Raw genomic sequence first — 144,179 nt, 5'->3', positions numbered from 1 at the left:
TAGGACTCTTCAGCTGGAACTCATCCACTCTGTCCATTTTCTCTCTCTCTCTTCTTTCTTTGTATTTCTTTTTTCTTCCTTCTTCTAGCCTTCGCATGGATCCAGCTTGGCGGCCTCCTGTTCCGGCAGGAGTCTTTCGGCAGCCCATGATGATGTCACGGCTGCCTGAGGCAGAGAGAGCGGGGCCTAGCACCTATCTGGCCATGAGAGGCTGTAAGCAGGTTCTGCCCAAGCATGCTGCGGAGGCAGCAGCAGGAAACTGGAGGCAGCAAAAGTGCAGCAGCATTGCAAGCCAAAGTGGGGAGAGTGAGTGGTAAGGGAGATTACCTAATACCTGCATTGGTGGCATTGAGAACAGTCGACTGAGCTCTCCCAGTAGCGAGCTAAGTGGAGGACTCATCAAAGACTGTTGAACTTTAAACTTTATTTATTTTTCTAGTTCATGTTAAGAAGGATTTTAATTTTATTTTTCTAGTTCATGTTAAGAAGGATTTTAATTTTAAATATTACCTTATTTCTTTATTTTTCCACTTTTTTTGAAGGTCTGTAATGTGTAACTTTTTAAACTTTGCTTCTTTGACTACTTTGCAGCTAAGTTTTTTGTACCTAAGATGTTGCCGTGTGTGGTGGCCTTGTACACATTTCACTGTACCTCTGCACTCTGTATTTGAGTACACGTGACAATGAAATCTAATTCCAACTCTAAATATAGATCCATACAGTACCAGGTCAAAAAGGTTGAGTTAAACTTGTATCAAACCTTTGCTTGGCCTCAACCGAAATATTGTGTCTAATTCTGCGCACATTTTAGGAAAGGTGTTAAGGCATCGGAGCGTGTGCGGGAATGATTCATGAGAATGTTTCTATGGATGGTGAATTTCAGCCCCAAAGATAAATTGGAGAAATTGGGACTGTTCTCCTTGGAGGAGAAGGTTTGATCAGGGTGTTCAAAATCCTGAGGCATCTGGACAGAGTAGATTATGGAAACTGCTTCAACTGGTGGATGGACCACAATAAAAGGAGGCACAGATTTAAGGTATTTGTCAAAAAAAAAAGAGCAAATTTAAGGTACTTGGAACTACCTTCTCAGACCTCAAAAGGGTCACGATCTGGAAAGTACTAACTGAGGGGATGTCTGGAGGCAGGTTCAACCAGGGCATTTGAGAAGGAATGAGATTAAAATCTGCAAAGGAAGAATAGGTAGCATTAGGAGGAAAAGCAGAGGAATGGCACAGGGGCATCGCTTGTTTGGAGAACCAGTGCAAACACAATGGGCCAAATGGCCTCCTCCTGTGCTGTATAGCCAATGAAATATTTTTGACACTGTTGCGGTGTGGGACATTTAACAGACAATTTGCATACAGCATGTTCCAACAAACTGCAATGAGATAATAGACAGGAGCTTGTTCTTTTAACAAGTGTTGATGGAGTATAAATATTGGTCAGGGCACCAAGAGGAACATTCCCTGCTCTTCAAAATAACAATATTGGATCTTAAGACTTGGAGAGAGCAGATAGGATTTAATGTCTCATCTGCAATTCTGCATCTCTGAATGCTGGGAGTGTCAGCCTGGATATTTAGGCACACATGAACATCCAAATCATTTGACTCAGACGCGAGATCTACCCATTTCACCACAGTTCAGATATAGGGCTAAATAGTCCCAGAAATCAGCTGTGTCAATTTGGGTAAGTTTCACAGAAGATTTCTCTCCCTGAGCACTTATGACATTTCTCAAACTGTTCTCTGAAACGTACATCATTTTCTTTACAAACACATCTCAATGTTGGCTTGCTCAGAGGCAAGAGTTCTCCGCCAGAGTGTCCTGGTGCCATTTTTAAAGCTCAGTTATGCACCAGGTTAAGTGCCGCCAGCCAGGATCGGCCTTCACTCTGGTAGTGGGAGGGGAAATCAAAAAGAAAAGCCTCTGAGAGGTGGCATGGCTGGCACCTCATTGCAAGTATAAGTGCACGTTTGTTGATGTATTCTTAGACAAGACCTACAAGTGCAAAATTCTATTGGAAGTGGATCAGAGATGTGCCATGAGGTTGGGTGAGGCTGTAATGGTTTAATGCTAATGTTTGTGTACAGGGATGGCTTGGACAGGCACTGACTGTAGAGACTCCCACATTGATATCGGTGGCTGCTGGAGACCTGGAGGAACAACTGGTGAGCTGGAGTAATCCAGTACCCGCTCTGACTGTCATTGAGAGTTGACACCATCCAGTCTCTATCTGGTGGGTATGAGAATGGGAAACTGCAAATCAGCAAGGGCAGATTATGTAATAATAGCATTATAATGCAGATAAATGATTGAAATAGTTCACTTGTACACACTAGTGAGATTCTTTCAAAAACACAAAATAAGAGCAAGAGGAGGCTGTTCAGCCCTTCAGGCCTGATCAGTAAACTGTTGCCACTTTCTCCCAATATCCTTTGATCTATTTAGCTCCAAGAATTATTTCCAATTCCTTCTTGCAAACATTCAATGTTTTCGCCTTGATCGATTTCTGTGACAGAGAATTCATTGAGTTACTGCTCTCTGGGGGAAGAAATTCTCCTCAGTGCTACATGGCCAACCCAATATCCGTAGTCTGTGCCCCCTGGTCCTGGGCACCCCTGTCACTGGGAATATCCTTTCTGTATTCGCCAAAATAATTCTTGTCTCGCCTTTCAACATTTGGTTGGAGAATTGGATTATTTCCTCTTCAATTTAAATTTCAATTTCTGCTGATCTTACCCTATTTTCCTAACTGCCTACATCATTCAGCCCATAGTGTCCAATGTGCACTGCATTCTTGAGGCCAATGCTAAGAATCCAGGTACCTGCCCACAGCAGGATCAACCTGGGCAGCTAAAATAGCATTAAGCTCAGCCTGGGAGCAGGGCTTGGCCTTTTGGATGCAATTTATATCCAAAAGTGCTGAGATACCAGAGAGTGGAGGGAATATAGGAGGTGACTTAGTTAATTTAAAGAAAAATACTCTGAGAAATGTTAATACCAACATAGAAACTGTCAATTTTTCACCTAATATCAATCTAGCAGCCATTTGTTGTCTATTTCATGGAAACGTTTGAATCAACCTGTTCAGAGATGTTTTGATGCACCTCTGGACTAGATGGAACTTGAAGCCAGGCCTCCTACCTCAGAGGGGACTCTACCACTGCATCACAAGAGCACATAAAGTGTGTGGATTTAGGAATTTTCTAATCAACCTATTCAGAGATTTTACTAAACAGTCTGGAGTCGGTAGGACTTGAACTCAGCTTTTCCAGCTGAGACATTATCATTGTGTCACAAGAACCGTTCAAACATTTGGATTTAAATCTCATTTGAGAAGATGTTGAACCTGTGGTCCTTTAAGAATGAGACTGATCACAACCTCAAAAAGCTTCAGAAAGCTGATGCTGTTTCAACCTAGCAGCACAGTGCTATTCAAACTCAAATTATCAAACAGTATTTCCATCTGTTGCTTACAGACCTGCTGCTGTGTTTTTGCTGGAATTTTCCAATGTTTATTTAAGAAACTTTCTCAATATCTTCACATAAGAGAAAGCACAGATTTTGTTTCATGACTTATTAACAGAGATCAGAAATTGGAATCACCAAATGATGGATTTAAGAACATGGATGAGACAGAAATGGAAAAATAGTGTGAAATGAAGAGGAGCTTAGAAGAATTGTGTATGGATCTGTTGCGTGGCTTATTGCTACACTTTACATTCTGTCTAATTATTCAATTGAACCTGATTTGTATTCTATTTTTCTTCATATTTAGAACTTTTCATATCATTGTTATTGCTGACTTTCACCCTACCAATGCTACAGAAGACCTGGACAAATGTGTGCAGATGATTTTAATAAATACTAATATATAAAAGGTACAAGTCAGGATTGTAATGTAACACACCCCACTTCTTTGGTCGCGTGTGTGCTTCGAACAACACTCAAGAACCTAGGCATCACCCACGGGAAAGCAGTCCAGTTGATTGGCACCCCATCCACCACCTTCAACATTCTGTCCCTCCACCATGAACACACAATGGTAACAATATGCATCTTCTTTGAGAGGCACTGCAACAAATTACAGAAGCTTTCTGACAGCGAAATAATTTAAATTTATATTCAAAAGTGATATCCTTGGAATTCTCTGAAGTGCTTTGCAGATGTAGCATTGTATGAAATATGGTGGCCCACAGCAAGTTCCTACAAGCAGTAATATAATAATAGTAAATATAATAAAATATATCAAAATAATAATAATAAATAGTAGTAATAATAATAATAATAATAATAATAAATCAAATAACCTGCTTATATGTGCTTGATTAGGGATAAACATAGGCCGGAACATGGAGAACTTTCCTGCTACCATATTTTTTCCCTCAAAGTAGTAGCATGAGATCTTTAACATCCACAAAGGATCTGTTTCTGTGCTGTATGACTATGAACTGAAAGAGCAGACATGCAGCAATTTAAACAGCCCTTTCTCATTATCATTCAGGGGTTGCAATCATTTGGGTCACTGAAAGAAGTCTTTGTATATCCTCATGTTATTTCGGTCATTCAATTTGTTATTGCTTCGTGTTAATCATTGCAATAATCCATGATCACTTGAGATGTACATAGATCTGTTAAGTCATAGAATATCAGCAAGGACCTCATTGGCAACATGCAATAATTTATCACTGAGCATTGTTTCCAATAGCAACGGAGCGCTTCTGACATCAGATACAAAACTGTCTGATGAATGTGTTTGGTACAGTAGGCAATGTGACTGTGTCAGTTCACAGGAATGGCATCATGTTATCTGAATGTTTATAGCCATCAGCAGGGCATGTCATAATCTATGGGAAGCAAATATTTGTTACTCCAAATTACTTTGAAAAGGTGAAAACATTATTGCTTTAAAAAGGGTCAGGCTTCTATCATCACAGCATGAGAAAATGTTGCCCATGATTCTGCCCTTTTGCTGTGCAAAAGGAGGACGCTTCTTGAAGAGTCATACTGTATTCAAAACTTTAATTTTGTTTCTCTCTCCACAGATGCTGCTAGACCTGCTGAGTTTCTCCAACTTTCTTCAGTTTATATTTCAGATTTACAGCATCTGTAGTATTTTGCTTTTACTTTGATATTTTTGTTATACAAGGGAACGAAGGTTTCTGTGGAAGAGGGGGAGATGGGAATGTGCAATTCAAAACACAAATAGAGCAGCTCGGATGTCATTAAAGAACAGGCTCGATTGGCCAATTAGTCACCTTCTGCTCCTGTCTTGTATGTTCATAAATCATTCTTCATTATCTGGATATATGAGGACAGCAGATGCCAGAGAACACCAACGTTTTCAGGTTTTCCATAAAGTCATGTACACCATCCTGATTTGGATAATATTCTCGGAACTACTCACCAAATAAAACTCTATTTTCAAAAGGATTTCATGTTAAGCCAATTCAGTCAGTAATAAATGGTTGGACTTTTAGTTGGCTGAAACAGTTTGTGATTACAGTCAATCATGGATGCCCATGCATTGCAAATTGACCAATCTGTACCTTCTGCACTGATGTGGCTGAGAAGCAGCAGCTAATTTATGGGCTGTCATATTTTTAATAGTATTGATTTCATCAAAAAGGAAACGCACTGGTTCAGGAAGGATCACCATTAGCTTCTCAAAGGCATCTAACAACTAGCAATAAATCCTGGCCATGTCTCTTTCCACAGGGCTATTTTAAAGGAAAACGTTTTCCCCCTCACACCATGATTTGTTACTTTCCACGTTGAAGCCAACACGAAACCTTCAAGTAGACTCTGCAATTAGATTTTCTGCATTTGAGCAAAATGAATTAACATGACATACTAAAGATAGGAGGCTTTGTGACCCTGCCATAAATGTTCATATTTGTGGAAGTCAACTGAGAACAAATTTCTGTAGCTTGACTTACGCACTGGAATAACGTGTTCTTGGCTAGGATCGGTCAAATGGCTTTTGGGTGAGGAAATAAAGGCTGCCTCGTGCTTATGGAGTTTTTCCACCAACAGGACAGGAAAGAAGACTAAACTATCAAAATGCAATAATGTATTGGAGGATTAGAGATAATGGGAACTGCAGATGCTGGAGACTCCAAGATAACAAAATGTGAGGCTGGATGAACACAGCAGGCCAAGCAGCATCTCAGGAGCACAAAAGCTGACGTTTCGGGCCTAGACCCTTCATCAGAGAGGGGGATGGGGGGAGGGAACTGGAATAAATAGGGAGAGAGGGGGAGGCGGACCGAAGATGGAGAGTAAAGAAGATAGGTGGAGAGGGTGTAGGTGGGGAGGTAGGGAGGGGATAGGTCAGTCCAGGGAAGACGGACAGGTCAAGGAGGTGGGATGAGGTTAGTAGGTAGCTGGGGGTGCGGCTTGGGGTGAGAGGAAGAACCGGTTAGGGAGGCAGAGACAGGTTGGACTGGTTTTGGGATGCAGTGGGTGGGGGGGAAGAGCTGGGCTGGTTGTGTGGTGCAGTGGGGGGCCCAGCTCTTCCCCCCCACCCACTGCATCCCAAAACCAGTCCAACCTGTCTCTGCCTCCCTAACCGGTTCTTCCTCTCACCCATCCCTTCCTCCCACCCCAAGCCGCACCCCCAGCTACCTACTAACCTCATCCCACCTCCTTGACCTGTCCGTCTTCCCTGGACTGACCTATCCCCTCCCTACCTCCCCACCTATACCCTCTCCACCTATCTTCTTTACTCTCCATCTTCGGTCCGCCTCCCCCTCTCTCCCTATTTATTCCAGTTCCCTCTTCCCATCCCCCTCTCTGATGAAGGGTCTAGGCCCGAAACGTCAGCTTTTGTGCTCCTGAGATGCTGCTTGGCCTGCTGTGTTCATCCAGCCTCACATTTTGTTATAATGTATTGGAGGATTCTCTGCTTTCCTCAGCGACTTTGACTTCGCAAAGTGTGCGCGTGCGCGCTCGCTGTCATTATGTACCGGAACCAGAAGATGGCGCGTTTCACTCGGGTGAGCCGGAACTGAGTGTAATCGGTCCCGCTGGAAGTTGCTTTGTTAAAACAAATGCACGCAAACAAGTTTTTTTTAAAAAAGAAAAAGAACAATATTATGAACAAGATAAAATAAGAGATAAAAGATCACTTTGTAGTTCTTTGTAATTAAAATCCACAATATATTCACTGCATCTCAGCTCAGCCAATAGTGTTATACAGGAACGCGGAGAGATCATTCAGCCCCTGGGGCTGGTAATGCCATTAAGTGGCTGATCTGCACCCGAACTCCAAATGCTCACCTTGCTCCATATCCCTTGATGCCTGGGCATACAGCTAGCAATCCAAAGATAAACCGAAAGAACTGCGGATGCTGTAAATCGGGATCAAAAACAGAAGTTGCTGGAAAAGCTCAGCAGTTTCTGGAGGAAGGGTCACCGGACCCGAAACATCAACTCCGTCAGCTGTCAGACTTCTCAGCTTTTCCAGCAACTTGTTTTTGTAGTAATCCAAAGAATTTCCCCAACAGTTTATAATTTAGCAAATCAGAGGGCGGATTAATGCTGTAGACACAGGTTCGAAACCCGCTACTGAAATTCAATTAATAAAATCTGGAACTGAAAACTGGTAACAATGATGAACAGACATGAAACTGTGAATGGTTGCTGTAAACACCCATCTGATTTACTAACATCCTTTTTTAGGAAAGGAAATTTGCTGCGCTTACGTTGTCTGGCTTACTACAACTCCAGCCCTACAGCAAAGTGATTGATTCCTTTGTGATTCAGAGATAAAGCGAACTGCAGATGCTGGAGAATCCGAGATAACAAAGTGTGAAGCTGCATGAACACAGCAGGCCAGGCAGCATCTCAGGAGCACGAAAAGGCCTAGACCCTTCATCATAGAAGGGGAAGGGGGGAGGATTCTGAAATAAATAGGGAGAGAGGGGGAGGTGGACTAAAGATGGATAGAGGAGAAGATAGGTGGAGAGGAGAGTATGGGTGGGGAGGTAGGGAGGGGACAGGTCAGGCCGGGGAGGACGGACAGGTCAAGGGGGCAGGATGAGGTTAGTAGGTAGGAAATGCAGGTGCAGCTTGAGGTGGGAGGAGGGGATAGGAGAGAGGAAGAACAGGTTAGGCAGGCGGGGACGAGCTGGGCTGGTTTTGGGATGCAGTGGGGGGACGGGAGATTTTGAAGCTGGTAAAATCTACATGGGAACCCTCAAGCCCATTGGTATCAATGTGGAATATGAGTTGCTGTTCCTGCAACCTTCGGGTGGCATCATTATGGCACTGCAGGAGCCCTGTGATGGACATGTCGTCTAAGGAATGGGAGGGGGAGTTAAAATGGTTCGCGACTGGGAGGTGCAGTTGTTTGTTGCGAACCGAACGGAGGTGTTCTGCAAAGCGGTCCCCAAGCCTCCGCTTGGTTTCCCCAATGTAGAGGAAGCCACAACGGGTACAGCGGATGCAGTATACCACATTGGCAGATGTGCAGGAGAACATCTGCTTGATATGGAAAGCCATCGTGGGGCCTGGGATGGGGGTGAGGGAGGAGGTGTGGGGCAAGTGTAGCACTTCCTGTGGTTGCAGGGCAAGGTGCCGGGTGTGTTGGGGTTGGAGGGGTGTGTGGAGCGGACAAGGAAGCTATGCCTGCCTCTTTGTAGGTTATGTGGAACAGTCCCTCTTCTGCACCTACACAGGCCCCAAACCCCATCTCTTCCTCCGTTACATTGATGACTGTATCGGCGCCGCATCACAGTCCCACGAGGAGCTCGAACAGTTCATCCACTTCACCAACACCTTCCACCCCAACCTCAAGTTCACCTGGGCCATCTCCAACACATCCCTCACTTTCCTGGACCTCTGTCTCCATCTCAGGCAACCACCTAGAAACTGATGTCCATTTCAAGACCACCGACTCCCACAGCTACCTAGAATACACCTCCTCCCATCCACCCTCCTGCAAAAATTCCATCCCCTATTCCTAATTTCTTCACCTCTGCTGCATCTGCTCCCAGGATGAGACATTCCACTCCTGCACATCCCAGATGTCCTCGTTCTTCAAGGACCGCAACTCCCCCCACCTCCACCACAGTGGTCAAGAACGCCCTAGATCTTGTCTCCCGCACCTCATTCCTCACACCCTGCCCCCACAATAACTGCCAAAAGAGAACCCCCTACTCCTCACATACCACCGCACCAACCTCCGGATACAGCGCATCATCCTCCGACACTTCCGCCATCTACAATCCAACCCCACCACCAAAGACATTTTTCCATTCCCACCCTTGTCTGCCTTCCGGAGAGACCACTCTCTCCGAGACTCCCTTGTTTGCCCTACACTCTCCTCTAACCCCACCACACCTGGCACTGTCCCCTGCAACCGCAGGAAATGCTACACTTGTCCCCACACCTCCTCCCTCATCCCCATCCCAGACCCCAAGATGACTTTTCATATCAAGCAGACATTCACCTGCACATCTGCCAATGTGGTATACTGCATCCGCTGTACCCGTTGTGGCTTCCTCTACATTGGGGAAACCAAGCGAAGGCTGGGGGACCGCTTTGCAGAACACCTCCGCTCAGTTTGCAATAAACAACTGCACCTCCCAGTCACGAACCATTACCACTCCCCCTCCCATTCTTTAGATGACATGTCCATCCTGGGCCTCCTGCAGTGCCATAATGATGCCACCCGAAGGTTGCAGGAACAGCAACTCATATTCCGCTTGGGTACCCTGCAGCCCAATGGTATCAATGTGGATTTCACAAGCTTCAAAATCTAGCCCCTCCCCCCACTGCGTCCCAAAACCAGCCCAACCCGTCCCCGCCTCCCTACCTGTTCTTCCTCTCACCTATCCCACCTCAAGCCACACCTCCAATTCCTACCTGCTAACCTCATCCTGCCCCCTTGACCTGTCCGTCCTCCCCCGACTGATCTATCCCCTCCCTACCTATACTGTCCTCTCCACCTATTTTCTCCTCTATCCATCTTCAGTCCGCCTCCCCCCTCTCTCCCCATTTATTTCAGAACCCTCTCCCTTTCCCCCTCTGATGAAGGGTCTAGGCCCAAAATGTCAGCTTTTGTGCTCCTAAGATGCTCCTTGGCCTGCTGTATTCATCCAGCTCCACACTTGGTTATCCATGATTGATTCCTGTGTGTTCTCTGGAATTGCTGAGCGAGCTTTTCAGTTGAAGGGATAGGAAACACTTGCTGATCCGGCCATCAATGCCCATATCCCATGAAGGAGTAAATAAAAAAAAAATAAGAGCATGGATAATTTGGTTGTAATGTCAACTCCACTTTCCTGTCTGCCTCCCATGACACTTTAATCTGTCAATGTAGGGGAGGCAATGACCTGGTAATGCAGAGACCAGGTACTGTTCTGGAGACCTGGGCTCAAATCTAAGCATGATAAATGTGGAATTTGAATTAATTAAGAATCTGGAATTAAATCTGTAATGATGACCATGAAAGCACTGCCTATTGTTGTAAAATGGGGAAGGAATCTGCAGTTCTTATCTGCCTGGATATAACAGTCTAAAGAAATGAGGAAAACCAGACAGACCACCTGATATTGACGTAGGCAACAGAAGTGACAGCAAACACATGTTAATCCTACAATGTAATAAAATGTGAGGCTGGATGAACACAGCAGGCCAAGCAGCATCTCAGGAGCACAAAAGCTGACGTTTCGGGCCTAGACCCTTCATCAGAGATGCTGCTTGGCCTGCTGTGTTCATCCAGCCTCACATTTTATTATCTTGGAATCTCCAGCATCTGCAGTTCCCATTATCTTTAATCCTACAATGTCCTCCTTACAAACATCTGGGGTCTAGTGCCAAACAGAATAATCAAGTAACAGTACGTCATAGTCATAGTCTCAGAATCATACCAACAATGTCTCAGACAGGACTATCACAATCTAAAAAGATATGAGCTAAGTCATTTAGGACTGAGATGAGGAGAAATTTCTTCACCCAGTGAGTGGTGATCCTGAGGAATTCTCTGCCACAGAAAGCAGTTGAGGCCAAAGCATTGAACATTTTCAAGAAAGAATTAGGTATAGTTATAGATTCATGCACCCAGCAGAAACCCACAAAGGCACAGGGAGAACGTGCAAACTCCATACATACAGTCGCCCAAACCTAGAATCAAACTTGGGTCGCTGGTGCTATGAGGTAGCAGTGCTAACCATTGAGCCACTGTCAGTTCCATGATATCAAGGCCACATTTGACTGAGTGTGGCATAAAGGCACTCAATCAAAACTGAAATTGGGAGAGACTCTCCACTGGTTGGAGTCATACCTGGCCAAATGTTGATAGTTATGCTTGTTGGCGGTCAGTCATTTCAGTTCCAGGACATCTCTGCTGGAGGACCATGGTGTAATGTCCCGGGCCGAAAGATCTTCAGCTGCTTTATCAATAAGCTTCTCTCCATCATAAGGCCAGAAGAAAGAATGTTTGCTGAAGATTGCACAATATTTGCACCACTCATGAGTTCTCAGAGACTGAAGCAGTTCATGTCCAAATGCAGCAAGTTGTGAACAACATCTGGATTTGGACTGACAAGTGGTAAGTGACATTTGCACCGTACATGTCCTAGGCAATGATCATCTCTAACAAGAGATGGCACAATTGTCACTGACTCCTTTACTATCAACATCCTGGGAATACCATCAACCAGAATCTGAACTGGGTTAGCTGTATAAATACTGTGACTACAAGTAACTCAACTCCTTCCTCCCCAGAGCCTGTCAACCATCTAAAAGGCACAAGTAGGAAATGTGATGGAATACTTGCCTGGATGTATGCTGCTTCAAACTACTCTGGATGTTTGACACCATTGAAGAAAAAGCTTCCTGCTTTACTGGCACCACATTCACAAATATCCTCCACCATCAACATTAAGTAACAGTGTGTACCATCTACAAGATACATTGCAGAAATTCACCATGTTTCCTTAGACAACACCTCTCGAACCCACAACTGCTACTATTTGGAATGATAAGGACAGGAAGGAATGGGAACACCACCTGCAAGTTCTCCGCCAAGGCCATATGTCATCCTGATTTGGAAATATATTGTTATTCCTTCTGTGTCACTGGGTCAAAATCCTGGCACTCAGTCTCTAATGACATTGAGTATTCCTACACCAAATGGACTCCAGCAATTCATGAAGGTGACTCAGAACCACCATTTCATGTGCAAGAAATAGCCTGGCCATCAATCCCCATGAGTGAATAATAAAAAAAACTAATGCAGCCTTGCATAAATTCAATTATCCGCTGCTTTCTAGGGAGGAGAATTCTACAGACTAATGACCTTCACAGAGAAAATTTGTCTTCATCTGTTTTAAAAGTTAGATCTCCTATTCTTAACACAAGTTTCAATTAATCTGGTTAGATTTCCTTTGCTCTCATGAAATTGACACTAATTCCAAAGAAGCATCAAATTGGACCCAACACTTAACAAACAAAAACTAAAATTGTTGTAAAAACACAGTAGATTTGACAACATCTGTAAAGAGAAAACTCAATAAACATTTTGAGTCCTGTAACTTTTCTTCAGAACACTCGTTACACATTCAGATATTAACTGTTTTTCGTTCTCTCTACAGGTGTTGCCAAACTTGCTGAGTTTCTCCAGCACTTTGACTTTATTCTCTAATCTTTCCTTACTAGCCCAGCTTTACCTGCCAGGTAAAATCTAAGTAAATCTTTACTCCATTCATTCCAACGGCTTGACATCATTCCTGTATCTGGACATCTAAAATCAGGACACCATATTCTGAAACAAAAGCAAAATACCATATTTGCTGGAATTCAGAAGTAATAAACAAAAAAAGTGCTGGAATGACTCAGCAAGTCAGGCAGCATGCACAGAGAGAAAAGCGAAATTAAGGCTTCAGGTCAATGAATAGTTCATGAAATAAGCAATAAATGTAGACGAGGGGTGAACGAAAAAATGTACTAGAGGACATTGCAGATGAAATAGCAAAGTGGAATGACTTGGAGAGTTCCAACCAAGTGTTCATAACAGGCTTAATGGGGTGAATTGCTGCAGCATGGAAGGCGGCCATCTGCTACTAGATTGATCTCAACTGTGCTGCTTCTTGTGGTCAAACAGCCTGTCAATTTCATGGGTGGATTTGCTAAGAGGTACTCAGGCCATAAACACTGAAATTTCTTGACTCCATCACTGAGACAGTGCTCATGTACTAACACTTCGTCCAGACTTGTGTCTAGTATCCCCTTCTTTGTTTCAGTATCAGTTATCGCCTGGGGCATGCCGTTCATCATTTTATGCCAATAAAGGTGCCATAGAAATGCAGTTGCCATTGCCCTGCTGCCAAAGAGTGGCAACTGAATGCATTCAAAGATGGATTTGAATAGAACTTTGACCAACAAGGGAAGGCAAAGGTCATAGAACATAGAACAGTACAGCACGGAACAGGCCCTTCAGCCCACAATGTTGTGCCGACCATTGATCCTCACGTATGCACCCTCAAATTTCTGTGACCATATACATGTCCAGCAGTCTCTTAAATGACCCCAATGACCTTGCTTCCACAACTGCTGCTGGCAACGCATTCCATGCTCTCACAACTCTCTGCGTAAAGAACCTGCCTCTGACATCCCCTGTATACTTTCCACCAACCAGCTTAAAACTATGACCCCTCGTGCTAGCCATTTCTGCCCTGGGAAATAGTCTCTGGCTATCAACTCTATCTATGCCTCTCATTATCTTGTATACCTCAATTAGGTCCCCTCTCCTCCTCCTTTTCTCCAATGAAAAGAGACAGAGCTCAGTCAACCTCTCTTCATAAGATAAGCCCTCCAGTCCAGGCAGCATCCTGGTAAACCTCCTCTGAACCCTCTCCAAAGCATCCACATCTTTCCTATAATAGGGCGCCCAGAACTGGACGCAGTATTCCAAGTGCGGTCTAACCAAAGTTTTATAGAGCTGCAACAAGATCTCACGACTCTTAAACTCAATCCCCCTGTTGATGAAAGCCAAAACACCATATGCTTTCTTAACAACCCTGTCCACTTGGGTGGCCATTTTAAGGGATCTATGTATCTGCACACCAAGATCCCTCTGTTCCTCCACGCTGCCAAGAATCCTATCCTTAATCCTGTACTCAGCTTTCAAATTCGACCTTCCAAAATGCATCACCTCGCATTTATCCAGGTTGAACTCCATCTGCCACCTCTCAGCCCATCTCTGCATCCTGTCAATGTCCCGCTGCAGCCTACAACAGCCCTCTACACTGTCAACGGCACCTCCGACCTTTGTGTCGTCTGCAAACTTGCTGCCCCATCCTTCAATCCCCTCATCCAAGTCATTAATAAAAATTACAAACAGTAGAGGCCCAAGGACAGATCCCTGTGGAACCCCACTCACCACTGACTTCCAGGCAGAATATTTTCCTTCTACTACCACTCGCTGTCTTCTGTTGGCCAGCCAATTCTGTATCCAAGCAGTTAAGTTCCCCTGTATCCCATTCCTCCTGACCTTCTGAATGAGCCTACCATGGGGAACCTTATCAAATGCCTTACTGAAGTTCATATACACCACATCCACAGCTCGACCCTCATCAACTTTTCTAGTCACATCCTCAAAAAACTCGATAAGGTTTGTAAGGCATGACCTACCCCTCACAAAGCTGTGTTGACTGTATTTGATCAAGCCATGCTCTTCCAGATGGTCATAAATCTTATCCCTCAGAATCCTTTCTAACACTTTGCAGACGACAGACGTGAGACTTACTGGTCTATAATTGCCGGGGATTTCCCTATTTCCTTTCTTGAAGAGAGGAATTACATTTGCCTCTCTCCAGTCCTCAGGTACGACTCCAGTGGAGAGCGAGGATGCAAAGATCTTCGCAAGTGGCGAAGCAATTGCATTTCTCGCTTCCCAAAGCAGCCGAGGACAAATCTGGTCCGGGCCTGGCGACTTGTCAATCTTAATGTTTGACAAAATTTTCAGCACATCAGCTTCCTCTATCTCTATCCATTCCAGCATGCACACCTGCTCTTCAAAGGTTTCATTCACTACAAAGTTCGTTTCTTTCGTAAAGACAGAAGGAAAAAACTCATTTAGGGCTTCCCCTACCTCCTCAGGCTCCACACACAAGTTCCCTATGCTATCCCTGATCGGCCCTACTCTTTCTTTGATCATTCTCTTATTCCTCACGTAAGTGTAAAATGCCTTTGTGTTTTCCCGGATTCCTTCTGCCAAGCCTTTCTCGTGCCCCCTCCTGGCTCTCCTCAGACCATTTTTGAGCTCCTTCCTTGCCTGCATGTAATCCTCACTAGCTGAACTTGACCCTAGCTTCCTCCACCTTATGTAAGCTACCTTCTTCCTTTTCACAAGAAGCTCCACCGCTCTCGTCATCCAAGGTTCCTTTATCTTACCCCTTCTTGCCTGTCTCAGAGGGACATATTTACTCATCACTCCCAACAACTGTTCCTTAAACAGTCTCCACATGTCTAGAGTTCCCTTACCATGGAACAACTGCTCCCAGTCCATGCTTCCTAACTCATGTCTAATCGCATCATAGTTTCCTCTTCCCCAATTAAATATCCTCCCATTTTGCCTAATCCTCTCCTTCTCCATAGCTATGTAGAATGTGAGGCAGTTATGGTCACTATCACCAAAATGCTCTCCCACCACAAGATCTGATACCTGCCCCGGCTCGTTTCCGAGCACCAAGTCTAGAATGGCCTCTCCCCTCGTCGGCCTGTCAACGTACTGCGTTAGGAAACCCTCCTGAACACACCTTACAAAAACAGCTCCATTCAAATCTTCTGCTCGAAGGAGGTTCCAATCAATATTAGGAAAGTTAAAGTCACCCATTACAACAACCCTACTGCGTCCACACTTTTCCAAAATCTGCCGACCTATGCTTTCTTCAATCTCCCTGCTGCTATTGGGGGGCCTGTAGTAAACCCCTAACGAGGTGACTACTCCCTTGCTGCTCCTAATTTCCACCCGTACTGACTCAGTAGGCAGATCTTCCTCGACAATGGAAGCTTCTGTAGCTGTGATACCCTCTCTGATTAGTAGTGCTACACCCCCTCCTCTTTTTCCCCCCTCCCTATTCTTTTTAAATGTTCTAAACCCTGGAAGATCCAGCAACCATTCCTGCCCATGAGAAACCCATGTCTCTGTTATGGCCACAACATCATAGCACCAGGTACTGATCCATGCTCTAAGTTCATCACTTTTATTCCTGATACTCCTTGCATTAAAGCAAACACACTTTAATCGACCCCTTGGTTCCTTCCCAGGAAAATCCTTCCCACTAGCTGGTCTACCTCTTGCTACTGCCTCACCTGCATCAACGCTCACCTCTGGTATACAGCTCAGGTTCCCACCCCCCTGCCATACTAGTTTAAACCCTCTCGAACTACTCGAGCAAACCTTCCACCCAGGACATTGGTCCCCTTCCAGTTCAGATGCAACCCGTCCTTCTTGTACAGGTCCCACCTTCCCCAGAAGGCATCCCAATTATCTACATATCTGAAGCCCTCCCTCCTACACCAGCTGCGTAGCCACGTGTTCAGCTGCGCCCGCTCCCTGTTCCTCGCCTCGCTATCTCGTGGCACCGGTAGTAAACCAGAGAACACTACTCTGTTCGTCCTGCTCTGCAGCTTCCATCCTAACTCCCTGAAATCACTTTTTATATCCTCAATCCTATTTCAGGCTATATCATTTGTGCCAATATGTAACACGATTTCTGGCTGTTCGCCCTCCCTTTTTAGAACCTTATACACCCGATCGGAGATGTCCCGGACCCTGGCAGGTGGAGGCAAAGGGGAGAGTGAAGTTGAAGCACAATTGAAGCAGCTGTGGTCTTGTTGACTTGTGGAGTAGGTGTGAGGAGTCACATGACATATGTTTGAAGAGGGCACTGGATGATTATTTAAATAGAAATAATGTGCAGAGTTATGGGAAAAAAAGCAGGAGATTACCATTAATTTACGAGAGCCAATGCAGACATGATGAGCCATAACAATTCTTCAATAGTCCAGCTCCTTTTGTTTAAAATCTTCTTATGGTTTTAAACAAAGGCTGTCTGCAAAGGGTTAATGCCTTGGGGAGAGAAAAGAATAAAATGTCTTGCCCTCTACTCTTCCCAATTGCAACATGCAAAAGAGACAAGTTCTGCCAATGTCAAAGAGCATGTGATTCATTCATTGATCTATAGTTCTGTAAAGGCACAATGATCCAAAGGTCAGTTACACACTCTGAATGAAATCATGTTAATATAATGACTGAGATGGTGAAAATATCACATTTTAATGACGCTTATATACAGTTTGATGAACACAACATTTTTCAACAACGGCAAGCCAAGACAGCATGCCATTATAACGCAGATTGTTGCTCAGACTGACATTGTCATCAAATTAAAGTCAAATAGAAACACAATGGTGAGGCCTATAAAGCTTGGACTGGTGGTGGTTTAACAAAAGAAGGGTCTAGGCCCGAAACGTCAGCTTTTGTGCTCCTGAGATGCTGCTTGGCCTGCTGTGTTCATCCAGCCTCACATTTTATTATCTTGGAATCTCCAGCATCTGCAGTTCCCATTATCTCTGATACTATTTAACCAGTGCCTTTCTCAGTTCATTCTGTTCCTGTGACATCATTGTAAAGCCAAAGGACATGATTCTTTGAGTAGTTGTCATGGAAATTGGGGCTCCAGACAGCATATTTTGTCGTATTGTACCCTGCTGTAGTACAGCTCGTTTGGAATGAGTCACAGAATGTGGGTTTGAAGCCTGGAGCCTGTCTCTCTCAGCAGCTGCAAATTCCTGTCAAAGGGACCGGCTGCCAGGGTCCACCAGGAGTAGAATCTCTGAGCACCTGTGAAGCTCCTGCTGTCTCACATTTCCATCAGTCAATCACAAGTACAGCACCTCCTAAACAAGCTTTCCCCAGAGAGCCCATTGGGGTTGTGTGGAGGATGGCTTGGAGCTGCTAAATAATTCTGAAAGGTGTCTTGCATGTCTCCTGGTGGGGTACACAATTAGCTTAATTCACTGGGGAAGGTAACCGAACCATTCAGACTTTCCAATCTGACTGCATTGTATGCAACCTCTCCATGGAATCATGCTGAGATATGTGTTGCTCAGCTCCATTTGCAGTTCCTCAAATAATGAGCAGTCTGTGTTCGTGCAGTGATAACCACTCATCAGTCCACTGAGAAGGTAATAAAACTTTTATTTACCACTCAGACAACATACACATTAGGAGCAGAAGTAGGTCTTTTGGACATTCAAGTCAGTTTTATTGTTCAGTAAGATCATGGATGATCTGTTTGTGTTCTTAATTCCAAAAACTCCTCTAACCCTCAACATTGATGAGGCCTGTTCTAAAGTACTCTGTCCAGTTCTGGTCGTCCAGAAGGATATTAAGCTATAACTCTATGACTGAATATTTTTAAGGCAAAAGGATCACAATGACACCTTCTGGGAGGGAATTCCAATGTTGCACAACCCTCTTAGAGAAAAGAAATTCCCCTCATCTCTGTTCCTATACAACTTATATGCTTATATATTCAATTTCTTTTATAATGAAGGATAGAATTCCATTGGGTTCTTAATTACTTGCTACCTGCATATTAACTATTTGTGACTCATGCATTAAAATAGCGAGATCTCTCTGCACCTTGGAATTCTGCACTTTCTCTCTGTTTAAGTAATACTGTTTTTTATTCTTCCTGCCAAAGTGCTCAACTTCACATTTTCTCACGTTATATTCAATCTGCCAGAGTTTTGCCAACATAATTTACATATCTTTTGGAGTATTGCATGCAGTTTTGGTCTTCCTTCTACAGGAAAGATGTTGTGAAACTAGAAAGGGTCCAGGAAAGATTTATGAGGATGTTGCCAGGATTAGAAGGTTTGAGCTATAGGGACAGGCTGAATAGGTTGGGGATATTTTCCCTGGAGTGTTGGAGGCTGAGGGATGACCTGAGAGGTTTATAAAACCATGAGGGGCATGGGCAGGGCAAGTGGGCAAGGTCTTTTCCCCTGGGTGGGGAGTCCAAAAGTAGAGGGGATAGGTTTAAGGTGAGAGGGGAAAGATATAAAAGGGACTTAAGGAGCAACTTTTTCATGCAGAGGGTGGTGCATATATGGAATGAGCTGCCAGAGGAAGTGGTGGAGGCTGGTACAATCACAACATTTAAGAGGCATCTGGATGGGTATATGAATAGGAAAGGTTTAGAGGGATATGGGCCAAATGCAGGAAAATGAAACTAGATTTATCCAGAATATCTGATTAGCAGACAAGTGGGGCCAAAGGGTCTGTTTCTGTGCTGTATATTGCTCCGACTCTATATCTGTCAGACGGCATCCTTGTTATGCCAACTTCACAACATGCTTTCCCACATATCTTTGTGTTATCTGTAACTTTAACTACCATGCCATTGTTTCCTGCATCTAAGTCGCTGATATAAATTGTAAGAAGTTGATGGTGCAGCACAAACCCTTGTGTGACACTGTCATATTCAGCCAATCTGAAACAGACCCATATAAGCCTATTCTCTGGTTTTGCCAGTCAGTTAATCTTTTGTTCATGTGAGTATGTTAGACCCTACACCATGAGGTCCTACGCTGCACAATACTTTTCAGGTGGAACCTCAAGTACCTTCTGGAAACCCAAATACAGTATGTCAATGGACTTCTGTTAATCCACAGCTTATCCTATCTTTTCAAAGAATTCTAATGAATTGGTTAAACATAGCTTCTCTTCCGCAAAAGCATGCTAACTCTTCCCAATTATCTTGAGTTATTCTGAGTGCCTGGTTGTAACCAACTTAATAATTGATTTTAAGACCATGAGAGGTGCCAAGCTAACTGGCTTGTTACCTTTCTTCTGCTTTACTCCTCGAAATATAGATGAAAGATTTGCTATTTTTGGTCTGATGAAACCTTTCCAAAATCTAATGAATTTGGAAAATTAATAGTATACATCCACTACCTGATTATTCACCTCTTCCAGGACTCTAGGATGAAGTCCAACAGGATCAGGAGACTTGTCAAGCTGCAAGCACTACAGTCTGCCTCGTCCCTACTGATTATAATTTCACCAAGTTCCCTTGTTCCTTCAACCTCCTGATTTACAGGTATCATAGAACCCCTACAGTGTGGAAACAGGCCCTTCAGCAAAACAAGTCCACACTGACACTCGGAGCAAACTGCCCAGACCCATCCCCCATAACCCATTTAATCTACACATCCCTGAACACAACAGACAATTTAGCATGTCCAATCCACCTACCCCACACATCTTTGGACTGTGGGAGGAAACTCATGCAGACAGGGGGAAAATGTGTAAACTCTCAATAAACAGTCACCCGAGGGTGGAATTGAACGCAGGTCCCTGGCACTGTGAGGCAGCAGTGCTAACCACTGAGCCACCATGTCGCCCTTTAACAGTACAATGTTTTTGTATCCTGTATGGTAAAGATAAACTGTTTTTTACTACATCTGCCATTTCTTTATTATATGCAATTAATGTTCTTGCCTGTTAGAGGACTAACACTAATTTTACTTCCTCTTTTCCCTTTTAGATGAATATAGAAATTCATACTAATTTCTAGCTAGCTTCCTCATGATTTATTCAGCTTGATTAATGTTTTAGTCATTGTTCTATTCTTTATATTATGATCATCACCTGACCAGTTACTCATCTTTGTGCAATTATACATATTTGTCCTTAAGCATGAAGCTTTCCTTAACTTCATTTTAGATAATGACTTATGGTAGGTTCTCCCCTTGGAATAACAAATGTCAATGTCTTCTCCAACAGGGCAGATCCCAGACATTGTAACACATTCCTTATCAAATCCTGTGATAATGGGAACTGCAGATGCTGGAGAATCCAAGATAATAAAATGTGAGGCTGGATGAACACAGCAGGCCCAGCAGCATCCCAGGAGCACAAAAGTTGACGTTTTGGGCCTAGACCCTTCATCAGAGGTGATCTGATGAAGGGTCTAGGCCTGAAACATCAGCTTTTGCGCTCCTGGGATGCTGCTGGGCCTGCTGTGTTCATCCAGCCTCACATTTTATTATCACTTATCAAATCCTCCACCTTTTATTTCCTGAATGGATCACTATTGATCAGGAATTCAGCTGAACCACCCACATAAATGCCTTTAGAGCTGGTCAGAGGTGGATACTCTTTGGCATGTCACTTCCTGATTAATAAAGAGGATCTGCCACCTAAAAAGCACAAGTCAGGAGTGTGATAGAATTTTCATCTCTTGCACGGATTGACATGTCCATCAATGCTCAAAAGGCTTGACATCATCTAGGATAAAGAAATTACTGGGTCTGAATCGAGGAAATCTTTCCCTAACAGCATTGTAGGTGTATCGATACTACATGGACTGTAACAGCTGGAGAGAGCAGCTCACCACCACCTTCCAAAGGGAAACGGGGATGAGTAATAAATGCTGTTCTTGCCAATGCACAGAAAGAACAGAAATTAGGCCCCCTCAACATCTAAAATCTGACAGAAATGAATCAAAATTGTGACAACATTATTGTTTTACAAAATACAGAGAAGGAATTCACAGCCTGCGGAAACTGGGATCTCTGGAAGGACAAAAACAGTAACATATCCAAGTACAAGGAGAACATATGAGTCATACTTCACAATTATCTAAATAAACACAACCTTGCACTTAAAGTGGCTTTACTGTTTTCATTCACAACTCAAAAACGGATATTCTTTAATAAGGGTGAATAGTCAAGGTCTTTCCCTCAGGGTAGGAGAGTCCAAAACTAAAGATTATGAGTTTAAGGTGAGAGGGAAAATATTTAAAAGTAACCTAACTTTTTCACACAGAAGATGGTGCTTGTATCAAATAAGCTGCTACAGGAAGTGGAGGCTGGTACAATTACAACATTTAAAAGGCATCTGGATGGGTGTACGAATAAGAAGGGTTGAGAATTCCCACTCCCTCCAGTCTGCATACCTATTGGGTGGTTTCGGTCACCCCGCATTTGCCTTTTGTAGTATCGGCATCATGTCCTGGATGTCAGTCATCAGGTCTATCTCCCCCTCAGCGTTGCCGCAGCTGTTGGGTTGGAAATTTTCAATTTCCTTTAGGACTTTGAGTTCGCGCAGTCCCGCAACTGTCTCTGTGTTGCTCTCTCCTTTATATTGAAAGGAGGCCCGAATGACTACATCACTGGACATGTCGAGTGCTTCGCGTTTGCGGATAATCGCGGATGGTATTTGCACTTCGAGTTTTGGGACGCCTAGACCCCCGTTCCTGTTGCTCGAATATAGCATTCCGTCTGTGGTATGAGGTGGTAGGTGTAGGAATTCTTTCGTGGCGTTACGGATGATTTGGTCCAGCTTTACAAGAGTAGTTTGTGATGCTTCTGTTAGGATCAGATGGAAGTACAATCTGGGGATGACATGCACTTTTAGGATTTCCAACCGTTGCCGTGGTCGGAGAGGTGCTGCCTGTATTCCTTTAACCCAGGACTTAAGCTTCTCCTCCCACTGCCCTTCTGCCACACCTGCCCATGGATCGATGCGGGCACCCAGGTATTTCTCAGTGTCGCCTGGGGGTATGTAGGCTATGGATTCATCCCGTAGCTTCCAGTTTGCGAAATGGTTGTACATGAAGGTCTTCCTTTTAAAGGTGAAGTGGAATCCCTTCGTTTTCGCTATGTTAATACTGAGCCCCGTATGGTCACAGTATGCCTGGAGCAGCTTCAAGTTCCTAGCCATACCAGTGTGAGTCACTTAGAAGGGCGATGTCATCCGCGAAGGCCAGAGTCGAGCAGTTGACTCTTCTGCCGCCCAGGGGCATGGAGACCCCCGAGTTGGCCTTCTCCAGAGAGCACACCAACGGGTCCAGAGCAATGTTAAATAGAATTGGTGAGAGTGGGTCGCCTTGCTTCACGCCCCTCTCTATGGTTATTGGGGTGGTTAAGTTACCGTTCCCTTCCACCACTGTTGTGTTGCCAGTGTATAGGTCCTTAATAAGACTTACAAAGGCTTTTGGTAGTAGCATTCTTTGCAGAGCTTTGATTAATAGTTTGTGCCCAACCGAGTCGAACGCTTTTGCCATATCAACAAAGACAACTGCGAGGTCCTTGCGGTTGTGTTTCGCTCCCTTGATGATATTTTCGAGGATAACAATGTTCTCATTACATCTGGGAGTGGCTGCTAGGAACCCTTTCTGCCTGGGGTTTATTTCGACTGTTTCACTTAGGCGTTTCAACAAAAGTTATCGAGAACCGAAGATGGGCACAGACCAAAATACCACAAATGAGACTGGCAACGAAACAACTGATGCAACTGCCTTCATGGAAGGAGTTGTAATCGAGCCGGTATGCGACAGAACATCCGTGTCAGAGGTAACAATCCACTATCCCGTCGACGGGCTGTTTTGCAAGGACTGCGACACCCTCTTCCCCATGGTGAGCCTATTCAAAATCCATATGACTAAAGTGCACGGTGTAAAGAGCATCCGAACAAGATGTTCTCACTGCGAAAAGGCAGGGGAATACCACTCAATAGCCTGCCACTATCCTAAATGCAAAGGTAAGATACAACCCCCAACTGGAAACTTTGCATGCAGCGCGTGTGACCAACGGTTTTCAACACAGTCAGGCCTTGGTCAACACGAGAGGCACAGACGCCCGGTTCTGCGTAACGAGAAACGCCTCAAACTGGCACAAAAAGTCAAAGGCAAACCGGGGAGAAGTGACCGTGTGTGGTCACAGGAGGAGGTTGCACTCCTGAGGGAACTAGAGGTGAGATTTGCAGGCTTCCTCTACATTGGGGAAACCAAGCGGAGGCTTGGGGACCGCTTTGCAGAACACCTCCGCTCAGTTCGCAATAAACAACTGCACCTCCCAGTCGCAAACCATTTCCACTCCCCCTCCCATTCTCTTGATGACATGTCCATCATGGGCCTCCTGCACTGCCACAATGATGCCACCCGAAGGTTGCAGGAACAGCAACTCATATTCCGCCTGGGAACCCTGCAGCCACATGGTATCAATGTGGACTTCACCAGTTTCAAAATCTCCCCTTCCCCTACTGCATCCCTAAACCAGCCCAGTTCGTCCCCTCCCCCCACTGCACCACACAACCAGCCCAGCTCTTCCCCCCCACCCACTGCATCCCAAAACCAGTCCAACCTGTCTCTGCCTCCCTAACCGGTTCTTCCTCTCACCCATCCCTTCCTCCCACCCCAAGCCGCACCCCCAGCTACCTACTAACCTCATCCCACCTCCTTGACTTGTCCGTCTTCCCTGGACTGACCTATCCCCTCCCTACCTCCCCGCCTACGCTCTCTCCACCTATCTTCTTTACTCTCCATCTTCGGTCCGCCTCCCCCTCTCTCCCTATTTATTCCAGTTCCCTCTCCCCATCCCCCTCTCTGATGAAGGGTCTAGGCCCGAAACGTCAGCTTTTGTGCTCCTGAGATGCTGCTTGGCCTGCTGTGTTCATCCAGCCTCACATTTTATTATCTAGGGTTGAGAAGGATATGGATCAAATGCTGGTCAATGGGACCAGATAATTTAGGATAGCTGGTCAGCATGGACAAGTTGGACTAAAGGGTCTGTTTCTCTGCTGTACACCTCTATGACTATGACTAAATGGACAATGGATCCTCTTCCTCTCCCCTTTCCTACAGTCACTGATGGATGTTGGGGAACTATTTGCAGAGTGATTCACCACATTGCTCCCGCACAGTTGTCAGGTTCAAGGACTGAGAGAATATCCTTCTCGATTAGGTAACAGTATGTGTTGGAGAGAATTATGCATGAGGAGTATTGAAAAGAGAATGCATTACACGCTCAATAAATCTGTTATCATGAGAGCTGTTCTTGGTCTTATTTGGGCAACAAAGAAGCAATGGAAAATTTGAGAACCATCTCATCACCTCTGAATGTTCTTGTACTCTGATGGATTACTCTAATGGTTGTTATATGGGCAAACATTTTTCGGTACAACATGATGGTACGGGGGCAGCAGCTGAATAACTATATGTCTGTGGTATTGATTAAAGGAAGAATGTTGACTAGGACATCGATGGAACTCCCTATTTCTCTTCAAATATGTTCACTCAATCTAGGCAGATAGGCTCTTGGTTTACTGAATCATCTGCAGGAAGGCACCTCCAATGGCATAAGAAGCATCAGTCTCCAATACTGTTTCAACTATATGAAGGAAACATTGTCATCACTTCACCTGGGATTGAGTATAAGGCCCAGAGAGACATCTTCATTGAAACAAGGCAGTGCTCTCAGAAATTGGAACAGATTATCGCATAAGACTACATTTGTATGTGCTGCTATATTATTTGGTACCTATGATGTTTTTGCTTTGGGGGTGATGGTGTTAACATTGTATCCTGCATACATGACATTCTATGCCATTTCCTCGGTACCTTTATTCTGAAATGCTTCTTTTCTCATTTTACTGTTTCGCCTACCTCCGCCATGAGCTGAAAATGGCTGTGCCATATGTTACCCATTTCCATGGCAACCAGCAACATCAGAGAGGCGTTCTTTTGCACTAATGTGTTTTTGAGCTTAATCAGCTACAGGCAATTTCAAAATTAAGATTTTTTTTAAAGGGGTAATGTCAATGCTGCTGATTAAAAGGCCTGTTATACAGGGAATTTTCTAAGCAGTACCGAAAATTTATACAGCTCTGAAAGTTTGGACCACAGATTTATTAATTTAGCACTGCACACATTTAACACAATCAGCAAAAAAGAGACAACATAAGAGAAAGCATATTCAGGTAATGCATGATTAGATTTGGAATGTACTACTTGGTAAAGTGGTGAACAGATTCAACAGTACCCTTCAGTTTGAAGATGGGATAAATATGTAAAAGGAAAAATTGCAACTATATGGTATAAGGGAAGATGATGGCATGGTGGTATTATTGCTGGGCTGTTAATCAAGACACCCAGATAAAGTTCTGGGGACCCGGGTTCTAATCCTGCCATGGCAGATGGTGGAATTTGAATTCAATAAATATCTGGAATTAGGAATCTAACGATGACTGGAAAAGCCGATCTAGTTCACTTATGTCCTGTGTCCTTGCTTGATTTGGCCTACGTGTGACTCCATATCCACAGGATGTGGTTGACTCTTAATTGCCCAGAGAGCAGTTAAGGATGGGGCAATAAATGACAGCCAGTGACACCCTGTGAACGAATAAAGAAAAAAAAGTGGGAACTGTACTAAAGAGGTGGTACAGATTCAGTGGGCCAAATAGCCTTCTTCTGAGAGGTCCTATGATTGCATGAACATTCAATCCATTAAGAGATCGAAAGAAAATAGTGTGTGAAAAAGCCGTATTGAACACAAAGTGCTATTTCACTGTTTCTTTCTTATTTGGTTTTCCTCACTAAAACAAGAACTGAATCTCTGAAATCTAGAAGCCGAAGTCTCCCAAACTTAAAGAGCTTTGATATTTGAAATTAGAAGTTTCACTGTCTGGAATATACCAGTATTAAAAACTCTGCAGGCAAACATAATCTGATTATCCACAGCATATTTAGACATATGTTGGAGCTCTGCAGATTAGCTAAGCCACACAATGGTGTTGTATGCCTGCAGAACCAAACACTACTAGCTAATTGTTCAGGGAGAGTGCTACCACAAATCCTCCTTTCTAGATGTTTTATAATCAGAGATGGAAACACTACCACTGCACCACAAGAGCCTTCCAATCCTTTCTATCCTCAGCGTAAGGAGCTTCTATGGCTAACAGTAGTAGAGGATGAACCACTAATGAGTCTTAATGAAATGTAGTGAAATAATGAAATGAAATATTCTATAGTAGTACAGGGTACAAGTTACATTGGATTTCTAGACATAATTACTGAGATTATCCAGAGCCAGGGATAACACCCTCTGATCCCATCAAGGTGGATTCCTCAATTCTCCATCCAAGATTGTGTGATATCATAATGTATAGGGTGCCATGCAGCCTCCAACATTAACTCTTTCAGAACTATTATCTCATACAACATCTCCCCCAAACAATTGTCCCTGCATTTAACATTCATATATTCAGAGGTCTTCGCTGCTGACTCAGGTAGTTGCCCCAAAATATCATGTGCGAAACATTTAATATCAAGAATGTCCATCATGGAAAACAGCTATTCTGTTAAAAGAAGTGTTTATTGTAGTATCTCAGACTTTTCAGATTATGAAATTAGTTCTTTTTGATTGTGTCTAGAATCTGTGAATATTGATTGGGTTTCCATGCAGCTCCTTTTCAATCAGTTCAATAAAACCTTTTCTCTCAACAATAACTTAGACGCCTCTGAGTTAAAGTATATAAGCTCTTTATTTCAATTTGTTGAGTAAGTTAAACATCTTCAATCTTCTCCCTTACTATGGATTTCTTTGGGGTCAACAAAGCTTTTCACATCCTCAAGATGAAATTTGCCACTTACTTAGCATTATAGAACATAGAACATTACAGCACAGTACAGGCCCTTCGGCCCTCAATGTTGTGCCGACCTGTCATACCGATCTCAAGCCCATCTAACCTACACTATTCCATGTACGTCCATATACTTGTCCAATGACGACTTAAATGTACCTAAAGTTGGCAAAACTACTACCGTTGCAGACAAAGCGTTCCATTCCCTTACTACTCTCTGAGTAAAGAAACTACCTCTGACATCTGTCCAATATCTTTCACCCCTCAATTTAAAGCCATGCGCCCTCGTGCTCGCCGTCACCATCCTAGGAAAAAGGCTCTCCCTATCCACCCTATGTAACCCTCTGATTATTTTATATGTTTCAATTAAGTCACCTCTCAACCTTCTTCTCTCCAACGAAAACAGCCTCAAGTCCCTCAGCCTTTCCTCGTAAGACCTTCCTTCCATACCAGGCAACATCCTGGTAAATCTCCTCTGCACTCTTTCCAAAGCTTCCACATCCTTCTTATAATGCGGTGACCAGAACTGTACACAATACTCCAAGTGCGGCCGCACCAGAGTTTTGTACAGCTTCACCATAACTTCTTGGTTCCGTAACTCGATCCCTCTATTAATAAAAGCTAAAACACTGTACGCCTTCTTAACAGCCCTGTCAACCTGGGTGGCAACTTTCAAGGATCTGTGTACATGGACACCGAGATCTCTCTGCTCATCTACACTGCTAAGAATCTTGCCATTAGCCCAGTACTTTGCCTTCCGGTTACTCCTACCAAAGTGCATCACCTCACATTTGTCTGCATTAAACTCCATTTGCCACCTCTCAGCCCAGCTCTGCAGCTTATCTATGTCTCTCTGCATCCTACAGCATCCTTCGTCACTATCCACAACTCCACCGATCTTAGTGTCGTCTGCAAATTTACTAACCCATCCTTCTACGCCCTTATCCAGGTCATTTATAAAAATGACAAACAGCAGTGGACCCAACACCGACCCCTTGCGGTACACCACTAGTAACTGGTCTCCAGGGTGAACATTTCCCATCAACCACCACCTTCTGTCTTCTTTCAGCAAGCCAATTTCCGATCCAAACTGCTATATCTCCCACAATTCCATTCCTCCGGATTTTGTACAATAGCCTATTGTGGGGAACCTTATTGAACGGCTTGCTGAAATCCATATACAGCACATCAACTGGTTTACTCTCATCTACCTGTTTGGTCACCTTCTCAAAGAACTCAATAAGGTTTGTGAGGCACGACCTTCCCTTCACAAAACCGTGCTGACTATCCCTAACCAATTTATTCTTTTCTAGATTATTATAAATCCTATCCCTTATAACCTTTTCCAACACTTTATCAACAACTGAGGTAAGGCTCACAGGTCTATAATTACCAGGGTTGTCTCTACTCCCCTTCTTGAACAGGGGAACCACATTTGCTATCCTCCAGTCATCTGGCACTATTCCTGTATTCAATGACGAGTTAAAGATCAATGCCAAAGGCTCGACAATCTCCTCCCTGGCTTCCCAGAGGATCCGAGGATAAATCCCATCTGGCCCAGGGGACTTATCTATCTTCACCTTCTGAAGGATTTCTAATACCTCTTCCGTGTGAACCTCAATCCCACCTAGTCTAGTAGCCTGTATCTCAGTATTCTCCTCGACAACATTGTTGTTTTCTAGAGTGAATACTGTTGAAAAATATTCATTTAGCGCTTCCCTATCTCGTCTGACTCCACACACAACTTACCACTACTATCCTTGATTGGGCCTAATCTTACTTTCGTCATTCTTTTATTCCTTAAATACCTATAGAAAGCCTTAGGGTTTACCCTGATCCTATCCACCAACAACTTCTCATGTCTCCTCCTGTCTCTTCTGAGCTCTCTCTTTAGCTCTTTCCTGGCTACCTCGTAGCCCTCAAGTGCCCTAACTGAGCCTTCACATCTCATCCTAACATAAGCCTTCTTCTTCCTCTTGACCAGAGATTCCACCTCCTTTGTAAACCATGGCTCCCGCACTCTACAGCTTCCTCCCTGCCTGACAGGTACATATTTATCTAGGACACACAGGAGCTTTTCCTTGAATAAGCTCCACATTTCTAATGTGCCCATCCCCTGCAGTTTCCTTCCCCATTCTATGCTCCCTAAATCTTGCCTAATCTCATCGTAATTGCTTTTCCCCCAGACATAACTCTTGCCCAGTGGTATACACCTATCACTTTCCATCACTAAAATAAACATAACAGAATTGAGATCGCTATCACCAAAGTGCTCACCTATTTCCAAATCTAACACCTGGTCGGGCTCATTACACAGTACCAAATCTAATGTGGCTTCGCCCCTTATTGGCCCATCTACATACTGTGTCAGGAAGCCCTCCTGCACACTCTGGACAAAAACTGACCCATCTATATTACTCTAACTATAGTGTTCCCAGTCAATATTTGTAAAGTTGAAGTCCCCCATGACAACTACCCTGTCTCTCTCACTCCTATCGAGAATCATCTTTGCTATCCTTTCCTCTACATCTCTGGAACTATTCGGAGGCCTATAGAAAACTCCCAACAGAGTGACCTCTCCTTCCCTGTTTCTAACCTCAGCCGACGAGTCCCCAAACATCCTTTCTGCAACTGTAATACTGTCCTTGACCAACAATGCCACACCCCCGCCCCTTTTACCATCTTCTCTGTTCTTACTGAAACATCTAAATCCCTGCTCTATCCATGTCTCCGAAATGGCCACAACATCGAAGTCCCAGGTACTCAGTTACTGCTACTGATGAGGTTTCATTGCAAGGCAAATAATTAAATATGGCTCTTCAGCCTGATGTCAGGTGATAAGACAAGGTTAAACCTGCTTTATTAATTTGTTCACTTTACTGTTTTGCTGTCTGAATAACCTCAGTTAAAGATTCCTCAATGAGCACGTGTTGTACTGCTAATTCTCATTCCCAGTATTTGCGCTTTCTGTCAAACTTTGCTGGTTTTTATTATCTGCAAGTTGCACACCCTTGTCAATCAAGAATCTACCTAATACTGCATTAAAAATGGTCAGTATTATTTCTCTCCAAGAGAATCATACAAACTAACCATCCACTAAGAAAACAAACATTTTATCTCTGTCTTAAGTGGAAGACCTCTAACTTTGAATGGTGAACCCAAAATGAATACAGCTGTGGTATCATCAATGTGTCAAACATTAGTTAGACCACAGCTGGAGTATTGTGTACAATTCTGGTTGCCATAGCACAGGAGAGATGTTACAGCACGTGAGAGGGTGCAGAGGAGATTCAACAGGGTGTTGCCTGGGCTGGAGCTGTGAACAATTAAGAGACACCCGTTAGACCGCACAAAACCAGAAGTTGCTGGTAAAGCTCAGCAGGTCTGGTAGCCCCTGTGAAGAAAAAAAGTAAAATCAGAGTTAACGTTTTGGGTCCAGTGGCCCTTCCTTAGAACTCTGAGGGAGGGTCACCGGATCCAAAAAAGTTCTGATTTTTTTTCCATCATAGATACTGCCAGAACTGTGAACTTTTCCAGCAACTTCTGGGTTTGTTCCAGATTTACAGCATCCACAGTTCTTTTGGTTTTTATTCCGTTAGACTGCAGTTGCTTTCCTTACAGGAGAGAACGTTGACAGGATTCTAGATTGAGGTGTATTAAATTATGAGGCACATAGTTCAGTTAGGTAGAAATGTTTCCCTTTGTAGAAGGGTCAATTAATCAGGGTATAGATTTAAGGTAAGCGACGGGAGGTTTAGGGCTGACGAAAGCAAATTTTTTTTTTTGCCCAGTGTGGTGTATATCTGAAACTCTCTGCCTGAAAGAGTAGTCAAGTCAGGAATCTTTGTAACATACGAAAAGAATTTAGCTTAATCAAATGGGCCGAGGAGTGGCAGTTGGAGTTTAATTTAGATCATTTGGAAAGGCAGATCAGGGCAGGACTTGTACATTAAATGGTAAGACCTGGGGAGTGTTGCTACACAAATAGACCAAAAAAAGAGCTCATTGTTCCTTGCAAGTGGAGTTGCAGGTCGACAGGGAAGTGAAGTAATTATTTGGTATGCTGGACTTTATTGGTCAGTACATTGAGTAAGGGAGTTGGGAGATCATGTCGAGACTGTATGGGACATTGGTTAGACTACTTTTTGAATACTGCTGCAATTCTGGTCTTCCTACTATAGGAATGTTGTTGTGAAACTTAAAAGGGTTCAGAAAAGATGTACAAGAATGTTGCCAGGGTTTGAGGGCTTGAGCTATACAAAGAGGCTGAATAGGCTGGGGCTATTTTCCCTGAAGCATTGGGAGGCTGAGGGGTGGGCTAAAAGAGGTTTATAAAATCATGAGGGGTGGGGCGGGGAGGAGAAGGAGAAAAGGCCAAAACTAAAGGGCATCAGTTTAGGGTGAGGGAAAATATTTAAAGGGATCAAAGGGGCAACATTTTCACACAGACATCAGTTGTGTGAAATGAGCTGCCAGAGAAAGCGATGGAGGCTGGTCCAAATGCAACATTTAATGGGTATATGAACCGGCAGGGTTTTGAGGGATATGGGCCAAATACTGGCATATGGGACATGATTAATTTAGGATATCTGGTCAGCATGGATGAGTTGGACTAAAGGGTCTGTTTCCATGCTGTACAACTGACTCAAGAGATGAACACTTGAAAAGCTGTAGCTATCAGCCCAGAGTTGGAAAATAGATTTTGAGTAGATAAGTACTTAGAGGCATACAGCATGGAAACAGATACCCTGGTCCAATCAGGCCATGCCACATATAATCCTAAACTAAATTAGTCCAATCTGCCAACTCCTGGCCCATATTCCTCCAAATTTTTCCTCATCATGTACTTACTTGAGTATATTTTAAACTTCATAATTGTGTCCATATCCACCACTTTGTCAAGAAGCTCATTCCACACATGAACCACCCTGTGTGAAACATATGTCCATGTTTTTTTAAATCTCTCTCCTCTCACCTTAAAATAACTCAATGACTGGTGTGAACATAATGAGCTGAAAGGCCTCTTTCCATAACATAAATTTCTAAGACAATGCCCTATATACATCATTACTTTGATTTCTTTCCCACCCTCATTGCTCAATAGAATGCCATTTGACTTCTCGTTCACATGTTGTATCTGCACACTGTGTTCATCCAGCCTCACATTTTATTATCTTGGAATCTCCAGCATCTGCAGTTCCCATTATCTCTGTATCTGCACACTGATTGTTTTTGTGATTCCTGTATCATGACACGCAATTCCTTCAGTACCTCAGCGTTCTGGAATGTCTCCCAATTTAAATGTGCTGCATTGCTATCCTTCCAGACGACAAGTTCATATTTTTCTACATCATAATCCATCTAAAAAAAGTTTGCTCACTCAACCCATCTATTTCAGACTCATTCTGTCCGCTTCACAATTACTTACAATATCTTTGTATTAACATACACTCACAGGAAAACGTACACTCTTAATAATCAGTACTCAACCTCATCTGTATCAACTCTCACCTCCGGTATACAGCTCAGGTTCCCACCCCCCTGCCATACTAGTTTAAACCCTCTAGAACTACTCGAGCAAACCTTCCACCCAGGACATTGGTCCCTTCCAGTTCAGATGCAACCCGTCCTTCTTGTACAGGTCCCACCTTCCCCAGAAGGCATCCCAATTGTCTACATATCTGAAGCCGTCCCTCATACACCAGCTGTGCAGCCACGTGTTAAGCTGCGCCCGCTCCCTGTTCCTCGCCTCGCTATCTCGTGGCACCGGTAGTAAACTAGAGAACACTACTCTGTTCGTGTGATAATGGGAACTGCAGATGCTGGAGAATCCAAGATAATGAAATGTGAGGCTGGATGAACACAGCAGGCCAAGCAGCATCTCAGGAGCACAAAAGCTGACGTTTCGGGCCTAGACCCTTCATCAGAGAGGGGGATGGGGTGAGGGTTCTGGAATAAATAGGGAGAGAGGGGGAGGCAGACCGAAGATGGAGAGAAAAGAAGATAGGTGGAGAGGAGAGTATAGGTGGGGAGGTAGGGAGGGGATAGGTCAGTCCAGGGAAGACAGACAGGTCAAGGAGGTGGGATGAGGTTAGGAGCTAGGAGATGGAGGTGCGGCTTGGGGTGGGTGGAAGGGATGGGTGAGAGGAAGAACAGGTTAGGGAGGCAGAGACAGGTTGGACTGGTTTTGGGATGCAATGGGTGGAGGGGAAGAGCTGGGCTGGTTGTGTGGTGCAGTGGGGGGAGGGGACGAACTGGGCTGGTTTTGGGATGCGGTGGGGGAAGGGGAGATTTTGAAACTGGTGAAGTCCACATTGATACCATTGGGCTGCAGGGTTCCCAAGCGGAATATGAGTTGCTGTTCCTGCAACCTTCGGGTGGCATCATTGTGGCACTGCAGGAGGCCCATGATGGACATGTCATCTAAAGAATGGGACGGCGAGTGGAAATGGTTTGCGACTGGGAGGTGCAGTTGTTTATTGCGAACCGAGTGGAGGTATTCTGCAAAGCGGTCCCCAAGCCTCCGCTTGGTTTGCAATAAACAACTGCACCTCCCAGTCGCAAACCATTTCCACTCCCCCTCCCATTCTTTAGATGACATGTCCATCATGGGCCTCCTGCAGTGCCACAATGATGCCACCCGAAGGTTGCAGGAACAGCAACTCATATTCCGCTTGGGAACCCTGCAGCCCAATGGTATCAATGTGGACTTCACCAGTTTCAAAATCTCCCCTTCCCCCACCGCATCCCAAAACCAGCCCAGTTCGTCCCCTCCCCCCACTGCACCACACAACCAGCCCAGCTCTTCCCCTCCACCCATTGCATCCCAAAACCAGTCCAACCTGTCTCTGCCTCCCTAACCTGTTCTTCCTCTCACCCATCCCTTCCACCCACCCCAAGCTGCACCTCCATCTCCTAGCTACTAACCTCATCCCACCTCCTTGACCTGTCCGTCTTCCCTGGACTGACCTATCCCCTCCCTACCTCCTCACCTATACTCTCCTCTCCACCTATCTTCTTTTCTCTCCATCTTCAGTCCGCCTCCCCCTCTCTCCCTATTTATTCCAGAACCCTCACCCCATCCCCCTCTCTGATGAAGGGTCTAGGCCCGAAACATCAGCTTTTGTGCTCCTGAGATGCTGCTGGGCCTGCTGTGTTCATCCAGCCTCACATTTCACTACTCTGTTCGTCCTGCTTTGCAGCTTCCATCCTAAATCCCGAAATCACTTTTTATATCCTCAATCCTTTTTCTGGCTATATCATTAGTGCCAATATGTAACACGATTCTGGCTGTTCGCCCTCCCCTTTTAGAACCTTATACACCCCATCGGGGATGTCCCGGACCCTGGCACCAGGGAGGCAACATAGCTTCCGGGAAACCCGATCCTGACTACAAAATCTCCTGTCGATTCCCCCAACTATCGAGTCCCCTACCACGAGTACTTTTCTATTCTGCCCCCTTCCCTTATTTGCCACAGTGTCAGGCTCAGTGTCAGAGAACTGACTACTATGTCTTTCCTCTGGTAGGTCATCCCCCCCAGCAGTATCCAAAACGGTATACTTATTGCTGAGGGGAATGCACACAGGGGATCTCTGCTTTTCTGTCTGTCCCCTTTCCTCCCCCTAACTGTAACCCATCTATCCTTGTCCTGAGCCTTAGGAGTGACCAACTCCCGGTAACTCCTCTCAATTACCCCCTCTGCCTCCCGAATGACCGTAGTTCATCCAGCTCCAGCTCCATTTCCCTAACACGGTTTTCAAGGAGCTGGAGTTGGGTGCACTTCCTGCAGATGTAGCCAGCGGAGACGTGTGCCATGTCTCCCACCTGCCTCAGTGTGGAGGAACAGAGGGATCTTGGTGTGCAGATACATAGATTCCTCAAAATGGCCACCCAAGTGGACAGGGTTGTTAAGAAAGCATATGGTGTTTTGGATTTCATTAATGGGGGATTGAGTTTAAGAGTCGTGAGATCTTGTTGCAGCTCTATAAAACTTTGGTTAGACCGCACTTGGAATACTGCATCCAGTTCTGGTCGCCCTATTATAGGAACGATGTGGATGCTTTGTAGAGGGTTCAGAGGAGGTTTACCAGGATGCTGCCTGGACTGGAGGGCTTATCTTAAGAGAGGTTGACTGAGCTCGGACTCTTTTCATTGGAGAAAAGGAGGAGGAGAGGGGACCTAATTGAGGTATACAAGATAATGAGAGGCATATACAGAGTTGATAGCCAGAGACTATTTCCCAGGGCAGAAATGGCTAACACGAGGGGTCATAGTTTTAAGCTGGTTGGAGGAAAGTATAGAGGGGATGTCACAGGGAGGTTCTTTACAAAGAGAGTTGTGAGAGCATGGAATGCATTGCCAGCAGTTGTGTAAGCAAGGTCATTGGGGACATTTAAGAGACTGCTGGACACGCATATGGTCACAGAAATTTGAGGGTGCATACATGAGGATCAATGGTCGGCACAACATCGTGGGCTGAAGGGCCTGTTCTGTGCTGTACTGTTCTATGTTAACTTAAGAAAAGAAATTTGAGTCCAGCAGAACTTCTGGGGGGGGGAAAAAAAGAAATATTATGTTTATATCTTCCCTGTTTGAATTACGCTCCACAACGGTCACAAGACACACCGTCGATCCACGGCAGTGGAAGGCGGATCATGCACACGCGCAATAGATACGGTAACGACCCGATCCCTCGAGGAGAAGGGACGAGCCATATCAACGCATGCGTCTTAATGGGAATACGGGCACACCCAGCGCATGCGTAGTTGCTCCCGACTTGGGTTCTGGCTGCGGCGCCGGGTTTTGGTGGTGGGGGGGAAGGGACGAACGATTGACGCGTGCGCAGAGTGGTTTCCAACGGCCCAGAGGCGAACGTTAGGGGCGGGGGTTAGGGAGACGGGGGAAGCGGCAGAGAGAAAGGGGGCTGGCTGAAAGGAGGAGGAGCAGGGAGCACGCCAAAGGCCGCCTACAGCCAGCTTCGAGGGAGTATTAGGGGCATAGCCCTCATGACACCCGCTCCTTTGAAATGACCGACTGACTCGGTACCTCGGCGATTTCCCGAGTGAGGCCGGCCATTTCATTGTGTTGTGAGGTAAACTCCCATTCATTTTGGAGCGTCGGGAGATAGGCCGCGCCTGAGGGAGGCGGCCACCGAGCTCGATTAATGCGGCTTGTGGGCAGCAAGGACTGACCCGTGGCGGCGGACGAGGAGGAAAAAAAACCCACCGTTTTTGTGGGAAGAAAAAAAATCACCGGTGGATATTCGTTTATTTTCGCGGAGAATTCAGCTTGATTAGACACACGGCTGGAGATGGTGGATGTGGATTTCGGTGGCTGCGGTGCATCTGGAAATGGCAGCAGCAGCAGAAAGATGCTGGAGCTGTCTGAGTCTGACTGCGCTGAGATTGTTCCTCTGCAGCTCTACGATTCATCCAGGGCCAAGATAGCCGCCAATCTGGCGTGGATCTTTTCCAAAGCGTACGGAATAGGTAAATGTAAATTTTCTAAATGTCGATGCCTCCGATGTATCCGCATTTAAAAGAGAGAGAGAACAAAAAGAATAGGTCCATAGCGTCGAGTCTCTTAGGAGATCAATCGCGCCTAGCACTCTACTCGATCGCGGACAAAAGATTTTCTTTTTGGGGAAAAAAAAAGAAAAGCACAAACTGGTTCGTGGGTTAAGACGGCTTGATTTCTGTATCCTTATATTTGCATTGAAGGGCTGAAATATTCAACTGGCGAGACCCAAGATAACTGCTTTTATTTAAAAATGCAAGCCGCTTAGAGGAGGAGTATAGACTGAATATTTCTAAGCAACAAAGTATGAATAGATCCCTTTGAGCGTTATTTAATAATCTTGAATTTAGGGATTACTTCTAGAGATAGAATGTCCACAAGATTAGCTGTTTAGATTTTTGATTGACGAGGAGCCTATTGATTTAGAACGCTTAATTGGCGAATTCCTGTAGAATTCCTATCTGCGGGAATCAGACTTCCTTAAGCGCATAGCTTCTATGTTATATTGACGTGGTTCGAGTTGATATTTGGTCAGATGTGGATCCACATGTTCATTGTTTAGAAAGAACACTGATAAGCAAAACAGATTCCAAACGAAGCCTCCACAACTTCTGTGATTTGGAAATGAGAATACCTGAGGGATGTGAAATATTTTCTTGAAATATGGAGCCTTGTCATTATCGTGTAATCTCGCAAACAAAGATGGAATGTGAACTACGTTCATAGTTACAAGGCATTTACAGTTCAACTCGTCTGTTTACACTGTGCTCAAGCCAATTGAAATTCAAGATCAAGCAAACTTTTGCTCGTTGAGTGGTTGCTGCCATCCTTTAGATTGACCTCATGCTTCCCCTTAAATACACTGCATAGTTCATCTTCATAGCAACTTGCATTTGCTGCAGTTGAATATTCTAAAGTTCTTAATAGTAATGTCAAACAAAATGTTGCAATCAGTTTTTATTATCATTCCTCCCCACATTCTCCTCTACATCATTGATATAGATATCACAAGCACAAGTGGTATGCTGCTGGACTTTGGCCATCAGTCACACAAACACCTTCTACCACTTTGACTCCTACCATTAAACCAATTTTGGATTGCATGTGCTCTTACCTTTATCAGTCTTCCATGTGGGACCGTATCAAATGACTTTTTGAAATCCATATAAGTTAGATTGACTGCACTACCGTCGTCCATACTTTATCACCTTTTTGAAAAATTCAACCAGACTTGTTAGGCTTGATCTCCATCTGACAAAGCTGGGCTGACTATCCCTAATCAAGTCAGAAGTCACATGACACTAGTTTATACTCCAACAGGTTTAATTGAAATCACAGGCTTTCAGAGCATAGCCTCTTTCTCATGTGAAATGAGGGAGAAGTGCACAGACACAGAATTTATAGGCAGAGAGATCAAAAGCGTCGAATAAGAAGTCTCTGCTGGTGATCAAAAGTGTCAGATGTGTGAGTAAAATGTTAACAGCTGAATAACATGCAAAGGGATGACCTAATATCCAATTAAATATTTTGACACCATCACCTTGGTAAATTGTCATGATCTTTGTACCTTAATTAGTTCATACAGTTTTGGATTACTTGTTATTTTGGCTAGATGCTCAGTATGCTACTCTTATACCTATCATGTTATTTCAGTCATTTGGTTTTGTCTCTAGCACCGCTTTACTTTTAATCTTTTTTGTAATTATTTTTATGGCTCATTTAATCAGATTATAGGTCATTCTTCTGTTTGTTATTTCAGCTGTTGACACTTCAGTCTCACCATCTGACATTTTTGATCACCTGCAGAGACTTATTATCTGACACTTTGCTCACATCATTTGTATGATTGTTTGATCTCTACCTTTAAATTCTGTGGTGTGCTTCTCTTGCCTCACGTGATGAAGGGGCTGCTCTCTGAAAGCTTGTGATTTCAAATAAATCAGTTGGACTATAACCTGGTGTCTTGTCACTTCTGACTTTGAATGCCCCAGTGTAACACTGGCACTTCCACATTATATCCCTGACCAAACCTTGATTTTGCTATTGGGAGATGAATTCTTCCTTCAGAATTTTCACCAGTAGTTTCCCTACCAGTGATATTAGGCTCACTATGCAATAATATCTTCATTTATCTTTATCACCCTTCCCAGAATTGAGACATTATTAGCTGTGTTCCTGTGTCCTGGCATTTCCTTTGTGGCCAGAGAAGGGTTAAATATTTGGGTCAAGGCCCTTATGATTTCTTCCCTCATCTTCCACAGCAACCTGGGATACAACCCACGTGGACCCAGGGATTTTTGCCTACTTTTAAACTTCCTAGAGGACATTAGTGAACCAGGTGGGCTTTTACAATAATTGACACTGGTTACATGATTATCATTAAACTCACGTTTTAAATTGATTTCTTATCCCACCATGGAAGATGATGGAATTCCAACCCATTAACTCCAGCATATTAGCCTAATGTTCTTGATTACTAGTGTAGCAACACTACACTGTGCCATCACCTTTTCCCCCTAAGCGGTGGCGTTTGAAGGGTTTGATAGATGATGTGTTTGGAAATTTGTGCACTCTTAAATGCTTTTGACTTTGCCTTTGCATGTTCCTTACAAAGTCTTTTGAAATGTTATGTGCCTATCAGAGTGTGCCTTTTTGTTTTGTGGGTCACAGGCTAGGGAATTCCACCAATTTGAAGGGGTTATTAAACTTTGTCATGGATGTCTGGAGTCTTTTTCTAAAGCCCTTCCTCTATCCTCCTTGGAGTCTTCTATTGAAACTGAATTCCTAGAAGAGCAGTTGTTTTAGGAGCCCAGTCTCAGGCAGCACAGATGACATGATTTGCCCAGCAGTGCTGGGTTCAAGTGATTTGTGCCCTGATGCTGAGCATGTTGATTTGAAGAAGGACACTGCTACTGGGCCAGCTTTCTTTCTACCAGATTTGGAAGTTCTTATGAGGACAATCTTTGTGGTACTTTTCCAATGTTTTGTTGTACTAAAGTCAAGTTATTTCAATCATCATAAGTACTGTTTAATTGTTGTTTGGAGCTGGAGCCAAACAGGTGTACGAATGAAAATTTAACCAGCAACAAGAGGCTGATTGGTTTGGGAAATGGTTAACCGTTGTCAGTGACAAAGGCCTTCTGTCTGCCAGCATTTATGTGATTAACTCTCAGGTAGCTAAGTGGTTTGTGGGTGCAAATATTTGGGCAGAAGCAATCTGGCTTCTAATAAAGGAGCTGTGTTTCTCTCTGCAGCAAAAATGTGCTGGAATCCTGAAAAAAGCCAGTTTATTTCCCCACATCTTTTGCTGTCAGCTGTTGCTATTAACTGATATGTCAGAGATGTTATAAGTGTGAACCAGTCCCTCTGTCTTTCCTGCAAGGAAATAAAATACCTGGCGAAGGAAGATTGCTCCTCAATGTTCTGATTAAGCAAAAGGATCATCTCAGTGAGTCTTGTGAATAGGGATCAATGGCTGCCTTCTTTTTTCCTCCACCGATGACACCCATGTTTGTTTTGTCTGTATGTATATGTAGTGGGAGTATTATACGAGGGGTGAAAAGATTAAATTGTGGTGTTGTATGTTGATAATTCATGAATCAAAGCAGTTATTCCTGTACTGTTCTATGTTTATGTTCTACAATTGTTCATCTGTAGTTGTTAGTATTATGTTTGTAACAAGTGATGATTCTTGTAAGTACAGTAACATGGCCCATACTTTCTACAACCTTGCTCTATAAGGCAGGTAAGTTGGGGAATTTTACCTGCTTTTATAAATTGCTTAAGGTTTGAGATGCCTCCTGGAATAACGACATGATTTCCAGCATGCTATGCCAGTGAGGTGTAACACTACGAATTGTTCAAGATGGAGTAAATCCTTCTGCCTGAGTAAAAACCCGACCTTCATCTCTAATTTGAGATCCTGGTCGTGAAATTCTCTCTTCACCAGTCAGCCAAAGGATAAGTGGGTGCTTTTGGAGCTAGTGGAAAGAGGGTTTTAGTTTTGAGTAGAGCATTCCTTCGGGTAACAACTTCCTTTCCTGAGTAAAGACATTTTCTTGAATTCTCTAAGAGATTTATTAGACGATAAGACCATAAGACGTAGGAGTGGCAGTAAGGCCATTCGGCCCATCAAGTCCACTCCGCCATTTAAATCATGGCTGATGGGCATTTCACCTCCACTTCCCTGCACTCTCCCCATAGCCCTTGATTCCCTGTGAGATCAAGAATTTGTCGATCTCTGCCTTGAAGGCACCCAACGTCCCGGCCTCCACTGCCCTCCGTGGCAATAAATTCTGCAAGCCCACCACTCTCTGGCTGAAGAAATGTCATATCATTGCCGTTTTAAATTTACCCCCTCTAATTTTAAGGCTGTGCTTACGGGTCCTAGTCTCCCCGCCTAACGGAAACAACTTCCTAGCCTCCACCCCTTCTAAGCCATACATTGTTTGTAAGTTTCTATTAGATCTCCTCTCAACCTTCTAAACTCTAGTGAGTACAATCCCAGGATCCTTAGCTGTTCATCATACGTTAAACCTACCATTCCAGGGATCATCCATGTGAATCTCCGCTGGACATGCTCCAGGGCTGGTATGTCCTTCCTGAGGTGTGGGGCCCAAAATTGGACACTGTATTCTAAATGGGGCCTAACTAGACCTTTATAAAGCCTCAGAAGCACATCGCTGCTTTTATATTCCAACCCTCTTGAGATAAATGACAATATTACATTTGCTTTCTTAATCACGGACTCTACCTGCAAGCTCACCTTTAGAGAATCCTGGACCAACACTCCCAGATCCCTTTGTACTTCTGCTTTATGAATTTTCTCACCGTTTAGAAAATAGTCCATGCCTGTATTCTTTTTTCCAAAGTGCAAAACCTCACATTTAGTCACTTCGAATTTCATTTAACCATTTCCTGGACCACTCTCCTAAACTGTCTAAATATTTCTGCAGCTTCTCCACCTCCTCAGTACTACCTGCCTGTCCACCTATCTTCGTATCATCGGCAAACTTCACCAGAATGCCCCTGGTCCCTTCATCCAGATCATTAATATACAAGGTGAACAGCTGCGGCCCCAACACTGAACCCTGCGGGACACCACTCGTCACCGGTTGCCATTCGGAAAAAGAGCCTTTTGTCCCAACTCTCTGCCTGCTGTCAGACAGCCAATCCTCAATCCAAGCCAGTAGCTCACCTCAAACACCATGGGCCCTCACCTTGCTCAGCAGCCTCCCTTGAGGCACCATATCAAAGGCCTTTGGAAGTCTAGATAGATAACATCTACTGGGTTTCCCTGGTCTAACATACTTGTTGCCTCTTCAAAGAATTCCAGCAGGTTTGTCAGGCACGACCTCCCCTTACTAAATCCATGCTGTCTTGTTCTAATCTGACCTTGCACTTCGAGGAATTTAGAAATCTCATCCTTGACAATGGATTCTACCGAGGTTAGGCTAATCGGCCTATAATTTTCCATCTTTTGCCTTGATCCTTTCTTAAATAAGGGGGTTACAACAGCAATTTTCCAATCATTTGGGACTTTCCCAGACTCCAGTGACTTTTGAAAGATCACAACCAAAGCCTCCGCTATTTCCTCAGCCACCTCCCTCAGAACTCTAGGATGTAGCCCATCGGGGCCAGGAGATTTATCAATTTTTAGACCTTTTAGCGTTTCTAGCACTTCCTCTTTTGTAATGCCTACCATACTCAACTCTGCCCCCTGACTCTCCCTAATTGTTGGCATACTACTCATGTCTTCCACTGTGAAGACTGACGCAAAGTACTTAAGTTCTTCAGATATTTCCTTATCTCCCGTCACTAGCCTGCTAGCATTAATTTGAAGCGGCCCAATATCTACTTTTGCCTCTCGTTTGTTTCTTATGTATTGAAAGAAGCTTTTACTATCATTTCTAATATTACTAGCTAGCCTACCTTTATATTTGATCCTCTCCTTCCTTATTGCTCTCTTTCTTATCCTCTGTTTGTTTTTGTAGCCTTCCCAATCTTCTGATTTCCCAGTGCTCTTGGCCACTTTATAGGCTGCCTCTTTTTCTTTGATATATTTCCTGACTTCCTTTGTCAGCCATGGCTGTCTAATCCCACTCTGGATAATCTTTTCTTTGGGATGAACCTCTGTACTGTGTCCTCAATTATACCCAGAAACTCCTGCCATTGTTGCTCTGCTGTCTGCCCCGCTAGGCTCTGCTTCCAGTCGATTTTCGTCAATTCCTCTCTCATGCCCCTGTAATTACCTTTATTTAACTTTAACACCATTACATCCGATTTTGCCTTCTCTCTTTCAAACTGCAGACTGAACTCTACCATATTATGATCGCTGCCTCCTAAGTGTTCCCTTACTTTAAGGTCTTTGATAAAGTATGGCTCATTACATAGCACTAAGTCCAGAATAGCCTGCTCCCGTGTGGGCTCCATCACAAGCTGTTCCAAAAAGCCATCCTGTAAACATTCCATGAATTCCCTTTCTTTGGATCCACCGGCAACATTATTCACCCAGTCCACCTGCATATAGAAGTCCCCCATGATCACCGTGACCTTGCCTTTCTGACATGCCCTATCTATTTCTCGGTGCATCTTGCGCCCCTGGTCCTGATCACTGTTAGAAGGTCTGTACGTAACTTCCGTTATGGTTTGTTTTGTCTTTGTGGTTCCTCAACTCCACTCTCACAGACTCCACATCCTCTGACCCTATGCCATTCAGTGCCATAGATTTAATTGCATCTTAACTAACAAGGCAACCCCACCCCCTCTGCCCACCTCCCCGTCTTTTCGATATGTTGTGAATCCTTGGATGTTTAACTGCCAGTCCTGAACTCCCTGCAACCATGTCTCTGTGATGCCAACCACATCATAATCATTGAAGAGGATTTGTGCTGTTAATTCATCTACTTTGTTGCGAGTACCACGAGCATTTAGATAAAGTGCCTTAATGCTAACTTTCTTATCATTATTGGAGAGGTTGGAAATCCTAAGATGTCATAAGCTATCCTTCCTTTTTGCTGTATTCCTAGTCTGCCTCGAGTGTAAATCCACCTGTACACATGCTATCCTGTTGCTTATCTTTCCATTTAACTCCATACTCGCTGTCTCTTTCACTTTCCCTTCCCCCTGACCTAGAAGTTTAAAGTCCTACTGACCGCCCTATTTGTTGCTATCCTGTGGAAACACTAACGGCCTTAACTTTAATTATGTTTTCTACAACTATCTTCGTGAACCCTGTGATTTTTGTAATCTTTTTTAAGTAATTCATTGGTGGTCTTGTTTCTAGAGAAAAGAGTCCGTAGCATGTTCAATCTTTCTGATTCTTATAACCTCTCTTCTAATATTCTTTTAAATCACCTTTCCATCTTCTCTAATCTTGATTACGGAGATCAGGAAATCCACATACTTTACATAGATTGTAATCCTTTTATCTGTATCGGTATGACCGGTCGGCACAACATCGAGGGCCGAAGGGCCTGTACTGTGCTGTTATGTTCTGTGTTCTAAATATTTTTAAATCTAAACATATTTAAATATGTTTAGCTTTGGAACCTGTGCTAAGTAGACTTTTTTTTTCTATTTTTGATTTGTAGATGTTTTTCTAAAACATCTTTAAGTGAATTTTTATTATCCTTCTTACCATAATTGTCATGTTTCTTTAAGTATGGTTCCTTTGAGTTGTTCTATCTCCCTTTTCAAATCTAGGAATAACACTTCCTGTCTATCTTCTGCCACCCTTTAGTATGTTCTAGTGTGGAACTTATGAAATGGAATTCAATAAATTCAGTAATTTGTCAGGTGACACCAGAAATGAAAGACTGCAAAACTGCTGATTTGTCATTTACTATCCAACTGGTTTGTTAATGTCCTTCAGGGAAGGAAAAGGGTCATATATATTGCTTTTCTTGCCACACTGTGACTGTTGATACCTTCAGGGTAATTAGGGATGGATAGCAATTTCCATTTTTGTCTGTGTCATCTGTACTTGCAAGAACAAGTAAAAATCAACAACTCCTTGTTTCCTGGATCCCTCAAAAATATGATTAGAATCACTGCAATATTGGTATTTGACTTGATAAAACCACTGATGTGAACACTTTGGATTTGCAGGAGAGGTTCAGTAATTGCAACTTCTTTTATTTGCTTGGAGAGTTCTGTTTTAGTATTCTGTTTGGTGAAAATGTTGTTACTGCTGATTAGCTTTAAAAGATTTATGAAACAATTTGGCACAAGTTTCAGGTTTCTGTATCTTTTGCCAGAAATACCAATTCCAAAAGTCAGCTGTGCAAAGCATATATCTAATACAGGGTATGTTGGTTAAGATGTGTCATTACAGGGAGGATAGGAATTAACTGCTGTACCTTCAGTAATACTTCAGTCTTGAAAGCTTGTAAAGCAGTGTTGCCCTCTTCCCTAGAGGAACCTTTTGGTCTCATTTTCCTCTCCTGCCTGTTTCCATACTTGGTTGAGCATCTTGCTTTTACTTAGTTGCTTAGTCTGACAGTTTATCTGAAATTGCCAGCTTATTGGGTAAAATTAAAGTGCAATGAGCTTGTGATTTGACTGTTTCTCTTGCACCATGTTGAAAGCATTACCTTGCACTCTTGTTGCAACAATCATTATTTTGTGTTTCACTTGTTTCCCTCCACTGCAGACAATGTTGATTTTAGCAATTCCATACCAGTATACATGATATTCCAGCAGTGAGGTAACAGACTGTTAACTACCTTCCGGGTCAGGATATTTAAGGGCAATTATTGCGCTTTGACATTTGAGATCAAGGGTAGAAATAAATGCTTCAGCAGTGACTTAGCATTAATGTAATAGACCGTGAGGCAAATTTTAAAATTATTTAATATTTGTTAGTATGGTGTATGTGATTCAATACTATAGCTGGAATTGCTTTGTGTTATATCTGTTCTGGATAAAGAGTTGACTTGCACAGTTTTACAAATGGATCTGTTTGTGTTTGAAGGATCATTGGCAATTTTCCCTATGTAAATTATAAAGTATAATCTGAGCAACTCAAAACTTAATGTAGGCATTTGTGTTTGCACATAGCTGTGGCACCTTCAAAGATAATCAAAGTAGTACTTTGATAACAAGGTGTAGAGCTGGATGAACACAGCAGGGCAAGCAGCATCACAGGAGCTGGAAGGCTGACGTTTCAGGTCTAGGTCTAGGCCTAGGCCTGAAACATCAGCTTTTCTGCTCCTCTGAAGCTGCTTGGCTTGCTGTGTTCATCCAGCTCTACACCTTGTTATCTCAGATTCTCCAGCATCTGCAGTTCCTGCTATCTCCAAGCAGTACTGTGTCAGTTGTAGTTCAGCACTTTCACCTCCTGAGTCAGGATGCTGTTAAGTCCCACACAAATGACTTCAGTAGATAATCCAAACCAACTTTCCAATGTCATACTATGCAATGTCTACCTTTCAAATGAGATACTGAACTTAGAATGTAGATCATAGAAATTTGCAGGTAGGTTAAAAGTCTCAGTTAATATTTGAGAAAGAGTAGGTAAAGATTGCTATATTTTCTGTTCTGTATCAAATTGTCTCTGAGAGGAAATTAAAAGAACGGAAAGAGGGAACTTGCATTTATGTAGAGTCTTTACAACTTTGGGGTGTCCCTAAATGCTTTACAGCCATCAAAGTATGTGTGAAGTGAAGGTACTTCAACAATGCTGGAAAATTTTGGATAATAAGACCCCACACTCAGCAATTTGGTAATTTACTAGGTAATCTGTTCATTATTAGAAGTTGGTTGAAGAATAAAGAATGGTCAGGACACTGGGGCGGGGGGTAGGGTGGAAGAAACCATCTTTCTGAGAAAGTGTTAATGAATAATAATGTAACAGCGTAAGAGATATGTTCATTGAATTATGTCACTAAATTTCATTCATCCTGGATTGATTCTGAGCTTATGTTTTGAATTACATGGTCAATTACTTTTGCAAGTTTCAGATTGAACATGTTCTTTACAAACCAGTGTAAATGTAGTTATGAGTTGTAAAAAAAAACCCGTTTTTTGATTTCATATTGGTCTATGTTCCAACTTATAAAATGTCTTCAGGTTTTGAAGCAGATTTTTTATTTCTCTTATATATGTGTGATTCTAGGTCCCAAATTGTCTTCTGTAAGTTGCTTGAAAACCTACAACTTTTATCAACAACTGACTGTCACGTATCTTCTGAATAATCCGCCCCAATGACCTTTTCTTCATAAATACATTCTTCTTCCAACATAATATTGCCATCCTTTGCCCCTGTAATGCTGGAACCATTATAGTTGTGTATCTCGATTTCCAATTTCAAACTTCCATCCCATAAACTTAAGCTGAGCCAGATGCTACTCTTGTCTTATCATTGTGGAGTGGGAGACTTGGCGTACTAGAGTGTTTTGAGACAAATATACATTTGATTTTGATATGGTCAATTGCTGGAGTATTTTTTGTGTATTTAGGAGTGAGGCTGAGTGTTGTGTTCTATGTAACGAATCTCATTTTTAACGTTTTGAAGAAGGGTTACAGGTCTTGAAATGTTAACTCAGCTTTCTCTTCACAGATACTATCTGATCTGCTGAGTTTCTCCAGCAATTTCTGTTTTTGTTTCACACCTTCAGTATCCTCGGATCTTTATTTACTCTATTTGGTTGTTTACCTTAAATTGAGTTGCATAAACTATGATGATTTGAAATTCAACCTGAGCAAGCTACTTATGATTTGTAAATAAAGCTGCAGTTTTTTTTAAGTTAGCTTGAAGTACTTTATGCTGTAACTGTTAAGAGAGGCACATATTTCAAGATGCAGTATTACTGATTTGTCTTTATGCCATTTGACAGTTGTAATTCTCTAGTACTCAGCTCAAATGGTAATATCAAGTCATAAAGGTTTCCAATGTAAACGTTACATTTACATGTTGTATATTAATACTGGATACATTTGTATTTCAAGAGCTGTCTGTTTGGATCTTATGAATGTAAAGCCAATAGCAAATACTTCTGGTAGTAGGCTACTAACATAGACTTCAGAAATTTGTTTGTACGTTCTACACATGTAGATTGATTGTTGAGAGCGTGTTGACAAGTGTGCCCTGCTGTATTTTCAACTCGGCAAATGTACACTAAGATAGTTTCAGTAAAATTGTAACTCATTAAAAAGTGTTCCATGACCATGTGATGAACCTATTCTTAGTGTAGCAGTCACATTTTAATTCAGACAGATTTCTAATTGCAAAAGTTACATCCTGCCAATTACGATTCCAAAGTTGTACAATTGCAACAGAGTGTATTTACATTTTTGAGGGGGGCGGTGGTGGTGTTATGGTAATATTTTTAGACTCATAATTGAGTGTCCCTAATATTCTGGAGACATGGCTTTGAATCCCACCAGAAGGAGATAGTGAAACTTGGTTTTTAAAATGTCGAAAGTGAAAAGCTAGTCTGACTGCAACCATATAACTGTTGTTGATTTGTTGTAAAAACTTAGCTGGTTCACTTGTTTAGGGAAGGAAATTTACCCTCCTTACCTGGTCTGATGTGTATGTGACTCCAGACCCACAGCAATGTGGTTGACTCTTAACTCCTGTCTGGGCAATTAGGGATGGGCAACCATGCTGGCTTAGCCAGTAACACCTACATTTTATGAATGACTTTTTAAAAATTAACTTCTCAGGTTAAAAAAATGATCATGCAAACTATTGACATTGAGACAAAAACAAAAGAATATTAGCAGCAGCATCTCAGAAACTTGTTCAAAGTTGTGAGTAACCTGAATCTTTTAGTCATAGAACATAGAACATTACAGCACAGTACAGGCCCTTCAGCCCTCGATGTTGTGCCGACCTGTCATGCCGATCTCAAGCCCATCTAACCTACACTATTCCACGTATGTCCATATACTTATCCAATGATGCCTTAAATGTACCGAAAGTTGGCGAATTTACTACCGTCGCAGGCAAAGCGTTCCATTCCCTTACTACTCTGAGTAAAGAAACTACCTCTGACATCTGTCCTATATCTTTCACCCCTCAATTTAAAGCTATGCCCCCTCGTGCTCGCCGTCACCATCCTAGGAAAAAGGCTCTCCCTATCCACCCTATGTAACCCTCTGATTATTTTATATGTTTCCATTAAGTCACCTCTCAACCTTCTTCTCTCTAATGAAAACAGCCTCAAATCCCTCAGCCTTTCCTCATAAGACCTTCCCTCCATACCAGGCAACGTCCTAGTAAATCTCCTCTGCACCCTTTCCAAAACTTCCACATCCTTCTTATAATGCGGTGACCAGAACTGTACACAATACTCCAAGTGCGGCCGCACCAGAGTTTTGTACAGCTTCACCATAACCTCTTGGTTCTGGAACGCGATCCCTCTATCAATAAAAGCTAAAACACTGTATGCCTTCTTAACAGCCCTGTCAACCTGGGTGGCAACTTAAGGATCTGTGTACATAGACACAGAGATCTCTCTGCTCATCTACACTACTAAGCATCTTACCATTAAGCCTATACTTTGCCTTCCGGTTACTCCTACCAAAGTGCATCACCTCACACTTGTCTGCATTAAACTCCATTTGCCACCTCTCAGCCCAGCTCTGCAGCTTATCTATGTCTCTCTGCAACCTGTAGCATCCTCCGTCACTGTACACAACTCCACCGACCTTAGTGTCGTCTGCAAATTTACTAACCCATCCTTCTACGCCCTCATCCAGGTCATTTATAAAAATGACAAACAGCAGTGGACCCAACACCGACCCCTTGCGGTACACCACTAGTAACTGGTCTCCAGGGTGAACATTTCCCATCAACTACCACCCTCTGTCTTCTTTCAGCAAGCCAATTTCCGATCCAAACTGCTATATCTCCCACAATTCCATTCCTTCGGATTTTGTACAATATCCTACTGTGGAGAACCTTATTGAACGCCTTGCTGAAATCCATATACACCACATCATCCGGTTGACTCTCATCCACCTGTTTGGTCACCTTCTCAAAGAACTCAATAAGGGTTGTGAGGCACGACCTTCCCTTCACAAAACCGTGCTGACTATCCCTAACCAATTTATTCTTTTCTAGATGATTATAAATCCTATCCCTTATAACCTTTTCCAACACTTTATCAACAACTGAGGTAAGGCTCACAGGTCTATAATTACCAGGGTTGTCTCTACTCCCCTTCTTGAACAGGGGAACCACATTTGCTATCCTCCAGTCATCTGGCACTATTCCTGTATTCAATGACGAGTTAAAGATCACTGCCAAAGGCTCGGCAATCTCCTCCCTGGCTTCCCAGAGGATCCGAGGATAAATCCCATCCGGCCCAGGGGACTTATCTATCTTCACCCTCTGAAGGATTTCTAATACCTCTTCCTTGTGAACCTCAATCCCCCCTAGTCTAGTAGCCTGTATCTCAGTATTCTCCTCGACAACATTGTCGTTTTCTAGAGTGAATACTGTTGAAAAATATTCATTTAGTGCTTCCCCTATCTCGTCTGACTCCACACACAACTTACCACTACTATCCTTGATTGGGCCTAATCTTACTTTCGTCATTCTTTTATTCCTTAAATACCTATAGAAAGCCTTAGGGTTTACCCTGATCCTATCCGCCAACTACTTCTCATGTCTCCTCCTGGCTCTTCTGAGCTCTCTCTTTAGCTCTTTCCTGGCTACCTCGTAGCCCTCAAGTGCCCTGACTGTGCCTTCACATCTCATCCTAACATAAGCCTGTTTCTTCCTCTTGACCAGAGATTCCACCTCCTTCGTAAACCATGGCTCCCGCACTCTACAGCTTCCTCCCTGCCTGACAGGTACATACTTATCTAGGGCATACAGGAGCTTTTCCTTGAATAAGCTCCACATTTCTAATGTGCCCATCCCTTGCAGTTTCCTTCCCCATCCTATGCTCCCTAAATCTTGCCTAATGCTATTGTAATTGCCTTTCCCCCAGCAATAGCTCTTGCCCAGTCCCTTTTCATCACTAAATAAACATAACAGAATTGTGGTCACTATCACCAAAGTGCTCACCTATTTCCAAATCTAACACCTGGCCAGGCTCATTACCCAGTACCAAATCTAATGTGGCTTCGCCCCTTGTTGGCCTATCTACATACTGTGTCAGGAAGCCCTCCTGTACACACTGGACAAAAACTGACCCATCTATAGTACTTGAACTATTGTGTTCCCAGTCAATATTTGTAAAGTTGAAGTCCCCCATGACAACTACCCTGTCTCTCTCACTCCTATCAAGAATCAGCTTTGCTATCCTTTCCTCTACATCTCTGGAACTATTCGGATGCCTATAGAAAACTCCCAACAGGGTGACCTCTCCTTTCCTGTTTCTAATCTCAGCCCATACTACCTCAGTTGACAATTCACCAAACATCCTTTCTGCAACTGTAATACTGTCCTTGACTAACAGTGCCACACCTCCGCCCCTTTTACCACCATCTCTGCTCTTACTACAACATCTAAATCCCGGAACCTGCAACAACCATTCCTGTCCCTGCTCTATCCATGTCTCCGAAATGGCCACAACATCGAAGTCCCAGGTACCAACCCATGCTGCAAGTTCACCCACCTTATTCCGGACGCTCCTGGCATTGAAGTAGACACACTTCAAACCAAATTCTTGCTTGCCAGTGCCATCTTGCTTCCCTGAAACTTTATTTCGGACTACCCTACTCTCAACCTTTTCTATAGTCGAACTACAATTTTGGTTCCCATCCCCCTGCTGAATTAGTTTAAACCCACCTGAATAGCCTTAGCAAATTCTACCCCCCCCCCCCAGGATATCGGTACCCCTCTGGTTCAGGTGAAGACCATCTTGCTTGTAGAGGTCCCACCTGCCCCAATTATCCAAGAATCCAAAACCCCCTCTCCTGCACCATCCCTGTAGCCACGTGTTCAACTCCTCTCTCTCCCTATTCCTCGCCTCACTAGCATGTGGCACGGGCAACAAACCAGAGACGACAGCTGTTCGTCCTAGCTCTCAGCTTCCATCCTATCTCCCTGAATTTCTGCCTTAAATCTCCATCTCTCTTCCTACCTATGTCATTGGTGCCAATGTATGACTTGGGGCTGCTCCCCCTCCCCCTTAAGCATCCCAAAAACACGATCTGAGACATCACGCACCCTGGCACCTGGGAGGCAACACACCAACCGTGAGTCTCCCTCGTCCCCGCAGAACCTCCTATCTGTCCCCCTAACTATGGAGTCCCCAATGACTAATGCTCTGCTTCTCTTCCCCCTTCCCTTCTGAGCAGCAGGGATAGACTCTGTGCCAGAGACCCGTGCTCCACTGCTTTCCCCTGGTAAGTCCCCCCCCCCCCCAACAGTATCCAAAACGGTATACTTATTGTCGAGGGGAATGGCCATAGGGGATCCCTGCACTGCCTGCTGTAACTCATCTGCCTTTTTCCTGTACTTGAGTGACTACCTCCCTGTAACTCCTCTCAATAACCCCCTCTGCCTCCCGAATGATCTGAAGTTCATCCAACTCCAGCTCCAGCTCCAGTTCCCTAACATGGTTTTCAAGGAGCTGGAGTTGGGTGCACTTCCTGCAGATGTAGTCAGCACTAGTAGTGACCCTTACCTCCCACATTCTGCAAGAGGAACATTCAACTGCCCTGACCTCCGTTCCCATTATTCTAAATTCCCAAGACTTAAAAATAAGGAATAAAAAATAAACTAGTTACCTTACCAATCAGGTACACAGAACCTTTTTTTTGGTTAGAGGAGGAGGATGGGTAGGAGACACTACCCGGCTAGTGTTTCGGGTAACGCAACCACACAAATATATTACCTCACTCACTCACCAGTCCCGTGTCGGCTCCTGCTCAGCGTACCTCCGCATGTTCACGAGGTAAGCTTTTTAACGATTCAAAAACAGTGACTCATGGGCTTCCCGACAGGCCCCTGCTCCAAGCTCCCGCTCGCGCTGCTGCTGCGACCAGAAATGTGCTAGTCAATGTGCTGGACAGGTGCAAGGACTTGCAGCATGGATTTTCAGCTTGAGAATGGATAACTTAATGCAGCCAGCAACAAGGGCAGAAAGACTAATCTTGTTCTCGATGGAGAATGGGGTGTCCTGGATCTGTCTCCTTGTATAAGTCAACTTTCTCATACGCTGCTCTGAATTCAAAATAACATGACCGGCCAAAATTCTACAGTTTTTTTTTCTATAAATTCATGCCAGAATACCGAATTTTGAAAGTGACAGCCAGTAAAACTTCACACCAAGTATTGGCAAATTTTTGCATAGTAAGCTTAATGCTTTTTCATTGGAGAAAAGGAGGAGGAGAGGGGACCTAATTGAGGTATACAAGATAATGAGAGGCATAGACAGAGTTGATAGCCAGAGACTATTTCCCAGGGCAGAAATGGCTAACACGAGGGGTCATAGTTTTAAGCTGGTTGGAGGAAAGTATAGAGGGGATGTCAGAGACAGGTTCTTTACGCAGAGAGTTGTGAGAGCATGGAATGCATTGCCATCAGCAGTTGTGGAAGCAAGGTCATTGGGGTCATTTAAGAGGCTGCTGGACATGCATATGGTCACAGAAATTTGAGGGTGCATACATGAGGATCAATGGTCGGCACAACATCGTGGGCTGAAGGGCCTGTTCTGTGCTGTACTGTTCTATGTTCTATGTTCTAAGTGTACATGTTAGGCATATTTACCTGTACAAATAACTAAAATGGCAGTAGCCAAACCTGAAGCTTGTCAGCAGTTTCTATTGCATCATACTGCAATGAGTTGTATTGTGGCAGCCTGTTTTCCACTGGATATTGGCTTACATCACATGACTCTAATACAGCATCAATTCTGTATAGAATGATAATTGTGGGAGTCAAAAATGTTACATGGCAAAATAGGGAGCTTTCTTATGAGATAAAATCAGAAAGTCTTGGTGAAACTCAGCAGGTCTGGAATAGAACTGTTACATTTTTGAGCCTAATGAAACTTCTTGGGAACAGAGAGTCTGAAAACCCCGTTGGGCTGAAAGCATCTCTTCCTGACATTCTGCCAGACCTAAATTTCTCTGGACTTTGTTTTCATTTAAGATCCCCAGCATCAGCAACATATTGCTTTCATTTCAGAACTCTTCTGAGGTTGGAAAGGAGGGACATTATTAAAATCTAAAATCAGGAAGGATGAATTTTAAAAAAAACACTTGTTTCCCCCATTCTCCAACCCCATTAAATAGTATACTACATAATGACCATTAGTAAACAACCCCAGTCATGTTATGTCTGGAACAGGTACTAAACAAAGGATCTTTGTCGATTTCTAAGTAGGTTGGTTGAGTCTTGAGCGTGTATAGCTGATGGCAGCTGTTTTCTCAATTACTGCAAACTTCAGATGCTTGAAATTATTTGTACTCGTTGTTTTGAATCATGGTTTGCTTGTGAGTTACTAAAAGATCAGCTTAAAGCTGACAAAGTTTTGATGCTTGAATCATGAACTATGTGCAATTTTTGAACACTTTTATAGTAGAAGTAACTCCTACCCAAGTGTGTAATATTATTAAGTTCTATTAAAAGACACTAACATACGTTTATGTGTATGTATGTATGTATATATGCAATGCATAAATATAGCTCAGGAAGTTCATTGCTTCTGTAGATAAAGTATGAAGGAATATTTGGTTGCCTAGCGGAACAAAGTTTAGACCTGTTAACTCTGCTACCTTTTATTATCTATATAAAATGAGAGTTTTATGCGTCCTAAAATTTGTTTGGTTTGCTAAGGTTAGCAGTGTGGTGGCACTAGTATGTTGGCAAACATTTACTATCTTTTGCAGCATATTTCTCTGGAAATAAGAAAGTAACAAAAATAATAGTATCATCACTGATGTTCAGTTATGAATTTCTGTGCGTGCCACATGATTAGGAAATTGAAAATTGACTTGGCTCTTTTCAGTTTTTATATGTTCGGCCTGGTACTTGACTAGTTAAATAATAAAATGGAGAGTGAAATGCTAATTCAAAGTTTGGCAACTTTGTAACTCTGGAGTAGCAACTGCCCATTGAATGTGGACTTTGAGACTTTTATGTAATGAAGTATGCAGTAGGTGAGTAAGTATAGTTGTTCATATTTGTGGTGTCATCTTTTGAATGCACGATTAGTATTGAACTTTAGAAATAGCTAGCTAATTATCATATTTGTATTGCAAATCACAGTCTTTAAGGCTTTTGTGGTTAAATTGCATTAGTTGTGCTACACAATTAGCATGCAAAGAAATATTGCATGTCCCTTCCAGATTTTGTTCATCTGCACCCACAACTCTTATTTTCTGCTTGCTTTGTCTAATTTGCTTTGTTCAGTTCCAGCATTCCTTTGATTCTGATGATATCATTACTTCTGAGGTTTACTGATGTACTTTGTAACAAAGCTGCAAGACTCATTTGTGATGTTATATATGAACTAGAGAACTAGGAGCAAGAGTAGACAGTTCGGTCCCTTGAGCCTGCTGTGCCATTCATTGTAATCATGGCTGACCTCATCTCAGCCCCAACTCCATTTTCCTGATCTCTGTAACCCTTCAACCCATTACTAATTAAAAATCTGTCTCTCCTTTATATTTACTCTGTACCGGCATCATTAGCACTCTGGAATAGTGATTTCCATCAAGTCATGACCCCTTCAAAGAATTAATTCCTCCTTATCTCTGTTTTATATCTACTTCCCCTTATTCTGAAGTTATGACATCCTGTTCTAGATTGTGTCTGTTGTCAAGCCCTCTAATGTTTACCTCAATTAGATCTTTTATTCTGCTAAACTCCAGAGAGCCAGCCTGAAACTGCTCAATTTGTCTTCATAAGATGAACTCTTCATGTTTGGATTCTGTTGAGCAAATCTGCTGTGAATTGCTTGCTATCCAAGTATGTCCCTTTTCAAGTAGGGGAACCAAAACAGTATACACAATACTCCAAGTGTAGTCTCACTAATGCCTTGTACAGTTGCAATAACATTTCCTCCCTTTTATGCTGTATTCCTTCAATAATAAATGCCACAATTCCATTTGCCATTCATATTACCTGCTGTACCTGCATGTTAATTTTCCGCATTTCATGCATGAGGTTGTCTTTAGAATCTTTTAATCAGCCTTTTCAGAATATGTCAGGAGGTGTGACTTGAACCCAGGCCTACTGAATTTCTGCAGTACATGTTGTATATTGTATACACTGCTGCTACTGCATGTCAGTGGCGGAAGGAGTGAATGCTTGTGGATATAATGCCAATCAAGCAAGCTGCTTTCCCCTGGATAGCGTCAACTTCTTGGGTGTTGTTGGGGCTGCAGCCGTCCAGGCAAGTTGGAAGTGTTCCATCGCACTTGTGATTTGTGCCTTGAAACTGATAATGGACAGGCTTTGGGGAGTCAGAAAGTGAGTTACTTGCTACAATAATCCTAGCCGCTGAGCTGTTCTTGTGTGCACCGTGTTTATGTGGTGAGTCCAATTGTGTTTCTGGCCAATGGTAACCCCTAGAATGTTGATAATGGTGTATTCCATTGGTGGTAACACCATTGAATGTCAAAAGGCATGGTTAAATTGCCTCTGGGATGATCATATTCGTGTCACACAAGTGTCAGGCTCTTACTTGTTCCTTGTGGTCCCAAGCCTAGATATTATTGCGTTTGACCTTGGACTGCTTCAGGTGCAGCTACACCTTCATTCTTTTGTGCTAGGTGGCTCCTTGATGTTACACTCCGTCATCTGTGGCTGTGATGCCACGGGCAGGCACTCATCTCTGGAATTCAACTTTCTTGTCCATTTTCAAGCAAGATGAATAAAATAAGGAATGGAGTGGCCCTGACAGAGCCCAAACTGAGCAGTGGGTCTGTCCTGCTTGTGAGACAAGATATTTGCGGGGGAGTGTGATGGTGGTGTCTGGGACTTTGTCTGTACGGTTCAGTTCTGTGAAAATGATTGTTGGCCATTTGTTGACTAACCTGTGAGCTCTTCCAATTTTGGTACTTGGCTCCAGAAGAAGGAGTGCTTTGACAGGGCTGAGTTTGGAGTTGTTCTGCTACGTTTTGCACGTTCCACTATTTTATCGGCTTTCCTTGTGGTGTCCATTGGGCCTCAACTTTATTTACTTTAGCCTTAGTGTTTGCAAATTTGGTACCAATGTTATTGATCCTACATACAAATCCCGTACACAATAAACAGGATACACTAGCTGCAATTTTGATAAATCGGCCGTGTAGCACACCATTTCCCCTCAGTTAACCAATTTTTAAAAAAATTTACTACTCCTATAATTTCACATTACATAATCCTGTCAAATATCCTCAAGTTGTACAGACCATACTCACCGTCTTGCTCCATTCACGATATCTCTCAGCCTCAAAGAGCAGTATCAAATTGATGAAGGATGATCTTCTATTCTGAAACCTGTAGGTAGCCTCTACTTATTGCCACATTACTAGATATTTAATATTTTTATCTTTAATTAAAGATTCAAAAATGTTTCTATTGCGAATGCTAACTGCCCTGTAATTAACTAGGTGAGCTCTGTCTTCCTTTTTTAAAAATGATCACTTAATAAACCTTGAAATATGATTTCCAGTTTCATTGCTGTTTCTTTTGCCATGTTTCTCAGGATTCTTAGATGCATCTGATCAACTCTTTTTCAGCTTAAATTACTACTGGGGCAGCATGGTGGCTCAGTGGTTAGCACTGCAACCTCACAGTGCCAGGGAGCCGGGTTCGATTCCAGCCTCGGGCGACTGCCTGTGTGGAGTTGCACACTTTCCCTGTGTCTGCGTGGGTTTCCTCTGGGTGCTCTGGTTTCCTCCCGCAGTCCAAAGATGTGCAGGCTAGGTGGATTGGCCATGCAAAATTGCCCGTAATGTGCTGCTGCCAGTAGCTTTCTTGCTTTCACAGCACGTTTCAAACCCATGACCACTACCATCTGGAAGGACAAAGCAGACACACAGGAGCATTGCCACTTGCAAGTTCCCCTCCAAGTTGTTCACCAACCCAGCATAGAAATATGTCACTGTTCCTTCAGCGTTACTGGTCAAAATCCTGAATTCGCTCCCAAACATCATTGTGGGGGTACCTGCAGCAAATGGACTGCAGCGATTCAAGGAGACAGCTCGTTGCCATCACCTCACACTTAACTAGGGATGACAAATAAATGTTGGCTTAGTTAGCGATGCCCAGATTCCATGAATGAATTAAAAGTAGCCTTGCTACATGACATTGAATGTTCTTATTTGAGATTAAGTATTTGTTTTGATTATTACCTATTTCATTCATTTAAAATTTTGTCCTTCTTTCCAGTTGTGTGATTTTATTATCTTGTTATTTATTCCAAAACACTGCAAAATATTCTTGGGTCGTTCACTTTGTGAAGTTTGAGCTTATGGGAAATTGGAGAATCATAGTTGAAGAGAGATTTTACTGATGAAGAGTAATATCATAGAAACATATAGTGCCAAACAGGGGGCCTTCAGTCCATCAGATCTGTGCTGACAAAAGCCTACTGTAAATCTGCACTGGTCCCACTTTTCAGCAGTTGGCCCATGACATTTCAAATCTTATCCAAGTACTTTTTAAAGTTTGTAAAGTTTTCTGACTCAACTGCACTCAAAGGCACTGCATTCCAGATTCCCATGCAGTCAGGCTGGGCAGTTTTTTTTTCCTCAAACCCCCTCCGAATCTCCTGCCTTTCACCTTAAATGCCCAACAATGGGGAACAGCTGCTTCTTATACACCTTCACTATGCCCCTAATAACCTTCAATATCCTCAATCAGATCTCTCTGCCTTCTCTACTGTAAAGAAAATAATCTGAGTTTATATAGACTCTCCTCATAACTTAAACTTCTCCAAACCGGGCAACATTTTGGCAAATCTCCATTGGATCCCCTCCATTATTATCACATCCTTCCTTTAGTGCAGTGACCAGAACTGCACACAGTACTCCAGATATGGCCTAACCAAAGTCCTGTACAGCTTCAAATTAACCTCTCTCAATCTTGTATCTTCCTGACCCACAGACTGGAATCAGTGAAGATAGACAACAGCACCACCTCCATGATAATTCTCAACACTGACGCCCTGTAAGGATGTGTTCTCATCTCCCATACTGTACTCTGTATACAGCCATGACTGTGTAGCCAAATTCCACATGAATGGCATCTACAAATTTGCTGACGAACCATCATGGTGGGCTGGGTATCAAACAAAGACGAGTCAGAGTAGAGGAAGGAGATAGAGTGCTTGGTGTCATGGTACATTGTTAACAACCTCTCTCTCAATGTTGGCAAAACAAAAGAACTAATCATTGACTTCAGAAAGAAAGAAGGAGGACATGCTGCTATCTACATCATGGCTGAAGTGGAGAGTGTCAAGAGCGTCAAGTTCCTAGGAGTGGCGATAACCAACAATCTGTCCTGGACCCCTCCACATAGATGCGATGGTTAAGGAAGCACAACAGTGCCTCTTTTTCCTCTGGCTTAGGAAATTTGGAATGTTCATAAGGACACTCTCCAACTTTTATGGATGCACCTGAGAATTCTATCCGAGGGTTTCCTGACACAGTATGTAGATAGGCCAACAAGTGGTGAGGCAATATTGGATTTGGTGCCGAGTAATGAACTAGGCCAGGTGTTAGATTTGGAGGTGGGTGAGCACTTCTGTGATAGTGACCACAATTCGGTTACATTTACTTTAGCGATGGAAAGGGATAGCTATATACTGCAGAGCAAGAGTTAAAGCTGGGGGAAAGGCAATTATGAGACGATTAGGCAAGACTTAGGATGCATAGGATGGGGAAGGAAACTGCAGGGGCTGGGCACAATTGAAATGTGGAGCTTGTTCAAGGAACAGCAACTGCGTGTCCTTGATAAGTATGTACCTGTCAGGCAAGGAGGAAGTGGTTGAGCGAGGGAACCGTGCTTTACTAAAGAAGTTGAATCTTTTGTCAAGAGGAAGAAGGAGGCTTATGTAAAGATGAGGCATGAAGGCTCAGTTAGGGTGTTGAGAGTTACAAGTTAGCCAGGAAGGACCTAAAGAGAGCTAAGAAGAGCCAGGAGGGGACATGAGAAGCCTTTGGCAGGTAGGATCGAGGGAAACACTAAAGCTTTCTATAGGTATGTCAGAAATAAAAGAATGACAAGAGTGAGATTAGGGCCAGTCAAGGACTGTCATGGGAAGTTGTGCATGGAGTCTGAAGAGAAAGGAGAGGCGCGAAATGAATATTTTTCACCAGTGTTCACACATGAAAAAGACAGTGTTGTAGAGGAGAATACTGAGATAAGGCCAATAGACTAGACAGGGTTGAAGTTCATAAGGACCACGTGTTAGTAATTCTGGAAAGTGTGAAAATAGATAAGTCCCCCTGGGAAGCTAGGGAGGAGATTGCAGAGCCTTTGGTTTTGATCTTTATGTCGTCATTGTCTACAGGAATAGTGCCAGAAGACTGGAGGATAGAAAATGTCCCCTTTATCAAGAAGGGGAGTAAGACAACCCTGGTAATTATAGACCAGTGAGCCTTACTTCAGTTGTGGGTAAAGTACTGGAGAGGACTTTAAGAGATAGGATTTATAATCATCTAGAAAGAAATAATTTGATTAGGGATAGTCAACATGGTTTTGTGAAGGGTAAGTCTTGCCTCACAAACCTTTATTGAGTTCTTTGAGAAGGTGACCAAACAGGTGGATGAGGGTAAAGCGGTTGATGTGATGTATATGGATTTCAGTAAAGTGTTTGGTAAGGTTCCCCACGGTGGGCTTTTGCAGAAAATACGGATTCATGGGATTGAGGTTGATTTAGCGGTTTGGATCTAGCTGTAAGAAGTCAGAGGGTGGTGATTGATGGGAAGTGTTCATCCTAGAATTCAGTTACTGGTGGTATACCGCAAGGATCTGATTTAGGGCCGCTGCTGTTTGTCATTTTTATAAATGACCTGGATGAGGGTGTAGAAGGTTAGTAAATTTGCAGATGACACTAAAGTCGGTGGAGTTGTGGATAGTGCGGAAGGATGTTGCAGGTTAGAAGGCCAGAGATAAGCTGCAGAGGTGGGCTGAGACGTGGCAAATGGAGTTTAATGTGGAAAAGTGAGAGTTGATTCACTTTGGAAGGAATAACAGGAATACAGAGTACTGGGCTGATGGTAAGATTCTTGGTAGTGTTGGTGCCCATGTGCCTAGATTCCTGAAAGTTACCAACCAGGTTGACAGGGTTGTTAGGAAGGTGTACAGTGTTGTTAGGTTTTATTGGTAGAGGGATTGAGCTTCTGAACCATGAGGTCATGCTGCAGCTGTACAAAACTCTGGTGCAGCCGCACTTGGTGTATTGTGTACAGCTCTGGTTACTGTATTAGAGGAAGGATGTGGAAGCATTGGAAAGGGTGCAGAGGAGATTTACCAGGATGTTGCCTGGTATGGAGGGAAGGTCTTATGAGGAAAGGCAGAGGGACTTGAGGCTGCTTTCGTTAGAGAGAAGACGGTTAAGAGGTGACCTAATGGACACATACAAGATTACATAGGGTGGACAGCGAGAGCCTTTTTCCTCGGATGGTGATGGCTAGCATGAGGGGACGTAGCTTTAAATTGAGGGGTGATAGATATAGGACAGATATCAGAGGTTCTTATACTTAGAGTAGTAAGGGCGTGGAATGCCCTGCCTGTAACATTAGACTCGCCAACTTTAGGGGCATTTAAGTGGTCATTGGGTAAACATATGGATGATAATGGAATAGTGTAGGTTAGACGGGTTTCAGATTGTTGCACCGATCTGTGAAACCATCGAGGGCCAAAGGGCCTGAACTGCGCTGTTATGTTCTGTGTTCTAAATAGGTTCAAGAACAGTAGACTCCTGAATGGACCTCTCTAATTTCAAATAATGTTGATCTTGCTTTGTGCACCTCCTGTGCAGCCATAACCTTGTATGCTTCGCTGTGTCTAAGCAACCTCTGAAGAAGGGTCCCAACCTGAAATGTCAATTTTACTGCTCCTCTGATGTTGCCTGACCTGCTGTCCTCCTCCAGCTCTATGCTGTGTTATCACTGACTCCAGCATCGGCAGTTCTCACTATCTCTTTGATCTGCCTGTCCTTGTTTGCTATGATCTGCCTGTACTGCGTGCAAAACAAAACTTTTCACTGTACTTAAGTGCATGTGATTACAATAAATCAAATCAAATAATGTGTGCTGTGACTGATAAAGGCAAGTGTCCTCTGTGCTTCCTTGATTAATCAATCAACTTATCTTGGCACCTTTAGGGATCTGTGGACAAACACCGGAAGATATCTCTGTTCCACTGAGCATCGTAGTGTCCTGCCATTCATTGAATTCTCCCTTATCTTGTTACTACTTCTAAAGTTTATCACATCACATTTATCGGGCTAAATTCCATCTGCCACCGATCTGCCCAGCCTGTCTATATTCTTCTGTAACCTAAGAGCTTCTTCCTCACTGTCAACCACCCAGCCAGTCTTTATCATCTGCAGATTTTCTTATTGGTGCTGCCATGTTTTCTTCTATTTCATTCTTATTTATATCCTAACACAAACATAAGGGACCCAACACTGATTCCTGTGGTTTACTACTGATCTGTGACCTCCAGTCACACAAACAGCCTTCTACCTACACCCACTGTCCCTGACCCACTAAGCCAATTTTGAATCCAACTTGTAAAGTTACCCTGAATCCCTTGTGCTTTTACTTTCTTTAGCAGTCTTCCAATAAGAAAACCATTTCTCATTTAAAGAATGCTGGGTTAGAAGGAGTAAGGATGTCCGGTTTACCCAAGTTTAAAATGGGCAGAGATTTGAGAGTTATGCTGGGAAAAGCTTGAGGGTTCGGAACACTCAAAGCAGTCCTTTAAAATGCATTAAATTGAGTAGAACGAATCGTGCAGTTGATTTCTGTTATTTTAGTTACTGTTGAGGAACTGTAAATTGAGGAACTTTGTCACTTTTACTAAAGTACTTATTCAAGGAATTTGGTGTCTTGTGCGGATTTTTCTGACAATGTAAGCATTTCCTTAAGATTCAAGCTAACTGATTCTGATTTAGACTTGAATCGTAACAGTATGCATTATATTTCTGATTAATTTCAAATCTTCAGCTAGTTTCCTCCTTTAGAGTTTTAAATGAATGGAAAGTGTTGGGCCACCATTTACTTATTGTAAAAAGAGAGGCATTTTCCACAAAATTAGATGCTTGAAATACCGCCTTAATTGTGTGCAAATCAAAAATAAGTATCATGTATGCGAATATATAGTTTGAAATATTGAGTGGACTTGGAATGTAGTGTAGGTGTTATTTCTAAATTTATTTGTTTAGTTCTACAGAACAAATAGGTAAAGTTGAATCAATTATGTCTACATGACAGAAGTTACAGTTCCACTTTTTATTGGTGAACTTCCACAGGGTGTCCAAATGAATCATGTTCAAAACCATGTCATTTGCTGCCTGGATTGTCCTTCAGCTAATATAAAACAGTCCTACAGAGGAGTAAGCTTAACAGAATATTAAGTTTTTAGTGTGTTATCCTGTTCTCATGGTAGCATACTTAGCAAAATCATTTTGTCAAAGTTAATACTTTGTTAGCAGAAGGAGTTAAAAGTTACTGCAGATATTTAGTTTGTGAGTCAGTCATTGATTACTGTCTGTTTTGCTGGAGTATGGATGATTGGTTTCTGCAATTCAGCAACAGCATTGTGGATGCCTGAACTGTTTGGGCCTAAATGGTTGAATGATTAGCAAAGGAAGTAAATGTGGCTTAACCAGCCTGACTGATTTCAGTAGTGGGAAAAAAAAATCCATATTCGGGATTCTTCAATAACTCTAGTTCAACAACTTTTGAATTTTTAGTTTATTAAGACAATGCCCTTTTAAAATGATGACTAGCAGTAAAAAGGAGTGAATATTCAAACAAGACCAAAATAATGCTTTGTGCAACATATTTGTAGAAAGTATTTATGGGAATGTTAATAGCATTGCTGGTAAAACATTACAGTCCAATGCCATCTTTGTGAAATACTAAAATTTTGGGCCTCATTTATTCACTGTTTGTTCATGGATTGAGTAGTGGGATGGAAAGTCGTCATGTCCGGGTTGGCTAAGCATTGTAAACAGTGTTGATGGAAACATAAAATTACAAAAGTATGTTAATAAATTAACTTAGTAGATAAAACTATAGCAAATTGAATTCAGTGTGGGGAAATATGCAGCTTTCCACCTTTAAGCAAGAAACTTTTAAATTGGTGAATATTTGGAAGCTCTGGGTGTCTAAAGATATCGAATTTGCAATACATAATCATTGAAATTTGATGAGCAGATGCAAAAAAATCAAAATGGCTAAAGGAATGCTAGCTTTTAGCACCAGAGGATTAAAATACCAGGTGGTGAAGTCATGCTACAGCTATACAATTTTTGGATTAATATTACACCTCAACTACTGAAAGCATCTTTGGGCACCATACTTTAGAAAGCTATATTGGCCTCAAGGGTATGCAGCATGGATGCACCAGAATGGTATGTGAACACCAGGAGTTTATTTATGAGGAGTGTTTACGCAATTTGCTATTTGTGGTCCCTGGAGCATAAAATGTTACAGATAATTTGATCAAAGTTTTCAAGGTGTTGTAGGAAACGGGCAAGTGAGTTTTTTTTTGTTACTTGAGAAGTCAAGTCAAGGCAAGGCAATAGTCTCTTAAATGTTGAACTGGACCTTCTCAGGAATGAAATTTGAAACCCTTGTATATGCAGTGGGTAGTACTAGTGAGGATTGTCATTCTGCAAACGGCAAGTGATGCTGGATCGAATGTTCATTTTAAATCTGGGATTGATGGATTTTCGCTAACTAGAGGCACTGAGAAACATGGAGTTAGGGCACAGATCATTTCATTGAATGTCAGAACAGGCCTGAAGGACTAAATGGCCTACTTCCAATCCTGTTGTTAAACAAAGCAGAAGTACTTGACAGCTATTTAAGTGCTGGATTTCAAAAATAAAACTGCAAAATGCGTGGAGCATTGAGCTGTATCTGTGGTCAGTAAGTTTCCAGCATTACCTGAAGATGTTTATGATATGACTGAAACAGTTGCATTGCTACAAATGACTATATGTTCATTCTGGAGAGCTCCAGATATTAACTATATTGTGGAAAACAGCAATAATTCACCCTGTGGATTCAGAAACACCTGTCTCCAATCTGAATCTGTTTTGAGTGGTAGTGCTGAAGAGGGTCTTGTAGTGGTATTGTCCCTGCCTCTGAGTGAGGAGGCCCAATTAAAGCCCCACCTGCCCTAAATGTGTATATAATAACATTTCTGAACAGGTCGATTAGAAAATATGTATACTGTCAAAATCTGCTTTTGGTCAATAGCAAGAATTTAAAAACTATGACCTAAAGTTAATTGGTGCCTGCTCCAAATTAGTTGCCAGAATCTGTTCTCAAATTGGGCTTTAAAAATATATGATATACTTCACCACAGTCTCATTCATATTCCCTAAAATCGACAACACATTGTATGTGAGTTAGAATCTGGAAATGGGCCAGATGACCAGACCAGATTCCTTTATCTTATGCTTTACTCTTCACATGAGCAAATAATTCTATTTGTGTTTACTCACCCTGTATTGATACTTCTTTTTAAGTCTGTTTCTCCAATTCAGGCCCCTTTTTATATCCCAGTGTTAATCATTCCTTCGGCTCCTTAAAGCCCTGAGCCAGTGCTTTCCAAGCATTTTCCCCCCTCTGAACCTGATTCTGTTGTTATGACCCCTTAGTGAAAATTGTGCAGGCAGTAGGACAACTATTAGAGCTCCATGGTGGTCATTGGTACCTAGTGCTCGCAACCCCAAAGTTTCAGCTTGAACTAAACTTTGCAAGATCATCTACTGAGCTCTACAGTTCCCTTTCTAAACCTCTGCCTGTCAACTTTAAGCTGCTCCTTAACAGCTGCCTGTTTGACCAGGCATTTGATGACCTGCCCTTTTAGTTCCCCTGTGCAACTTGCCATCTAATTTTGTTAACGTTTCTATGAAGTTCTTCATGAGATAGGTACACTATATTAACAATCAAATTTAGACTGGATATTAAGTTGGTTTCTGCTTCAACTGCTTTTTGTTCTTGAAACGGTATCATCCCTCAGGGCAAGTAGAGCCATTCATGTAGTGTGGGACTGCAGTCACATGTCAACAAAACCAGCTTGACTGGTTTCCTTCAGTGATTGACACTATTGAGGCATTTGGGTTTATTTGACCCAGAGAAGACTTTGAATCATTCTGTGGTGATATTTAACGGGCTTTTTGACATCGTGATATGTCACAGTTCTAGCCTCTGATTTTTTGTTTTGTAAATTAACACAGCTCATACCTGCCAACAACTAGGCTGCTGTAATCCATACTGTATGTTTAATTTTTTGTGACTTGTGCTGTGCCCCAGCAAGCCACCTGCTCGTTGGCAATAAACATGATCTTGAAGTCAACGCTACCTTGGTACATGGCACAGCATTTTAAGTGTTTTGCTTTGGTTGTTATCTTGACCCAATTTTTGCAGGCTTTCTGTTTGAGTGGGGTTTGAGAGTCTAGTATGGTGTATTAGGTATCAAGAATTTTAGGCAGTTTTGGTGGGTTAGTTGATCTCTGGATGCATTTAATTTTCTCAAGTTGTAGAACTTGGTAATGCATAATATTCAGTTTGGAAACTGAAAATTAACTCAAGAAAAAAAAACAGCTTCATGAAGAAATTGGTGAGTGTCAATTATAGCATGATTGTGTTTTCAGTTGGTATTGAAGTTGCAAGTTTGTTGAATTACAGAGTTCAGTTCAAGTTTTTGTTAGGTGATAATGGGAACTGCAGATGCTGGAGAATCCAAGATAATAAAATGTGAGGCTGGATGAACACAGCAGGCCCAGCAGCATCTCAGGAGCACAAAAGCTGACGTTTCGGGCCTAGGCCCTTCATCAGAGAAGGGTCTAGGCCCGAAACGTCAGCTTTTGTGCTCCTGAGATGCTGCTGGGCCTGTTGTGTTCATCCAGCCTCCCATTTTATTATCAAGTTTTTGTTAGGCTATTTTGTGGTTTGTTCTCCTTTTACAGTTTTTTACATTGACATATTAATAACTGTGAAGTCAATTACTGTTCATTACATGAAATAATTTGAGCAGATTACATAGTTGCTGTTTTTTGATCAATTGATCAATTTTGATCAATCAGAGATACAATTCTGGAAAAGAGTAAAGAGATACAATTCTGTCAACTTATGAATAAAGTTATGATGGTATCCAGTCGAAGCACAGGGAAACTTGATGAATGAGTTTTGTGATGTTGGCCTGAATATGATTACACACACCTACCTATGACCCTAAACAAAGTAATCAAATCAGTAAAAAAGTAAAATAAGTGCAATAAGGTTGACAGTGCAACAATAAAATTATTGAAAATTTAACCACTTCAACATATTCTAAAGAAATGGTATTGTGCTTTGCTTTTATATGCTAAATCTGTACCAGTTGTAGTGGGAGCACTGAGGAGAATCAAGTTGAGTTTTTGAAAGTTGTGGCAGAACATGATTAGGTCCCAGCAGAAGTGCTGGAATCCCCAAGATTGCATTATAGATATGGGAACTGTTGGATGGAAATAAAAATAAAACAGATTGCTGTTTAGATTTTCAGTCCTAAATTGCAAAGGTTTATAGAATATATTTAAGTTTTATTTGCTTGGTTTAACTCATACAGCAAGTTTTTGCTCGATGCATTAAATCCTGTGGTGGAATTTCGTTCAGAAATACCTAAGTTTGAATTTCAGTTATGGACTCCCTCGAAATCATAAACAGCAATTATAACTAGAATGTGTCATGGGACCAACTATTATGAAATGAAACAATAAATCAGTTTGACCTATGTTAAAGGGGAAAAGTGTTATTTTTAGTGACTGTAAGAGCAGGGTTGGAATTACTGTTAAGTCTGTGCAGGAGATGGGAGGTTGTTAACCTAACTTGTCAGTACCCGGCACAATAAAAGGGTCAAGGTGAAAAGGAGACTTGCAGGCTCAGTTTTTGACATTTATTCCAGACTTCCAGGAAAAAAAGTCTTGCCTATTATCAAAATAAGGTAAAATCCCTTAATATACAGGACATTTGGTCAGTCTGTAATGTGTAATCTTCCATCAGATGCCATTGTTGAAACAGAAACTGTTGATTTAAAAGGTAATTGGATAAAAATATCAGTAGTAAACAGACGATTCAGATTACATTACATGACACATGCTGAGAAAAATATGAACACATAATTGTTGTTTATGTTGCAGGCTTCATCTGAGATTCTGTTCTGAGCAGTTCACCACACTGTACCAATTTAAGTACAAATTCATTGAAATTGCCCATTGCCTTGCTGTAGTACCAGCCCACTCTTTCAGTACCTCAGAGTTCAGGGAGTGGAGTTGTGGAGTCTTTCTAAACTGGGGTTACAGGAGAAATAGCAGCATATCCTGAGCAAATACTCCATAATTTCATATTGTTTTGAAGAGAGGGTGAGCAGATGTTGAAAAACAAAGATTTTGTTGAAGGCTGTTTGCATTTATGAATGATCTCATAAGAGCAAATGGATGTTTTGAATACTTCTTTAATGCTATTGGCCACTTTTGCTGACCGCTTTGCATTCAGGAATCCATATTGGAAGTTGTTTATTTTAAATTTGTGTTCTTCTCATAGTTTTGCTTTTTACGATTTGTTATTCTGCCAATCACACTCACTGGCCAGATGTTTCGTTTCTATACTACAATCATGGTCATCCCTTTGTGTTTTGTTCAATGACATTTTTGTCATTTAATTTCTGCCCTCTGAAACCTAACCTAGACCTTCTGTTATAACAAGGCGTAGAGCTGGGTGAACACAGCAGGCCAAGCAGCATCAGAGAAGCAGGAAGGCTGATGTTTTGGGCTTAGACCCTCCTTCAGAAATGGGGGAGGAAAAGGGGGTTCTGAAATAAATAAAGAGGGGGAGGGGGGTGGAGAAGATAGGTGGAGAAGAGACAGACAGGTTAAAGAGGCGGGGATGGGGCCAGTAAAGGTGAGTATATGTGGGGAGGTAGGGAGGAGTTAGGTTAGTCTAAGGAGGACAGCCAAGTCAACAGGGCAGGATGAGGTTAGTAGGTAGAAGATGGGGGTTGGGCTTGAGGTGGAAGGAGGGGATAGCTGGGAGGAAGGACAAGTTAGGGAGGCAGGGACGAGCTGAGCTGGTTTTGGAATGAGGTAGGGGGAGGTGCGATTTTGAAACTTGTGAAATCCACATTGATACCATTGGGCTGCAGGGTTCCCAGATTCTCCAGCATCTGCAGTTCCTACTATCTCCTAGACCTTCTGTTTCGTTATTCATTTGCGGGCCATCATTTATTGCCTGTTCCTGATTGTCCTGTAGAACGTGGTTGGCTGAAATCTTTATGGAGTGGGTATACTAGAGTGTTGTTAAGAAGCGATTTTGGTTCAGGATTTTGGTCCAATGATAGTGAAGAGAATAGTGAATAGTGATATAGTTCTGAGTATATGGCTTGGACAATTACTAGCAGTTCGTGGTGCCGTCACGTATATGCTGCTACGCCATTGTAGGTGATAGAGATCACAAATTTTAAAAGTGCAATGGAATGAGACTTAATGAATGTTTGCAGTGCATCTTAATGGGAGACCAGTAATGCAGGCTGCTTTCTTTTGGATCATTTGGCCAAATGGAGGGTTTTGTTTGCACTGGTGACTTGGGCCTTAAGTTTTTTTTCCCCCCCTATATTGAAGCTCGTTGCACCTCTGCCTTCCCTTAGTTCTGAAGAAGTCATTCAATTCAAAATTAGAATTCTGTTTCTCTCTACAATTGCTGCCAGAGCTGTGGAGTAATTCCAGCACTTTGTTTTAATTTCTGCTTTCCAGTTTCTTCAGTATTATGATTTTTACTTCAGTTTTTTTCTCAGGTTTTGACCTTTACCAAATCGTGCTTTTATCTTTGTGTTGTCTTTTAAAATGCTCCCCATTCCTGCAATTTGGGTATTGCTGGCAAGGATAACACTTATTGCCCGAACCTCTAGTTTGCATTGAGAACGTGGTGGCAGAAAGTTCTCTTAAAGCTGCTTTGATGTAGTGGTTTGATACAATTCAGTTACTTGCCCACTGGCTAATTCAAAGGGAAGTTCAGAGCAGCCCTGTTAATGTAGGATAGGTCTGTAAAGTGGTAAGGGGAGCTGATTTTCCTCCCTCAAGTAATGAACAAGTTGAATTTTTATGATGAAATGACAACTGCACGTCACTTTAGCTTTTTTATCAGTTTTTAAAATCTTAATTCTGCTAGTGGATTTAAATTCCTAATCTTTGCAATATTATGCAGGCCTCTGGGTTAATAATTCTTCATATAGCCAGTATGTTATCAAAATCAGTGTAATGTCCATGTGATCTATACAGGAAAAAAAAGCTAAAAAGTTTTAATAGCCCTCAAATGGTATTGAATGACAGCAGAGTAGATTGGTGTAAATATTTAAAACAGGTTTTTGAGTGGCCCTGGGTGTTAAGAGAAACATTTGTTTCCTGTATCTCTATCCATTACTCGAGTAATCAAAAACTATGATTAGATATGTCTGAAGCTAATTGGGACGAAATGCTTCTGTTGTGTACAATGTTTTAATTATTACCAAGCACACTGCCTTTCATATCGAGTCTTAGAATAATTGCTAGGACATTAAATGGGTAAGGGAAAATTTTAAGATAAGTACACATCTAGAATATTTGTTTTGTACAACAGATTTCTTTTGATTTGATTTTTAATTTCTTGGGCTTTGGTAATAACAGAATTACGAACTGAACTGTTTGCATGCTTTGTGTAAGACGGTGCAATCATTTGCATAGTCTTTGGTTTGCAGTGAGTTGTACAGTAGCAACTTTTGAAGCAATAACATTTTACATTCCTTCAAGTAAAAGTCTTTACATGAGTTCTGTCAATTTGAGGCTGACTGTCCTATAGAATACAGTTATTCCTAACCTAGAGGGAATTGTTGTGGATTTGAATTTGAGTAACTTTCTAGCATAGGTATTTTTAGCTGAACAGACTACTTTCTCGAGTTGCAGTTCATCCCATTTTATCTCGACAATTGAATCCCTTAGTGCTGCTGCTGGACTGCAGCAAGTCCATGCTACCTTGCTGCTAACATTGAACATAGATGGTTAATTTGTTAACTAGTGCATTGCAGAAACTCCTCAATATTTCAGCATTGCATCAGCAGAGATTGGTTGAATTTTGTTTAAAACGATCTTATCCATCCACCATCTTTCCAATTTTCATTGTGCTGAATGAAAATTAGCTGCTTATCACAGTGGGAGCGAATGGGCAATTTAATGTCTCTGTGTATTGAAATATTGTAAAGGCTTCTTAACAGTTCAGTGTAAATTCTTACAGGAGACAATACGTTTAGAAGCAAAAACATAATCTTTGAACATGTTTATGAAACATTTACATGTTCTCAAGTTAGTGTCAGGAAAAAAAAATACATTTCCTGTCTAACTTTCATCTTTTCTAACTTTGTCAGTTGTTAAAACATCGTTGTTCAATATGTGTGAAACATATAATATTTTTTGGGTGGCATGACAGGGGAGATGTGAAAAGGTTATTCTCCATTGTGGGAAAGTCTCAAACTGGAGAGCATGACATTGGAATAAAGGGTCACCCATTTAAGACAGTGATGAGGAATTTCCTCACAGAGTAGTGAACCTATGGAATTCTTTACCACAGTGGGCTATGGAGGCTGGGCCATTAAATATATTCAATATTGAGTTAATAAATATATTCAAGGCTGAGACAGTTTAAGGGAATCAAAGGCAATAAGGTGAAGTTGAGGGTCTTCAGATCAGTCATGATCTCATTGAATAGAAAAGCAAACTCGATGGGCTGCATGGCCTACTACTGCTTGTGGATCTTATGATCTTAATTATGAAGCCAGATGTGCCTAATTGCATTTCTGATTAAATGAAAAATAGAGGCACATGTAGCATAAGTAGTTTAGCCAGTTGTGCATTTGTTGATACATGGTGAGAGGTAAAGAATGTGCTAGTGTTTAGTTGTTGAATACTTTATCTCGGGTACTACGTGTTAGTAGATATTTAAGCAAGCACATACAAGTAAAAATGTTTCATATGTATTAAAGTTAGGAATGTATTGTTGAGATGATGCTGCCAAACACACATCTGTGGTTAGTCATCTTTTGCACTGGGTTAATACTGTTGGACATTTTTATTGTAGTTCATGGAATAGTTATAGCAAAAAAGGCAGCCATTTTGGCTCATCATGTCCCTTGTTGAAATATATTCACATAAATTTGAATTGCAGGATATATCATTACATTGCATCATTTTAAAAGGGGCTGCCTTATACAACACAAGGCAGCCCATTTGTATTTTACGTAGTCAGGTTATTATACAGAGTCTCATAATTTATGTATAGTGCCATTGGATAACCACATCCATATTTGCATCAGTCGTTCTTAATGTGGTGTATTTTCCAAAGTTTTTCAGTTTGAAGTGATTGGAGGCAGATCCTTAGAGGAAGAAAATTTTGCAAAGAACTTGTCAGGACTGCTCTGGCACGTGATTAGTGGTGGAGTATCTGTTTAGGGGAAGAGGAATTGCATGAAGTGAGGATGAAAGTGATTTGAAATGGAGCGAATCTCTATTAACTTTGTATCTTTGAAATCTGGCTTGGTAGTATTACGTTTGAGACCTTGACCATCAGATTTGGTAACTGCTACACACCCTAGAAAATCCACTTAAGCAATTTAAAGAGTCCTATCAGCTCACAAAAACTCCCACTAATTGTTTGCATTTCCTGTGCATAACTGGGCCTGTGTTCCAAGTTTCTATTGCAGTCTCTTAAAAGCCTCAAAATTGCTAGTTTTAACATGTCATTTGTGTTATTGCCTTGCAACAAAGACTTCGTTCATTTTTTGAGAACTTCCAAATTCTCAGAAAAATGAAGGATGAGCACAATTTTGTAGAAGTAATAGATGTGCTTGAGGTAATGTGAATGATGGTTTTCATGTTACAACAGTGCAGTAGTTCTGCAAACTTTCAGCATGGGAGCTTAAGAAATATCAATAAATTCTTTACCTCATCTTACATTTTAAAAAAAAAAAGACCATTCTTAGTGGCTCCACGTTAACTTCTGAAGGGCAATAATTGTTACACAAGGAAAAATATTTCTGTCATTGAAGACAGCGTCCTTATTACTGCAATAACTACAATTCCCTGCAGACTGACCATATGCCAAACCGTTGCCATTAAAAACCTATTTTGGAATATGGCATTGGTGTTCCATCCACAACTGAAGCTGGCTTTGTGGATGGTGACAACTCCCAACTTAATTTCTCCACTGCTCTAATTGTGAAGTAGTATGTTGCTCTCACCCGCTTACTGCCCTGTTTCCTCTAATGTCCACAAGATCTGACTAATTTATTCCCAGTGAACTCGGCTGAACCAGAGACGCTACAAGTGTAGTGTCTCCCATTGGCCGCCCGCCTCTAACCAAAAAAAAGGACTTGGTGGTGTGTAGATAAGGTTCTATTTCATGTTTTTTGTTATATTGTGTGATTGGCAAAAACTTTTTTCATTCCTTTTTCATTAATCTAAGCTAAGTTTAGCATTAACAATGGCAGGAGATCTCAGACCCCTGTTATGCTCCTCTTGCTCAATGTGGGAGCTCAGGTACATGGCTGATGTCCCTATTGCCTTCACATACAGGAACTCTGTCCAGCTGCAGCTCTTGTTAGACTGCACGATGGCTCTGGAGCTGTGGATGGACTCACTTCGGAGCATACGTGATGCTGAGGGGGTCGTGGATAGCATGTTTAGCAAGCTGGTCACACCGCAGATTAAGATTGCTGAGGTAGAAAGGGAATGGGTGACCAAAAGGCAGAGAAAGAGCAGGAAGGTAGTGCAGGTGTCCCCTGCGGTCATCTCCCTCCAGGGGAAGGCAGCAGTAGCCAGGTTCATGGCACCGTGGCTGGCTCTGCTGTATAGAAGGGTGGGAAAAGGAGTGGAAGGGCTATAGTCATTGGGGATTCACTTGTAAGGGGAGTAAATAGGCGGTTCTGTGTTTGAAAACCAGACTCCCAAATGGTATGTTGCCTCCCAGGTACACAGGTCAGGGATGTCTCAGATCGGCTGCAGGATATTCTGAAGGGGGAGGGTGAACAGCCAGTTGTCGTGGTGCACATGTGTGCCAATGATATAGGTAGAAAACAGGATGAGGTCCTACAAGCAGAATTTAGGGAGTTAGGAGCCAAGTTTAAAAAGTAGGACCTCAAAGGTAGTAATCTCAGGATTGCTACCACTACCATGTGCTAGTCAGAGCAGAAATGAAAGAATAGCCAGGATGAATGCGTGGCTTGAGAGATGGTGCAGGAGGGAGGGGTTCAGATTTCTGGAACATTGGAACCGTTCTGGGGAAGTTGGGACTATTACAAATTACACCTGGGCAGGACTGGAACCGGTGTCCTTCGGGGTGCTTTTGCTAATGCTGTGGGGGAGGGTTTAAACTAATATGGCAGGGGGATGGGAACCAAATATTGGACAGAATGGAGGTAGTAACTAAAGTCTGTAGGGAACTAGATAATGGAGTCAGCATGACTAAAGTGAATAGTAGTCGGGGAGCAGATGATGAACACAAAGGGACAGGTGGTCTGAGGTGCATTTGATTTAATGTGAGAAGTGTAGTCGGTAAGGCAGATCAGCTCAGGTCATGGATTGGTACTTGGGAGTATGATGTTATTGCTGTTACAGAGACTTGGTTGAGGGAAGGGCATGATTGGCAACTAGTTGTCCCAGGATATCGATGCTTCAGGCGAGATAGAGAGGGAGGTACAAGGGGTGGAGGAGTTGCAGTACTGGTCAAAGACGATATCATAGCTGTACTGAAGGAGGACACTATGGAGGACTCGAGCAGTGAGGCAATATGGGTAGAACTCAGAAATAGGAAGGGTGCAGTAACAATGTTGGGGCTGTGCTACAGGCCTCCTAACAGTGAACGGGAGATAGAGGTACAAATATGTAAACAGATAATGGAAAGGTGTAGGAGCAACAGGGTGGTGGTGATGGGAGATTTAACTTTCCCAGCATTGACTGGGATTCACTCGGTGTTAGGGGTCAAGATGGAGCAGAATTCGTAAGGAGCGTCCAGGAGGGTTTTCTAGAGCAGTATATATGTAGTCCAACTCGGGAAGGGGCCATACTGGACCTGGTGTTGGGGAATGAGCCCGGCCAGGTGGTTGAAATTACAGTAGGGGACTACTTTGGAAATAGTGACCACAATTCTGTAAGTTTTACAATACTCATGGACGAAGATGGGAGTGGTCCTAAAGGAAGAGTTCTCAACTGGGGGAAGGCCAACTATACCAAAATTTGGCAGGATCTAGGGAATGTAGATTGGGAGAAACTATTTGAAGGGAAATCCACATTTTGATATGTGGGAGGATTTTAAAGAGAGCTTGATTAGTGTCCAGGAGAGACACATTCCTGTGAAAATGAGGGATAGAAATGGCAAGATTAGGGAACCATGGATGACAGGTGAAATTGTGAGACTAGCTAAGAGGAAAAAGGAAGCATACATAAGGTCTAGGCGACTGAAGACAGACGAACCTCTGGAAGAATATCGGGAATGTAGGGCAAAACTGAAATGAGGAATTGAGAGGGGACATGAGATATTGTTAGCAAACATGGCTAAGGAAAATCCCAAAGCCTTTTATTCATATGTAAAGAGGAAGAGGGTAACTAGAGAAAGGATTGGCCCATTTAAGGACAAAGAAGGAAAGTTATGCGTTGAGTCAGAGAAAATGGGTGACATTATTAACGAGTACTTTGCATCGGCATTCACCAAGAAGAGGGACATGACAGATGTTGAGGTTAGGGATAGATGTTTGCTTACTCTAGGTCATGTCGGCGTAAGGAGGGAGGAAGTGTTGGGGATCCCAAAAGGCATTAAGGTGGACAAGTCCCCAGGTCCGGATGGGTTCTATCCTAGGTTTTGAGGGAAGGGAGAGAGGAAATAGCCAGGGGCTTAACATATATCTTTGCCGCATCCTTAAACACGGGTGAGGTCCCCGGGGACTGGAGAATTGCTAATGTTGTCCCCTTGTTTAAGAAGGGGAGCAAGGATAATCCAGGTAATTATCGACTAGTGAGCCTGACATCAGTGGTAGGGAAGCTGCTGGAGAAGATACTGAGGGATAGGATCTCATCCCATTCGGAAGAAAATAGGCTTATCAGTGATAGGCAACATGGTTTTGTGCAGGGAAGGTAATGTCTTACCAATTTAATAGAATTCTTTGAGGACGTGACAAAGTTGATTGAGGGAAAGACTGTAGATGTCATATACGTGGACTTCAGTAAGGCGTTTGATAAGGTTCCCCATGACAGGCTGATGGAAAAAGTGAAGTCACATGGGGTCCAGGGTGTGCTATCTGGATGAATAAAAAACTGGCTAGGCAACAGGAGACAGAGTAGCAGTGGAAGGGGGTTTCTCAAATTGGAGACCTGTGACCAGTGGTGTTCCACAGGGATCTGTGCTGGGACCACTGTTGTTTGTGATATGATTTGGAGGAAGGTGTAGGTGGCCTGATTAGCAAGTTTGCAGATGACACGAAGATTAGTGGAGTAGCAGATAGTGAAGGGGACTGTCAGAGATTACAGCAGAATATAGGTAGATTGGAGAGTTGAGCAGATAAATGGCAGATGGAGTTCAATCCGGGCAAATGTGAGGTGATGCATTTTGGAAGATCTAATTCAAGTGCGAATATACAGTAAATGGAAAAGTCCCAGGGAAAATTGATGTACAGAGATCTGGGTGTTCATGGCCATTGTTCCCTGAAGGTGGCAAGGCAGGTCACAAGGGTGGTCAAGAAGGCATACAGCATGCTGTTCTTCATCGGATGGGGTATTGAGTATAAGAGTTGGCAGGTCATGTTATAGTTGTGTAAGACTTTGGTTTGGCCACATTTGGAGTACTGTGTACAATTCTGGTCACCACATTACCAAAAGGATGTGAATGCTTTGCAGATGGTGCAGAGGATGTTCACCAGGATGTTGCCTGTTATGGAGGGTGCTAGCTGTGAAGAGAGGTTGAGTAGATTAGGATTATTTTCATGAGAAAGATGGAGATTGAGGGGGGACCTGATTGAGGTCTACAAAATCATGAGGGGTATATACAAGGTGGATAGCAAGAAGCTTTGCCCCAGAGTGGGAGACTCAATTACTCGGGGTCATGAGTTCAAAGTGAGAGGAGGAAAGTTTAAGGGAGATATGTGTGGAAAGCTCTTTTTGCAGAGGGTGGTGGGTGCCTGGAGCGCGTTGCCAGCAGAGGTGGCAGATGCAGACACGTTAGTGTTTTTTAAGAAGTATCTGGACAGGTACATGGATGGGCAGGGAGCAAAGGGATACAGACCCTTAGAAATAGATGATAGGCTTTGACAGAGGATCTTGTTTGGCACAGGCTTGGAGGGTTGAAGGGCCTGTTCCTGTGCTGTAGTTTTCTTTGTTCTTGGATGACCTTTCTACTTGCGTCCCCAACCTCCAGGCCTGTTGATGTTTAAATACTGCAGTGCCTCTCCTTTGTCCAATTCTAACTTAGTTACACTCACGTATGGAGCCATAGATTGTCTTCTCATTTATGCACTCTTCTGTAAACTGCATTTTTGACATCTTCCTTTTTCTCACCTACAGGCTGTTCAGCTTATGGAGTCTGCACTGCCATTCAGTGAGATCATGCTGATCTGACAGCACTCAGTTCTCAGTTCTACTTTCCTGCCTTTTCTCCACAACCTTTTGATTCACTTATTGATTTAAGAACCTGTCTTTCTCAATCTTGCATGTACCTAACAACCCAGCCTCTACAGGTCTCGGTGGTAAAGAACTCCACAGGTTCTCTAGCCACTGAGAGAAGAAATTCCTCTTTATCTCTATCCTAACTAGTTGACCTCTGAGATTGCGCTGTCTGGTCCTCAATACACTCAAGAGGCAATAAACTAGCAGCACCTATCTGGTTAGGCCCAAATATTTCCATAACATCTCCCCTTGTTCTTCTAAATTTTTGCAACCATAGGCTCAATCTACTCAACATTTCCCCATAAGAACATCCCTCCATACCCAGGATCAACCCTAGGGAACTTTCTGTGGACTGCCTCAAATCTAGTATATCTGTCTTAGATAAAGAGTCTATTTGGTGCTTTATATAGTTTTAGTAAGTCATCCCTATTTTTAAACTCAGTTCCCTTTTGCAATAAAGGGCAACACTGTATTTGGCTCCGCTGTTACCTGCTGAACTTATGTGCCAGCTTTGTGATTTGTACATGACGACCCCAAGTCCCTTGGTGCTACAGCTTTTTGAAGATTTTTTTCCATTTAAATATCCACTCCATTCTTCATGCCAAATTGCGTCACCTTACATTTTCCTACATTTTATTCCATCAGCCAAGTTTTTTTTCCCCCAGTTACTTAACCTGTCTGTATCGCGTTACAGATATCCTTCCTTGCATCGTCACTTGCTCTGCCATCTGCTGTTGTGTCAGCTGCAAACTTGGTGATACTGCATTCACTTCCCTCATCCAAGTCATTCAGCGGGTTTGGTGCTGGGTCTACCTCAATTTGTCATGCATAAAAGTGATTTAGTCAAGCATACAGAAGGTACGGTTAGTAAGTTTGCAGATGACACCAGAATTGGTGGTGTAGTGGATAATGAAGAAGGTTATCTAATATTAGAAAGAGATCTGGGTCAATTGAGTCAGTGGGCTGACGGAGTTCAATTTGGATAAGTGCAAAGTATGGCATTTTGGTAAAACAAAGAAAGATTTGCATCACATCCTAATAGGGTGGTTAAGGTAGTTAGCAAGCTTGCTTTCATTGCTGAGACCTTTTGAGTATAGGAGTTGGCACATTATGTTGAGTTTGTACGGATGTTGGTGAGGCCTCTTCTGGTCACTGTGTCATAGGAAGGACATTATAAAGCTGGAGATGGTTCAGAATAAATTTACCAGTATGTTGCGGGAGTGGAGGGATTGAATTGTATGGAGAGGCTTGATAGGCTTGGACTTCTTTCACTGGAGCGTAGGATGTTGAGGGGAGTTTATGAACTTTATAAAATTGAGGGATATAGTTAAGGTGAATGGCAGATGAAATCTCCCACCCTGGGGAAAAGACAAGATGGGGGGGGGGTCTCTCTTATGTGGGAAGATTAATATTTAAAAAAAGAACGGGGGGGGTCAGCTTTTTTACACAGGTTGGTTCTTGTGTGGAGTGAACTTCCAGAGGAAGTGGTGGATGTTTGTACAGTTACAATGTTTCAAAGACATATAAGTACATGAATAAGAAATATTTGGAGGGATATGGGCTAAGCGCAGGCAGGTGTGGCTAGTTTAATTTGAGATTTTGGCCAGCATGGACTGGTTGGACTGAAGGGTCTGTTTCTGTGCTGTGTAGCTCTATATTGCTCCTGTGCTATTTTATAAGAGTATAAAAATAACCCAAGGGCAATCGGCAAGAATTTTAAGGTAGGTTGAAATGTTTGTGAAGAGTTTTCTGGTTGATAGTTTTGATGTGAGTTTGAAGTTTTGCGAACAATGCATGCGGAGTTAAGTACCATTTCAGTAATTCTTACAAGACTACAACTGATTTATGGCTTTTTATAAATAGCTGATAATTAAGTTTGTTAGTAAATGCAACTTATTGCATAGATATTTTTGGATGGAGTAGCTTAAAATGTATACGTATGTTGATAATATCAGAAAGGTTGTCGGAAAGCAGAGTCATTAGTGACATTTAAGCGACTGCTGGACATGCACGTGGACAGCAGTGAATTGAGGGGAATGTAGGTTGGGTTATTTTATTTTTGGATTAGGATTATTCCACGGCACAACAACATGGGCCGAAGGGCCTGTACTGTGCTGTACTTCTGTATGTTCTATGTAAACCTAAATGCACCAAATACTACAAGTGTTGATTTAATGTTGGTCAATTAAGTTATTAACCTGTACTGTTTTGGTGTCTGATTCAGTGCTGTATTCTAAATTTGTATGAATCAGTAATCATTCTAAACTGGTTCATTATTTTTTATAAAAAAAATTTGGTTTTTAGCTTTGTGTTAAGAGGTTTGCTCAGATTTTTTTTGTCTACATGTTCCTCCATGAGCTGAATTTTGTTTTTTTGAATATCTCTCGTTCCCTTTGGGGGTTTCAATATAATTTCTTAAGATGAGTGAAAAGTCCTGTTAATTATAGGTAATTATTCTCTGTTCAGCTGCCATGGCAAAAGTCCCGAGCTGAGTCTCCCTGTCAGTATAAAACCCCACGTTCATGGTCGTATTTTACAAATCAATTTGGATCCTTGCTTTTTCACTATTTTTTCTGTCATCCCTATAATGGGATCCAAAGACATTTACTTATCGTTTCAGCAAGAGACTGACAATGATATAGTAACAATTCAATGTATTTATTTGTTCTATATTCTATAAGTTAAGGTATGGTGGAAGGATCTATTTTTGTTTTGAAGCTCAGAATTACTAGTGGCTTCATTTTATTCATTTTGTAAAGTTGCATAATGAGGTCTACTGTATTTAAAATCTTGACCTTGCAGAATTACTTGGATCCTGTAATTCATCATGTCTGTTGAATGCTTCAGGTTTCTTAACTGGATAAAAAGCAGTTGTTATTCCCCAGTATTCTATTTTTTTGCCTATAAATGGTTATGCTCAAGTATTAAATGTCTCAAAAGAATGCAAAAAATTTCTTGCAATTTTTATGACAATCAACCTGGAATGTTGAACTTTGCTACATATACGAAAGACCTGAAGGCTTGTGGTAAATAGGGAAGAATTGCTTCTATTGGCAGAAAGGCTGTAACAAGACCATATTCATCAGTTGCTTTAAATTCATGAATTTAAGGTAATTGGCAAAAGATTTTTTATGCGGTATGGAAATGATTTCAGATGGATGCCCAAAAACATGTTGAATGCCGATTTTCTCAGTAACTTTCAAACGGGAATTGGATAAATACTTAAAGGAAAAACATGTTGGAGTGTTGGTAAATGGTAGCCCACTGGGTGTGTGATTTTTTTTCTCTAGTACAATTTAAATTCAAGTTCTAGGAATCTACACTCTAAATGCTTACATTCATTTGGATCTCTAACTGTTTAGGCAATAAGAGGCAGTATGGTGATGTAACTTGGGCAATTTAAATAAAGTAATAAAGATAAGACTTCAAGATAGGCAATGATTTTGCTGGTCCACTGTGAATCTTGTTTCTTAATTCTGTCAAATGTCATTTCTGTGTCTCCATCTCAGCTTATCAGTGTGGCCTGAGTGAAGGAGCCATCTGCTAATGTGTTTTAAATATTTTAATAGTGACTCTTGGTACTTGGAATGAGTTGATTAAAATAATGTAGAAATGATAGTAGATAATATTTTAAGTATGTACAAAGTGGATATAAAATCAATATATTAAGACTCTGAAAGAGTTGTGGTATCAGGATTGTTTAAAACAATGCAGTTTTAATTGATACATATTCAGAAGTCATAAAAGTAAGAACTATAGCTAGATACTTTATCACAAAACTACCATAGAACTTACATATTTAAAGAAAGAAAATATAATGCAGTTCAGCAAAATGTGATTGCTTCTTTTTGAAACGTCACTGGTTTAATTAATAGCTTTTTGTGTAAAAAGTTCTGCATTAAGTTTTTCTAACGTGTGTCCACCGTGGGAATGAAGCTAGGCATCCTACTTCATCTGTGCCTTTTAAAGTCTGATTCCTGAACAATTCCCTCCACATTTCTTCTGCACAGTACATGACCTCAACTCAGAATCACAATTGTTTCAACATAGAAGAAGGCCATTCAGCCCAACATGGCTGTGCCATTTCTGTAAATGAACATCTTTCTTAACTGATCCTAATCATTGCTTTTTTCCCCATTTTGTGTCAAAATCATGTACACTAGTGACCTCTGAACTGTTTTGGCTTTGCTACCCCGGCGTGTCCTATTCATAGATCATTTCCATGTGTTCACTTCTCCATCTTTTCTTTTGTCTACTTGAGCTCTACACAACAGCATATTTTTAAGAGACTCCAGTCACTATTCCCCTTGACACTAAACTTTCCAATCTTTTCCCTGACTTGGTAGTCTGTTTTAAGGAATTGGGATTTTTTTAGTGAGAAAGACACCTGAAGTCACTGTGCAGCCAATTAAGATTTACATGCAGAGCTCATTGTGGGCAATGGGGAACCATCAAGAGTGGGCGGGGGAGCTGTGGTGAGGACAGGGGGAGGGAGAGAAAGTAGATCTCTTCTATGGTACCTAACTCTCCCTGAAGGCATCAAATGCATTAATAGACACTGCATACACCTTCTCCAGTGACACCCTGACACAAACATAATGGAGGATGAGGGAAGAGAGTCAGCAGATATGGAACTCCCACCCCCACACAGCCCACTATATGGACCTGTTAATGACTAGCCTCTGAGTCTGCTTTTTTAATATATCCAGAAGTGTTATTTCACACAACTGAACAACCTTCCCCACCACCCAATCACTGTGATTTTGTTATTATTTTCAAGCTATTAACCACCACTCATGCAGCCAATTAGAAATTTATTTGTGAAGCCTATTATAGGCAATGTGATTGGTCTGCTTTTATTTTCTACATCTAGTCAAAGTTTAAGCCATATTTTTGTAAACAACCTGCTCAGGAATGATACTACACACCTCTGGACCAGTTGAGGGCAGCACGGTGGCTCAGTGGTTAGCACTGCAGCCTCACAGCGCCAGGGACCTGGGTTCGATTCCAGCCTCGGGTGACTGTCTGTGTGGAGTTTGCACATTCTCCCCGTGACTGTGTGGGTTTCCTCTGGGTGCTCCGGTTTCCACCCACAGTCCAAAGATGTGCAGGCTAGGTGGATTGGCCATGCTAAATTGCCTGTAGTGTTCAGGGGTGTGTGGATTATAGGGGGATGGGTCAGGGTGGGATGCTTCAAGGGAAAGTGTGGACTTGTTGGGCCCAAGGGTCTGTTTCCACACTGTAGGGAATCTAATCAATGAAACCAGGTCTCCTGGTTCAGAGATAGGGACATTAGCACTGCACCACAAGGGCTCCAAGTCTACTTTATATCTTTAAATCACCAACCCCTTCATGTTTTTCAACCAACCTGTTCAAAGGTGTTGTTACACACTTCTGTAACACATGGGACCTGAACCTAGGTTCTTATGGTTCACAGACAGGGACTCTACCATGATGCCATCACAGCCCTGTTTTTGTTCCTTTCTATATCCAGACATGCTATCTCACACAACTGAGTGACTTTCCCAATACCAAAATCATGATTTATTTTTGCATTTTTCCTTTAATTTCTGATAGTTATCACCTTTGTAGCCAATTAAATATTTACAAGCAAAGTCATTATAGGTGGTACAAACCATCAAAATTAGAGGAGGTAGAGAGAGGGGTAAGGGGCTAAATCAAAATGGAGTTGGAGGGAGAAGCCCTGGGCTGCTTTTCTGTTTAATCAACCTGTTCAGAAATGTGTTTACACACTTCTGGACGGGTAGGACTGGAATCTAGATCTCCCGGCTCAGAAGTAGTGGTGCTGTGGCTTCAAGCCCTGCTCTTTTTCTCACTTTTATACAAAGCCCTGCTATATAATATTTTCTATTCAGTCTGCTCGGAAATGTCATTACATACCTCAGGAACGGGTGGGACTTTAACTCAGGGCTCCTGGCTCAGAGTCAGGGAACATACCACTGTGCCTGGAAGCCCTCTTTTTCCTCCTAGTCTCTTCTGAACTTTTTTAATCCTGTTAACAAGGGAAATCCTACTCTGACATCCAGGAGGAGGTTAATTCATGATTACCCCGGACATTGTAGGGGTTATCACAGTCCTATATGCTACTTTTGTTATGTTATTGACTTCCTAAATGTAATTATTTACATCTTTTTATATGTGTATGTATAAATTTGGGATTATTTAGAAAGAAATGCATAAGTAGAGTCCTTTGAAACTAAGTGCTCCGGACTGAACATGCTTATTTTAGTGATAATGAAGGGTCTAGGCCCGAAACGTCAGCTTTTGTGCTCCTGAGATGCTGCTGGGCCTGCTGAGTTCATCCAGCCTCTCATTTTATTATGCTTATTTTAGTATATTTTAAAGATTATGATATGAGCTGAACCCAGGAATTGGGACTCTGAGCCGTTTCATTATACATTTGTATTTGGGGTAGAAATGGGACAATTATCTTGTGGTAACAGTAAATGTGATTTCTTTTTTGTAAACTTGTATAGTGTCTTCTAATTGATCTGTGATTTGTTGCAGATAATATCCCGGAGGATTTAAGAGATGCTTTCTACACCGACCAGTATGACCAAGAACACATTAAACCACCTGTCATTAAGTTGCTGCTGTCGAGTGAACTCTATTGTCGTGTCTGCAGCCTAATTCTGAAAGGGGATCAGGTGGCTGCATTGCAGGGTCATCAGCCTGTCATTCAAGCATTGTCTCGCAAAGGCATTTATGTTATGGAAAGTGATGATTTACCAGTTTCCGAATCAGACCTCGCGCAGTCTCCAATCAAAATGGTGAGGGAGAGATACTCTGCTGCTTCTATAAATCTTTGAGTTTTATTTTCATTTAAATTAGTGGCAATATGGTATCTCTGGATGAGTTTGTCTCTTTTTTTCTTAAATTATTAAATCAGTTTCCTGTCATGTGGGTAGGAAAATCAAAATGCATAACACAGAAGTAATTGCGTGGATATAGTTATCTGCCATTATTACTCTTCTAAATACATTTGTATCAGTACTTTAGTTGCAGTTGGTTATTAGTGTTGGTGCAGGGGTGTAGTAGCGGTTGCTGAATAGAGAACTGTGATATTGAATGTAATGAAGCCATGAATATTTCAAATTTATTTGGGCAGTCCTTTGTGAACAAAGTTGGGCATTCTTTTTGGATAGAGGATTGACCTTGCCATCTGAGCTGCTGAGAACAATTTGAATGGAAACCTCTCCTGCATGTTCAGATTGTTGCTGTTCGTATTTTCTGTTTCAGTTCTTTTCCTTTAGACTCATGCACTAATGGTCATATAACACAAGGCATGCCGTTGTTTGGCTGATGAATTAAGAGAAATCCTCATTGTTGACTTTGACACTACATAGTGTCATAAGTGATCATATCTTTGTGTTTTCAGTGCTCACTCTGCCTCAACTTTAGGCCAGGAATTTGTTGCATTCTCTGTGACCCATTGCCAGCTCCCTTGCAACATAGTTGTGTTGATAGTCTGCTGCTGATATGTGTTTGTTTTATTCTGACGTGAGATTTGCAGTACTGTGTCTGTGCACTACTGTTTCACCAGTCCAATACATGAGGTTGCTTATGTGTCTATTTTCTGTCATGGTAATAATATTTTATATCCTGGTGCTGAAGAGTTCAAAAGTTGAACTAACTTGACCAGCTTCAGAATCTGGGTGAACATGAGGATTGTGGGAGACCAGGGAAATAAAAAAAATTCTCATTGTGGCAGCAACACGGACATCAGCAAACCTTTTATACAATTACATGAAAACTGCATGGAGATGATAGCATAACAGTAATGCAGTCATCTATTTTGATACTTGTGACGCTGTTATAATGCCTGAATTTGCTCTCTTGGTCTTAAAAATCAACTTTATATTTAAATAGAGTACACTTTTTTCTGAAATCTATTGGAAATGCTTTCAAGTGGTTAGTGATTTACTTTATTTGTAATAATATTTTGTAGATAATATTCTTCTTAAAATCTTACTGGAGGTACCATTTTCTTAACCGTTTTCCATATGCAATTTATTGCAACTGTTTTTGTATAAACATACAAATTAGCAGCAGGACTAGGCCATTTGGGCCCTCTAACCTGGTTCACAAATTAACGAGGTCATGACTGATCTGATTCCAGTAACCAACTACAAACTGATGTCCATTTCAAGCCCACTGACTCCCACAACTACCGAGAATACACCTCCTCCCACCCACCCTCCTGCAAAAATTCCATTCCCTATTCCCAATTCCTCCGCCTCCGCCGCATCTGCTCCCAGGATGAGGCATTCCACTCCTGCACATCCCAGATGTCCACGTTCCTCGAGGACCACAACTTTCCCTGCAGTGGTTGAGAACACCCTTGACTGCGTCTCCCGCATTTCCCGCAACACCTCCCTCACACCCCGCCCCCGCCACAACCGCCCCAAGAGGATCCCCCTCATTCTCACATACCACCCCACCAACCTCTGGATACAACGCAACATCCTCTGACACTTCCGCCGTCTACAGTCCGACCCAACCACCCAAGGCATTTCTCCATTCCCACCCTTGTCTGCCTTCTGGAGAGACCACTCTCTCCGTGACTCCCTTGTCCGCTCCACACTCCCCTCCAACCCCACCACACCCGGCACCTTCCCCTTCAACCGCAGGAAGTGCTACACTTGCCCCCACACCATCTCCCTCACCCCCATCCCAGGCCCCAAGATGATCTTGCATATTAAGCAGATGTTCACCTGCACATCTGCCAATGTGGTATACTGTATCCATTGTACCCGGTGTGGCTTTCTCTACATTGGGGGAAACCAAGCGGAGGCTTGGGGACCGCTTTGCAGAACATCTCCGCTCGGTTCGCAATAAACAACTGCACCTCCCAGTCGCAAACCATTTCCACTCCCCCTCCCATTCCTCAGATGACATGTCCATCATGGACCTCCTGCAGTGCCACAATGATGCCACCCAAAGGTTGCAGGAACAGCAACACATTCCGCTTGGGACCCCTGCAGCCCAATGGTATCAATGTGGACTTCACAAGCTTCAAAATCTACCCCCCCCCCCCCCCCACTGCACCACACAACCAGCCCAGCTCGACCCCTCCCCTCACTGCATCCCAAAACCAGCCCAGCCTGTCTCCGTTTCCCTAACCTGTTATTCCTCTCACCCATCCCTTCCTCCCACCTCAAGCCGCGCCTCCATTTCCTACCTACTAACCTCATCCCGCCTCCTTGACCTGTCCATCTTCCCTGGACTGACCTATCCCCTCCCTACCTCCCCACCTATACTCTCCTCTCCACCTATCTTCTTTTCTCTCCACCTTCGGTCCGTCTCCCCCTCTCTCTCCCTATTTATTCCAGAACCCTCTCCCCATCCCCCTCTCTGATGAAGGGTCTAGGCCCGAAACATCAGCTTTTGTGCTTCTAAGATGCTGCTTGGCCTGCTGTGTTCATCCAGCTTCACACTTTGTTATCATGGATTCTCCAGCATCTGCAGTTCCCATTATCACTAATTCCGGTGTAAACTCTCAAAAACCATTGACTGACTTATTAATCAAGACTAAAAGTTATTGTATTTCCCAAGCCATGGCATGAATGCTTGTGCTGCCCTTGCAAATAATGAGTTAAATTTAGAAGCTCTAACACTTTGCGCTGTTTGTCTATTAATTATTTGGCTGATGCAGAATGTCTTCTGTTGTAAGCTGACAAGATGAATTGTGAAAATAAGGATTTAAAGAACTGAGAATTTTGTACAGAGTGGCCACGATGCAAATTCAGAAATTCGGACCAGACATTGGAGTAAATGACCTTATTCAGGAAGCTGTACAACACTGACACAATTATCAAGTGCTTACACTGATGGCAGTATCTTTTCCATTGCAGCTCATCAATGTAATGAGCAGATGATAGGAATGAGAAACCGCAAACAATGAACATATCTTTCAGATATCTCAGTTCCACTGAGCATTGTCATTTCCTTGGGCAACATCAGCGGCTGAAAATCAAGAGTTTGGTAGTGCTAAGCATTTGAATCACTTTTGTAATTTGGTAGCTTCAATTAAAGCCATAAAGCAGTTTTACTAGCCAACAGTCTCTTGCAGTTAATTTCACTAACTGTAAAGTTTTTGGTACATCTTCAACTTGAATGTTCTCTTAAGATTGAAGGACCTACTTTGCATTCAAGTGTTTTCCAAACCTACCATACTTATTTTACACTTTATATTGCAGATTGTAACCATTATTATGAAGAATTCAGAGCTGATAGCTGTTGACTTGAACAATGCAATTCGGTGAATTTCAGGCATCCAAATAGGGGCAGTTCAGGGTACTATAATTGAAACCTGTCTTGTCTGAAAGCATGGGCTGAGTTTAAATAATTAATTTTTTAAATTCTGCGGCTTGACCTCTTTACAAAACTGTTAAAGTAAAATCCAGGCTATTCATTTATGTTTGTAGTGACTCCCAGTGTTAGGAATGAAGGACAAAACCTAGTTTCTTAAAAGTGATGTGCCAGTCACCTGTTTCTCTCTCTCCAGAGTGCCCATATGGCTTTGATTGATGCACTGATGATGGCTTATACAGTAGAGATGATCAGCATTGAAAAAGTAGTGGCCTCTGTGAAGCGTTTTTCTACATTTAGTGCCTCAAAGGAATTGCCATATGATCTGGAAGATGCCATGGTGTTCTGGATAAATAAGGTAAACATGCAAAACTTTGCTGCCTATACATTGCAAACTTGTATTTCCATTCTCTCCATGTTCATTCCCAGTCAATTAAACCTTAAATCAGTGGTAGCACCCAAATGCCACACCAGAGACTTAGGCATACAATTTAAGCTGTCAGTTCACTGCACTACTGGAGATTTCACATTTTTGAAGGTGTTGTCTTTTGGATGAGACATTTGACTTGAGACCTGCCTGCTGCCTGAGGCTTTCCTCGTGTCCTGGCCAATATTTACACCTCAAAAAACAGCATGAAAGTAGTAGAATATAAACTGCAGACACTGGTAATCGGAAACAAAAGCAGAATATGCTGAACACTAAACCGGTTTTCCAGCATCTCTGGAGAGAATAGATGGGTTAGCTAATCAAATTTGAATTTTAGACTTGTAAGGTAAGCAGTATTTTAAAACATACAAAGCAATTTTTTTTATCTTCCATCCATCTTTCGCTGTTTTCTTAAGCAATGAGTAGCATTCTTTATTTCTCTCACCAAATGAATCGCTTTACGTGTTACTGAATTTCATTTGCCATGTATCTGCTCATTTTGGAAGTTTATTTATGTCTTCCTATAGTTATTATGTTGTGGAGGTGCTGGTGTTTGACTGGGATGTACAAAGTCAGAAATCACATGACACCAGGTTATAGTCCAACATGTCCTGAGGTGATGAAGGAGCAATGCTCTGAAAGCTTGTGATTTCAAATAAACCTATTGGACTACAATCTGGTGTTGTGTGACTTCTGACTTTAGTTATTAGCTATACCTCAAAATTTGACATTGTCTGTGAATTTCAAAACCACAACTCCAATTTACCATCTCAAGATCTTTATGTACATAATGAACAACAGTGGGTCCCAGCATTAGATTCATTTTGCAGAATCATAGATCCCTACAGTATGGAAGAAAGCCGTTTATTTGTTCACTGGATGATGGCGTTGCTGGCCAGGCAGCATTTATTGCCCATCCTTTATTGGCCAGAGGGCACTTAAGATTCAGCCGCATTGCTGTGGGTCTGGAGCGACATGTAGGTCATAGCAAGTAAGGATAGCAGTTTCCTTCCCCAAAAGGCAAGAGATGAACTAGACAGGTTTTTCCTGACAAATCGATAATAGATTTATTATCATCATTAGACTCTTAATTCCAGATTCATTTTTTGTATTGAATTCACATTCCACAACGGCCACGGTGGGATTTGAACCTAGGTCCCCAGAGCTGGGTCTCTGGACTAAGAGTCCAGCGATAATACCACTAGGCCATCCACCCCCCCCCCCATCCATACCGACACTGCGAAGAACACCCCACCCAGCGGCGCCCCCTACTCTGTCCTGTAACCCTGCATTCTCCATGGCTACTCCACCGAGCCTGTACATCCCCGATGCTATGGGCAATTTAGCATTGGCCAGTCCACCTAACCTGCATATCTTTGGACTGTGGGTGCAAACTGGAGCACCCAGAGTAAATCCGCACAAACACAGACAGAACGTGCAAATACCACACAGTCATCGAGGGTGGAATCAAACCTGGTTCTTTGGTGTTGTAAGGCGGCAGGGCTAACCACTGAGACACCATGCTGCCCCAGTTTCGTTGTTTTTGAGTTTGAGCAGCTGCCCTTATCTCTCCCCCTCAATTTTCTTTATGGTAATTTTTTTTCCCTATTTATTCCACTAGAAGCCACTAGTGCTACATACTGGACCTTTCACATAAATTTATTGTGTGCTACCTTATCAGATACCTTTCAGAAGGGAATTTTTATCACATCTATTTTGTTTTATTTGTCTGTTATTCAACAAAGCATTCAGTGTGGTTGATTTTCTTCTAGTTTTAACACAGTACCTCACAGCGCCAGTGACCAGATTCTATTCGAGCCTTGGCTGATTGACTGTGTGGAGTTTGCACGTTATCCTCTTGTCTGCATGGGTTTCCGCCGGGTTATCCAGTTTCCCCCTCAATCCAAAGATGTGCAGGCTATGTGGAATGGCCATGGTAAATCTGGTGTTACAGGGATGGAGGGAGAGAGTGGATCTGGGTGGGATGCTCTCCAGAGGGCTGCAGACTTGATGGGCCGATTTGAACTCCTTCTGCATTGTATGGTTTCTGTGATTCTACTTTGCTATTTTCCTTATGGAATACTCTTCTTTTGAATTTAGATAATCTCTCCTTTTATGGGTAATATGAATAAACTATTGATTCAAAGTCTTAAGTAATGTTTTTGACATCCAGGTTCAAATCCTGCTGGGGCAGATGGTGGAATTTGAATTCAGTGACAGATCTGGAATTAAGACTCTAACAATGACCACGAAACCACTATTGATTGTTGGAAAAACCCATCTATTTTGCTGATGTCCTTGTGGGGAAGGAAGCTGCTGTCCTTATCTGGTCTAGCTTACATGTGGCTGCAAACTTCCTGCGAGGTGACTGACTCCTTAAAAGCCCTCTGGGCAATTAGGGATGGGCAATAAATGCTGTCCTAATGATGCCCACGTGCTGTGAATGAATAATTTTTGACCAATTTATTTACACTTGCTTCGTTGTTTTTCTCAATTCTTTGTGCTATCTATACTTTTCCAAATAATTGTCTTAAATCTTATTATGATTTGACCACAACTATTTTTCTTCATTTATCTGCTCCAGCTCATCTCCTGTTATGTGATTTTGCTGAACTTGCTCCTTTGTTGAGTTTTTGACATAGTGTGACCAAAAATGAATCTTGTGTGTGCTATTTCTTTCAAGTTCATCCCCTCATTCCCATTTGCTTCCTTTCCCTGCCAGTTTACCTGGGGAGATTGACAATCTTACATGATGATCATGCTATTTTCTATTGTTCATTTTCCCATATATTTGGCTGTATATTTTTCCTTATAATAAAATTAATCAGAAATAAAAGTAAAACTAGGAAAATCTTGAAATACAAAAACAGTGAAATTTGGAGCTTGAAAGCCAAAACAAACACAGGTCTGAAGAAGTCATGATCAAAGTGCTAAGTGCTCTGATCTGACCGTACCTGGGGTACTTTGTACGGTCCTGGTCACCAGCAAATGAGGGAGGTGCTCAAGCCCTGGAAGTAATGCAAGTTTTCAATTTTCCAATGTTAAACATACCAAAAGACATTTCAACTTCATTACGTCTGTAAGTTTTTAGAACCATCAAAAGCTGATTTTTGCCATGCATTAAGTTTATTATTGTTCTTGTGTTGCTATGTTTTGTAAAGATGTAGTTACCCCCACACGTGTTTAACAACATAGATTAGTTTGCATTAAATAGCAACAGTTGATAGTCACTGAAGGTTGTTGGTCCAATTGGCATTCAGGTGACTACCTAAATTGGCAAAAAGCCAGATTGTTCATCAGCTGATCAACAATAATCACAAAGATAAAAATGTATGTTGCACTAAGCAGGCAGCATGTTTGAGTTCATCATTAAATTCAGAATAGTTTTTATTATCGTAATACTGTTATGAATTATAAGAATTAATTTAGCTGACTTAATAATCGATCCATCTGTCTGTCAGGATTACCTGAATTAATAGTTTGTTTGCAAAATTGATCCATATAAAATCTCAGACACGACTCTTAAAATTATTGCTTCCAAGTTCTTTATTTCCCTTGACATGGAATTATTGAAACATTGTAAAGAATGGCATCCAGTGTATCAAAGATGATGCCTAGTGGATAATTTGTTTGCAGAAACTTCATTGTTTTCAGATGTTAGACTAGTAATGATTGTGACTGCATAGGTTATTTTTGTAAAACTAGGAAGAAATTATTGCATTTTGAGCTGTAACTATTTCTGTATAGTTTCAGGACTGCAGTACATCCCAGAATGTTAAATGACCATTAAGTACTTGTGTATTGTTACAGCATAGACAAATGTTTAGTAAGTTATGAACAGGGCAAGTTCTTACAAACAGCAGTGTGAGAATGACCAGGTAATATGTTTTAATCATTTAAAAGGATAAATATTTCAGAATGTTAGATAACTTTTCCTGTTATTTGAAATAATGACTTGAGGCCTTTATGGCAACTACAGAGAGCAGATGGTGTCTCATTTTAATATCTCAATTGGAAGAGATTTTACACCTTTTACATTACAGTCTCAATATGCACTATGGTGTCAGCCTAGATTTTTATGCTGAGGGCTGTGGAGTTGAAAGTATATCCACAACTTTTTTGACTCAAGTGAGCATTAACAGCTGTTAATTTTACAAGTGTGCAACATGGTTTAAATATGTAATCTCTACTTTCAGGCATGCAATCACTTACATGTAAAGGCAGTTTTCCCCCCCAGCATTTATTTTTAATCTCTCTCCTACTTCTGAGTGACTTGTTTTGAAGAATTATTCCACATTTTAAGCAATTTTCAGAGGTCTTGATTAGAGTTTGTGTAAGATACAGTAATAAAAGTACTTGTGTATTGTTGATTGCTGGAAAATAAGAAACCGTAGGGATGGTTTCCTTGTTTTGTGTCCTCAATCAGAGTTTCTGTGTTAGAAATACAACTAGTGTTTTATTTTCATATGCCTCAGCCCTCCATGACATATTCACCTTCACCTATTCATTTCTATTTTAAGATGTAACTCTTTGCTACCTTGCTATTTCAGGTGAACTTAAAAATGAGAGAGATTACGGAAAAGGAGTTTAAACTTAAACAGCAGATTGTGGAGAGCCCAAGTCACCAGAAGGTTCGTCTGATTGATTTATCAAGTTGTCCCAGGCCATGCATCAGTATTCATTTAACTTGTGCCAACTAAATGCATTTTTCCTCAAGTATACTTATAGTAATTTATTGAAGGGTGTGTGTTGTCAAGCAAGCAACTGTTTTGTAATCTTGTTAAATATACATGTTACTCTTTATGTATCTTCTAGTATTTGATAATTAAATGAGGTATAAAAATTGTATCATGTAGTTGTTGGCTTGCTTGCCGAGTGTTTAACATATTTTTTCAATTGTAAGATTGCAAACGAAGTCTTCAACACACAGCCACTTATGTTTATCACTGACACTGCCTGTCAACAGATTTCTCTTTGACACAGCATTGATCAATGCATGTCCTGTCTATGCCACTGTTGCCTTGTCAAAAAGGCCATTGTGTTTGAGACAGATTGTTCACATCTTTTGATGTACAGTAGCTCGCTGATCACCGGTGGGGTTGAGACCTCTGATTCCTATGAACTCTGGACACTCCCTGCTCTCTGCAGTTCCTACGCATTTGCTCTCTACCCACTTCATGCATTGGAACAGGGTAATTCACAGCTGTCTTAGCACTGTCTTGCTTTGAGTCTGTTTGAATACATTCAAGCATTTCCACTGTCCCTTACCCTTCAACACAGATAGCTAGGCTGTGTGTCACATTTGGCAGCAATTAACAGTGAAAGGGAACTATGGTCAGTCAGAAGGCTGGTGTTTTGTTAGTAAGGAGAGGTGGTGAGGGTAGAATGGACTGAGCTTGAGGCAGTGGAATGAAGAAATCTGGCAACACCACCACCTGCAAATTCCTCTCCAAGCCACTCGCCATCCTGACTTGGAAAGATACCGCCCTTCCTTCACTTGTTGGGTCAAAATCCTGGAATTCCCTCCCTAACAGCACTCTGAGTCAACTTAAAACGTGGATTACAGTGGTTTAACAAGGCACCTGACAGTGGTGAGCTTCTCAAGGGCAACTAGTGACAGTTGATAATGCTGGCCAGCCAGCCAGCGACACCCATGTCCCATAAATGAATTTTCAAAAAATATGGAATAATACCTTGAGCAGAACAGAGCCCTGAGGTACACAGATATTAGTGTTATTTGAAGTAGAAATAGAAAGTTGCCTGCAAATTGTTTTAAGTGTGTGAAGAAAGATCAAGAGGAGTGGCAGGTTGAGTGAGGAGCTGGGAATGAGCTGCATTTGCTAAAATGCCACCTAGTGTCTCAAGGCTCAAAAATGCATCATGACTAATATGTAGAATTGTCAATCTGAATATTTACCTGGGACAGCTATCGTATTGAAAAGCGGTATTCAAAATCATGACATGGGCAGTCAGGTTTGTATAGACTATATGTGTTTACCATAATCACAATCTAATATCCAATGCAAAGTTAGGTTTGTGATCAATCTCCTAAATTGACATCTGAAATCTACTTTGTGTTGAATGCAAAGTTGAATGTGCTGCCACACCAGAATGGAAATCTTTCTCGCCTTTCTTGAACAGAAATTGGTTGTTAAAGATGCTTTCTATGATGTCACTGATTAATTAATTATATATAAAAAATTGTTTAGTGAGATGTAGGTGCCACTGATCAGGAAACCTTTCTTGCCCATTTCTGATTACCCTTGAGAAGGCTGTGGAGCGCCATCTTCTTGAACTGCTGCAATCAGTGTGAGTGTAGGTACTGTGTACTACTGGTGTGTCAGTAAAAGTCCCCTAGTTGACCCAGTGTGGAAAATTGGAGCCTTACATGTAACAATATATATTTTTTACAAACCTAACTGCCAAGTGACATTCTTCTGACCAGTTTGTTTAAATTAATTTTTGGGATCCAGTGCTGTGTCTTCACCCGGACCCCAGTTCTCGGCAGCCCTTTTGCTAAAATGCATCAGATGCGTATTCTTGATTGTCCTTTCAAGCAAAGTTGACTGATCATCATATGGAGCAACGTAATCAGTTACTGTTATATAAACACCCACTTGGATAACTGGACTGATTTAACGTTCATTCTCAGACTGATTCTCAAAGATAGCTGAGGGCTACATTTACTTTGGCAATTCCAGCATGTCTCATCATCACTTTTATAGACAACTTAGAGTATCTTGCCAGGATACGTGGATTTATCACTGTTGACAGGCTGTGGTCTTCATCTGAAACCTGTGGCTTTCTTGGAACAAGCAGGCACGTTACTTCAGTTTTAATCATAAGGCTGAAGTTGGTTCATGCATTTAAGAACAAGTCCAGCCCTCATCCAGCAGCTAGCATTGAGTCACAGGCAAACATGAAATTAGGAAGTATGCCCCTAAAGATCAAAGCCTTTGCCTGGAGTTGTCTTAAATTAAGCAGTTTCCCATATCTGATTTTGATTCCAGGCTTGCCAGCAAGGCATTTATATAGGCATTGGAGAGGGTGTAGAGAAGATTTACAAGGGCTGATACTAGAAGTGCATGGAATTACATAGCATGAATAGATTGACAAGCTGGGTCTCTTGAGAAAAGCAGCTGAGAATTGACGTTATAGAGGTTTTTAAAATTAAGAAAGGTTTTGATAGTCTATCTATAAATAATGTTTCCTGTTGTGGGGAAGAGCTACACTCTTAGCCATCGACATAAGATTGTCTGCAAGACATCCATTAGGCAATTCAGAAGAAATTCCTTCTCTCGTTGAGTGGTAAGAATATGGAACTTGCTGCCACGGAGTATTTGAAGCAAATTGTGTAGATATATTTAAGGAGAGGCTAGACAAGCAGCTGAAGGAGAAGAAAATAGATGGTTGCAAAGCTGTGTTTCAGTTAGAAAAGGTGAGCAGAGGCTCAAGTGTGTGTTTTAAAAAAAATAAATTGGTGTAGGCTGTGAGGTCAAATGGTCTGTTTCTGTGTCTTTTTGTCCAGTGTAATCTTAGATATGTAAAGGAACTGCTGAGAACATGGTCATGTCTCTATGCCTAAAAAAGAATACATCTCTTTCATTCTCTTTTGGGTTTTCAAGACACATTTGATGGCCTAACAAAGGGCTTTTTCATCTTTTTCATTGAAACAACTAATTTTAGGATACTTTTTAACTTGGCGTCATAATAGAACTGGGGGTCTACTATTGTCATACTACTTAATTTGGTGTTGAATTCCATGTAGCAACTTTAGCCTAATGTTCAGAGTAAATTAGCTGCAGGGATAAACTTGAATGTGTGTGTTGAAGACTCACTTCAAAGGATCTAGGATGACTGTATGGTCAGCAGGCTTTCATTTCAAGTCGTTATTCATTCTCCATATCATTTGCAGTCTTGATGGAAGATTTGAATAATCACAATATGGGGCGAATTGCCCATTTGCTCTCATGTATGCATGCTGGGAAGCTAGTAATCCAGAATTTGTTCAAATCTAACTTTGACCATATGAAATAATGACTATTGCCACATTTACTTGCAATCTAAGGAGAAATACGTATTAATATGGGAAACACATTCATGGTCAGTATAATATTTGTATTATTCCAGGCTGCTGAGGCTTTAGATCTGCCTGGTTAGATTTAAAAGAAAACTGAATTTGAAAGAGAAGACAAAATGCTGGGGATAAACAGCCAGTCAATAGCATTATAAAAGGGAAAAAGCCATGTTATGTGATGCGTTATGATACGTAAGAACGTAAACATAAGAACTTGAGAAAGAGGAACAGGCATGGGCCATTCAGTTCTTATGCCGTACAGTGAGGCCATGTCAGTTCTTCCTGCACTATCCCTCTATAACTTGATGTTGTAGTATGTAGAAAGCTATCATTTGTGATCTTGTGCATTTTCAACAGTTGAGCCTCCATAGCCTTTGGGCAGGCAATGTCAAGGATTCAGCGCCCTCTAAGAGAAGAAATCCATCCTTATCTCAGACCTAAATGGCTTGCCTTTAATCTGAGACCATTTCCTCTGGTTCCAGAGGTCTCCCTTGCCAGTCCTCCTAGGGGAAACATGCTTTCCCAATTTACACTATTTGTTTTCCATCACACCAGCTTCCCCAACAGTGAAGGAAAGAGAAGGCCAGTTTGCAGCGTCAGTGCTTGATCTGGGTGAAATCAGGCTTTGCAGCATTTACTGCATCTTACATTTAAATCTGTAAGAGAAATGTCATGTAGCCTTTCCAATCATATTTAACTTTTCCTAGTAATTTGTGTAATTTTTTGCTTTTCTCAATAGTCTTTTTCTGTCATTTTTGCCTGGAATTTGTAACCCTGTGAAATGAGCAATGCCCCAGATTATAAGAAATTTTGCATTCTCAAACAGTTTTGAACTAACTGCCATTTGCCCTTGGATATGCTTGAAACATCATGACAGTTGGCGAGGTTGTAAATATTCTTTTAAGAAGTTGACTAATTGAAAGAATTGAAGGGGGTGGGAATGATTCATAATGCTAAAGGATATAAATGTTGTTTCTGAGAATTTTCTTAAAGTATTGTGTGGTTCTGAATATTCCTGCTCCAACACACAGTAGTGCATACTGTCTGCACTAAACAATTTAAGTTAGAGGCAGTTATATAAGGAATGGTGAGAATCTTTGATATCCATTGCTTTTTCATATATTTCTAAGGATGATAATGAGCACACTTACACCGCAATACGACATCATTGAATCTAATCCTGTTAACATTGATAGATTGTCTTCAATTTAGTGTAACTTCACAAGCCCAAACCTTTGACTATAATTTAAATCTAAAACAAGCCCCACAAAGAATGAATAATTTTTCAGTTAGGGAAAATGACATTTGGCAAACAGTGCTGCTCAAAATTTGATATAACAATCTTTTATACTTCCGTATAGTTAGTTAGCATTCAGCTCAAACCTGTTCTTACTGTTTTTCAGATGATTTTATTTGTGTGTTACTCTGATTTGGTTACTTGAACCTGCTGCATTAAGTCTGTAGTTAATACTGTGAAAGGCACTACGTATTCCCATTTTGTGACAGTTATGATCAGATTCATGTTTCTGAACATTACTCAGTGGTCCTTAATTAAAGCAAAAATGTTCATCTAAAACTTAGAAATACTGGAGCAAAAAATTAAGCAATGTCTGCTGGTTAGGATGATTATCATTTCATTTTGCTTACATATAAAAGGAGCACAATTTTATAAAAACAATATGTTAATGATTTGCTGAACAACGTGTTTTATACTTATCTCTGGTCTTTGTAATGCTGTAACCAAGCTTTGCTTCTTGTTTTTTCGATGCTTGAATTCTAACTTCTTTCCCTGCTTTTTGGGCAGTCTCCTTCAAAATGGTATTGGAAACTGGTGCCAGTAAGTGAGCTACTAACCTTCTACTTGTACTTCAGTCATTCTCCATTCTTCTAATCGAACAACAGCAATAAAGAACAAAACTTCTTTTAAAAATCTACAGATAGTCTTTCTAATCAGGTTTATTCCTGGAGAATCCATTTTAAGCACTTAAAACTCTGTGAATATTGCAGAAATATCCGATTATTTGAAAAAAAGCATAAATGTACCAATGACTTATTGGAGCTGTTGACCTCCCCATTATTTCAGCTGCAAGCTCCAATCATTAATATTTACCATTTTACAAAGCATGGGCTGAAGTTACACTGTAAAGACTAATCTTGTTGTTCAGAAGATGCTTTGTTGTTTATTGCTGAAAGTATTAGGACATCAGAAAACACTATTGAGATTTCTGAAATTATTGTTTGAGAAATCCAAATAAGTGTTCTGATTCTTTTTAAACACCTAAGGGAACCATATTCTGCGTGTTGGATATAGTGCCTAAAATCAACGTATGCAGTTTCAAATTGATAGCTGAGAATATTGAATTTTGAGGTGAAGGCAATCTGAATCAGTAGGAATGTTCAATAGATCCTTTTTACTATGTGTGCTTTCAGACATGGAATACCTGTGCTACTTATCGGGTTGTTTCATCGTGAGTTGTGCGTGTGTTTAAATCCTCTTGAAGCAGTGTCCTTTCAATCATGTTTTGTTGTAGACTTGGATGTATTTTTTTGAGAAAAGTTCTTGGGACTGGTCAATAACTCTCATAATTTTCCAAATAAAAATGCAACTCAGTTGCTGATGTTTCAATTGGTAGTTAGTGTAAAAACATAAACAACACAAGCTACCTGTTGTCACCTTTGTACAGAAATACCATGCTTAGCTTCATATTTGTTCTCAGAAAAGCTGTTGATCTGATACCTGTTGTATGGTAAGTTTATTTGATGAATATAAAGAATCAAAACAGTGATCTTGTATTCCCAAATGTGAGGATCGGCACGAAGTCAATTACTCTCCCCACTCCCCTCAACCTTTTCCATTGTAAAGTTGCATCTCCTCAATCTTGTATTGCACAGATACCAAGTTGGGCAAGCTTGAGGTCCTTGGACATTTCCTTTCTAAAGCTTACAATTTTCTGCACGTCTTTATATCTTTCTTTTGTTTCTTTCACGTCTCCTGTTTTATGTTAATATGATCTGATGTATGCTATAGATCACTGCATGTTGAAACCAGAGGAAAATGCTCGGGTGATACAGTATGCGTCTTCATCTCTTTGTGCAATGCAGTGGGCACATTTTTAATGATGCATCAACTTTAAAATCCTCAATGTTGCAGATTCTCCAGAATCTACTGCAAAGTGCTTTCAAAATGTGTAGCTAGCTAGTGCTTCTGAGAGCTGAAGTGAAAATTAATGCATGGTTTACACAATTTTGGAAAAATTACTAGGGAGCTGGAAACATCCTGTCATTTGGAAGTTATATCCCCTTTGTGCTAAGTGTAAATGTTTATTTAAAGTTCCTTAAACCAATTTGGTTATTTTAGTGTCAGTTATTGGAGCTTTGATTTATCACAGCAGGTTTGAAATATTTGCATTTTTTTGTCACCCCATTGTCATATCATTGATTTCATTCAAGAGCAGCAAGCCTATTGATGCAAGTATTTAAAATTTAACTTTTTTTAATATTTTTAATTTTTTATCTCTCATACGTCATTAGATGCAAATAAGATATGAGTTAATTTACGTATCTTTGGATTGTCTCCCACAGTTGGTCACGTGTTTGGTAAAAATATGATTGCATGAGTACTATTTTAACTTTGTTTTGTTAAAATGTCCCAGTGAGTAATGTAAAAATAGATGATACGTTAACTCAGTTTTCTGAGCTTAACAAATCTAGTTGCCTAGCACTGATCCTTGTAGTTTAGGTTATGTACCCTCTAGCATTCTAACAAGCTAATAGTTGCACAAACAGCAGATTCCACCCCTAGATCACTCATTATCAATACCATTTAATTATTAACTCATAATTATTTGGAACTCTTTGTTCATTTTCTCTCAACCGATTTCACCTTGATGTGTGGGTGTAAAGCAGATTAGCACTGTAGATTCTCCATGGCTCTATTAATCTAGGAAAGATAAAATAAAAAATGCTGTTTACATTAAAGTAAGCTAGGTTTACAATACCTTACAGATAAATTAACTAATAATGAAGCTCCTTAAATAAAATTTGATGAAGGAAACGATGAAATTGTTTTTGTAACATTTTATTTAAGGAGGTGTCTTGGAATTTATGCAGTGGTTTCTGTTACTTGAACTATTGTGCTCGGCAGTGCTGCTCCAATTTTTCTGAATAAGTATGCCATTTTTAATTTGACTTAATATTTGGATCCTCCTTTGTGGTGTAGACAAATGAAAATGTTGTCACTGAAGTTGTAGCTATACTATAATAGCTGTTTAATAACAAACCATTTTTGTGCTTCTCTGAAGCATGAGTATATTAAACAGTAGGATTTAACTAGCTTAAAGCAAAATAGCTTACTTTGATTCTGAACTTCTTATGAAATGAATCTTTTGAAGTGCAGGTATAGTTAAATAGACACAAGCAGTAGCCAGATTGTGCTCGGCTTGATCCTACAGATGATAAATGGAGGAAGTTTTGAATTACTGGTTGAGGGCTGAAGGTTGACCAGGATATTGGGTGAACTCTTTGTTTTCGGTGGCTGAACAGTTAATGGTCATCTGACATATGCCATTGTTTAAATGTTTCACCTGAAAATTTATACTTTCAACTATATGACAGTCTGTCAGACTGAACTATGTTCTCAAATCCTTGAAGTGAAACTTGGTTCTTATACCTTACTGATTTTGAGACAAGACAACTACCATGGCATTAGACTTTCATTCTTTACATAACCTGTCAAAATCTTTTGGGGGGAAAAAAAGAAGTTTTGAGTGTAGAATGTTCAACGTGCAGTTTAAAAATTGGTTGCTTCACTTTTGCAGTAAATAAGAAGTTTAACATGACCAAAGAGCTTGATCTGCTATTTTTTTTGTTACCCATTACTACTACTCCAGCAGTCCCATGTCCATTCTTGCCTCTCCTACCTTTTTATATATCTAAGAGAGCTCTTGCATTCTTGTTTTACCTTACTAGCTAGCTTACCTTCCTGTTTCATTTTCTCCCCCACTTTTTAGTTTTTTTTAGTTATCCTCTGCTGGTTTTTAAAGGTTTTCCTTATTTGAGGAATACATATTTTCATAGAGAAGCCTGCTTATGGCATATTTAACCAATATAAATAATATCAATCAATTAAAATGATGACTCATATTGCCACTAATAAGCTTTACACCACCTAATGTGATTTCGGAGTAAACAACATTTCTAAAAATTCTGGGTGTGTACTTCAAATTCAAAAATATATGTTGGCAAAGTTGATGTAAAGAAATTGTCTGATTTATTTTATGGGAAACAGAGTGAGGAATGGATTATTAATTGACCAGATTCGGGCACGCCCTGACTATTAAATTCAGCAAAATGGCACATGCCAGCATCATCGGGGTTATGCCATAATTACTGTTAATTTGTTCTCTTTGCATGGTTTCATAATGTGATTTTAGAATAGTTGGGATTGTTTTACTGAAGCTTCTTTTTAACGTTTTTTGTATTCCTGGATCAACACTGTTTGCCAATTTCACTGTAAAATAATTCTATTGGCAACAAACAGGTCAGCATTCCGTTTTCCTTGTATTGTGCAAACAGCCACTGTGCTGCAAAACTGCTTGCTTTTCCATAATTGCACAAAAGTACAGAAAAAGAAAAAGGGCTAGTTATCAACTTCACTTTTTTAGGGGCTTTTTGCAACATTTCTGTACATGATTGCTGTTATTTCAAATCCTTCTGAGTATGTTCATCCAGATAGCCTCTTGCATATCTTGAGTGTCACATTAGGTACACAGTCTATTGAACAAATACCAGTCCTGTGAGAGTGCAGGGCATACTAGTCGTAAGAAAACCTGGGACTGCTGAAAGGAAATCTTGGACAGAAAATAACAGTTTGTACTTGACATAAATATATTGCTTAGAGGTGATTGTATACAGTACCATCTAAGTTACTACGGCGTTATCTAATAGTTACCATTCTTAAATTAAAACTTATCTTCATTTTTATGTCAGGTCCGTTATCGACGAGATCACCCCTTAAACAAGCAGTTGCCATTTTTCCCTTTAATGGAAGATTTAATGAGAGATGTGTGTGATGGCTGTTCACTTCTGGCAGTCATTCATTACTACTGCCCGGAACTCATGAAGTTAGAAGGTACTGGTGTTTAGAAATATGCTCTATTCTTGGTTTATAATCTCTTCTGCTCTTCCACTTCAATCTGTCTGAATATACTTCACTAATCATGTCTTCAGTGTTTACTTACAAATTAAAGACTTCAAATGAAAACATTTGTGTTCCCAAGCATTTGGTTATTTTATTCCTCCTTTATGCTTTATTATTTGTATGGGAAGATGCAAGCTGGGAGCTGGATGTTTATGCCAAATGAGTGATGTTGGTGTTTGAGCTCTCACTGATCATGACTCATATTTGATTTTGTATAAAACCACCAGTTCCAGCGTGTCTATTTATATAGCATGTTTCATTTTATACTTGATTTGACTGTTGGCTTTAGCTGGTCTTGGAGTTAGTGAACCACACAGTGGAAATATGAAGACAGATCTGGCAGCATTTGTGAATAGAGGAACTGAGTTAATATTTTGAATTGATGTGACATTAACTCAGTTCCCCTATCCACAAATGTTGCCAAACTTGCTGAGTTTCTCTAACACTTTCTCTTTCTATTTTGCATTTCTAGCATCTGTAGTATTTTGTTCTTAAGTGTATATGGTTAGGCAAAGATTCGTAAAAGGTAACTAACAAATATTCAGTTGGAATATGTAAGCAGTTAAAATAGTATGCATCCATAATTTCTTGGATAAGGGGCTCAAAACTGCTCAGAATATTACAAAAGAAGTTTGACCAGAACTTTAGACAGCCTCAGCAGGACATCTCTGCTCTTGTATTCCCACTTGGAATGATTGCTAACACCAGAGTGGCAGGTAGCTCGGTGGTTAACGCTGCTGCCTCACACTGTTGGGGACTAAGCTTCAATTCCACCTCAGATGACTGTCTGTGTGGAGTTTGCACTTCCTCCCTGTGTCTGTGTGGGTTTCCTCCCACAGTTCAAAGACATGCAGGCCGTTCTAAATTGCCCATAGTGTCCAGTAATGTGCAAGCTATATGAATCAGCCATGGGAAATGCAGGGTTACAGGGATAGGATAGGGGGTTGGGCTGACTGGCCTGCATTCCACAGTGTAGAGTTTCTACGATTCTATTCCATTTGTCTTCCTAACTGCTAACTGAACCTCTGTGTTAACTTTGAAGAGAATCCTGAACTAAGACTCCCTGGTCCCTTTGTACTTCAGATTTGAAGAGGCCTTTCCCCAGTTAGAAAATGGTCTGCATTTCTTCCTATCAAAGTGCTTAACCTCACACATTCCCACATTATATTCTATCTGTTGCTTCTTTGCCCACTCTGCTAGTCCGTCCAAGTCCTTTTGCAGCATCTCACTTACTCAAGCTACCTAGCTACTGTCTAACCTACCATTGTGCCATCTGCAGATTTAACAAGAATACCCTCAGTTGCTTCATCTGGATCATTAATGTACTATGTAAACAGTTGAAATCCCAACATTGACCCCTGTAGTACGACTAATCACTTGCTGCCATCCTGAAAGAGACCCCTTTTTCTTCAATCTCTGCCTTCTGCCAGTCAGCCAATCCTCTATCCGTGCCAGTAACTTGCCCCTAAAGCAGTGAGCTCTTATTTAGCAGCCTCCTGTGTGGAACCTTATCAAAGGCCTTCTGAAAATCCAAATATATCACATTGACTTGTCTCTCTTTTGTCTAACTCACTGATTACCGCCCCAAAGAAACCTAATAGATTTGACAGGCATGATCTCCCTTGATGAAGCCGTGTTGAATTTTTATTTTAATTTTATTATTTTACTGTGCATTTGCAAATGCACAGTAATCTCATCTTTTAATATTGAACTGTAAAATCCTTAACAGTGACCAAGATCAGGCTTATTGGCCCATAATTTCCTGTCTTCTGCCTCCCTCCCTTTGGGTGTTACATTAGCCAGTTTCAAGTCTTCTGGGACCCTCCCTGACTCTAGTGATTCCTGAAAGATCACCACTAATGATTCCAGAATTTCCACAGCTATCTCCTTCAGGTTTGTGGGTTGTAGTCCATCTGGTCTGGATGATTCATCCACTTTCAGACCATTCAACTTTACCCCAGCACCACCACCCTTGTCACCGGCCACTAGTCACCTCTGTCATCCAACTCTGTAGAAGTTCTGGTCAAGCTACCGGTGTCTTCCACTGTGAAGACTAATGCAGAGCACCTGCTCAGTTCCTCTGGCATTTCTTTGTTCCACATTACAGCTTCTCCAGCCCTCTCTTCCAGCAGTCCAATGTCCATTCTTGCCTCTCCTACCTTTCTGTATATGTAAAAAATTCTTGCATTCCTTATTATATTACAAGCTGGCCTACCCTCATTTTTCATCATCTCCATTCTCCCCCACCATTTGCTTTTTTAAAGGTTTTCCAATTCTCTGGCTTCCCACTAAATTTTGCCACATTGCATCCTTTTTCTTTTGCTTTTATACTGTCTCTCACTTCCCTTATCAGTCATGGTTGCCACATCCTTCTCTAAGTATGTTTCTTCTACCTTGGGATGAATTACTGCTGTGCCTCCTGAATTACCTGCAGAAACTCCTGCCGTTGCTGCTCCACCATCTTCACTGCTGGAATCTCCCTCTAATCAACTCCTCTGGCCAGCTCCTCCTGCATGTCTTTTTTAGTTGCTTTTATTCAGTTGAAATACTGTTACATCAGATTCGAGCTTCTCTCCCTCAAACTGCAGTGTGAATTCTGTCAAAATAGGGTCACTGCCCCCTTGGGTGCTTTCACTTTAAGCTCCGTAATCATGTCTGCCTCATCATGAGTCACCAAATCCAGAATTCTGTTTCCTAGTGGGCTCTTGTAAACTGTTCCAAAAAGCCATCTCATAGACATTCCACAAATTCCTTTCTTTGGGATCCTCTACCAAAGTGATTTTCCGAATCCACTTGCATGCTTAAGTACCCATGATTATTATAATAGTGCCTTTCTTGCATGCTTTTTCTATCTCCTGATTTATTTTTTTCCCCACATCCTGAATATTACTAGGAGGCCTGTACATAACTCCCATCAGGGTCTTTTTGTCTTCTGTAATTCCTCAACTCTACTCACGTAGATTCTATGCCTTCAACTCTATCAGTTCTTAATATTGATTTAGTTTCATTTATTACTAAAAATGCAACCCTGTCCCCTCTGCCCATCTGCCCCCCTTTCAATAGGACATGTATCCTTGGATATTTAGTTCCCAGCAGAGATCCCCTTGCTGTCATGTCTGTTTGACACCCACAACATCCTGCCTGCCAATTTCAATCAGTGCTATGATAGAGCAGAATTTAGTGACTAAATTTTTATAAAAAAATCCATTAAAGGCTGCGTTAAAGGGAGTTAGTTTTTTAATGGACGTTGGGTTGAAAATTAATGTAAAACTAAACCATCTAATAAGATAGTAAGGATCCCCAAACATTTCACAGACCATGTTATTCAGAGTTCTTCTGTAGTATCTTAACACTAAGTGCAGTATGATATTTTTAGTTGAAACATCATGATCGAGTTTTGCGTAATTACTGCAAGTGAAAAAAGTGGACTAAAAATTGCTTAAGATCGCGAAAGCTTTCTAATCAAGTAAATCATTTCACTCATCTTTGCTCCCAGTTTTCCAATATGCAAAATTCCTTAACAAGCATTGACTTTCTCTTAAATTTCGCATGATTTCACTTTTTAAATGGAAAGGTGTTGTCACTGCAGAACCTTTTCTATTAGTATGCAACAGAAATTATACTTGGGTAAAAGAACAAATATTGAAGAAAAACATGCATTACTGTCCCAAATGGACAGACATCTGAGAATTCCATGTGCTCTGTAGGATGCAGTGCTTCGAGTTGGAAAGAAAAATGCCTTAGAAAATCAGCAATGTTCATTTATTCTCAGAAAGGGTCTGTTGTCCTTTAAGTCTTCTGCAGATATTGTTAAGTTGACAAAATATTGATGACTATAATCAACATCTCAATCTAAATGGAATTTTACATCTGAAAGTTGACTCTTAAAGAATATTTTAACATGGAGTCAACTGGTTTAAATGAGTTTCTCTGTCATTTTTTGTAGACATTTGTTTGAAGGAAGTGACTTCAATTGCAGACAGCTTGTATAATATTCAACTTCTCATAGATTTTTCGAATCATTACCTGAACAGAAGTTTCTATCTCACACTAGAAGACATGCTGTACAGTCCTTTAGTACTGAAGGTAAGATGTACGAAAGAATTGCCTTTTTAATTAAAGTAGTATAATTGTACCTATGCATACAGAGATGGCTTTTTTAGCAGCTTTTAGCAGCAGCTGAGGAATTGTGTAATTTAGTTGGGTGCTGTGGATCGAAGCACTGGAATATCTGCATTCTTGTTTATTATTAGTTCCCCTGAGAGGCTGGTAATTCACTTTCTGTCTGAACCAGTGTGGTCTTTATGATTGTATCAAATGCCTTTTTAGGAGAACATTTGCCCACAACAGTGGGGAAACAAAGCAGCAATGCATATCCAAGTAAGGTTTGTGTGTTTTGAAAGGGAACCTGGAAGCAGCAATATTCCTGTAATGTTTCCGTTCTTGCACTTCTCTCTAGTAGAAACCACAGTGCTCAGATGGGACTGTGGAAGTTGGGTTACTACAATGTATCCTGTTGTTACAGTTCTTCAGTGGCGAGGATAAATACTGAGTTCAATGAAAGATTGCTGATCAAGAAAGTTGTTGTATCCTGAATGACTTGTAACAGCTTGTTGTAGCTGCTCCCAGTCAGATAAGGGGTTAGGAGTGAACAATTTGTGATAGAGTACTCAACCTCTTGGCATCTCTTCCGGAATTAGTGATGCAAAGTAACATTTTCTATTAATCCTATTGCATCCTTGTGAAATATGATAAAACAGACGGGTTTAGAAAGTGCCTTTCTTTCTATTTCAGCCTAACGTTATGGTGTTCATTGCTGAGTTATTCTGGTGGTTTGAAGTTGTGAAGCCTGACTTTGTGCAGCCAAGAGAAGTTCATGAAATCAAAGATGGTACGTTTTTCGAAAGATTGAAACTTCTGCATTCCAATTTCTCTTTTGATTTTAAAATGTAAGTTATTTATGATGTGGTTCTGTATGGCAATTTAAATTGGCATTTTCTTGAGATGTGAACCTGTCTGCTTTGTATTTGGCCAGGTCAGAGATTTCTTCTAACTGTTTGTTCTGAATGAAGAATGTATAAACAATTCTTGTAATATCATAATAACAATCTTTCAAAATGATCACAAGCTTGTAGACCTCAGCCTAATTACAAAGGGAAGAAATGTCTATCTACATTAACATCATATCTGCCACCTCAATTCAGCTAAAACACTTCTACAACAGAAGAGCTCTCGCCCACCTCTTCCGATTTCCAATGCAACAAAGCGAAGCTTTATGGTCAGTCCTGCAAATGGTCCAGGTGATATGCCAACGTCTGTTTCACAGAGTAGCCCAGAAATTGGAACCAGGTATTGCCTGCATCCTGAAGAATTTGTGTAAGTCTGTCTCTGTCTGTCCTTGCTATCCTGGCATGTCTGCAGTTGCTTTGGTTTCCACCATGGGTTCAGGTTATATATTACCAGATGTATAGATGGTAATTTTGTCTCTTTTACTTTTGTGCTGCTAATAATATCTGAACTTGTGCTTTCAAGTTTATGAATCGTAGCATTTCAAAATGTCAATAATGTCAATAGTTTTGAGATGAATTGAAGAATGAAAGATGTCTTTTTCCATCTTTAATCAAACCCATCAATATATGTTTGTATTTAAAAGAAAAAGTACAATGGTTCTAAAAAAAATTTCCTTTTTGTGTGCTTTTAATATTTTTAGTAAAGGAAGCCCTGCATTTAGCCCATCCCATCCGCTATTGCCTTTAAGACACAGGCAGTACAAATGTCCCCTATCTAGTGAAGACAGCCCAGGTATGATTGCATTGTATTCAAATTGAAGAATGTTATTAATGAAAATAGAGACAAATTTCAGAAATGCTGGAGGTTTGAGGAATGTACTGGAGTAGATGACAGTGATTCTACTAATAGGTGAATTGGGGAGACACGTTGGTCAGGCTTATTATTTATGCAGTACCTGTCAGTAATTTTATAATTGTTACGATTATTTGTTGTAACTAACTTGTACGCTGCTCACATTATGCACAGGTAGTTGGAGTTATAAGATATATATTCCACAATTTTGGGGGGAAAAAAAGCTAAATGGATCATTAGTCTTTTTTCATATCTTGAAAAACTGTTCTCTTCAATTCAAAACTTTTACTTTTTCACTTTTAGCGTATTCACTTGCATTATATTACTAATGTTATGACATGGAGACAGACAGCTGAATCAAATCAGCCTTCCTATCTCTGTATTCACAACACAGTAAAATTAAAATCTTCAAAGACCCTCAAAATTGACCCCAGTGGCTCTTAACCAGACGTTTTAAATAAACAGTCCTAGACTCTAAATAATCAATCCTATACACTGGATTTGTAGCTTAAACAAAAGATTTAACAATTGATTAGCAATACAGTAATTTTAACAGAGCAAAATTAAACAACAAAGTAAAATCTGAAAGAACTGCGGATGCTGTAAATCAGGAACAAAAACAAAGTTTTTGGAAAAGCTCAGCAGGTCTGGCAGCATCTGTGAAGGGAAAAACAGTTAACGTTTTGGGTCCAGTGACCCTTCGTCAGAACTGGGTGTCCAGCGACTTTATTTTTGTTAAACAACAAACTAATCTAATTTAATGTCTGATTTTAAAGCATTAACCTTTTGTTTTCAACCCCATTCAGACAAATAAACATAATTATGGAATAAATGAAACAAAATAACAAAACTGGCCAGATTATTTAAATGGTTTTCACAATGCGTTGCTCACGGGCATGAACGATTGTTTCTTGGTTGGTTTTATGAAGACATCGAACATTGTCATCTTTTCAGTTCACTCAAAAAATGCTTATCACTTAGTTTCTAGTCTCTGAATTTCCAATAGTTGATAATAGGGAGTTAGGCAGTGAGGTTTCAAACTTCCATGCTGTAACATCAACAACGTCTCCCAGAAACAAGGTTCAAAATCCAGCTCCTCCCTCCGTGTGACCATGATCTTCCTTTGCAGCATTGCTGGCACCAGTTACCAGGGTACTGACCTTGATAATGACCAGACATCTGCTATCTGGTTAAACATACTGCTTCCCCCATATTGAAGAGTCTATGGAATCCTTTTGATCAAAAACCAACCCCAGTTATCTTGCAGGCCTGGTTCCCCCAAGAAAACTATAGCTTGTTTTGTTTTTGAGCTAGTAGTCCAAAGGTTGTCTTCAGCTTATTGTTCTCAGTTCACATCTCTAAACGAAAAATGATAAGAGAATAAAAATAATGAAAAATCAGTGATTGTTCTAACACAGTTTCTTTTAAGATTGCTGTGAGATGCATCATAACCAGTTTTCAAACCTGAGGGGTTATTTTATTGTAGGTGAAGAAACAGAAGTGTATTTTGAATGCTGATTAGATTAAGTTGATGTTTTATGTTAGAGCTTGATACAAGTGCACAGGTGATCATATCTGATATTATATCAACTTTATTTTCTCATCGGTTTTCTCCTCTGTCTCTTTCCTGAATATGTTCATCTTTGTGAGTATATGGCTGCAGAGGTTCCATTTGTCCTCCATTCATCCTCATGGGGCAGTTATAGTTATAAGCCTTAAGTAGAGAGTCTTAACTGCTATGTGGCTGTTCAATCATAAGAGCATCAATACTGAAGCCACACTGTCCTGCTATTGTGCATTATCAATAGCATTATCATTAACATACAAATTCACTTGGCTGTTAGAAATGCAAATGTAGTGTTAACAATCATTTCAAGACAATTAGAATAAAAGAGCAGGGATGTACTGCTAAAGCTGTATTAAGTTCCGGTCAGACTGCATTTGGAATATTGAGAGCAGTTTCGGGCCTTGTATCTAAGGAATGATGGGCTTGTGTTGAAGGGGCCCAGAGGATGTTTAGGAGAAGGATCCTGGAGATGGAGAGCTTGTCAGATGAGAAGCATTTGAGGACTGTTTGTCTGTATGTACTCTGTGGAGTTTAGATTGAGGGGGGGTATCTCATTGACACTTAAAGATTGCTAAGAGACCTGGATTGCCTGGGTGCAGAGGAAATGTTTCCTCTTGTAGAAGAGACTAGGACACAAGGGCACAGCCTCCACGTGAAGGGATGACCTTTAGAACTGAGATGAGGATGAATTTCATCAGCCAGAGGACGGTAAATCTGTGGAACTTACTGCCTCAAAGCTGTGGAGGCCAAGTCATTTGAGTGTCTTTAAGACAGACAGACAGACAGATAGAAAGATTACAGGTAGAAGGGCAATGAAAGTAATGGAGAAACATATCAGCGATGATGAAACAGCAAAGTAGCATCAATGGACCAAATGGCCTAATTACGCTCCTATAATTTGTGGCCTTATGGCACTGCTGAATAGCACTGAACGATGCCCTTTGCTCGTATGTTTCTCTTACCTCCCCAAAATCCAAGATCATTGATCCTAATTTTAATATTGCGACCTCCTTTCTGACTGAAACCCTGACTGTGGGTCAAGCACTTCCTTGAGTATATGGTCCACCTGCCCACATACAAAACCTTTATTATCAATAGAGCATACATCTGACTTTATAAATGATAATTTATAACTAAAATACTTCACGAACATTCTTAGCTGAGGCTAATAACAATACAGCTATGTTTACCTAATTTATATAACTTAAGCATTTTTCTAACCAAAACCTATAACATTGTTACTACCATAATTAATATAATATACGCAGGAACTGGGTAATTTCATGTGATTTAATAGATCTTTGATTCTGTAATAATTTCTCTACGTATTCCTGTCTGTGTTTTGGCTGGAGACCAAGTCATTTCCTCAGCTGTCATTTCCTGACCATTCTGTACCAGTGCCAACTCGTCAACCTGGAAATCTGTTTCCAATCTGTCGACAATCTGATTTTACAGGTAGCTAAACATCCCATTTGCAACATTACCTCAAACTCTTTCCCATCACTCACTGCTAGTATACTCATCCTTTTAACTCCTATTGCCTCTGGGTTGCAATTCCAGAACCACAGTCATCCTAATTTCTGATTCAGAAGAGTCAGCATCGATTTCAAAAGGGGAAATCGTGTTAAACTAACTTTCTAGAGTTTTTTTTTGTAGAAGTGATACACTTGATGGTAAAGATGTTGACGTGCTCTATGTGGACTTTCAGAATTGATTCTTGGATACAGGGCCACAAAACAGGCTTGAGGGAAGTTATAGGCCATGGAATAAAAGGGTCAGTAGAACATGAATTCAACATTGGCTGAGTGATAGGAAATGGAGAGAAATGGTCAATAGATATTTTTTGGGCTGGAGGAATGTTTGTAGTGAAATGGTATGGGACCCTTGCTTTTCCTGATATGTATCAGTAATCTGGATCTTGGTGTGTAGGAGACATTTTCAAACTTTGGAGATGTCGCAAAACTTTGAAGAATTGTAAACTGTGAGGAAGCTACAGACGAGTTAGTGGAGTGGGCAGATCGTGGCAGATAGGTTTCAATGCAGGAAAGGGTGAGGTGATGCAGTTTGTTTAGAAGAACGTTGAAAGACAAATCAAAATCGAGATACGATTCTAAAGGAGCTGCCGGAGCAGAAGTGACCTGTATGTACATGTACACAGATCATTGGAAGTGGCAGAGAAGTTAGAGGGCAGTTATTATAAGAGCATACAACACAATACAAGAGCAAGAAGGTGATGTTGAACTTGTAAAAGTCACTTGTTAGACCTCAACTGGGTATTATGCACTCATTGTAGGAAGGATGTGAATGCAGTGGAGAAGGTGCAGAAGAGGTTTACAAGAATGGTTCCAGGGATGAACAATTTTAGCTATAAAAATAGATTGAAGAATGTAGAACAATACCATTGTGTCTGATTTCTGCGACCTCCTCTGGCGGTGCAATCACCATCCTTTGTGTTTTTAAAAAAAAGTCTTCCTTTGCACATCTCCTTTTAAGTTTACCCTCTCGCCTTACATCTATACCCCTGATATTTGACATTTCCACCTTAAGAAGTTGGAACTGTCTTCCTTGGAGAGAAGAAGGCTGAGGGAGATCTGATAGAGGTTTTCAAAATCATGAGCGGGCTTCCTTTATTCGTTAATGGGATGAGGGTGTCACTGGCTAGGCAGCATTAATTGCCCATTCCTAATTGCCCAGAGGGCAGTTCAGAGTCGACCATATTGCTGTGGGTGGAGTCACGTGTAGGCCAGGCCAGGTAAGGATGGCAGTTTCCTTCCCTAAAGGACATTAGTGAACCAGATGGGTTTTTCCCAACAATGAGTAATGTATTCATGTTGTCATTAGATTCTTAATTCCAGATTTTTTAAAAATTGAATTCAAATTCCACCATCTGCCGTGGCGGGCTTTGAACCCCAGTCCCCAGAATGTTATCTAAGTCTCTGGATTAACAGTCCAGCGATAATGCCACTAGGCATCCCCATGAATCACATTATTGTATGCTCACTCCTGGCTATACACGGATCCATTACCCAGGAACCGTGTACTCCCGAAGGTGGCCCCAGATTTTACTCATGCGCGTGCGTACAGACACACACAGACACACACAGACACACACAGACACCATTACAGTGCTTGGTGAAGTAGAAAGGATAGTACTGTTTCTGTTCATTAAAATGAACAGAAACAAAAAGGCATAGATTTAAAGTGATCTGCAGAAGAAGCAAGGGTCATATGGGAATAAAGAGAATAATTCTCTCAGCAAATTGTTAGGACATGGAATGCAGCCCCTGGAAATGTATTTGAGGCAGGTTCAATTGAAACATTCAACACGGCAGTGTGTGATTACTTGGATGAAAATATGTGAGGGTATGGGAATAAAACAGGAGATTGGCAGTAGATGTTAATGTTCTCTGCTCATTTAATGAGCTGGTGAAGGCACAACAGGCCAAACGACCTTGTTCTGTGCCGTAACATTTCTGTGACTCAGATCACATTATTGTACATTTACTCCTAGCTATATACTGATTCATTACCCATGGAATTGTGTACTCGTGAAGTTGGCCCCACATTCTCTTCCCCACCTTCCTGCACTGACACCCCCCACCCCACACAATTATAGTGCTGTCGCCATTTTTGTGTTTTTGGGGCAGTCTGTGCTCCTCGTCCCCTGCGGTTAACAAGCTAATAATGCACAAACTAATATTGGAGATGTGACTATCTTCTCAAGCATTACTTTTCCCCCTGTTTAAAGCCGTCATCATTTCCTTTTGAAGCTTGAAACGAACATTGATCAGGGAATCTGTGGCTGTAGTTCTGACTTGGCCTAACTTTTATGCGTGCATATTTTTTTGCAATATTTGATATATTTCAATGTGTGGTGTATGATATTTTGGGTATTAGCTAAATTAGTCAAAGAAATTCAGTGCCTGTAATGAACAGCAAATGTTTGGAATCTGAAATGAATATCTTCAAATTAAATTAAGTTTGAAGTGTGCTGTTAATATTTTTAAATTTTTTAAAAAATGTTTAGATACTCGACATCGTTCAAATTCCCTAACTCGTGTTGATGGGCAGCCAAGAGGTACAGTGTTGGCCTGGCAAGAAAGGAAGCCAAGGTAAACATGGGAATACGTCATTATCACTTGTTTACTTTATTAGTTGACGTTTTCCCTAACTGAATCTATAAGTAAATGGTGTTTTTAAGATTTGATATTATTCTTTAGGTCAAATCTTAAATGAATGCGTGCCAAATAGTTGCTGCTAAAAGCTGAGGGTTATCCAAGGTTTGAATCTTGTTATTTTTTTAATTTGTCACTTAGTCATTACTTGCTTTACATTTCTTGTTTTCTGGCCTTGAGTTAGCATTATTTCATCACTGCTGAATGGATGAAATAGTCCAGACTGGGATAAAAGTTACCATAGCCCTATTGAACCGTTGGGCTGCTATCTCATTAGATGACTGGTACTGAGTTTATCCTGGGGGTCACCGTGCCTTGGATGAGGGGAGAAGTTGAGAAGTAGTTCTTCATGGTAACCTAAACTGGTATAAAAAATTGAATCCAAGCTATTGGCATCACTCTGCGTCACAAGCCACCCACCCAACCAACTGACCCCCATGTACGTTGATTTTGTCAACTTGATGCTGAATTATTAATTTATTGATTTGCTAGGGTCAACAGAGTAATATCCCTGTACAACTACAACTAGTCACGTGGGGTTGGAGCCATGGTATATTGATATAATCTTTATTTCGTGAGATCTGATGTGGCATGTGTCCAGCAAACAGATGTTAAACAAGACAAATAAAGATCGTTCCCAATAGTTCTGTTAGATGATGATTACTGCTGTGTATTACTATAGACAGGCAGATTTCACTGTTTCCATGATACAGGCATTGTCTTTTTAGCTGTGTACCAAACAAACATATCCTGAAGTGCATGTATCTTCAATTTCAGCTGGTATTTGTCAATTACCAGTTCTAGAATGACATTATACATTTCCAAATGGTGCATCTTATAAATCTGATTTTGCAACAGACTTTTATTACAGTGCACTGGCTCCCTCTACAGCATGCTCCAAGCAAAGCAATCTCTACCATTTATTTAGGAAGATAAAATGTGTTCCTTATGATGCAAGATAATGAAATGTGAGGCTGGATGAACACAGCAGGCCAGCAGCATCTCAGGAGCACTGTGCTCCTGAGATGCTGCTGGGCCTGCTGTGTTCATCCAGCCTCACATTTCATTATCTTTGATTCTCCAGCATCTGCAGTTCCCATTATCACTGATACAATTCCTTATGATGCAGTTATTCATAACAGAACTAGAACTGTTATCCTTATTTTCCAGAGCTTGAGCATTTCCCACGTGTATAATGTTGATGTAGAGAAACTGTGTACAGTTCCATATGGGATATAGCTTTATTTAATTAAGATTTTAGTTATTACCTTCCACATATCTTGTTGGTACCTATCAGAGTCATAATATAGTTAATTTTACTTTTGCACCTTTACATAAATGGGTACAGCATGCAGCACGTTGTATAGATTGGCTCCTTTTTGAAAGGATCAAGGATGAAAAAGATCTTTGATCTCTGAATTGACACTGCTCGACAATCAATGTAATAATGTAGTCATTGCTTGAGTTTTTGTTTGTAATTCAGTATTTTTCTAATCCACAATGTGGTAAATCTATTGAATATATTTACAAACAGTAATCAATAAATGCATTTTCAAGTACATGAATGTATGTATTATTCAGGTCTTGTGACTAATGCTTTTCATTCTGTTCTCAGACCCTTGTCTCAGCCAACGCCATTTGCCCTTCATTATGCAACTGACAGTGATGTAGATGCTGGCTCTGGAGATAGCGTCAGCTTGGCTAGGTCCATTAGCAAAGACAGTCTTGCATCCAATATAGTCAATGTAACCCCAAAGCATCAGTCTCAGATACTTTCCCCACCTGCAGAAAGCAATGGGAAACGTTTGCTACGGAATGTTGACTTGGATGATGAGGATGACGAGGAGCTTATTGCAATAATTAAGTCAGATGGGGAGCTGCTTAACAGTTCTGATCTTGAGTTACAAAGTGTTTCGTCAAAAGTCACAAGTCAGGCCCTGCCATCAAAGTCTCCCAAAGGACAGCAAAATGACATTGAAGTAACGAACCAATCTGGCGGGTTCTTTTTAGAACCTTTAATGCCTGCAGTCTTAAAACCAGCCAAGGAAAATCTCCTAATTGTTAACAAGTATGAAGAATGTGGAGAGCGAAGATACAGACCTTCCTCAGCAAAGAGAGTAATGGATGGACATTTGCCTTCAATGCGCAAAAAAGCAGTGAATATCAATATGGAGTCAGACATTAACAGGACTTTCACCCCCATAACAAGCTCTGACTTCATTGTAGTTTCTGATTCAGTCAGTGAAAAGTCACTGCGACATGTCGAAGAATCCGGAGATTCCTTAAATAATTTTAGGCCGTTGGCTAGTAGTAGTATTGAAGCTGCAATTCAGGGGGAATCTGGGGGCTTCTTCCTTCATACTGGTGCTCTTGAGGAAGGACTGGATGGTGTGTCAATAAATAACGAAACCACTGTAGGAAATAGTAAACCACATGAAACAACGTGGATTATGAACATGCAAGATTCTGATTCAGAAGTGCTAGATATGGAAGAGGCTGACCAAGATCTAGTTACAGATGAAGAGGTCCAACAAGTCAGAAGTGGGGACAGTGGAGAAGAGGAGTCTAGAAAATTGCATCATGATATGAAGGTGAAAGAACATGAGGACAAGGATGGTGCCAGTGGACGTTCCAGTCCTTGTCTGAGTACGATTTCACAGGCTAGCAGCACATCCATGACCAGTACTAGTATTACAATGACTAACTTCGCTGAGCGTAAACTACAAAGACTTAACAGTGCTGAGGCAAAATCTAGTGCGAGTAGCTCTCAAAAGACCACTCCAGATGGGTCAGAATGTTGTCCTTTACCCATGATGACATGGAGGCAGAGACGAGAACAGAGTCCCAGTAGACAGACCAAAAACAATGCTCAGATGCTGGCCTCTGAACTTGTGCAACTTCACATGCAGCTTGAGGAGAAACGCAGAACAATTGAAGCTCAGAAAAAGAAAATGGAAGCACTGTCCGCTAGACAGCGTCTAAAATTGGGCAAAGCTGCTTTCTTGCATATTGTTAAAAAGGGGAAGAATGAAGGGATTCCTCAACCACTTAAGCCTGAATACCTCACAAAAGAAGCTGAGCTTCCAACTAATGAGGAAGGTGTTGCTCTAGTATGCCAGTCCCCTCGATCAGATGAAGATTTTGCCACCAAAGAGGATTACTTAAAACAGCTAGAAGGAGAAGGGGCAAAAGATTTGCATGAGAAAATCACAGAAAATGATATCCAAGAAAGCATTGCGGCAGTTAGGCAGCGGTGGTTAAAGGAATCTTCACAGACAGCTCAAGATGTTGACAAGAACAAGACGAATTCAAATGGTTTTGAGGATGGAATGGCAGATGTTGATATGAACGAATACAATCGGTCTATTGAGAAACTTAATGAAACTCTGAGCAACCTTCAGTTTGAGATGCACAAGCTTTCGCAGCAGCAGGAGCTCTTGATGAAGCTTAAGGACCAGGCGCCAAACACACCTCTACCAAATGTTAATCGCAATCTGCATGACCAAAAAGTCAGGCAAGCAGTGCAGATTGTGGAACCGCTATCGCCTACAGGAGGTAGTCCATCACAAGCTATACGTAAACAGCCACGCAGCACTCCATTGAAAAGTCCTCGTTCAACAAGGCCAACAGAATTAAAAGTGCCTCGGGATTCTAAAATGCAAGGCTCCTTTCGGATGATCACACCTACACATAATGTCGAAACTCTACCCCATCTACGACCCTCTCCAGGTAGTAAACCATTAAAGTCTGAGATTGATGATATTGTTGATGGTGGTCTTAGCACAGGGACTTCAGAAGGCAGATCTTCTAAAGGTTCTGTAGAGCATACTTCTGAAAGGATGAAGGACGCTGATGGCCCAAAGGAAGATGACGAAGGTAACCAGCGGATATCGGTGCTTTCAGCAACCCAAAAAGACAGTTATAATTATTTCTATGAACAAATCAACACTGAGGCAGTAATTAGCACCCCAAAGAAAGCTGAATATCCGTCACTCATCTCTTCAGATAGATCAGGGAAGGAAAACATTCCTGTTGAGGAACAAACCAAAAACAAGGCAAACCTCATTGAAGTAGATATCTCTGAACTGAAGGCACCAGCAGAAGGCGAAACATCTGAAAGTCAAGGCCTTTCCACCAGTCATGTGATCTGCGAATCTGATCAGAGGTCTGGATTAGGCTTTTTCTTCAAGGTTAGTCATACTTAGACTTAAAATGAACTTTAATAACTTTGCACAATTTGCAAGATAACAACATTTGTCTCCCAGGAAAGTATTTTTCCACATGGTGATTTAGTATTTCTGACCTCTTGGCACCTGAGGGCTGTGATCTTCATTGCTTTAAGTAGGTGCTGAAGGTCCTGTTGCACTTCTTGGAAAAATACACTGAGTTCTCCCTTATTGCAATCAGCATTCCTTTGCCAACTAACAAAGAAAATAGATCAGTTGGTTATTTTGTACACTGCTGTTTATGAATTTTGTTGTGTATTAAATGTTATCATATTTTCCTGCATAACAACAAATGTACTTGCACATCAATTTTATTTAGTACACATAAAATCCTTTGGGAGGCTTTCAATAGACATTATAAGACACTTGTATAAGCAAAAGACTTTTGTCATGTATATCGAATTAATTTCATTCTCACAAGGATCACTTTATTCTGTGTGACAAACATGGAGTTGGTCGCCTGTGCAACACTCGATAGTGTTTGAGTCCCTCAAGAATTTGAATGAAATCTTGCGGTGACTTTTTCAATTGATCACCCTCAAAATCAATTTAAAACAATATCCAATATACTTCTTGAACTCTTCAGGAAATACTGAGCAAACGTGAACATTTCAGAGCAAGGGACCTTGCTGCAAGTATTTTATCTCCTGACTCCCCAAAGCCTGTCAAACATTTACAAGGCAAAAGTGAAGAGTGTGATTGAATTTTCTCCATTTGCTTGGATGAGTGCAGCTACTGCAACTACACGCAAAGCTTGACACCATCCAGAACAACACAGCTCGCTGCATCCTCTCCCTCCATCTCTGATGCTTGGTAGCAGCAGTATGTATATTTACAAGAACTGCAGAAATTCTCCCAAGGATCCTTAGCACCATCCAAATCCATAACCATTCTTTCGTATCCGCTGCCCTTTTGTTTCTACGTGAGAGCACCACTACCTGCAAGTAAGAACCCTTAGTAGCATAAGTTTATAGAGGGGTCTCTTCACAGATCCAAGTTCCCTGAAAGTGGCAATGCAAGAAGATAAGGTGGCCAAGAAGAGACACAACATGCTTACTGCATCAGCTTTAGCCACCTGAAGCATTTCACTGTATGATCGCTTGGTCATTGCAATTGATAGAATTAATTATTGAGTTGTGCTGGAAAATAAATGAGTGTTACCAGTTACATTTGTTGATTCAGTGCTACCTGAACCTGCTATTGCAAATCACTAATGTTTACTGGCCCGCTGTTAGAATCCGAAAACTACAAATTAGAGGGGGCTCTATATTCTCAATATTCCATTTTGTCAAATTACCGTTCAACAAATTTTGTTCCTATTTATTTTGCATTCTCATTTAGTGTCACAATTTCACACATACTATTTTGAGTAAAATTCGTTGGCAGCACAGTCCAATACGATATGTCCATTTTAGAAATTGGAAGGCTTTTTGTTGACCTTCGCAGTGCAAGATAACTCCAAAAGTAGGGTAGATCTATCCTGAAAGGTGTCACCTAAATTGAACAATTAAGATGAAAATCTGAAAATGCTGACGTTCTAGGATGCAATCAGACAAGAATGGTTAATTTTTAGAATTTGATACACAATAGAGGCATATATTAGAGAAAACAGCTTCAAACATCAAAGAAAATGGTTAAAGAAGAGGATCTTGTCTGGGATCAATCTAGTACTGCAGTTGCAGAAGCTAAATGCTGTTCTTTTAAAGGAGGAATGGATGTGACAGCAGTCTTGTGGATGATTGTGCGCAAGTCGTTAAGGGCGGCAGGATAAATAACAAAACAGTTAAGAAAACCTGTTGGAACCTTAGTTTTATACCTGAAGAAATAGACCTGAAACTTTGGCAAAAGTGGGGATAAGGGAAGTGTGGGGAGTGAAGTGGGCACAGAATTTCAGTGACTGGCCCCATCTCACCCATGAACCATTTTTACAGAGAAGGAATTGGAGGTGTGGAAGGACTGACTACCTGTCCACGCATTGTGGGTGTCTTGTTCATCCAATTAAAGGTCTATTAAGACTATTGTTGGAGACTGATTAAAATTTTCTAGTTGGCTTTCAGATTCAAAAAGGTGTTAGGAAACAGTGTATCTGAGAGTGGTAGACATAGCAGTCAGCACTCTACCTTAAAGGCCATGATGGGCTGAATAGCCCCCTTCTGCACTGTAACAATTTTGAGATGTTCTAGGTGTTACAACAGTATTGTAATTCTGTTTGGTTCTGTTTCATATGTGAGGGATATTTTCTGATAAACTGGACCTTTGACCCATTTATAAAGCCTGTTTTATTTTGTGCTATGATGCAAACGTGCTACAGCCAGCCACAGGTAGGTCTGTATACATCTGGTGTAAAAGTGACGTGTTGTTTAAAACAGTTTGGAAGTTAAATGAGCCTGGGTAAGAACCATCGTTTTTTTATAGAAATTGGAAGATTAATGAGCAGGAAGTGCACACATATTTTCTGTCTGAATTCAAAACATATGACATTTTTGTGTGTTGGATATGGAGAATTCCATTTAACTTTGACTTTTTGGTGTTCTGTCTGAGTTCAGACTTCTGGCACTGTACAAAAATGTAATATGCTGTTCTGCTTCTGCTCAAGCACCACCAAGTGGTGAGAGTTGTGAAAACAGAATATTCAGTCCTAGCCCTGAAACTTTATTACATCAGCGTAAGCAGACATGTCCGAAAATTGAATGGATCTTTGAAAGTTCTAAGTCCTTTCATATTATAATTAGCCAAAGATATTTTGGAAAGGGCTCAAGTAGTGTCATTGCATGCTTTTTATCTGACTTGCCACTGACTTAGGTCACGTTTGGAGTATTGTGTGCAGTTTTCAGCCCCCTATCTCAGGAAAGGTGCACTGGCCTTGGAGAAGATTAGGAGGAGGTTCGCGAGAATGGTCCCAGGAATGAAAAGCTTAACATAGGAACTTTTGAAGATTCTGGGTCTATACTCAGTGGAGTTTAGAAGGGTGGGGGTGGGGGCGGGGGCGGAATCTAATTGAAACTTACAGAGTAATGAATGGCCTGGACAATGTGGATGTTGGGAAGATGATTCCATTGGTAGGAGAGACTAGGAACTGAGGGCACAGCCTTAGAGCAAAGGGAAGACCTTTGAGAATAGAAATAAGAAGAAACTTCTTCAGCCAGAGAGTGGTGAATCTGTGGAATTCACTGCCACAGAATGCTGTGGAGGCCAGGTCATTGAGTATACCTAGGATGGAAATAGATAGGTTTTTCATTGTCAAGGGGATCAAGGGTTACAGGGAAAATGCGGGAGAATGGGGTTGAGAAACTTATCAGCCATGATCGAATGGTGGAGCAGACTTGATGGGCTGAATGGCCTAATTTCTGCTCTTGTGTCTTATGATCCTATAATTTACAAGCATGTTCCAATCTGTAAATGTCCCTTAACAATCAGTAATTAAGTTCAGTGATCTGAGGAGGTGCATTTACTGCAATTATATTTTATGGCTTTAAAGAATAGGGTAATTTCACTTGAGTAGAATAACAAAGCATGTTGCTTGATAAATGGTTCTGTCATTGCAAAATAGCCATGGGGTGTATTTCAGAATGTACAAGAAGATAACAAAAATTAGCTTTTGCAATTGTGAGCAAGTTTTAAAGCTATGATTGGTCATTTTCATCTTGTACCTGTTATCCTTACCCTGCGATCACACTTTGCTCCCTTCAGGATGATCAGAAAGCAGAAGATGAGTTGGCAAAGAAGCGGGCTGCGTTCCTTCTAAAACAGCAGCGCAAAGCAGAAGAAGCTCGCTTACGAAGACAGCAGTTGGATGCTGAAATAGAGCAGAAGCGTGATGAAGCAAGGTAAGGCATTTTTGAATTTTAAATAGAACTAGAGATAATGTTTGTAGTTTGTAGATATGACCCGTGATTTTGTGCTATAACCCGAAAGTAAAACCCATTAAAACCTGTCTATTTGTGTACTCTACGGCTTTGAAACTTATTTTTGCCTATAATTAAGCTGCAGGATGAGACCATTGTTGAAGAACGTGACACAAGTTAAACCAAAGTATTTGAAACAATTGTTGTTAAAAGGATCAAATTAGGTTAGACCCACGGATGAAATTACTAGAATGCAATGCCTTCTGTTCTGATAAATGTACTGTTTGCTTACAGTAAACATCCAATTACTGGTTTGACTCTTAGTTTCAGAGTTTTCTTCACCTTTAGTAACTCAGTAGTTAGCATCAGTTTAATAGTAGTGTTCCAAAGTAATTGGTTGTTCTGCTCCCAATTTACCTTGATAATTTCATTTACGCTGTCCTGATTTTTGATCTAATGTTCCATGTACTCGTTGCTGTTTAACTTCCTCTTAAATTATGCAATATATTTTTGACAAGCCTGATCAGATAGCCTGCCTACATCAATACTATCCTGACCGGGCCTTTGAGAAAAGGATGCCTCAATGGTAGACTTAATTTTCCATCTACACTCCACTTCATTTTTCCCAGAAGCTTCTAGTTCACCAAAGGGAGGCATGAATTTGAGATGTTGTGAAGGGATAAAATTACATTTGGATGTATAAGAGAAATTACCTTCTTAGAAGCATCTTGATGATGATGTTACATCGATACTTTGAAAAAGAAGCATCATGTATGGTTTCTTGTAATTTACCGCAAAATTTAAATGTAGTTGTCAGAGACTGTTGGTTCCTTCTTTGCTTTGAGAGTATGCTAGGAAGAGGCTCAGAGTCAACGTACATATAACTGAATGTAGTGGCATGAATTGAATTTTGCCAACAACTTGTATCAGTTATTGAGAAGAAATTTCTCCTCCCATATCCAGGAGTTCTTATTAAAGGTTTTATTAAAGTGGTCACTGATGGTGATGGATAATGTGGCTTTGTAAGACCGAAGTTGCATGTACATCCCCTTTTCCACTGTGCATTGTATCTTAATCCTCTTCATTATGTGTGGTTCTGCCTGATTTTACTGGTATTTATTTTTAGTTAAAGAGTTGACATAATTAATGCAAAGTTCCCTTGCACTTCAGTCTTGCAAAATATAGTTTTGATAGCATAACACATAGCTGACTTTAGCTGATTAACAATCTGGTAATGGTATTAGAGATAACAAAGTGTGAAGCTGGATGAACACAACAGGCCAAACAGCATCTCAGGAGCACAAAAGCTGATGTTTTGGGCTTTTAACATGGCCTGAGAGTTGATAATTACTGGAATCACTTGGAAATGTTTGTGTATTGAAAAGGTTTTATATTGAGCCACATCTACACATTATTAGTTTTAGCCTGTTCACCACTTTATTTATGTCTATGATCACAAAAGTAAGATAATATTGCTTATTCTGTGATTTCAGTTAAACTGGCAAGTTTTGTGTCGGATCTTTTTAGTTCTGCCATTCTGATATGTAAAGTTTAACCTATGACTCTGCTAATTCAGGTTCATTATGTCCTATGTTCATTTTTGTTTTACTATTTAGTTGTGAGATGTAGGTATCACTTCTGGCCAGTATCAGTTGTCAGTCACTAGGTGCCCTTGAGAAGGTGGTGGTGAGCTGCTGCCTTGAACCATTGTGGGTGGGCCCATAATTCCATTATGGAGGGAATTGCAGGATTTTGATCAGTGGCAGTGAAGAAATGGTGATGTGTTTCCAGGTTCAAGATGGTGAGTGGCTTGGAGGGGAACTTGTAAGTGGTAGTGTTCCCATGTTTCTGCTGGTAAGAAGATCTTTCTAGATGGAAGTGGTTGTGGTTTTGAAAGGTGTTGTGTAAGGAGTTTTGGCAAATTTGTGGAATGCATCTTGTAGATAGGAGCAGCAATCTGTACTGAGCGTTAGTGATTGAAGGAGTGGATGCTTGTTGGTGTGGTGCCAATCAGTAGGCTGCTTTGAACTGTATGGCGTCAAGCTTCTTGAGGTTGTTGAAGCTGCGTTCATCCAGGAAAGTGGGGCTATTCCATCACACTCCTGACTTGTGCCTTGTAGAGTCAGGAGTTGAGTAGTTCGCTGCAGTATTCCTAGCCTCCGACCTGCTCTTGTAGCCACTGTGTTTACGTAGGGAGTCCAGTTGAGTTTCTGATGAATAGTAACTCCCAGCATGTTGATAGTGGGGGATTCAGTGATAGTAACACCATTGAATGTCAAGAGGTGGTGGTTGTCTATTGTTAATGATCATTGCCTGGCATTTGTGTGGTATATACGTTACGTGTCAGCCCATGTCTGGGTATTGTTCTGGATATCTGAATCTTGTTTCATTTGAATATCGACCGCTTCAGTATCTGAGGAGTCGTAAATGGTGTTGAACATTGTGTGCAATCATCAGCAAACATCCTCACTTCCTACTTTATGATGAAAGGGAGGTCATTGATGAAGTAGTTGAAGATGTTTGAGCTTAGGACTTTACCCTGAGGAGTTCTTGGAGAGGTGCTGTGGGCGTGAGATAACTGACCTCCAGCAACCACAAACACCTTCCTATGTGCCAGGTATGACTGAAACCAGTAGAGAATTTGCCCCGATCCCCAAAGATTTCAATTTTGCTTAGGCTCCTTGATGCCAAACTTGGTTGAATGTGGCCTTGATGTCAAGGTCTATCACTGTCAACGTGCCCTGGATTTCAGCTGTTTTTTGTTCATGTTTGAACTAAAGCTATAATGAGGCCAGGAACTGAGTTGCCCTGGCAGAGTCCACGTTGGGTGTCAGTGAGCAGATTTATTGCTGAGCAGGTGCTGCTTGATAGCATTGTTGATGACACCTTCCATCCTTTACTGATCGGGGTAGACTGGGGTGGTAATTGGGTGGATTGAATTTATCTGACATACCTGGGCAGTCTCCCACATTATAGGTTAGATGCCAGTGTTGTATTTGCACTGAAAGAGCTTGATTAGGGGAACAGCAAGTTCTGGAGCACAGATCTTTAGTACTAATCCTGGTATGTTCTCAGGGCCTGAAGCCTTTGCAGTATTCCGTGCCTCCGCCTGTTTCTTGATATGCCATGGAGTGAATCGAATTGGCTGAAGACAGTGATGCTGGGGACCACTGGCAGAAGTCAAGATGGATAACCCCTCAGCCCTTCTGGCTAAACGTTGCTGCGAATGCTTCTGCCTTATCCTTTGCACTGACATATTGGGCTTTTCCAACATTGAGGATGGAGATATTTGTGGAGCCTCTTCTCCCAGTGTGTTGTTTGATTGTCTGCCGCCATTCACACAGGGATGTGGCAGTACTATAGAGCTTAGGTCTGATCAGTTGGTTGGGGAATTGCTTAGCTTATCACTTGCTTCTTATGTTGTTTGGCATACAAGTAGTTAGCTTCACCAGGTTGAAACCTCATTTTTAGGTATGTCTGGTGCTGCTCCTGCCATGCCCTCCTGCACTCATCCGTTGAACCGGCGCTGATGCCCTGGCTTTATGGTAATGCTAGAGTGAGGCATATGCCAGGCCCATGAGGTTGGAGATTGTTACTGGAGTGCAGTTCTGCTGCTCTTGGTCCACAGTGGCACATGGACTCCCAGTGGCAAGTTGCTAGATCTGTTCGAAGTCTGTCTCATTTAGCACGGTAGTAGTGCCACACAGCATGATGGAGGATATTCTCAGTATGAAAGTGGGACTTCATCTGTGGACTGTGCAGTGCTCGCTCTTAATGACTCTGTCATTGTCAGATGCATGTGCATCTGGCAGATCAGTAAAGATGAGGTCAAGTATGTTTATCCCTCTGAGCTGATCAGGTCCTAAAGACATAATCAGTAGTGCTGCTGCTGAGCTACTCTTAGTGATGGATATTGAAATTTCCTACCTAGAATACATGTGTGCTTGCTACCCTCACTACTTCCTCTCTAAGTGTTGTTCAACATGAAGGAGTACCGATTCATCACCTAAGGGAGGGAGAGATGTGATAGTGATCAGAAGATTTCCTACCCATATCTAACCAAAAGCCATCAGACTACATGGAGCCTGGAGTCAATATTGAGGACTTCTAGGGCAACTTCCTCCCAACTGTATACCACTGCGCTGCCTTGTCTGCTGGGTTTGTCTTGCTGGAGGGACAGGACATGTCCCAGAGGCCACCATCCCTGGATGCTGTCTATAAGGTATGATTCTGTGAGTATGACTATGTCAGGCTGTTGCTTAACTAGTCTGTGAGACAGCTCTCCCAATTTTGGCATTAGCCCCCAGATGTTAGCAAGAAGGACTTTACAGAGATGTTTCTGTTATTGTTTTTTTCCAGTGCCTACTTCAATGCAACGTGATCTGTCTGGTTTCATTTCTTTATTGAGACTTTGTTGCGGTTAATGCAATGGCTTGCAAGGCTATTTCAGAGGGCAGTTGAGAGTCAACCACACTGATGTGAGCCTGGAGTCACATGTAGGCTAGGTGAGGTTGGCAGATTTCCTTCCCTGAAGGACATTACTGAGCCAGATAGGTTTTTCCAGCAATCAGCAATCGCTTTATAGACATCAATAGATTCTAAAGTCCACCATCTGCCGTGACTGGATTCAAATTCATTTTCCTAGAACATTAGCGGAGTTTCTGGATTAATAGTATAGCAATAATACCCCTAAGCCATTGCTTCCCCTGAATTTCTTAAAAATCTGGGTATTTTCAGTACAAAAGCCAAAAATATTACTTTTTCAAAATGTATTATCAAGTGATTTCCGTTCAGGATCTCTACAAATGTATATTTGACATGTGTTGTCCACAATATGCTCCTGTTAAGAACATTAAAGTTATTTTTGTTTTAAAAGGCGCAAAGCTGAAGAGGACCGGATTCGTAAAGAAGAGGAGAAAGCACGGAGAGAACTGATCAAACAGGAATATCTCAGGCGTAAACAACAACAAATTCTTGAGGAACAAGGACTTGTTAAACCCAAACCTAAAGTTAAGAAGCAACGCCCAAAATCAGTGCATCGGGAGGAATCTTCTAGCGACACCCCATCTCAATACTCTTCTACCCGTAAGTCACAGTGAAGCAGGAAATAATATCATAGAATCTGTACAGAGTGGAAGCAGACCATTCAGCTGATCGGGAGCACACCAACCCTCTGAGTAGCATCCTACCCAGAGCCACACTGTGGCTAACTTAGCTTGGCTAGCCCACCTAAACTGCACATCTTTGGACTGTAGGAGGAAACCAGACATGGAGAGAACTTGCACATTCCTACAGAGAATCACCTGAGGCTGGAATCAAACCGGGGCCCCGGCACTAAGAGGCAGCGATGCTAACCACTGAGTCACCATGTCACCATAGTGTTATGAGTATCAGACTTTCAGAGGGTGCAAATGCCTACTATTATTGTATCACTGTGAAGTTGATTTAGTTGAATAGTGAAACGAAAATGAAAAGTAGTGTAACTCTGCAATGTGGCTTCTGCTGTGACCCGTGATTGCACTACAACTTAATATTGTAAGGCTCCCCTGCTGTGCAATGTTTTCATTGCATTTTGAGTTAGCACAAGGCCAGTATAATCATATGTTGCAAAATTCAGTTGTAAACTATCCTTCCAACTGTTTAGCATAATCTTAAAACTGAAGTTCAGTGCATTCATTGTTCAGTTCATGCGCATGCATCTTCCTCGTAACATTTAAATTTTAAAATGATTGCTGAAAACCATTTTCCAGAAACCCCCCACCAACCTTTTTCTTTTAACAACATGTCTGTGTTATAGAAATTGAAATGGTACTGCACATTCAAGTTTCCTATTTTGCTATTAGAGGATATCTTCTGATTCAGGCAGCGGTCAATCTATTCAAAGAGTGGATTTTTAATAATGTCTAAAATCTGCTGTCCGACTGCCACAATTGCTGATCCAAATCAACTAATCATTACTTACCTTTGATAATCTGTAAACACAAATTAGAGATACAAGCTGTACGCAAATGACTTGGAATGAAAATTCTACACATCCTGGGAAGGTTCCTGCAGGATGGAAAGTAGCAAATGTAACCCATTATTTAAGGGAGGGAGAGACAAAATGGAGGACTTACAGACTTGTTAATTTAACATCGGTGGTTGAGAAAAGATTAGAATTTATGCTAAAGAATGTGGTAATTAGACATTTTAAAACTGTATTAGTTAGCATAGGTATCTGAAAGGGCAATTGTGTTTGTAAGATCTGTTCAGAGTTTTTTGAAGATGTTACTTGTACCATAGATAAAGGAAAACAAGTGAATGTGGTGTAGTTGGATTTTCAGAAGACTTTTGACAGGACATTAGTAAACAAAGTTGAGCACATGAGATTAGGTATAGTATATGAATGTTATGAATTGAGAATGGGTTAACAATTAGAAAACCGAGTAGGAATAAACAGGCCATTTTCAGGATGGTGGTCTGTCACTAGTGGGGTGATGAAAGGATCAGTGCTGGGGCTAATTGCTAGAAGGTTATTTAATGTAGAGGCCAAATATATTTACATATTTTCTAAAGACACACAATTCCACTCAGTCTTGGAAGTTCTGAGGAGGATGAAGGAAGCTTAAAAGGGATTTGCAAATGCTGAGTGAATAGACAAAGTCGTGGCAGATAGAATATAATGTGAACAAGTATGAAGTTATTTTGGTAGAAACAAACAAAGGCATAATACTTTTAAAAAGTTGACAAGCTGGGGGGTGCTGATGCCCAAAAGGACAGACAGACCTACTCATGGATTGCCGAAAGCTGAACTACAGTTAGCACTAGGCCAGCATAATCCACAAGCGGCAAGCAATTTGAAAGACAAACATATGTTGGGGGGTGGGGCTGCTTCATCACAAGGGGCTATAAGTACAGGAGTAAAGACGTCTTGGTACAAATGTCCGAAGCCTTGGTGAAACTGTACTTGGAGCATTGTGTACAGTTTTGGTCTGCTGGATCAATTGTTTTTCTTCATTTTGTATGTTACTTGTCTTTTCCCGTGAATAGATGATTCAGGTGGAGAACAATGTTAATTTAATAACGAGTTCATTTTTGTTTTAAAATTTGATGAAAATACAAATTATAAGCAAGAGTCGGCTGTTTGGCCCTACAAGCCTGCTCTGCCAATTAGTAAAGCCGTGCATAATCCTTTTTATGTTCTGAATTCCACATTTCTATTAACCCCTGTTAACCTTTGATTTCTTTGTAAAACAAAAATCTAGCTACCTTTTGCCTTACTTCTGCCTCCACAAAGAGGGAATAAACCTACCCCCTTCTCTCAAAAGGGCAAAACATAATTTTAAACTAACATACTCCATCTACCAGGTTTTTGCCCATTGGCAACCTACACATCCTTGCCATGAGATCTTCGTAGCATACTTCCTCTTTATGCGATCTGTAAATTTAGCCTTCATCAGTCATTGATAAAAATTGTTAAATTTTGAAGGCCCAGCGCAAGCCCTTGTGAGAGTCCACTCATCACCTGCAGCTAATCAGACTTAAACACATTTATGCATACTCTGCTTTCTGCTATCCAGCCAATCTTTTGTCCATCCTACCTTGTTGCCCCGTATACCTTGAGCTTCTACGTTACACAGTAACCTTTTTTTGTACAGTGTTCTGGTAATGTTTCCGGAAATTCAAGTGCAGCACCTCAAGAGGTTCTCCTGTATTCACGTTGAAAGCTACTCCTTCAAAGAATTCCGATAAATTGGTAAACTGGGTTACCATTCTTAAAGCACTGTTGACTCTCACCTATTACCTAAGTTTTTCCAAGTGCCCACTTATAGCCACCTCAATGATTGATTAATTCTAGCAACAGGCATCCAGCTCACTGGCCTATGAATTCTTGTTTTCTGCCTCTCTCCCTTAGTGAATAGAGGGTTGTAGTTGATATTATTCAAATCCTGGAACCTTCCCAGAATCTAGTGAATGTTGGAAAATTAACACAAACTATCATTACCTCATCAGCCACCTTTTCTGTAAGATCCTAGAATGAAGTCCATCAGGCCTAGGAGATTTATCAGACCTTGTTTTGTTCAAGTTAGATTTTTTGGTGCGCACAAAAAAAATGCTATGGTGGATTTGTAGATTAATGTAAAATTACGTGAAGACTTATAATAGAGTTTTGTCAAAAGCACTGGAATTTGGATAATGGGCAAAACTGTTGCACCTTAAACAACAGTTTTAAATATTGTAGTCACTGACTTGAAATATGTGTTCATCTTTTCTGTTAAGGAACAGCCTTTAAAAGGGTAAAGACTCAAATCCAACTAAAACATTAGCTCCCGTCTTCTTGTTTTAGGTCGTTTGTTTAAAAGAAAAATGCTCAGGTTAGGGCAATTTTCCCTTTTTAGTGCTAATTCAGTTTTATTTTACTGAAAATGAGTATATGGTTTCTTAAAAAAAAAAAACAAAAAAAGTATAATACAGGTCTAAATTTTAAAATCTAGCAGGATTTGAATTCTCCTTTTCTGGACAGCATACCCTCAGTTTGGCTCCACCTTAGCTTCTAACAGGCTGCCTAAAATCAAAGATGCTTCATCTAATTTATTGAAACTGGAAGAGAAGGTTGATGTATGATGTTTCTGGCTTTTTGTTTTCTTTCATCCAGTTGATAATCTGAGCAGTGCGCAGTTTGGTTCCAGTCTCTCTCTGGCATCAGCCACTACTACCGAGGCAGAAAGTGTGAATTCTGGTGGTGGAAGTGGTAGTGGTGGTTATTCACAAAGGTAAGGGTAACCTGACAGAAATCCACGTTAATTTAAGAGGCATTCATTTACATTCCCAAAGCAATGCCCGCAATACTCACCAAATCAGATATTAACTCTTTATTTATTAAATCATAGAACCCCTTATAGTGCACCTCTGAAGAGTATCCCACCCCATCACCACTTTTACCATAGTTAACCCCATCTTGCCTGCACGTCCCTGAACACCTTTGGGTCAATTTTAGCATGGCCCATCCACCTAAACTGCACGTCCTGGGACTTTGGGAGGAAACCGGAGCACTCGGAGGAAGTCCATGCTGACATACGGAGAATGTGCAAAGTCCATGCAATTAGCAATCCCGGGTTGGAATCGTTAGCAGTCCCAGGTTGGAATCGAACCCGGGTCCCTGGTGCTGAGAGGCAGCAGTGCTAACCACTAAACCACACTGCTGCCCTATTTGGATCACAGTTTACACTATTGCCCAGCCACCGAGCATTTGGGCAGCAGGTGTAAATTGGTGTTCTTACTTCAATTGTGCCATTTGACTCTAATTAACTCCTCTTGCCCTATTACTGTATTCTCTGTTCTGGGTGTTGAGCTACTGCCCACCTATGTGCAAATGCCATCTTGTTCACATAGTCCCTGCAGCAGCAACTTCTGCATTCTCACTGTCCTTTTTTCTAAGGAACAAGTTTCTAAATTCCTTAATTAATCTTTTAAGTGACTATCTTTTCCTAAAACCCCCTTGTTCTGAACTCAGTTAGTAACAAAATTTGCCCCACATTTATCCTATCCAACCTATTCATGACGTTGAAAACCCCGTCAAGTCATTTCTTTATTTTCCGGAGGAAAGTGGCTTGGTCTAATCAAACTTTTTGTGATGATTTCACCCTTACAATTCTTATATATTTCCGTTTCTTTTCTGCAATTTGTTCAGTACTTCCAAATCATTTGTACTGTTCTGTATTTTACAAAATACCCTGAGGTGACAAGTAAAAACATCAAACTATTCACAATTTTAGTTGCAAATGATAGCCATTGTTTAATATGGTTGTCAGCCAAAGGAAATGTGTTTATTAATTGGGTTGAATAGGAAAAGGGAAATATGCGGAAAGCATATCAACATTTCTTGGAAATTCAGATTGAATACTGTTGGTTTCAGCACTCGGATGAAATATTCAGCAATTAAAGTAGGCACTTAATCATATCCTCAACTGTAAAGCAACGTTTAAACTTAATTTATGTCTTGTCTTGATAACGAGTTGAGCTGAAACATAAGATAAAATGATTTGCGGTAGAAATTTTGCTAACTGGATGTCTTGAGTTTTGTATTTTAATATATTAGACCATAATTTTTGAATATTGCATGTTATTTTTAACCTCAGTGGATCAGTTTAGCATCACCTCATTGGGAACATCAAACCATAGTTTTCAGTATTAAACTTGTGGCTTTGCTTGATATATAGGACAGATTCTATGGAAACATTTTCGGTGTCGAGCAGAAATCAGAGTAGAAACACAGAACGAGACTGGGAGAATACGTCCACAGCCTCATCAATTACGTCAGTAGCAGAGTACACAGGTAGAGTCAAAAATAGCAGAATATTGTGCTTGTGCAAGACGTGAGGATTGAAGCTTTGAGTTGTTTGTGATGAACATTGTGACTGTGTTGCAGGTCCTAAACTATTTAAGGAACCAAGCTCCAAGTCAAACAAATCAATAATCCATAATGCTATCTCACACTGCTGCCTTGCAGGGAAAGTAAATGAGGCACAGAAAAACTCAATACTTGAGGTTAGTAACACAAAACCAATTTATATGTGAAAAGAAATAATTTCAGCCATTTTAAAACTTTGTTTCCACCCTGTTATGCAATTTTCGCCTTCAAAAGTGGCATATTTTGCATTTCTAAAATATATTGAGTGCAGTCACTAAATGTAATAAGTGTGTAAGGATTTAGAATTTCCTCTCAAACTTTTCAATTTTATTCCAGAAGCATAAAATGTTCAACAAAAAGTGGTCAATTATTCAATATTCTCGATGACAAAATTGCTTATTTTATTTAAAATCTGCCTACATAATATATTTGGATGTGGCTGAATTAATCTTGAAGAATAAATCTACACCATTCTTTAAAATCAATTCATTTTTGTGTTGAAGTGTAGGGGGTCCGTAGAAGCTTCAGCAGAGGAGAAGGCCCTTTGAACCTTCATTTCTGTTGGACTTTTGCCAAAACAATTCAAAATTAATTTCATTGCCCTGCTGAACCAAGTCTTTCTGAATGTACCACATCAAAAATCTCACATTATTTGGGATCTAAATCTTTTCTTCTCCATTGGAAAGCATGTTAATATCTCCAGTGGTTTCAAATTCCCTGGCATCATTTAGATAATGTTGTATACTTTGAACTTAATGTTTTTTCTATATTAAATACCCTTGTGATCTTGCCATTGCTGTGTACAGATTTCTCATTACCTTTCTACTCTTGCGTTGTTTCTAAAACTCCTAAAGCTTTTGATTCTTAAGAGATTATGTATTTACATCACTACATATATATTTCCTTAATTAGGGAGAGTCGGGGGCAGAGTTGAGTATGGTAGGCATTACAAAAGAGGAAGTGCTAGAAAAGCTAAAAGGTCTAAAAATTGATAAATCTCCTGGCCCCGATGGGCTACATCCTAGAGTTCTGAGGGAGGTGGCTGAGGAAATAGTGGAGGCTTTGGTAGTGGTCTTTCAAAAGTCACTGGAGTCTGGGAAAGTCCCAGATGATTGGAAAATTGCTGTTGTAACCCCCTTGTTTAAGAAAGGATCAAGGCAAAAGATGGAAAATTATAGGCCGATTAGCCTAACCTCGGTAGTTGGTAAAATTCTAGAATCCATTGTTAAGGATGAGATTTCTAAATTCTTGGAAGTGCAGAGTTGGGTTAGAACAAGTCAGCATGGATTTAGTAAGGGGAGGGCATGCCTGACAAACCTGTTAGAATTCTTTGAAGAGGTAACAAGTATGTTAGACCAGGGAAACCCAGAGGATATTATCTATCTATACTTCCAAAAGGCCTTTGATAAGGTGCTCACGGGCGGCTGCCGAGTAAGGTGAGGGCCCATGGTGTTTGAGGTGAGCTACTGGCTTGGATTGAGGATTGGCTCTGACAGAAGGCAGAGAGTTGGGATAAAAGGCTCTTTTTCAGAATGGCAACCAGTGACAAGTGGTGTCCTGCAGGGTTCAGTGTTGGGGCCGCAGCAGTTCACTTTATATATTAATAATCTGGATGAAGGGACTGGGGACATTCTGACGAAGTTCGGAGATGATACTGAGATAGGTGAACAGGCAGGTAGTACTGAGGAGGTGGGGAGGCTGCAGAAGTATTTGGACAGTTCAGGAGAGTGGTCCAGGAAATGGCTGATGAAATTCAACATGGGCAAATGCGAGGTTTTGCACTTTGGAAAAAAGAATACAGGCATGGACTATTTTCTAAACAGTGAGAAAATTCGTAAAGCAGAAGTACAAAGGGATCTGGGAGTGTTGGTCCAGGATTCTCTAAAGGTTAACTTGCAGGTAGAGTCCGTGATTAAAAAAGCGAATGTAATGTTGTCATTTATCTCAAGAGGGTTGGAATATAAAAGCAGTGATGTGCTTCTGAGACTTCATAAAGCTCTAGTTAGTCCCCATTTAGAATACTGTGTCCAATTTTGGGCCCCACACCTCAGGAAGGACATACTGGCACTGGAGCGTGTCCAGCAGAGATTCACACGGATGATCCCTGGAATGGTAGGTTTAACGTACGATGAATGACTGAGGATCTTGGAATTGTATTCGTTAGAGTTTAGAAGGTTGAGGGGAGATCTAATAGAAACTTACAAGCTAATGTATGGCGTAGAAAGGGTGGACGCTGGGAAGTTGTTTCCGTTAGGCAGGGAGACTAGGACCCGTGGGCACAGCCTTAGCATTAGAGGGGGTAAATTTAAAACTGAATTGAGGAGACATTTCTTCAGCCAGAGAGTGGTGGGCCTGTGGAATACATTGCCAAGAGTGCAGTGGAAGCCGGGACATTAAATGTTTTCAAGGCAGAGATTGATAAATTCTTGGTTTCACAAGGAATCAAGGGCTATGGGGAGAGTGCAGGGAAGTAGAGTTGAAATGCCCACCAGTCATGATTAAATGGCGGAGTGGACTCAATGGGTTTAATGGCCTTACTTCCACTCCTATGTCTTATGGTCTTTATATATATTCCTCCAAACCAGTCAGCACCCTTTCAGTGAATGCGTATTTCCGTTTACTTATAACTCAGCGTCAAAGCTTTGTCTGTAACTGTGTATTATATTCTGTGAAGTAAAAGAGGACTGTGCTGGACTGCAAGAATAGTGATATTTTATAAATTGGTACTTGTGCATCAGTTGATTTCAGGTATTTGTTTGAATCTCCAATGCATTGCATCAGGGAAAGTGTAAGCCTAACTGTATTGTCCTGGGAAAGCATGGAAATGAAGTGTCTTAGACTTTCACATGTAGCTGTACTGAATTGGGTCTTGGATAGAGGCATTTGATCAAGCTGTCACCTTTGCTAGGCAGCAGTTCATGTGATTTTCAACTGAAAAGGGCTGACAGTTGAAATTTAGATGGAAGTAGATTACTGCTACAGACTGCACAGACGCACTCTGAGATCACCTTACTTTGCTGCCGCCCACCCTCATCAAGCAACGTAGCCTCTACTTATTTTATAGTGCATGGGTAATTTGTTTGTGTGGATATTATGAATGTGGAGAAGATTCTCCCACTGCGTTGAGAGTCGAGGACCTAAAGACACAGCCTCAAACAAAAGAGACAACACTTCAGAACTGAGATGAGAAATTTCTTCAGCCAGAGGGTGGGTAATTTAGAATTGGTTGCTCCAGAAGCCAGTGGAGATCAGGTCATTTAGTGAATTTAAGACCTAGATAGATAGGTTTTTGATTGGGAGAGGGATTAATGGTTATGGTGAGAAGGCAGAAGAACGGACTTGAGAAGCATTTCAGTCATGATCAAAAGGGGGAGCAGAATTGAGAGGCCAAATGCCTAATTGTGCGCCTATGTCGTATGGCATGCCAAGACGTCTGCAGATGCATTGACTTTTGATTCTGGCAACTGAACAGCTGCATTCAGAAAGGCAGAAGCCTTCAAATGGCTTTGGCCTCATAATACAGCTTGGGTTTTGAGGTGTGACCAACATTACATCTTTTTTTACATGGTTATGTGGCCCGTGTGAGAAATGGCAGCACTGTTTTGTACTGATAAAAATGTTACATTTACCATTTAAATATTTTGAGAAATCCATTTTGATTTATCTTCCCAGGAGCTTGAGAAATGCGAGGCTAACCATTACATCATCTTGTTCCGTGATGCGGGCTGCCAGTTCCGAGCACTTTATGCATATTCCCCAGACTCTGAAGAGATCCTGAAGTTAACTGGGACAGGGCCAAAAAACATTAATAAGAAGATGATCGACAAGCTTTACAAATACAGCTCGGACAGAAAGCTGTTTAGCTTAATACCTACTAAAACCATGTCAGTCAGTGTGGATGCTATCACAATTCACAATCACCTGTGGCAAGCCAAGCGGTCTGCAGTGCCAAAGAAGCAGTCAACTGGAAAATGAAAGAATTTTTAGCTGGTTAAGTTTGAAATTCTCAGATGCCCTCCCCCTGCAAAGTAGTTGATTGTGTTGAAATTCACAACCTTTCCATTTTATTTGGTGGCAGTTCCATTCTGGGAGAGTACAAATCCCTTCGGATTCCGTTACAGATGAGAGAATGGAAACTTTTGTTTGTATATGAAATATGATGTCTTCTCCAAAGGATGGAGTGAATTGATGGGCCATTATCCTGAAAGATCGTTGGTCTCTGGGTGTCAAGATCTGGCAGTGTATGACAGAACCCTGGCTTAATTTTCTGCACTGGTTACTCTGGCTTGTAGCAGTCTTTTCTTTGCATGTGGCAAGTTTCCTAACCAGTGGATTCTTAAAAGTGTTTGTGGACAGTAGATGTGAAAATCCTCTTTGGCATTATCTTTCTTTTCCCCTCTATTCCTCTGTGGAATAGTGTCACATGAAGAATTAGTAATACAGCAGTTAAATTTGGCTTGAGCTGTCCTTGGAATGTTCGGTTTTATAACACTGCTTTTACTACAGTATTGATCTGAAATGGAAACAATGTAGAAAACTCCTTTTTTCTTGTATTGGTGAAGGTAATTCCGGTCTGACTTTGGCTTAACTGGGTGCAGCAATTGGATCAATTCAGTACCTGCCAAGGAACAATGACTGCTGACTTCCCACAATTCCAGATACTCCTTAATTTTCTCCTTGTACTCTTACCGAGAACGGTGATAGATTGTGAGCTGTGCATTTTAAGAAAGCATCATGACTGATTTTACCAATAGCCATAGCACCCTTGGCACCGCAATCATACAGAATTATCTGCGCAAACCACACAAGATGGCAAGATGATGGAATTGACAGTCTGATTTAATAAACATTTGAATTTGGCACATTGTATAAGTACCATCTTCTTAGACAAAGCTTGTGTTCTGCAGTAATGATTGGGTGTTAATTGTTCAGTAAGGAAGATTGTTGTAGAGGTAGAGCATTACCACAGAGCACATTGCTGTCTGAAGACACACTGAGAGATCACAGTCAAAATTTAATGCTTTTTAATTACATCATGCATTCTGAAAATCTTCTATCCTCTCTCTCATTTTCCAGTACTGTATGAGCAGCATGCTCTTGTAAGGGTGTACATTCTGTTAAACCTCCAACCTTATTTTCTTTTGGGATTGCAGTATTTAATATATTTCTTAACCTCTTATTCTTTCGTGTGTCATCCTTAGCTAATTTCTGCACAATGGAATTTCTCTCAGCAGGCACTCATCAAACACAGCTTTCTTTTCCTGTTCTGAAGTTTTTAACGTAACCTGTCAAGAGCTGCGTGTGTTCTGTTTAAAATAAAAAAAACTTCCTATTAAGTGGTATAGTGAAAAATAATTTGATCGCTGTACGTGTGGTCATAGTGATCATTCTTAAAGCTGTATCTTTTTCCCCATTACTATGCAGCGTTGCCATTCAGTGGTGATGACCTAATAAGACAGCTGTAGAGCGGCTTAGAGGGCCCGATTTTGAATTTCTCTTGAGCATGTCCATCGGGTCAGAGTACCACTGACGTAAGAGAGTTTCTGAAATAGGAACTTATTTTTAAAAACAGCAATTGAGGCTTTATGGATAATCATAGTATTTAATTGCTGCTGTCTGTAGACAATTTCATTTTTTTAAAGCTATATAAAAAATGCACTCCAAACCTGATTGGTAACAGAAAAGACAGCAGAGGGTTTGCAGTTGTAACCAAGTACTGCAGTCAAGGTTATGTGCGGGTTTACCTGCAATGGAACACTGTCTGATTTGAAAATGGAGCCAGCTTCGTCTTGGGAGTAGGTTAAGTTTCTCCAACAGAGAAAGAAACTTGTGGTTTACTGAAATTGTTCTTATGCAGCTTTTACATTTCCGCTGTTTTATTTTTGGCTATTGGTTTATAGGAAGGAAATTATTGTTAAATGGTTAGCCTTTGCTGTCTGTCTCTTACCACCCTTTTCGAAAACCTTTGTGGCTGTGCTCAAGCAAGTTACATTTGCTCATGCATGGTTACTGAATGTGAGATGGATTGTGTGCATTTAAAAATGTTCAAACAGAATTGATGGAGTGCCATGGAGAAATGTTTTATATATATAAATGAAATATATATATGCAAGAATTTTCATTGGTCTGCCAGAATTCTTAATTTTTAAAATGTGAATGAAATAGTGTCATAGAATCTTTTTTCACTTTTTAAATCTGTGTTTATGCATTGCATTTTTACAACCAACTGTAATGCATCTGTTCAACCTGGTTAGTAAGGAAATCAGCAAACATTTGATGTTGCTGATGGTTTTTGGTGAGTGCGTGATACAGAGGACTGAAAGTTGTGACAAATAAGTATGGTGTAGCAATACTTGAAATATTTATCTCTGATTAAGTGGGTTCTTGTAGAGAAAATGATTAAAAACATACAAGCTTTACTTTTCCTCTAAGTAGTTTTCTATATGGAGCCCAATGTCTTGAATGTAGGCCAGCACTAAGCTAGTTGCATGTTTGTGTATTAAAGGGATTCATATCTGTACAACACTAAAGAGTAGCTTAAGTATTTGTACATATTTTGAAATCTCCCTACTTGTATTTTAATAGAATTGAACTGTCTAAGGTATTTAATATGTACCTTGTTTTCCTGTCACTTTTCAGTGCCAAAGCTTCAAATACGTTGAAGAATCTTTGCTCTAGAAGTGCATTAAATTTCGCATTGCAGTGAGAGTTTCCAGTTTTTTTGATAATTCTATTACATTTGATAAAATGGATGATTAATTCTAGTAAGCAACATTAATTCTAGATAGCTCAGTTAAAGTTAACCTTTATATTTATCGCATCGCTGAAATCATTCAGGATGTATAAAATCTTTTAAATTTAATAGTTTTTTTATTTGTAATGGGTGTAAAACATTTGTTTTTACCGGTCAGCATAGAACAGCATGAATTCCTTCATGTTGTGTATAGTGATATTTGGTTTGGTAAGTGAAATGATCCACAGAAGGCCTATCTGTAAAGGCACTATTCAAAAGGTGGGGAGGTATTAAGGGATTCCATTACTTATTGTGCATTATTTCTTAAATTACGTTAACATCTTTAGAAATTGACAGCTGGATGATATTAGCTGATATATTGGTTAAATATATTCTAACGATTAAGATATGGATTTAAATTTAGCTTGGGTTGATAGACAGAATGCAAGTCTCTGCTGTCCAGAGATCTCCCAAGTGAATTGAGTTGTGTTTATACCCTAAATAACATTGGATATGACTGGATGAAACTTGTTATGAAGTATAATGCTCTGGTATCAAATACAGTCCAACAAAGTGTTATTCCAATTTTAGTTTTATCTTGAAAGTAAATTAAAACTTTGTGAACTGTTTTCTCTCTTCAGAAAGCTTACCATCAAGAAAATCCCAATAGTAGAAATAGAAAATGTACTCTGCTTCAACAACACTATCATAATTTAAGATGGCTGTGTTGACAGCGTGAAGATTAAGTGCCATGCAGTATGGCATTCTTTTCATTTTCTGCAGCCGTTATTTATGATGTATCAACTAGGCTTAATCCAGTTACAGTTGAAATGTGTATTACAATACTAAAGCCTTTTAAGAACCTTTAGGTAAAACTACAGCCACTATCATAATGTATGGACGAGTTTGTAAAGTCAGGTTGTTTGGTGATGACATGCAGTATCCCCAAACATCACTTTTATTTTCTATGTTAGGGATGTAGGTGATCCGGTCACCAGTAAGGTGGTAAGCGTTGTTATTTGCTGTCAGATCAACTATTGTGATGGAACTGTAAAAACCTAATTACACACCATTGTTCTCTTTATAACAATTTTAATAGTTAATCTGGATCCTTCAGAAAAATCAGAAATCTGAAATTGGAACTGAAGATACCAGAAGTACTCAACAGGCTCCCAGTGCCTGAGGAAGAGAGGCTAATTTAGTGTTTGATTGCAAACCTTTGGACACATCTGAGTCAGAGTCTGATGAAACAATCTGTTCCTGAAATATTTTTGTTAAACATCAAGTACATTGAAAACTTATTTGATATATTCATAACACATTAGTAGATTATTTATGTTTCTGTTCATGGTCAGGCAACAAAGGTAAGTTGCTTCCACATACGCAAGCTGGTGAGAAGAGAGAGAGGTTTCTCCTCAGTAGTACCTAGTGCCAGAATCTACATTGTTACAGCTGATTCTTCACATGAAAGGTTTAATTTATAACCCTTTGCAGAATCAATTACGTAATGCAATACAAGTATGATTAAAAACCGCAACAATGTGAACACTTACTTCTGTGTGTGCATGTATATTTAGAGTAAATTTGTATTCCTTTTATGCATCCAGTTAACACCCTGTGACAAGCAAACCAAAGTATAGTTGTATCTTGCAGCTGGCTTCTGTCTGTAACAGCATTCCTGCCAGCAAACCACATTGTAAAAGTGAAAGATGCTAAGTTTTTACATATTGCTGATAATGGAGACTTAAATATGCTGCAAACCTTCATGGAATGAAGACAACATTGATGAACAGCTGTTGGCTCCCTCTAACTTTTATATTGTCATGTTTCTTGACCTGGGAGATTAGTTCAGATTTTTCTGATTATCATGAATGGTAACCTATTTTATTTTTAATGAGATACTGTAGATCAGAAAGTCTAGGCTTGTTTTGTTTTGTGTTTATTGGGTAACTGTTTCATTTTGTTAGATTCAGATGGTAACTATCTGTCTATTCAAATATTTTGTGCTCTTTGGTTCCCTCAATTTTCATACATTCAATCTAAATACATTTTTAAAGTTACTTATTTATTAAGTTAGATGACACCACTGCTCGCTCAGCAATTGAAATATTAAAAATATCTTTAGCAAGCTGCATGGAGTTTTTTAAAGCAACCAAGTTTTATTTCAGAATTCTTGTAACCTTTTTTTAAACGCTAGTTCGATACAGGTACAAGGGATTGGGCAAGTCGGCCAGTTGTGACTTTTTTCAGGTATTTTATATTTTTAAGTAACTTGTTAAAGATGGCCATGGTAAATTATTTTACAAAACAAAATAGCTTGTCAAACCATGAACAGTAAGTGCAGTGACATTTGTACAAACAGGATTCCACCTTATACTAGTCAACCAATGTTTTGTTGTTCTAAATACGTAATGCAGAAACAATGGGCATTAAAAGTTTTAACATTAACATGCAATCATACTTCTTCCCCACCCACATTACTGTTGTGAAAACTGTTCTCTAGAGCAGAACATGCAAGCACCTTTGTAGATCTTTAATGCAAGGTGCTTTTGGGAGAATTGTTTAGTGCAAAGAAAGTGCAATTGTCTTGATCTTTTGAAAGAGAAATATTTTCAAAGTCAGCACTTTTTGAAATGGGCCATACTTAAAACAAGCTGTCACAGTTTGATGTAATTACGCACTGATTACAGTTTACACTAGGAAAACCAGGTTGCACTGATGCATTTGGTGAAGTAATCACAAGATGTTGACAATGGAGTCTAGGGTTATCAAATGCAAGTTTGTCTTCCACTGCTCTCCCCCACCCCCCCGCCCCGCCGTTTCTGTGTGTTTTTAAATCAGTGTATGACATGGATTGAAAGTTTGCAATATGGTGCAGCCTTTTGTAAATAAGTGTGTGGATAACTGGTCTGTTGGAACTGTAAATACCTAAGGACTATACCAAATTATTTTCTAATGGTTTGAGTATTGCTATACAGATCACAGTAATGGCGTCATTTTTTTTTTGTAATATTACCATACTTCCCATCATCACCTAAATGTTTTGTCCACTTGTATGTTTAACATATAAAACATATTTATTTTGAAAAGCACTGAAAAGTTAATAAAGAGCAGTGAACTATTGATTAGGTCATTTGTGTTTTGATTCTCATCACTTTGATTTTGTTCATCACATTTTGTTGCAATATTTTTACACATCAATGTAATCATTGACTTAGTGAAGTAAGGGTTTGTTTACAATCACTCAAGCTAAGTTGTATATATCACAGAAGCCTGTTTTATTTTAAAAAGCTCAAATCAATCATCACTAAATGATGGTTTATTATTATTGTGAAAAATAAATGAGTGACATCTGGGGGAGAGGACATTTTCAACTCTATCCAACATTTGTGCAAGAGTACATGTCTTTCAAAGATGGTGGTCAGTTGAGGAATTGACATTGCTGATGTTAGGTGAGTACTCCTTTGAATTTGAAACTGAAGTTGAATAAGAGAGGTAAGTGGTTTCTACAATGCCTGGATGATGAAGAGGATGATGCAAAAATAAGATTTCTTTAATATTATACCACAATTTTTAGGATCTCTGCTATGTATTGGGAGTGTAGGTTACACAGTTAAATCCTCCTGCAGGTATTTGCTTCTTTCCCTGCCATGTGAAGATAGAAGCAAGCCATTCAGCTGCTTGACCTTGCTCCACCATTCCAGTTCATGGCTGATCATCTACCAGACCACCACATTCCTGCATTGTCCCCTTAATCCTTGATGTAATTACTCGCTAGAAATCTAACAACTTCTGTTTGAACTTAATGACTGGGGTAGAAAATTCCAGAGTTCCACCACCCTCTTGGTGAAGGTGTTCCTCCTCATCCTATGGGCTTGTCTTTCATTCTGAGACTGTGTTTCCCCTAGCTCTATACCTCACAGCAAAGTGTAATTTATTTCTGTATTCTCTCTATCCATTTTAAAATCCACACAATATTCCCAGGTGTGCTTTCACCAGTTTTCCATGTAATTGAAGCAAGTTGTTGCTCATGGCAACTATCATTGATTGTTAAAAATAAAACCTATTGGTTCATGAATGTCTGCTAGACGAGGAAATCTGCCGGCATTACCTGGTCTGGCCCACGTGACCCAAACTAATGTGGTTGACTCTTAACTGCCCTCTGGAATGGCTTAACAATCTGTTCAGTTCAAGGGCAATTGGAAATGGAAATCCAAATGCTGGCAAAGCCAACAATGTTCGCATCCCACGAAAGAATACAAAAGAAGTGTAACCTATTGTGACTTGGAATGGATGAAGAGCTCTTCGGCATTGAGGTGAGAGAGCAGATCAAACCAGGGAATGATTGGTTATTGTGATGTTGACATGAGACTTTTGAGAATCACTGAAGAAAGTGTGGGGAAGTGGGACAAATGTAGGTACCAGTATATTTTCAGCTATACACACTTCTGTACAAAGGGCCACTTCAGTAATCTTAAGATTCTAGAGACTAATACTAGTATAGAATCCTGACAATGTGCAAGCAGGCCATTGAGTCCATACCAACCCTCGAAAGATCATCCAGCCCAGACCCACCT

At 41.0% G+C, this 144,179-nt stretch overlaps 1 protein-coding gene across 5 annotated transcripts; it reads left to right on the top strand.

The window, feature by feature from the left end:
* Nucleotides 1–36,380: 36,380 nt before the first annotated feature.
* On the top strand, nucleotides 36,381–142,725 carry camsap1b (calmodulin regulated spectrin-associated protein 1b). Of its 5 annotated transcripts, none has more exons than XM_048558683.2 (18): nucleotides 36,381–36,939; nucleotides 84,298–84,560; nucleotides 88,298–88,459; nucleotides 93,079–93,159; nucleotides 98,410–98,442; nucleotides 102,594–102,735; nucleotides 106,751–106,890; nucleotides 107,599–107,695; nucleotides 108,009–108,153; nucleotides 108,515–108,606; nucleotides 114,261–114,345; nucleotides 116,024–118,598; nucleotides 122,325–122,461; nucleotides 127,356–127,564; nucleotides 131,115–131,232; nucleotides 132,679–132,794; nucleotides 132,888–133,006; nucleotides 136,542–142,725. In XM_048558683.2, exons 1-18 carry the CDS (start codon nucleotides 36,762–36,764, stop codon nucleotides 136,842–136,844), a joined length of 4,995 nt encoding a protein of 1,664 aa, XP_048414640.1. In that variant the 5' UTR covers nucleotides 36,381–36,761; the 3' UTR covers nucleotides 136,845–142,725. The 5 variants fall into 5 exon arrangements, with proteins under 5 accessions (XP_048414640.1, XP_048414639.1, XP_048414642.1 ...); XM_048558682.2 differs by having other exon boundaries at nucleotides 108,009–108,180; XM_048558685.2 differs by lacking the exon at nucleotides 98,410–98,442.
* The last annotated feature ends 1,454 nt before the right edge of the window (nucleotides 142,726–144,179 follow it).

The sequence above is a fragment of the Stegostoma tigrinum genome, chromosome 29 (genome assembly GCF_030684315.1).
Source record: "Stegostoma tigrinum isolate sSteTig4 chromosome 29, sSteTig4.hap1, whole genome shotgun sequence".
NCBI classification, from domain to species: Eukaryota; Metazoa; Chordata; class Chondrichthyes; order Orectolobiformes; family Stegostomatidae; genus Stegostoma; species Stegostoma tigrinum.
Note: the sequence above shows the minus strand (reverse complement) of the source record. Positions and strands in the feature narration are given on the sequence as shown.

Bases quoted from the DNA above. Each gene is read 5' to 3' on its own strand.
- camsap1b (XM_048558682.2), top strand. From the start codon at position 36,762: ATGGTGGATGTGGATTTCGGTGGCTGCGGTGCATCTGGAAATGGCAGC. The intron at 93,160-98,409 runs GTTCGTCTGATT...CTTTTTGGGCAG, and splicing joins AGAGCCCAAGTCACCAGAAG to TCTCCTTCAAAATGGTATTG. The intron at 98,443-102,593 runs GTAAGTGAGCTA...TTTTTATGTCAG, and splicing joins GGTATTGGAAACTGGTGCCA to GTCCGTTATCGACGAGATCA.